The sequence below is a fragment of the Mustelus asterias genome, chromosome 12 (assembly GCF_964213995.1).
Source record: "Mustelus asterias chromosome 12, sMusAst1.hap1.1, whole genome shotgun sequence".
NCBI lineage: Eukaryota > Metazoa > Chordata > Chondrichthyes > Carcharhiniformes > Triakidae > Mustelus > Mustelus asterias.
The window spans coordinates 72,167,148-72,311,326 of NC_135812.1; the positions used below are offsets into that span (position 1 = coordinate 72,167,148).

A 144,179-nucleotide genomic window follows, 5' to 3' on the forward strand; every position below is an offset into this window, starting at 1 on the left:
CATGGAATGTTGAAAATTCCACAAGGTAAGTATGCCCAAAAAGTTGAGCACTTTTTGGGAAAATCGCCCTGATGGCTCTTTCCTCATCTTAATTTGATTTATTTTTTAAAAAAATGAATGTGCTACTTAAAACAAATGAAAGGTGGGATTATCCTGTCCTTCCCGCTGGTGGAATTTTCTGGTCCTGCCAAAGTTGACCCCCCATAGTAGGCAGGGCGGGCAAACCATGCAAAATCCGTGGGCTTTGGGGGGACCGGAATATCCCGGCCAAAGTTTAGTTGAGAGAAACAAATCCAATTGTAGGGTAGAAAGTAAAGTGAGGAAATTACAGTCTGTGGGAGTTTGTGTGTGTAATTAGGTTTCTGTGTTTCCTGCACCACAATGACTACATTTGAAAAATACTTCCTTGGCTGCAGAGAGCTTTAGGATGTAGAAGGTACAACATAGATTCAAGTCTTCCTTACTTTATAAATGAATCTCCAAAGTGTTTTAGTTTTTATCAAACAGCACAGGGAATTTACATGATGGATCCCTTTATTGAAGGATAGCTTTTCATTCTTGCTCAAGATGTCATCTAGTGAGCAATAAATCCCTCACCCATTGGTCTATTTTTGCTAAATTTGTAGCCAGCTGACAAGTGAGTAAAAATAGTACCAAGGATATATTTTTCATTTTTAGTTCCCCAAGTGAAAGTTAACCACGGAGGATTTGGTGCAAACTCAGGCACAACTATAACCGATGAGATGAATAAGAGAAAGGTAGATTTGTGGGGATCCCATGAGCTGAAAATAACAATTCCTGGCGTTGGGGCCATTTCCAGACTTCCTGTTAGTGGAACATCCACCTGTGCGATCTTACAGGAGGCTCGCTTTCCATTCACTGTCCAAATAGGACTGGTGGTCTGAATGGCGTAACGCTGTTGCTTCCAGGGGCATCAAATGCCACCCCTGCTGGTATAACTGCTCCCCAGCAGTCAGGATGGCCATGCTAGGGACGCTGAGGCAAATGTAGCCCCCTGGTGGTGCGCTGTCCTTTCCCTGCCCCCGGCTCTGACAAGGGGTGGGGCTTGGGGCAAGGGCAAGGTGCGGGGCCACTAGGGAACCCCACTGGGGGCTTCCTATTAATCTGGGGGGGGGGGTGCTTGTGATGGTGGGAGGAGAGGAGGTTGTGCATTCATAGGAGTTGGGTGGGGAGGGGATGTATGCCTGCATTGCGGGGGTGGGAGGGGGGCAGTTTGGGTCACACCAATACTAGTGATGGTGGGGGGGGCGAGTTGACGCTAATACTGACGATGATGGGAGGGGGGTGCAGTTTGGGTCATGGTGATGATTGCGGTGCGGGGGGGAATGGTTCACCCTGATACCGACAATGATGGGGGAGAGGAGGTTCACCTCGATGATGGGGAGTGACCCATTCACTAAGTGCTCGGGGGGAAGGTTGCCCCTCTGTGGTGGAGGGATCGGGGTGTTCACTGTGTCTGTTGGGGGACCCGATGTCCATGGCGGGGTGGGGGGGAGGGGTCTTTAACTTTAATTTGAAATCAGAATGCTTCAATAACTTTGGAGCTGACCTTGCCGGTGTCTTTAGGCCCTTTCTGTCTGGAACGAAGGCGCACCCTGTCTTTCTTTGACAAAGTGTCAGAAGATCTGGCGAGACAACCTGTGTTGATTAAAGGCGGCACGGTGGCTCAGTGGTTAGCACTGCTGCCTCACAGCGCCAAGGATCAGGGTACAATTCCCGGCTTGGGTCACTGTCTGTGCAGAGTCTGCACGTTCTCCCCATGTCTGCGTGGGTTTCCTCCGGGTGCTTCGGTTTCCCCCCACATTCTGAAAGACGTGCTGGTTAGGTGCATTGACCGTGCTAAATTCTCCCTCAGTGTACCCAAACAGGTGCCAGAGTGTGGCGACTAGGGGATTTTCATAGTAACTTCATTGCAGTGTTAATGTAAGCCCACTTGTGACACAAATGAATAAATAAAACCTACCTGTTTCTCCGGGGAGAAGCAGACCGATTTTCAGTCAGAGCTTGACACTTTACCATTTTTTGGAAAATACCACCCCTTATCCCCTGGTAGAGCAAAGTCTATGGCTGCAATTTTCCCAGCTGTGTGAAGATAGCTCTACAAATAAAGGTCTATTTATTTTGGTACACGATTCTAGGGGATTTTCACAGTAACTTCATTGTGAGCCTACTTGTGACAATAATAAATAAACTTTAAACTATTTGTTCCCCGTGTCCCATTTGTATACGGCTATCTAAACCATAGAGTTTCTGTTGTGATAAGACTGTAAGACCATAAGATATAGGAGCAGAATGAGGCCACTTGGCCCATCGAGTCTGCTCCGCCATTCAATCATGGCTAACATTTTTCTCATCCCCATTCTCCTGCCTTTTCCCCATAACTCCTGATCCCCTTATTAATCAAGAACCTACCTATCTCTGCCTTAAAGACACTCAATGACCTGGCCTCCACAGCCTTCTGCGGCAAAGAGTTCCACAGATTCACCACTCTCTGGCTGAAGAAATTCTTCCTCATCTCTGTTTTAAAGGATCATCCCTTTAGCCTGAGGTTGTGCCCTCTGGTTCTAGTTTTTCCGACTAGTGGAAACATCCTCTCCACGTCCACTCTATCCAGGCCTCGCAGTATCCTGTAAGTTTCAGTAAGATCCCCCCTCATCCTTCTAAACTCCAATGAGTACAGACCCAGAGTCCTCAACTTTTCCTCATACGACAAGCTCTTCATTCCAGGGATCATTCTTGTGAACCTCCTCTGGACCCTTTCCAAGGCCAACACGTTCTTCCATAGATACGTGGCCCAAAACTGCTCACAGTGCTCCAAATGGGGTCTGACCAGAGCCTTATACAGCCTCAGAAGTACATCCCTGCTCTTGTATTCTAGCCCTCTCGACATGAATGCTAACACTGCATTTGCCTTCCTAACTGCCGACTGGACCTGCATGCGATCGAACTAGATAAGAAAATAAACAGTTTTATTGGATTGAAGTGGACTCAAAGGCACTGGTCTTCAATCCAGATCTGAATTAAAATGAACGGCAGTTGCTGGAGTATTCTCATATTCCTAGCCAGGCAGTTGTTTTGTTAACTTTATGGGGTTTTTTTTTGCTTTGCAAGAATGAAAGAAAACATAAATCACTTGTGTGAAAACTTTCAGCAGCTATTCAAAGAATGTTGTATTAAACCACTCTTTTGTTTGAATAATAGTTGCACTCCTAGTTAAAATCTCACTTATAAATGAACAATGAATTCTTCAGAGATTCATGTTTTCAAGGCTTCCCTGTACTAACAAACAGAGAGGAGGAATCTGTTCTAAACTGATTCTTACTGAGTTAACAGAATGGAGCGTATAAACTCCTGAGACAGCATTGGCTTCTGTGGATGTCAGCAGATAGCAAATGAAATGGAATGGCCGTACCCACAGTCCGCATTCCCACTGGCACAGCAATGTTAATAATGTCTGACACTGCAGTTTAAAGTATTACTTATGCCTTAACAATACTTGTTGACTGAGTGCAACACGGTTTCTCAGTGAAGAATGCACATCAATTCTTTCTTTCCCAATATTGCTCTAAACCTCTCCTTGTGTCGGCGGTGCTTCATTTTAAGAGCTCAATGGATTACTGCAGTTCTCCAAAAGCCTTTTTAACCAGAGGAATTATTGGAATGCTTATCCTTGGCACTTTTTTTTAGCATCAGAAATGCTTCCAGCAATCATTGTCTGTATACATATATTGATTTTAAACACTATTAGTTACTTCTCTAGGTTGCAAGGGATAAGTTAAGCATTGAAATTCTTGATTTAGAATCATAGAATCCCTACAGTGCAGAAGAGACCATTCGGCCCATCGAGTCTGCGCCGACTCTCTGACAGAGTAGCTTACCCAGACCCTTTCCCCCACCTTTTCCCTGCAACTTCATGCATTTACCATGGCTAATCCATCCAAACTACGCATCTTGGGACACTAAGGGGCAATTTTCCATGGCCAACCCACCTAACCTGCTCATCTTTGGACTGTGGGAGGGAACTGGAGCACCCGGAGAAAACCCATGCAGACACGGGGGGAATGGGCAAACTCTACGCAGTCAGTCACCTGGAATTGAACCTGGGGTCCCTGGAGCTGTGAGGCAGCAGTGCTAATCACTGCGCCACCCTGCTGCCCTTAAATACGTTTAAATATGTTGAACTCTTATTTTCCGGGCTTGGATTTGACAGAGCTCTGTGATACCCACTGACCCCAATGCCACACCCCAAGTAACCAATCATCTTACAACTAAAAAATTGGAAGGGAGCCTGCGAATTATCCTGATGGCTACCTCACAGCAATTTCATGTTGGGAGCAGCGTTAATTACTTTTAAGTAATCTGCCTTTGTCTTGAGATCGCCAAATCTGTAAGAAACTGCATTAAAGCATTGTTAGAGAGTTTAAAAGAGTTAGAATGAAGTTTTAGAAGCATAGAACGAGAATAAAAGATAGAATTAGAAGGTATGCTGGGCACAGCTTGCAAGAAATCGCCTCGCTCCAGCACCATCTTTGGATTCGAGAGGACGTCTCGCCTCAGACAACTGCCAACCAGTCAGATGGCCAGCAGCTTTGTAGGTCCAGTGGCACCACCAGGAGCGGTGGCCACTGCTGGGACTACAGGCAATCCCAGCACACTCTGAACCCAGGTAAGTCTGGAGTCGGGCGTCTCAGTTGGGGTGGGGCGGGTGGGCTGGGGGGTGGTTCAGTGGGGGTGGAGAGGGGGTGGATTGTCATTCAGGTTCAAGAGGTCAGAGAGGAATGTTAAATGGAGGCGATGGAGTCAGGGGGATTGCCTCTGATGGTCCAGAGCCCTGCGAAGGAAGTCTCCCCCATTTGCTTGACACCTGCCCAAACTGCTGGGATTCCTGAATGGCGTAGGCCTCCCCTGCTGCGGGTAAAAGAGTCTCCTGAGGCCAATTGTTGGAGGCTGACTGCGATTTGCCAATCAGCCTCCAGGTTCACACAGGCAGCGGGGACAGTTTAACTTGACAAAACCCCTCACTGCCTCTGCTCGAGAGCAGGAAGAGTGGCAGGCTGCCCAGTGGGGAATTGACCCCATTCCCCTCCTTACCCACTCTGTCAGCAGTGGCTAACTGTACAGCACTGTCTCGGTATGACACTTTGCTAGCAGCACAGATAATGTGCTGAAGCCCTGATGAACCAACACCAACTGATTCCAACGCAAACAAGCTACCAGCAGAGCAAAACTGGCAATCGTATTCAGAAATTCGCTTTCACTCAAAAGAAAGGAAAATACAGCTGGAAGCTGAAATCTGAAACATCTTTTTCCAACCGTCTCCGAGGCAGGAGGATCTGAGCCATTCGTGGCCAGAGGCCAAAGGCCAGTCTTGCTTCCTTCCAATTACTCAGTCTCCCTTTCTTGGGATTCTGCAAACAGGGAACAACACAAAAAAAAAACCTTTGGCAAGGTCTGACCAGCCCTGCAATCCTGTAATCCTGACACAATGTACGAACAACCTGCTAAGGAAGGGGATAATGCGTCTCTTTCAACCTGTGGGCAATATCTCTTCCTACCAGAGAATAAACACGATTCACGCAGCTGTGCAGACAGTGTATCAATGGAGATTCTCTCCATTCCTGTTTCTTGTTACTTTTCCAGCTTGCCAACTCTGTAACAGCCTCTCCTAAATGCCAGCATCGAAACCCGTGACAAATGGGTCCAGCTGGAACCAACCTGTTTTGTTCATTAGTGATTCTTGGTTTGGGGGCTTTCTGAAATTGTTTACGTGATTATATACATCCTGCTGGCATATTTAATGAAAAAAAAAGTTTTTCTTTTCTCCCCTCTTGAATGCAGCGTGTATGAGCGTCACTTGCATATTTCTGATTTCTCAGGGTTTAGAAATGTGTTGCTGACTGTTGCTGTTATCTAACAGCTTTAACACAGCTCCTATTGTACTCACTCCAGAAAAGAGGAACTATGGAAAGTCGCAATAATCAACGCAGAGTTAAAGAGGACAATTGAAACAAGAGAGGTCAAAAGTCAACTTTGGATCGCCTTTGCCCCACAGCATCAGAAAAGAGGATTAAGGTGAAACCTTTTCGCTGGTTCTCTTCTCAAACCACTTCCAGCCCTAAGACTCTCCAAGATCCCTGCACTCCTCCAAATTGTCTTACCAGCACGCCCCTGATTTTCATAATTTGCTCTTTGTTTGTCCAAAGACATGTGGGTTAGATCGATTGGACATGCTAAATTGCCCCTTAGTATCCAAAGATGTCTTGGTTAGGTGGAGCAGCCATGGTAAATGTGTGGGGTTATAGGGATAGGGTGGGGGAAAGGGCCTTGGGTAAGATACTCTGTCAGAGAGTAAATGCAGTCTCGATGGGCCAAATGGCCTCCTGCTGCACTGTAGGGATTCTATGATTCCTTTAGCTTCCTAGTTCCTAAGCTCTGGAATTCTCTCCCTAAATCTCTTTTTCCCTCTACCTCTCTTATAGAATCATGGAATCCCTATAGTGCAGAGGGAGGCCAACCGGCCCATCGAGTCTGCACTAACAATCCCACCCAGGCCCTATCCCTGTAACCCCAAGTGTTTACCCTGCTAATCTCCCTGACACTAAAGGGCAACTTAGCATGGCCAATCAACCTAACCTGCACATTTTCGGAGTGTGGGAGGCAACCGGAGCCCCCGGAGGAAATCCACGGAGACACGGGGAGAACATGAAAACTTCACACAGACAGTCACCCAAGATCAGAATTGAACCCAGGTCCCTGGAGCTGTGAGGCAGCAGTGTTAACCACTGTGCCACTGTGCCACTCTTGCTCAAAGTGCTAACCTATTCTTGGGAAAGTAATTAACCTTAAGATAATTTCTAGCATCTTCAGAGCTCTGGCCTGAACTTTTGGCTTATTTTGCAATTCATAGAATCATAAAACCAAAGGCACCTGATTGGCCCTCCAGCTCTGAGGGGCCTGAGCCATTATGCTTTATTGGAGAGGGAACTTGTCTCCATGTTGATTAAGGGAATGCGTCCGTGGAAATCCCAGGTCAGTGATCCTGTTCTTACCCCGGGGCAGGTTTGGTACCCAGGAACAGTCCTGACTCCCGCCTCCCACCCTGAGAGCAACATGGAGTTTAAGAGCCGTGGGGTTATGCTGCAACTGTACAGGACCTTGGTGAGACCACATTTGGAATATTGTGTGCAGTTCTGGTCACCTCACTATAAGAAGGATGTGGAAGCGCTGGAAAGAGTGCAAAGGAGATTTACCAGGATGCTGCCTGGTTTGGAGGGTAGGTCTTATGAGGAAAGGTTGAGGGAGCTAGGGCTGTTCTCTCTGGAGCGGAGGAGGCTGAGGGGAGACTTAATAGAGGTTTATAAAATGATGAAGGGGATAGATAGAGTGAACGTTCAAAGACTATTTCCTTGGGTGGATGGAGGCCCTGGAGGAAACCCAAGGAGACACGGGAGAACAAGGGGGCATAACTATAGGGTTCATGGTGGGAGATATAGGAAGGATATCAGAGGTAGGTTCTTTACGCAGAGAGTGGTTGGGGTGGAATGGACTGCCTGCAGTGATAGTGGAGTCAGACACTTTAGGAACATTTAAGCGGTTATTGGATCGGCACATGGAGCACACCAGGATGATAGGGAGTGGGATAGCTTGATCTTGGTTTCAGATAAAGCTCGGCACAACATTGTGGGCCGAAGGGCCTGTTCTGTGCTGTACTGTTCTATGTTCTATGTTCTAATTCAGCCCCAGGTCTTTACACTGACTCCGTGCACCTCAAACTCAACTGAATTGCACAACTACCTCCAAAGGTGTGCGGGTTAGGTTGATTGGCCTTGCAAAATTGCCCCTTAATGAAGTTACTGTGAAAATCCCCTCGTTGCCACACTCCGGCGCCTGTTCGGGTACACTGAGGGAGAATTTAGCATGGCCAATGCACCTAACCAGCATGTCTTTCGGACTGTAGGAGGAAACCAGAGCATCCGGAGAAAGCCCATGCAGATACAGGGAGAATGTGCAGACTCCGCACAATGACCCAAGCCGGGAATCGAGTCCAAGTCCCTGGAGCTGTGAGGCAGCAGTGCTAACCACTGTGCCACCGTGCCGACCTCCAAGTCACTTATCCACTCACCAAGCACAATGTGGCTGGTTTTACATAAAGTATGAAATTAGTGTGGACCTAATGTTTAACTTTCCTAATGATAGAAAAATTGCAAACACTTTCAAATACTTTGATAAATTGTTGCAGGTGATTGACAAAGGACATCAAGGGGACTTACAATGGCCATAGTTTTTTCAGGAAGTTGAGAAAGGGAGAGTTATGTCTTGTTGGCTAGCAACCGTGAATGCAATAAGCTGAAATTGAGTCAAGTTGTTTTTTTGTTATTCTGGAAGGTCCAGTGTGCTGGGTAGGGGGAGGGGTTTGACTGGCCACCATTATAAATTGTTAATTCTGATAAAGTCTGACTGGCCTGAAAGGATTTAGTGAAATTATTGATTGGTTGCCTTTCAAGTCTGCCAAACTCCCAGACTAATCCAGTTTAAGCCTGCAATGTCCCGCAAGCCTTTGATCATTCATAAGCAGAAAATCCAAATAACCCTCGCCCAATATGGCTTGACTCTGGGGAGGATTCAGTTCTACAGCAGTATGCATCGACTGTTAAATCATTCTGAATTCACAAACCGGTCTCTTAGGCCCAGAGCTGATCTGCTGCTTTGTTGCTCTGTCGGGTTCAATGCAATGGTGTGGGACTGATGAATAATCAAAGGGGGTGGTTAAAAAGCCTAGTCTGTTAATCAATGGAGGTGAAGCCTGAACAATGTCTTTGATCAATGTCTTGACTGCACCGTGCAGGTATTGTGTGGACTGTTCTTGTGTTTTGATAAGGAGGGCCTCAAATGCCACCTTCATCTTCAGTTTGTGTTGCACATTATATCAGTAGCAACAAAAAGAATAGTAAGCGGTCTCACGACACCAGGTTAAAGTCTAACAGGTTTATTTGGAATCACGAGCTTTTGGAGCGCTTCATCAGGTGAATGGAGCGACTCCACTCATCTGATGAAGGAGCAACGCTCCGAAAGCTCGTGACTCCAAATAAACCTGTTGGACTTTAACCTGGTGTTGTGAAACTTCTTACTGTGCCCACCCCAGTCCAACACCGGCATCTCCACATCATCAACAAAAAGAATCACCTCATATGTTCTTGATTTTTCAATTTGATTTGATTTATTATTGTCACATGCATTGGGATACAGTGAAAGGTATTGTTTCTTGCCCGCTATAGGGACAAAGCACACCGTTCATAAGGAGGACCTCCATTCTGGAAAATTAAACTGAAGGAGGTGGCTCTGTATTGCCTCGATCCTGCAGGTTTCCTCACTGGTCTGTGTGTCAGCTTCAACGCACACAGTCCTCATTATTTCATCCACAGGGATAAAAGGCAGGTTGGAAGGAGGCTTGTCGACTGATGCTAAGATCTCTTTGAAAGGCCTTTCGACACGTCACCCACGCAGGTTTTAAAATAATAAATAGCTGTGGGCAGAGGAGGAAAGTGCAAAATCTGAAATCAAGTCCCTTTATTACCCTCTGAAACCTCTTTGTTCTTATGCTTTTGAGCAGTTTCCTAACATCTGTTCATGGCTTCACTCAAACAGCTTCCAGTACTCCAAAGGAGTCACTTCTACGCGTGTGCCATAACACAGATGCTGCCACATTCTTTTTACTTTTGACTTCCTTTCCTTGAAGCGACAGGTTCCCTGTGTTGACCCAGACAGGCTGAATTTCCAACCCATTAAACAAAAATGCACACGGAATTTTAATTTACTTACGTGAGACTTAATAGCTTTTGTTGAACGATCAGGTTAAAGTTAGATACAACTCCATGCGAATTTTACCACTGGGAGTGGGCAGTGAGGGCACTTTCTGAGTCTGGGAAGAATTCGATTTTCGTAGAGCCCTAGGAATATATGTGACAATCATTTTTATTTGTCGGACGTGCAGATCATGATCAATAGCTATCAACTTCATTTAAAAAATTGAAGGCATTTTTAAAACCAGCTTTTTAAGTTTAAGTATTGGTTTTGTGAGGGGGAGAACATGTCTCATAAACTTGATCGAGTTTTTTGAGGAAGTGACGAAGATGATTGATGAGGGTAGGGCAGTGGATGTTGTCTACATGGACTTCAGTAAGGCCTTTGACAAGGTCCCTCATGGCAGACTGGTGCAGAAGGTGAAGTCGCATGGGATCAGAGGTGAGCTGGCAAGGTGGATACAAAACTGGCTCGGTCAAAGAAGACAGAGGATAGCAGTGGAAGGGTGCGTTTCTGAATGGAGGGCTATGACAAGTGGCGTTCCTCAGGGATCAGTGCTGGGACCTTTGCTATTTGAAATATATATAAATGATTTGGAGGAAAATGTAACTGGTTTGATTAGTAAGTTTGCGGACGACACAAAGGTTGGTGGAATTGAGGATAGCGATGAGGACCATCAGAGGATACAGAAGGATATAGATCGGTTGGAGACTTGAGCGGAAAGATGGCAGATGGAGTTTAATCCAGACAAATGTGAGGTAATGCATTTTGGAAGGGCTAATACAGATAGGAAATATATAGTAAATGGCAGAACCCTTAAGAGTATTGATAGGCAAAGGGATCTGAGTGTACAGATACACAGGTCACTGAAAGTGGCAATGCAGGTGGAGAAGGTAGTCAAGAAGGCATACGGCATGCTTGCCTTCATTGGCTGGGGCATTGAGTTTAAAAATTGGCATGTCATGTTGCAGCTTTATGGAACCTTAGTTAGGCCGCACTTGGAATATAGTGTTCAATTCTGGTCGTCACACTACCAGAAGGATGTGGAGGCTTTGGAGAGGGCACAGAAAAGATTTACCAGGATTTACCAGGGCATTAGCTATGAGGAGAGGTTGGAGAAACTTGGTTTGTTCTCATTGGAACGACAGAGGTTGAGGGGCGACCTGATAGAAGTCTACAGGATTATGAGAGGCATGGACAGAGTGGATAGTCAGAAGCGTTTTCCCAGGGTGGAAGAGTCAATTACTAGGGGGCACAGGTTTAAGGTGCGAGGGGCAAGGTTTAAAGGAGGTATACGAGGCAGATTTTTTTACACAGAGAGTAGTGGATGCCTGGAACTCGCTGCCGGGGGAGGTAGTGGAAGCGGATACAGTAGTGACTTTTAAGGGGCGTCTTGACAAATACATGAATAGGATGGGAATAGAGGGATATGGTCCCCGGAAGGGTAGGGGGTTTTAGTTCAGTTGGGCAGCATGGTCGGTGCAGGCTTGGAGGGCCGAAGGACCTGTTCCTGCGCTGTAGTTTTCTTTGTTCTTTGCTCTTATTAGCTCAGCTGACTCAGGTACTTTTCATAGCTTGGTTGCTCTCTGAAGTGTAGGATGCAAGTGGGGCAAGGGGAGATGAGCGTGACTGAAAGATGTGCGTGGGGGCAATATTCATTGAGTGTCTTGAAAATTAATAAAATGGAAGTTATGTTTTATTTGTTAAGTGGAATGGCACACTGCAAAAATGACAGAGGAAAGAATACAGAAAACAATTGAAAAAACAGAATGCTGTTAGCTAAATTATTATATTAGACTTGATAGCTTATTCACATTCCTCTTTACTAAATTTCTACCTCTGTAAAGTTGTTTATTTGTTAGTCACAAGTAGGCTTACATTAACACTGCAACAAAGTTACTGTGAAAATCCCCTAGTTGCTACACTCCGGCCCCACTGAGGGAGAATTTAGCATGGCCAATGCACCTAACCAGCATGTCTTTCAGACTGCAGGAGGAAACCAGAGCACCTGGAGGAAACCCAAGCAGACACGGGGAGAATGCGCAGACTCTAAACAGACTCTGATCCAAGACAGGAATCGAACCCAGGTCCCTGGGGTTGTGAGGCAGCAGTGCTAACCACTGTGCCATTGTGCTACCCTGCAATATGGGCTGCAACTCATAGCTTTGAATAATTGTCCATTCAGATTTGTGAATGGGCAACTGCATTCAGGAGCTGGAGTCCCTAGAATTATCCTGCTTTGTGCTGTAAACATTACTAGGGCACTATTAAAGTAAAGTAAAAACACAAACAGAGTGAATCAGGATTAACACAGACCCAACAATAACTTTGATTTAGAGACACCTTTAATACAGTGAAATGACAAAATGTTCTTCACAAGAGCGTTATCAGACTAGATCTGATGCAGAGCGGTAAGATGCTACTAGGACAGGAAAGAGAAATGTTTTGAGGAGGAGCGAGGGATAGAGGGGGGCAGAAGTTGAGGAGGAATTCCAGAGCATAGGGTTAAAGCAGCTGAAAGCACGGAAACCAACAGATGAGGGACAGAACGCAGGATGACAGGAGACCAGATCTGGAGGAGCACAGAATTCTCAGAGGGTGCAGAGATGGAGGCACTGAGATAGGAAGGGATGCCACAGAAGGATTCAAAGATAAGGGTGAACATTTTAAAATGGAAGCATTGCTGGGCCTGAAGCCATTGTGAATCAGTGAGCATCGGTGTAATGGAACAGGGGTCCAGTATAAATGTGAGTAAAAAAGATAACACATTTATATATCAGCTTTCATGTCCTCAAAATGTCTCACGGTGGTTTACAGACAATGAAATACTTTTGAAGTGTAGTCACTGTTGTAATGTAGGAAATGTGGCAGTCAGTTTATGCACAGCAAGATCCCACAAACAGCAATGTGATGATAACCAGATAGTTTGTTTCAGTGATGTTTGTTGAGGGATAAACGTTGGCCAGGACATCAAGGACACCTCTGCTCTTTGGCAGAAGGTGCCAGGAAGCTGTGTGCATCCACCTGAGAGGGCAGATAGGGCCTTAGTTTAATATCTCAAACAAAGCATGGCACATTTGACAATACAGACTTTCCTTGGCACTGCACTGAAGTATCAATCTAGAATGTTGTGCTCAAGTCTCTCCAGTGTGATTTGAATGTAGAACATTCTGAATTAAAGGTGATTGTGCTACCGACTGATCCGCAGATGAAACAAGAAGACAATGCAAAAAAAAATCATATAATCCTAGATACAACATAAATTGGATTGGATATAAACTGGATAGAATATAAACAGAATACAATACAAACTGGGATGCAATATAAACTGGATACAATATAAACTGGGATACAATATAAACTGGATACAATATAAACTGGGATACAATATAAACTGGATACAATATAAACTGGGATACAATATAAACTGGATACAATACAAACTGGGATGCAATATAAACTGGATACAATATAAACTGGGATACAATATAAACTGGATACAATATAAACTGGGATACAATATAAACTGGATACAATATAAACTGGGTACAATATAAACTGGGATACAATATAAACTGGATACAATATAAACTGGATACAATATAAAGAGGATTCACTATAAACGGGGTGCAATATAAACTGCAATATAATATAAACTGCAAACAATGTAAACTGGATACTTTATTTACAGGATACTGTGTAAACTGGATAAAATATATACTGGGATACCAAAAAATCAGGATACAGCATATACACTGGTATCCCATGTAAACATGTGAGAAGATAACAACAGAAGTACAATTGAAGAAAACAATCTTTTTATAGCCTGTTTCCCATACAATGCAGCATTTGCTTTTCTGGCAGTAAAACACTTCTATGCTGTATTAACAAAACCTTCAGGAACAAATTATGGTAAAATTGAAATACTCTAATATTCTAATACTCAGATGACTAATTAGCTATAGATTTTACTCCGAAATCTGCATGATGCATTATGAATAAAAGGTCACAGACCTGAAATGTTAACCCTCCTTCTCGCTCAGATGCTGCCAGACCCAATGAGTGTTTCCAGCATCCTCTTTTTTTATGCACCAGCATTACTTGCTTCTGGTGTCCGCTAAAGCCTTGAAATAGTTCCCATGTCCCAACTGTCCTCCTGACTTGTGTATAAATGATCACATCCAACAATATCAGCATATGGGAGTCATGTTTTATCTTTCTGTTCATCACAGGCCCTCAGTTTAAGTAAAACATATTCTCTTCAGAAAGGTTGATGTAGCCACAATTTAACATTCAACACACTGGCCTCATTCCAGACTGTTATTAGTCAAAACGAAATACAGAAACTTTAAGATATGTCAGAGGGGAACCGACTGTCTAGTGATATTAGTGCTAGACTATTACTCCAGAAACTCACCTAATGTTCTGGAGACCCAGGTTTGAATCCCACCACGGCAGAGGAGGAGATTTTTATTCAATTAAAAAATATCAGGAATTAAGAATCTACTGATGACCATGGAACCATTGTCGGAAAAACCCACCTGGTTCACTAACGTCCTGTGGGGAAGAAAATCTGCCGTCATTACCTGGTGACTCCAGAGCCACAGAATGTAGTTGATTCGCAACTGCCCTCTAAAATGGCTTAGGAAGCCACTCAGTTCAAGGGCAATTAGGGATGGGCAATAAATGCTGGCCCAGCCAGCGATGCCCATGTCCCACGGATGAATAAAGATAAAGGACAAAGCTCAGGGATGTCACAAGGGCACTTCAACAAAGGGATCTCATATGAACATGTTCCTTGCCAAGATGTTTAATTGAAAACATATCTAAATGTTCACAGAACAGGCCGGCACAGTGGTTAGCACTGCTGTCTCACTGCTCCAGGGACCCAGGTTCGATTCCTGGCTTGGTCACTGTCTGTGCGGAGTCTGCACGTTCTCCCCGTGTCTGCGTGGGTTTCCTCCGGATGCTCCATTTCCCTCCCACAGTCCGAAAGGCATGCTGGTTAGATGCATTGGCCACATTAAATTCTCCCTCAGTGTTACCCGAACAAGCGCCGGAGTGTGGCGACTGGGGGATTTTCACAGTAACTTCGTTGCAGTGTTAATGTACTTGTGATTAATAAATAATAATTTGAAACTAAAGAAGTGAAAATGATTGGAGCGACATTGAGCCTGTTGGAAACGGAGAAAGGAAAAAAACACTCTTCAAGTCTATTTGTGAATTTATCAGTAACTCCCCAAATTCGTCAGGCTGTCTCAATAAATATCACTCCATCCCGTATGTGACGAGGGGATGAATAAATTCAAGCGGTGATGCAGCTGGGGTCAGGGATTTGTACAGATTTGCTGGTCTAGCCGAGATTTCCAGCATTTTCTTTCATGGTGTTTACATATGCAGCTGTGCTCATGATGATCACTGAAATCTGGGCCCAGAGTGCTGTTTCTCTCAACTTCTCGAAACGCTTGATTATTTAATAAAAACTTTGACACGGAAAGTAACTCAATTTGACCTCATCCAAACGGAGTGAAAATTCAACACCTCACTTCCTTTCACCCCTGCTGGGAAATTGGAGGCATTTCCATCTGGGAATTTGTGATCTATTGGGAAAATTGGGTGGTGGCGTGCAGAGTAAAGATTCACCAGAATCTTGCTCTGCAAATGTTTGCGAGGGACCCCTCTTGTGGCCACACCATCACATGACAGACAAGCAGGTCAATGGCAGCAATGACAGTAGGTGGCCACAAGATGGGGCTGAATTCACTCAGATTTGCAGTAGATATTCTATGGTGGAGTGTTTGAAATGGGGAATGCTCAGGAGTTGGGAGGCTACAGATATCTCTGAGGGTTGTGGGGCTGAAGGAGATGCGGGCATGAAGGGGGAGTGAGATCATGGAGGGCTTTAAAAACAAGCAGAAGAATTTTAATGTCAAGTCTTTGCTTGGTCGGGAGTTAGTGTCGACAGCCAGCGCAGGGGCAATGGGTGTAGAATGCTGTGGATTCCTTAAATCACCGACAACTAGGACTTCCAATAAAGGTCCTTTATTCCTAAGCTCAACAGCTACTTACAATACTTGTACTCTGCCCGAGATCCCAGGAATAACTTGTGCCCCTGCCACGTGACCCCTTATGTAGACACGTTGTCAGGTGACCACTCGCTCTCCGATAGGGGGAGATGACTTGCTGTGAGTTAAGACACAGGTAGCAGAGCTCTGGCAGATATTGCCAGGTTCACAGAGGGTGCAACATGGGAGTCCAGCCAGGGGTGCACTGGAATACTGGAGTGCAGCGGTGAGAAAGGCTTGAATGAAGATTTCAGCAGCAGGGGAGCTGAGACTGGCCAAGCCAGGCGATGGTGCAGAATTGGAAAATTATCTCTCTTAGTGATACATATGAGATCGGAGTCTCACCTTGGGCGGGGGGAGAGGGGGGGGGGGGAGGGTGGGGGTGTGGTCATAGGTGACACCGAGGTAACCATAGAAACCCTACAGTGCAGAAAGAGGCCATTTGGCCCATCGGGCCTGCACCGATTCTCCAATTGAGCATCCCATCCAGGCCCTATCCCCGCAACCCCACGCATTTACCCCACCAATTCCCCTAACCTACACATCTTGTGACACGACGGGACAATTTACCCTGGTCAATCCACCTAACCTGCACCATCTTTGGAGTGTGGGAGGAATCTGGAGCCCCCGGAGGAAACCCATGCAGACATGGGGAGAATGTGCAGACTCCACACAGACAGGTGTCCAAGGCCGGAGTTGAATCCGGGTCCCTGGCGCTGTGAGGCTGTGAGCTGAGTGGTTTAATCTCAGACTGTTACCGGGGAGAGGGATGGAATCGGTTGCTAATGAACCGAGTTTGGGGGAGGGGCTGAAAACTGTCTCCCCCAAACTTAATCAGAGTAAACGTCTGTGCGCACGGTACTGGATGTCTGATAAACAGTCTGATAATTTAGCAACAGTGGAGGAGTCGAGAGAGGTGACGGTGAGGTAGAGCGGGGTGTCGACAGCCTACGTGTGAAAACTAACACTGTGCTTTTTGCGCGGTATCACTGAGGGGTAGGATGTAGATGGGGAATAGGAAGGAACCATGGAAAGAGATGCTGGTGGGACACCAGGGGGAACAGTGTCCGAGCAGGAAGAGAGGACGTTGCAAATGATTCCCGGGATGCGATGATTAAAATAGGAATGGAACCAGCCGAGAGCAGCTGGAGGTCGGTGGAGAGGAGGACAGGGTGGGTTAATCGTGTCAAAGGCTGCAGGCAGGTCGAGAAGGATGGGGAAGGGAACATTTACCTTTGTCATGGGATTTGTGACTTTATTGAGAGCTGCTTCGGTTACTGTGATGGGGAAAGCTGACTGAAGGGATTCTAAAGTAAGAGATCTGGTTATTAAAATCACCACAGAAGAGTCCATTCAGCCCATCGAGCCTGCACCGACTCTTACCCAGGCTGACCCCATAAACTCACATATTTAACCTACTAATCAACCTAACCTGCACATCTTGGGGCACAATATACCATGGCCAATCCATCTAACCCACACGTCTTCAGATTCTGGGAGAAAACTGAAGCATCCAGAATACGGATATGGACAGACGCTCATAGACATACAAATAGTCTTAGGAGCATAGGAAGGCCATTTGACCCTTCGAGCCTGCTCTGCCATTCAGTAAGATCATAGTTTATTTTTATTTATATTATTGTCACAAGTAGGCTTACATTAACATTAAATATGATACACCCGACACCAGGAGCTTTATTTTTCTGCAATAACATTTGATGGGGTGGCATGGTGGTTAGCACTGTTACCTCACAGCTCCAGGGACCCAGGTTCAATTCCCAGTTGGGTCACTGTTTGTGTGGGGATTGCACATTCTCTCTGTGTCTGCATGGGTTTCCTCCGGGTGCTCCAGTTTCCTTCCGCAGTCCAAAGATGCATGGGTTCGGTGCATCGGCCATGCTAAATTGCTCCTTTATGTCCCGGGATGCGTAGATTAGAGGGATTAGCAGGGTAAAACTGTGGGGTTTCAGGGTTACGGCCTAGGTGGGATTGTTGTCAGTGCAGACTCAATGGGCTGAATGGCCTCCTTCTGCACTGTAAGGATTCTATGTGGAATCGGAGGGTGGGAATTCGATCTGCAAGACTGTGGGATTTTCTGGCTGCGCTCGCCCCAAGACTGGAAACTCCCAACCAAGGTCAATGGACCTTTGCATGGTCCACCCCCCGCCCGCTATGGTTCCCGTGGCGGATGGGTCGGGAAAATTTTGGCCAGTGGGTAAGAGTTAAGTAATGGAGACGTGGGGGCAGATGGATATTCTGGAGTTTTACCTTTGAAGATCCAAGAGAGTTCGTGTTGAGCTTTACCTCAGAAATTGAATGGATCGATCGATGAATGTGTAACAGAATGGAGTGCAGTAGGACCATGGATGGGGCAGGTTTGTGTTCTTCCAGCAAGCCCCTTTTCAAAGTGTTTGTATCCCACCATGACCTCACCCAACCTGAAATCCGGTGTAAATATGTGTCTGCTTCTTCAAAGCTGGGTTTGATTCTCTCAATAATCGGAATTTTGCGGATTTATTTCCGCTGCTTATTTCTTGGTTATAAAATGCAAGCCCTGCCCTCAGACAGCTGTCCTGGTTCTATCGCTCCCTTGGACACTGTAAAGGCTGCTGCAGCTGCTGGCCAGTATCGCGGTCCTGCTTTGAAATGTATTGTTTTTATTGGGAATGCTATGGAATCTCAAACCAGCCGGAATACTGGGCCACTCCCACTTCTAAATGGGATCTGTTCTGTTGCCAGGATTTTATTTTGGAACACCTTTTGAAAATTGCCGTAGTTGATGCTTACAATGTTTAGTTTCAGCGGAATTATTTTAGGCTGGAAGAAATAATTCAACAATTTTTTGGATAATGCATTTCATTTTAATGTTCTCAGATAGGATGGGGTGGCACGGTGGCACAGTGGTTAGCACTGCTGCCTCACAGCGCCAGGAACCCGGATTCATTTCCAGCCTCGGGTCACTGTCTGGAGTTTGCACATTCTGCCCATGTCTGCGTGGGTTTCCTCCGGGTGCTCCGGTTTCCTCCCATAGTCCAAAGATGTGCGGGTTAGGTGGATTGGCCATGATAAATTGACCCTGAGTGTCAGGGGTACTAGCTAGGGTAAATGCATGGGGTTATGTGGAGAGGGCCTGGCTGGGATTGTTGTCCATGCAGACTCGATGGGCCGAATGGCCTCCTTCTGCACTGTAGAATTCTGTGATTCTATGATTTTGAGGATGGATCTTTTAGGAGTCATGAAATTTGTCCAGAAACTTGATTCCTTACTCACCTTTTGTATCAGTAGGGTTGTGGTGCCATTCCGACATGTCCTGTGTCTGCCTTCTCCATGTTGCCTGTACTTACACCTTGATTACTGAACAAATATGTCAAGTTGCCCATAAACTTTCTGATTGGTTAGGTGTTCAGGCCTCCTTTCATAAGAAGCCATCTCCCCCATTCCCTCCAAAATGTGTGTGGTAGCCTGCCCCTTTAAGGGACAAGCTCTCAGAGGCCAGGTAGCTCATTTGGCTAATTGGACTGGAGTGGGTCTTCCTTGCCAGTTGGGGGTCTGGAGGCGTGGAGTACGGTAGCCTTCATATCACTGTCTGTACATTGTTACTTACCTTAATAAATCATTCTTTCATTAATCTGGTTGGTGGTCCCCCATTTTTGCAAGATGCTACATTTGATGATGAGAACAATCGGAGTGCCTTCCTACTGCTGCAGAAATCAGAGAGCAGGCCTCGTGTGGAAGCCTTCTTGAAGCAAATTCATTCAGCAGTCTGAGTATCAAAATGCTCCATTTTGGGAAACTAGACCCATTCGACCCTAACACGGAGCATTGGGTGCAATATGTCGAACACCTGCACCTTTTTTTAAGGCCAATGAAATTGGGGTGGGGGGGGTGGCGGGTGGGGGGATGGCGAGAGGCGGTGGGTAATCCTATTAACAGCCTGCGGGGCTCCAATCTTTAGCCTGATAAGGGGTTTGACTTCTCTCGATGTCCCCAACTCCAAAACATTTGAGGAGCTTGTGGGACATTGTCACCTGAAGCTCGCTTTGTTAATGCAGTGATACAAATTTAATTCGATGACAGGAACCCCTGTGGAGTCGATAGTGGTGTTTGTGGCACACCTAAGACAAATGGCTGAACAGTGCGAGTTTGGGTCTCCACTCAATACTAAACTTAATATGAACCATGCTACCAACAATTAGAGTTAGACAAGGCATCTAGGGAATTTGTTACAATAAATACCCACAAAGGCTTATACCTGTTTATCCGCTACCCATCGGAGTCTCATCAGCGTGCGCAATTTTCCAGTGCATGATGGAAGGCTTACTGCAGGACTTACTGCAGGTAGTTGTCTATCTAGATGATGTATTGATTACAGGACCATCCGAAGAGGAACATCTGGCAAATCTCGAAGAAGCTTTAAAGAGATTTAAGAAGGCCAGAGTGAGGCTAAAAGGGGAGAAATGTACGAATCAATGTGCTTAGGGTTCAAAGTGGACACAAAAGAATTTCACCCTATGGAGGAGAAGACAAAAATAATTAAGGAAGCTCCGGCCTCCAGAATTGACATTTTTTTTAGGAATGGTGGGCTATTACGGAAAATGTATTCCTAATCTTTCTCGAATGTTGGCACCCCTACACACACTGCTCAAGAAGCTCCAGAGGTGGTACTGGAAAGAGCATCAGAAAGAAGCCTTTAAACAGTTTAAACTGGCACTGAAGTCATCCACTCTCTTAGTGCATTTAGATCTCTCAAAAGAGATCATTCTTACTGGTGATGCATCTCCTTATTGAATAGGAGTGGTTTTATTGCATAAGATGATGCAGAAAGGCCTATTATCTACGCCTCGAGGACTCTGACCGATGCAATGACATGTTGAAAGACAGGCTAGTCTGTGGTGTTAACAACACAACTATACAAAAGAAATTATTGGCAGATGCAGAGATTATTTTGACGAAGGCATTAGATGTCGCCCAGGCTACAGAAAGTGCCGAAAATGGGAGAATGCAGCTGCAGAGCGTGCAAGCAGATGAGGTCCACAAGTTTGTTTGCCTAAATGTTTTGTTGCTTGGATTAAAATATTTGTGATACAACAGGCAATTTACTTTATTGATATAATAATTTAGTATTTAAACTATTCAGGATGTTAGAGATCAACATTGAGAAATCGTAAGGGAAATCATTATATGGAATGAATGAATGAATTAAGGTCTGTAGTTACATCTTAGAATTAAAGACTGCAAAGAGACTGGAAATGATTGTACAACAGGTTAGCGCAACACTCCTTAAGGCCGAATTGCACACATTTTGTGATGTAAAGCCGCTATATAAATACAGGTTGTTGTTGTTTCGATTTGCTTTTTCACCCTGGCTGGCGATTCAGTTTCCATTTGTACTTTGGTAGGTCCTAAGGGACATCTGAAATGAGGATGCCAAGGGAGCAGCGCAACTAGTTATCAGTAAAAATACTGTAAAATTGTGGCCATAAGTTGAGAGATGAAGATGGGAGACTCCAGGCAAGCTGATTTCACCCGACTGTAATGTATATATTTTCTCCGGAAATGTATCCTTTGGAATTTCAGTATGCTGGCCATGAGTATATGCAGCATTGCACCTTCTAATAACGCTTCAACTGTCTGTGCATTGAATTATCCTTGGTCATAGCACTGCAGCTTTCTGCCTGTATTATTACAAAAAAAAGTAAAAAAAGTAAAGTTTATTTATTAATCACGAGTAAGGCACAGGCTTGGAGGGCCGAAGGGCCTGTTTCCTGTGCTGTACTGTTCTTTGTTCTTACATTAACACTGCAATGAAGTTACTGTGAAATTCCCCTAGTTGCCACAGTCTAGCCCCTGTTCGGGTCAATGCACCTAACCAGTACGTCTTTCAGACTGTGGGAGGAAACCGGAGCACCCAGAGGAAACCCACACCAAAATGGCCACAAATCATATTCTGAATGTGGATGGATTTGCTGGACATGGAAAGGTCACAAGTCAGATTAATACGCTGGAATTCTATCACCTAGCCTGCCTTTCAGATCGATTTTATATGTTGGAATAATCAAAATATTGTGCGTGCCTTGGCGATTACATCAAGGTTGCTACAAAGAGGAAACAACAAAATGGCACATAAGCTGCGTTCTAATGATAGTCATAATATCGTAGAATCATAGAATCCCTACAGTGCAGAAGGAAGCCATTTGGCCCATTGAGTCTGCATCAACTCCCCAACCGAGCATCTTACCCAGTCCTACCCCCACCCTATCCCTGCAACCGCACGTATTTACCCCGCTAAACCCCCTAACCTACACACCTTTGTATACTAAGGGGCAATTTAGCAAGGCCAAACCACCTTCTCTGCACATCTTTGGACTGTGGGAGGAAACAGGAAAACCCGGAGGAAACCCAGACGCGGGGAGAACATGCAAACTCTGCACAATCACCTGAGGCTGGAATCGAACCCGGGACCCTGGCGCTGTGAGGCAGCAGTGCTAACCACTGTGTCACCGTGCCGCCCTATATTAATCATAGTCTTACAGGAGGTCCTCCTGGGCATTTACAAACACTTGTTCCAATCTTCATTGTTAAATTTGTTGTGGGTGATAGTTGTTTGGCACAGCGTGTTGGAATCTGTCATTAGACACTGAGCAGCCTTCAGTCGTTGGAGACCTTTCAAGAATGTGACCCATGGCACAGAATCCACAGGTTGTTCAATGAATGTCATTAGATGAGGGGAGAGTTTCATTCTCAGCTGTCACTTCCTTGGAGGAAGGGAAATATCTTGACATGTTGACCCCTCACCTCAGAAATTTGGAGAGCCTGTAACTGTGACAGACTCCAGATTCAGGCCTGTTGACATTTCTGCTGTACACCAATAATTCAATTTAAAAAAGGGCCAACATTAATTTCTGCAGATGTTTATTTTAATTTTTTATCCTGGGTGATGGGGGAGGGTGCAGTATAGGCAAGTGTTCAGGTGAAAAATGACCCGAAGAACTTAAACAGAACGATGAATAATCTGCACTGGTTCCCTTCCAATATTGGAACAAAGACTTAGCCAGAGCTTCACTGAATGGATTTTCCTACTAAAGCATATACAACTAAACTCAAATCCATTGATTATCTGGTTATAATACAATGAATGGCCAAAAGCATTAATACAGATTAGATTTAACATCATTTGTGGGTGGCACAGTGGCAGTGGTTAGCACTTCTGCCTCACAGCGCCAGGGACCCGGGTTCGATTCCTGGCTTGGGTCACTGTCTGTGTGGAGTTTGCACATTCTCCCTGTGTCTGCGTGGGTTTCCTCCAGGTGTTCCGGTTTCCTCCCACACTCCAAAGATGTGCGGGTTAGCTTGATTGGCCATAGTAAATTGTGCCCTAGTGTCAGGGGGACTGACAGGGTAAATACATGGGGTTGTGGGGATAAGGCCTGGGTTGGATTGTTGTCGGCACAGGCTCGATGGGCTGAATGGCCTCCTTGAGTGTACTGTAGGGAGTCTATGATCTTTTATATAGATCAGATTTAACATACTTCATACAGATCAGATGTACAGATTCTGAACTGTTCAACTTCTCTGTCCTTTCCTCTGATTCCACAGGCATCAATTACCAATGGAAATAAATATCGCAACTTAACCATGTGTGTGTGGTTGAACAACCTGTCTGTGAATCATATTTTTGCTGTGAATCTGGTCTCTACAATGCCAGCATTGCTGGTACTATAGAAGCCTCGAGGTCATAGGTCTTTTGGACATTTCCGGCATGTCCTACATTGGGAAGTACAGTGCACTGTACACCCACTGAAAGTGAGCGGTATGCTGAGATTCCAATCCAGCTGATTCGACACGTGGTTTGGAAACTTGTACTGCACATGTCCAGTGAATGCCTGAAGAAATCACTCACAGGGGAACATGCATTCAGGTATGTGACCCTCCCCCTCTCCCCACACCCCCTCCCCCCCAACACCCGCCCCCCCCCCCCCCCCCCCCCCCCCACCCTCCGCCACTCCCTGAACCTAAGCTAGTGCTTTCTTCTTTTTACTGCAGTTCCCAAGTGATCAGAGGTCTGTGAAGTATTTTAGATTAAGAAAGGTCCTGGCTGGTGTTCAGATCCACACTAACCTTTCTACCAGCTGTTACTCACCTGCCGCTACTTCTATGTTTTCACTATCCACATGCTGCAGGTCGTGTTCAACAACAGCAACAATGATAACATGCATTTACATAAGAAGGTGCTTCACTGGTGGAGCTTGGGGCATTCGAGACACAGTACCAGTTTGTTCAGAACCCCAGCTGTGCAGGTAAGTCTTTCTTCCAGGCACGAGCCAATGTAATTGGAGCACAAGTCAAAACACTTGGTAGCGATGCCTCCAAACAATGCTGTCTCTGTCATATTCTGCGCTGAATGGTCTTATGTTATCGTGAGTGATTAGGGGGTCCAGATCTGGTGAAGGGATGATGACAGCAAGAACTTATATTTATATAGCACCTTTAACATGATCAAACCTCCCAATGTTCTTCACAGAAGCAATGGAAAACAGAGTACATCGTACCACCTGAGGGGATAATGGGTCATGTGGAATGCTGCGTTCCCAAACAGTGTAAGAAGTTTAACAACACCAGGTTAAAGTCCAACAGTTTATTTGGTAGCAAAAGCCACACAAGCTTTCGGAGCTCCAAGCCCCTTCTTCAGGTGAGTGGGAATTCTGTTCACAAACAGAGCTTATAAAGACACAGACTCAATTTACATGAATAATGGTTGGAATGCGAATACTTACAACTAATCCAGTCTTTAAGAAACAAAACAATGTGAGTGGAGAGAGCATCAAGACAGGCTAAAAAGATGTGTATTGTCTCCGAGGAACACTACAGACAGTTACCTGCAGATCCGACCAAAGAACACACCCGTCAATTCAACACTCTGATCAAGACCTTTGATCCGGACCTTCAGAACACCCTCCGTGCTCTCATCCCACGTACTCCCCGCGTTGGGGATCTCTACTGCCTCCCGAAGATACACAAGGCAAACACACCCGGCCGTCCCATCGTATCGGGCAATGGGACCCTGTGCGAGAACCTCTCCGGCTATGTCGAGGGCATCCTGAAACCCATTGTACAAAGAACCCCCAGCTTTTGTCGCGACACGACGGACTTCCTACAGAAACTCGGCACACATGGAGCAGTTGAACCAGGAGCGCTCCTCGTCACAATGGATGTCTCGGCACTCTACACCAGCATCCCCCATGACGATGGCATTGCTGCAACGGCCTCAGTGCTCAGCGCCAACAACTGCCAGTTTCCAGATGCAATTTTACATCTCATCCGCTTCATCCCTGGACCACAATATCTTCACCTTCAACAACCAGTTCTTCATCCAGACACACGGAACAGCCATGGGGACCAAATTCGCAGCTCAATATGCCAACATCTTCATGCACAGGTTCGAACAAGACTTCTTCACCGCACGGGACCTTCAACCGATGCTATACACTAGATACATCGATGACATTTTCTTCCTTTGGACTCATGGTGAACAATCACTGAAACAACTCTATGATGACATCAACAAGTTCCATCCCACCATCAGACTCACCATAGACTACTCTCCGGAATCGGTTGCATTCTTGGACACACGCATCTCCATTAAGGACGGTCACCTCAGCACCTCACTGTATCGCAAGCCCACGGATAACCTCACGATGCTCCACTTCTCCAGCTTCCACCCTAAACACGTTAAAGAAGCCATCCCCTACGGACAAGCCCTCCGTATACACAGGATCTGCTCGGATGAGGAGGATCGCAACAGACACCTCCCAGACGCTGAAAGATGCCCTCATAAGAACAGGATATGGCGCTCGATTCATTGATCAACAGCTCCAACGCGCCACAGCGAAAAACCGCACCGACCTCCTCAGAAGACAAACACGGGACACAGTGGACAGAGTACCCTCCGTTGTCCAGTACTTCCCCGCCCCCCCCGCCCCCCCCCCCCCCCCCCCCCCCCCCCCCCCCCGCCCCCCCCCCGCCCCCCCCCCCCGCCACCCCCCCCCGCCACACCCCCCCGCCACACCCCCCCCGCCACACCCCCCCCCCGCCACCCCCCCGCCACCCCCCCCCGCCACCCCCCCCCCCCCCCCCCGCCACCCCCCCCCCGCCACCCCCCCGCCACCCCCCCCCCCCCCCCCCCCGCCACCCCCCCCCCGCCACCCCCCCCCCGCCACCCCCGCCCCTCCCCCCGCCCCACCCCCCCCGCCCCTCCCCCCGCCCCACCCCCCGCCCCTCCCCCCGCCCCACCCCCCCGCCCCTCCCCCCCCGCCCCTCCCCCCCCGCCCCTCCCCGCCCCGCCCCCCCCTGCCCCCTCCCCCCCGCCCCCCCCCCCCCCGCCCCGCCCCCCGCCCCCCCCCGCCCCCCCCCGCCCCCTCCCCGCCCCCCCCGGCCCCCTCCCCGCCCCCCCCGCCCCCCCGCCTGCTAGAATTCCAGTGGCGGGCGGGATAGGAGAATTCCAGCCATTATGTTGAAACATTCAAAGGAAAGTTTAATTAGTCCTGAGAATGGTTCTACAGTGTTGGTGATCACCCTAATCTGTATTTTGGTGCCAGATTTTTCAGACCAAGGAGACACTGGCCAGAATTCTCTGATGTTGTACACCCTGCCACCGCTGCCAGCGAGAACGGAGAATTTGACGCTCAGCCAAATCTCCATTCACTGCAGTAGGACTGGAGAATCCCAGCCACGGGTGAGGTCAGAGAATTCTAGCCACTGTCTTTGTCTGTGAAACTAATAGTGCAGTAATGTCGTTTTTCTGTAGGGACTGGAATTAATCAGTTCATTTGACACCAGACATTGTGTCAAGTGCAGAGGTCTTGTGGCATAGTGAGGAGCGCCCCACCTCAGAAATAGAAGCTCTGGGTTCGAGTCCCACAGTAAGAAGTCTCACAACACCAGGTTAAAGTCCAATAGGTTTATTTGGTAGCAAAAGCCACAAGCTTTCGGAGCGCTGCTCCTTTGTCAGGTAAGTGGGAGTTCTGTTCACAAACAGGGCATATAAAGACACAAAGTCAATTTACAAAATAATGGTTGGAATGCGAGTCTTTACAGGTAATCAAGTCTCAAAGGTACATACAATGTGAGTGGAGAGAGCGTTACGCACAGGTTAAAGAGATGTGTATTGTCTCCAGACAGGACAGTTAGTGAGATTTTGCAAGCCCAGGCAAGTCGTGAGGGTTACAGATTGTGTGACATGAACCCAAGATCCCGGTTGAGGCTGTCGTCATGTGTGCGGAACTTGGCTATCAGTCTCTGCTCAGCAACTCTGCGCTGTCGTGTGTCGTGAAGGCCGCCTTGGAGAACGCTTACCCGAAGATCAGAGGCCGAATGCCGTGACCGCTGAAGTGTTCCCCAACAGGAAGAGAACAGTCTTGCCTGGTGATTGTCGAGCGGTGTTCATTCATCCGTTGTCGCAGCGTCTGCATGGTCTCCCCAATGTACCATGCCTTGGAACATCCTTTCCTGCAGCGTATCAGGTAGACAACGTTGGCCGAGTTGCAAGAGTATGCACCGTGTACCTGGTGGATGGTGTTCTCACGTGAGATGATGGCATCCGTGTCGATGATCCGGCACGTCTTGCAGAGGTTGCTGTGGCAGGGTTGTGTGGTGTCGTGGTCACTGTTCTCCTGAAGGCTGGGTAGTTTGCTGCGGTCAATGGTCTGTTTGAGGTTGCGCGGTTGTTTGAAGGCAAGAAGTGGGGGTGTGGGGATGGCCTTGGCGAGATGTTCATCTTCATCAATGACATGTTGAAGGCTCCGGAGGAGATGCCATAGCTTCTCCGCTCTGGGGAAGTACTGGATAACGAAGGGTGCTCTGTCCGCCGTGTCCCGTGTTTGTCTTCTGAGGAGGTCGGTGCGGTTTTTCGCTGTGGCGCGTCGGAACTGTCGGTTGATGAGTCGAGCGCCATATCCTGTTCTTATGAGGGCATCTTTCAGCGTCTGGAGGTGTCTGTTGCTCCTCTGAGCAGATCCTGTGTATACGGAGGGCTTGTCCGTAAGGGATGGCTTCTTTAACGTGTTTAGGGTGGAAGCTGGAGAAGTAGAACATCATGAGGGCTTCCGTGGGTACAGTGATCCATGGGTACAGTGAAATGCTGAGGTGACCGTCCTTGACGGAGATGCGTGTCCAAGAATGCAACCGATTCCGGAGAGTAGTCCATGGTGAGTCTGATGGTGGGATGGAACTTGTTGATGAACATTGTTGATTCGAAAGCTAGTGGCTTTTGCTACCAAATAAACCTGTTGGACTTTAACCTGGTGTTGTGAGACTTCTTGCTGTGTTTACCCCAGTCCAACGCCGGCATCATTCGAGTCCCACCCCAGGACTTGATGGCCAACGATGATGTGTTCATAACATGGCCAAACAGGTTGAGTATTAACTTACAAAATCCTTGCAATGCACTCCAATGACTGTCAGGAAGAGTTGGAGAGACCCCTAGTCAGCCATGTTTGTTGGGGAGTGATGTCCCTCAAGGTGTAAGCCTCTGGCGACAGACCTGTTCCAGGGAAAACTCATGATGGGAACAGATGAAAATCTGGCCTGTGCACCACTAGGTGTGGAAAGAGAAACAAAAAGTGTGTGAAGTGCTGATTTCCTGTACAATCCCTTGTCAGGAATCCACCCAATTAGTATTTTGGGGGAAATTCACTAGAATGGTACCAGGGAAGAGGGATGAGTGGATTTCAAAAGGAATTAGAAGAAACAAAACTTACAAAGCGACGGGGACAGAGTGGGGGAATGGATCTGGTTGGATTGCTCTACAGAGAGCTAGCATAGTGAAACTGGAGTAAGCTGGGATTATTCTTCTTAGAGAAGGGAGTTTAACGGGAGATTTAACAGAGGTGTTCAAATTACGACAAAGTAGATTTTTGATGCTTAACATGTGAACAAGTGAATTGAAGAAGGAAGTAAATGAGGTAATAGTTGTAGAAGTGTCATATTGACGAATCTCAGAATAAGGACCACAGCATAGTGGGTAAACTGAACACCTTCAAGCTGCCCTCCAATCAAGCAAGACACTGTTCTGTTCACTAAGCCCGAGAACTTTACTGACAAAAGGGGTTATTTTAGCCTGTTATAACTCTACCATGTTTTAAGTTTTTTAAGTTTAAGTTTATTTATTACTGTCACAAGTAGGCTTACATTAACACTGCAATGACGTTACTGTGAAAATCCCCTAGTTGCCACACTCGGGTGCCTGTTCGGGTACACTGAGGGAGAATTTAGCATGGCCAATGCACATAACCAGCATGTCTTTCGGACTGTGGGAGGAAACCGGAGCACCCAGAGAAAACCCACACAGACACGGGGAGAATGTACAAACTCCACACAGACAGTGACCCAAGCCAGGAATTGAACCCGGGTCCCTGGCACTGTGAGACAGCAGTGCTAACCACTGTGCCACCGTGCTGCCAATTAAGGCATGATTTGAGATGAAATGTGGAGAGAGTGTGGCGAGAGAGAGTGAGGTCTAGATATCTGATTGCCATTGCTTCAATATTGGCAGTGACCCTTTTGAATCGTAACTGGGAAATCTAGGTGAGGGGGTGGGGGGAGAGTTTGGGGGAAGGAATGTGTGTAGAGATGTGGAGGGAGGGCTGTAATCTGGACAGAAAGGGTTCCTCTTTATCTCAATAAACGGAGTTCCATTATTCCCTTACCCTGAGTTTGAGTTAAGTTCTTTGTCGTGAAGATGTGCTTTACGCCAAATAATGATCTTTAATCCATTGGCTGGAAACATGAGTTGATCACTTAAGAACAGACTTTTAAAAATGCACATAGTAATGATTTGATTTCAATGACAAGAAGGCTATCTAATTTGTATTACGCATATTCCACTTGCCAGTCCCATTGAGATGAAGACAGCATGTCTGCAAATACCTATCAAAGACAAGGAAGGAATGGGAATGAAATATATTTCCTATTCCATATATATTTCCAGTGTCCAGTGAAAACAGAAAATGTTGGAAAATCTCAGCAGGTCTGACAGCATCTGTGAAGAGAGAATAGAGCCAACGTTTCGACTCTGGAGAGCTAAGAGCAATGTCCAGCTTCTTAACCAAGTGGAAACATGCCATCAAGGCTAATCACTTGAACAATGGGACTGGGCTTGGAGAGGGAAATCCCTGACCTAATCATGTTACAATTGGAATACACAGCCATGGTTGATCATTGGAGAAGGATGGTGATATGTCGAGCCAGTACTCTGTATGTTTTAAGCATGTTATCTCAGCAGGACGGAGGACAAGTAGCTGAGAAGCTGAAAGAGATCATTCCTCTCTCTCCCCCTCTCTGCACCCAGCTTCTAGGTTTTTGAGCCTTGTCTGCCACTGTTTGGCTCTCTTTCCATGTGCTGCAGATAAGGAAAAACTCAGCTCCGCAGCTGTGTCTCCAGAAGAACAGAAAGATCATCCATCCGCATTTTTAAACCTGCTGAAAGGAGACCGAGTGAAAACAGCAAGGCCACTGGATCCATTCTGAAGCTCTCTGAGTTACAAACTACAGACTGTGAATTCTTTTTAACTTTGCTGAATTCTAATTTGGCCAACCCATCCTCCCCCATTCTGTAATCTGTATTTGTTGAGTTTGTGTGGAGGAAAATTGGAGCATAGTTTATTATTTTATTTGAAGCATTTAAGTATATTAAGGCTAGCCACTTCCTTTGTTAAACTCAGGAAAACCTGTCCTATTAGTTCTTTTATGATCACAGCACACAAACAGTTAAATAATCACTGAATTGGCAAGAATATCCTTTCCAAACAAAAAAAACTCTGCTGATCGAATAAGGAGGGGACCTCCGACACCTTTTTTACCATTCAGTCAATTCTTGGATGTTTGTTGCTTTCCTTTATTTCAAATTTGAATTAGCAACTAGTGTACATTTTAGGAATACAATGTTTAGTATGCAAACCATGGCTGGAATGCTTTGTATGTTGTACGTGAGCGAGAACGGAGAATTTAGCGCTCAGCCAAATCTCCATTTACTGCAGCAGGACCGGAAAATCCCAGCCTATTTCTTATATTTAATCAGAGAACCAAACCTCTGGAGTACGTTTAACACGGTGGGAGAGTGGCGCCTTACGGTGTAAGTTTAGTTTCTGCAGACTCTCATTTTGGGCGGGATTTTACAGCCTCGCTCGTCCCGAAACCGTAAAATCCCGCCCAAGATCAACGGACCTTTCCTTTCCATTGTCCGCCCCTCGCTTGCTCCGATTCCCTTGGTGGGCGGGGCGGTAAAATCCCGGCCTATTTCTCCCAGACACAAATACTCTGCGATTATACAGAGGTTGATAGAAGGAGTTAACTGCTCCCAGGCATATTTCAGGTGTGGTTCATTTTGAAAGCTGGTTTCAGTTTACTCTCAAAGTGCTTCCCCGATGGCTTCCCCGGACTCCTCAGCGCTGGAGGAACAGCTCACTTGTTCAATCTGTTTAGATTTCTTCAAATCTCCCGTAACAACCTCTTGCGGACACAATTTTTGCAAAGGCTGCCTCGAAAACTTCTGGGAAATGATCCATATTCACAGCTGTCCGCAATGCAAGGAAACATTCGAGCCGGACCTGCCTCTCCAGAAGAACGTCGCTTTGAATGGGCTGGTGGAAAAGTGGAAAAAAAGCTTCAGAAAATCTTCAAAGGCTGAATGTGAAGTTGTACAGGAGGCTGAGGTGCTGGAACAGCCTGAATCAGAAGCTAAGTTGGAACCAATTAAGGATTTTGAGAAAGAGCTAACATGTAAGCTTGACACTGAGTTCGAGTGTGAGAGTGCGATGGAAAATGCACAGAGTGAAGATATTGTCACTGATCCAGATGATGTTGCCTGCGATTCCTGCATCGACAAGAAGTTAAAAGCTGCCAAGTCCTGTTTGACCTGTATGGTGTCCTACTGTGAGAATCACCTGAGGCCTCACCTTGAAAACGCAGCCTTTAAAAACCACAAACTGATCGACCCAAGGAAAGACATTGAACAGGGAAAATGCAGCTTGCACGAACAGTACCTGGAGTTCTTCTGTAAAAACGACCAGAGCTGCATCTGCAAGGAATGCACGCTGGAGAAACACGTATATCATGAGATAATCTCAGTGGCGAGGGCAAAGAGTGAACTGGAGGTCAGTGCAAATAACCAGCCGAGGGGATCTCAGTTAGAGAGAATGAAAGTTAGAAAGAGGTTTCGGAGAATTATAGAATCCCCACAGTGCAGAAGGAGGCCATTCGTCCCATCGAGTCTGCACCGACAATCCCACCCAGGCCCTATCCTCGAAATCCCACGTATTTACCCTGCTAATCCCCCTGACAACTGACAGTCAATTTAGCATGGCCAACCCCCCTAAGCTGCACATCTTTGGACTGTGGGAGGAAACCAAGGCATCCAGTGGAAACCCTGGGGAGAACGTGCAAACTCCACACAGACAGTCACCCGAGGCTGGAATCAAAACCAGGTCCCTGGCGCTGCGAGGCAGCAGTGCTAATCACAGTGCCACTGTTTCAGTTAACAACAAACCAGAGAGGCTATAGAGAGGGGGTTACATAGCCTTCCCCCCAGGACTGAATAACTTTTAGTGAACCTTTAAACACACACTCTTTCGGCTATGCACATTCAGCAATAGGTTCCTGCCTCTATTTTGAAAAAAAAAACAATTAATTTTGGAATAAGCTGAAATTTTGGGTCAAATTGAATCAAAATAAAAAAAAATCTAAATGTTGCTGCAAAGAAATGTGCTGTTCCTTCATAAGTAAAAATATATTTCAGTAATGATGATTCAAAAGCTGGGAGTGACTGTGGCAATGCTTCATCATTTCATACTCATTGTTAATTCTTCCACTTTGTATTGCCTGAATTTGTTGGGACTTGATTTCGAACAGAAGGAATGTGTGTTTGACATGTATGTGCTGATTACCTTTGCTTTTGGTGAGGAGATATGAAACAGCTGATTTTAATGGGTATACTTTAACACATTCAGTTTTCCATTTTATGGATGTGATATTAAACTCGGGGGAGGTAAAAGATCCCATGGCACAATTTTGAAAAAGAGCAGGGAAATTCTCCCTGGTGCCCTAGTCAATGTTTATCACAAAACACTCACTTTCTTCAGTAATTATCAAAGGATTAGAAATCCTACAATGCAGGAGGAGGCCATTCAGCCCATCGAGTCTGCACCGATAACAATCCCACCCAGGCCCTATCCCCTTAACACCACTTATTTACTCCCTCTGACAATAAGGTTCAATTTAGCATGGCCAATCCACCTAACCCACACATCTTTGGGCTGTGGGAGGAAACCGGAGCACTAGGAGGAAACCCACGCAGACACAGGGAGAACGTGCAAGAAACAATATTTTTCACTGTATACTAATACATTTGATAATAATAAATCAAATCAAAAGTCAAGGTCCAGGTCACATATGGCCATGACAAACTGACAGTGGTACGTAACCATACCCTACAGCCAAACAGCTTACATGGTAGCCTTGGACGATGCCCGTTATGTATGAAAACAGAGTCACCTATTGCAGGTATCTGAGCCAGGACCCTCAATCACAACAGTACCTCAGCATCCAGCCTACCACTCAGGTCCCCTACACCAATGGAAATGGAAGTTCCTCCAGCGATCAACACAGCAAGTCTTGCAGCCACTGGATACAGAGTGAGGAAGTCTAATGCCATCCACATTGAGGACACCAACCTGAGAGAATCTCAAGCATAGCTAACTGGCACAATCACACGCTCAGGGCCCATGACAGAACCAAATGCAAGATTCCAGGATTATGTCATGGACTAGTCTACAGCTGTCCTTCATTATTTAAAGAAAAGAGGGGCAAAAGGATGGGCTATGCATTAGCTGCAGCAACCCAATCCATGTTTCGCACAATATAAATAGTTATGTGTTGTTAGTCTGTTCAATTTGCATGTTGTCAATAGTTTGTCTCTAATGACTGTAATAATACACTGCTACATCTCAGTATTACCATTTCTCCAAACTTAAATGGGGTGGATGGAGGTGTATGTTGGTGGTCAAGTGGATGATGCAGGTACATAAGGGGTCACATGTTGGTAGCGTGTGAGTTCTCCCCAGTGCGCATGCAGACACACAGCATGTTAAAGCTGCTCAGAGTATTCAACAAACTGTTATTGTTCTAAGTCCTTGGTTGGCAGCCATTGGGACCTAGCACTATTTCACACTGCATATTACCATGAAAGGTCCTGCGAAATCTCCTGGAGTAAACATTGACACTGTCCCCTGTAATTTCAGAGAAGGACTTCGGTACATGTCTAGAAATACTCACAGAAGACAAGGTGGTAGCCAAATTATTTTGCTTTTTCTGCCTGAAAAGAAAAGGATTTGATATGTGAATAGGTTTGAATATTTAGAGCTTGTTCCTCACATTCCAACTTTCCACTGACAGAGTTAAATGTGTATGGGGGGACCATGTGTGCATGAAAGCTGGTCTGCGCTCTGAGACACTGATGAATCATCAGGAAGCACTGAAGCAGCTTGGGCCAAATGTTCAAAGCCTCACTCTAACCAAGAGCAGATGTGAGTGACTGACAAAGAGCAACAACGAATCATAGAGAGGTATTAAACACATTGCTAATATTCTTGGGACAGTGAGCATCTTTAACTGTGCAGCAGGGTGGCACAGTGGTTAGCACTGCTGCCTCACAGTGCCAGGGACCTGAGTTCGATAACCGGATTGGGTCACTGTATGTGTGGAGTTTACACATTCTCCCCATGTCTGCATGGGTTTCCTCCGGGTTCTCCGGTTTCCTCCCACAGTCCGAAAGACATGCGGGTTAAGTGGATTGGCCATTGCTCCTTAGTATCGGGGGATCGGGGGGGTAGCTAGGGTAAATACATGGGGTTATGTGGTTGGTGCAGACTCGATGGGCCAAATGGCCTCCTTCTGCCCTGTAGGGATTCTATGATTCTAATTATTGATAGGTGTCCGAGGAGGAGCTTGATATCCAACTGCAACATTTAAAGTAATGCAATACATCAAGGAGAGTAGAAAGAATCTGAGTTTTCTTTGCACCTCAGGATATCCCAGTAGCTGCATAAGAAATGCCTTTGTTTGTGAAAGTTTAAAAGGCAATTCCATTGGTCAGCTATAAAATTTAAAATAATTTTCGGCGGCTATTGAAAACAAAATCTTCACAGAATCTTCACTGTGCAGGAGGCCATTTGGTCTGTTGAATCTGTACTGATTCTCTGAAAGAGCAATCTACCTACCTTAGCATTCTATCCATCTTAGTTTCCCTTGGGGTTCGACAATGAATGTGAAGGGATTTTTCATAATCCCTGCTCCATTAACTCGATCAACTATTTGGAGAATTACAGGGCACAATGTCTATCCAGGAGGGCACCAGACCGTTTGTACAGTGAGACTGAGATTTTGTTGGCTGTGGCTTTCTCCATCAATAATTAATTTAGTAGATTTTCTTGCATCGCTAATCATACATATTAAGGCACTTCATAAAATGTTATGATTGAAGGTCTGTGTTTCTAACCAAACATTTTGAGAGTCTACTCCCTTGGGGAGCACCTGATATTTCCACCAGTGCAGGCTGTTGCAAAGCATTCCAGAACAATGAACTGGAAGAATTCTATTGTTCGATCCTACAGTGCTGATTCAACCTTTTGAGCTTCCATTAAGATGCTGTTTATTTTCAGTGTATCCGTGGTCCATACCTACCAACTACTCCTGTACTTTTCCTTACGATTTTCTAGAATGAACTTCGGGAAACCAAAACCAACATCGACAAGAAAATTAACGCGGTGGAGAATGCAATTGAGAAACTGCAGAGTAACACTTCCTGCATCTTCGTAAGTCAAACACTAACAGTGGAGTTCCTGTCCCTCTCTCATATCACAAATCAGATTCTCAGGGGGCTTGACGGGGTAGATGCTGAGAGGATTTTCCCCTCATGGGCTCTCTAAAATTTGGTGGCCCAGTTTATTAATGACGGGTCTCCCATTTACGACAGAGGTAAGGAGGAATTTCTTCTCCCAGAGGGTCATTAGTCAGTGGAATTCTATTCCTCAGAGAGCAGTGGACGTTGGGTCATTGAATATATTCCAGGCAGACTTAGACACGTTATTTATCTACGAGGGTTATGTGGGGGACAGACAGGAAAGTGACGTTAAAGCCACAATCAGATCGGCCATGATCTTATTGACTGGAAGAGCATTGATGGGCTGAATGGCCTAATCCTGTTCCTATTTCTTATGATTTCACACAGTTTACATTAGACTGTGTCCATCAATAGCTCAGGCTTATGTCACATGTCTCTGTGTACTTAATGTCCGCTCAGGTGAGGGGAAAGTCAATTTTTGTCAGAAGAGTATTTTTTTAATCTGATAAAATCAAAACTGGACACTGGGTGAGAGAATACAAAATTCTGAGAACATTTTCTTGTTTCAACATACTAGGAACCTGTTTCTTCCTCATTGTTTTCGATACTGCTCTCCTAAACATGCTGTCACCTGCTGCAATATGATCCCACAGATACAATTTGACCCCAATGTCTTTATCCAAGTGCCCACATGTGAGCCAAGAAATTCAGCACTGACAAATTATCTCATCATGGAAGCCAGCAGAACCGAATCTGATCCGATCCATATCTACATTCTCCACAAGTATACTTTGCAGCAGAGTGAATAGGAGCAGGAACACCTCCGACACTGACTTGGGAGAACTATGACCAACTGCATTGATGTTACTAATGCTTTGCTGAGACTAGCTGATGTATCGTGGATTGAAACTGCTGGCTTCCTGGGCCACTGGAATAAATCAAAGGCATTATTGCCAACAGAGTATTTATATGTACTATACATGTACAGTGAGGTAAGACTGGACTACAAGTGTGACTGCTCTCCTGGACTCCAACTGTCAGTACTTCCTTGACCTGTGGTTCACGCCTACATGCTGATTGGCTCAGCTTGCCACCGGAGCAGTCCATGGGGCCCTAATCTGGTCACGTGACCCTAGGATCCTTGAAGTACCATGCTACCACAGCCACACACCTCTGGACCTTCCTGTTCAATCCGTTCACCCTTTGAGGCATCAAGTTTACCAATTGTCCAATACAGTGTCAGCTTACAACTCTGCTCGGGAAGACTCTGAGAGGAACCTATTAATGCAATAGATTTAATCATGAATAGTTGCATGACATACTCTCTTCAGTAGAAGAGAGAATTAGATCAAATCCCTTTTTCATGGTGGTGACTATCATTTCTCTTCAGATACGTTGAATCGTTTTCTTTAATTATACTTTCTTTAAGGCTGTAATTTATGCCGGGGTTGGTTCCCCGGGCTTCAGCAGGCAGGTTGGGGCTTTGCTGAGGCGGCTTGTCTGCAAACGAACCAAGCTGCTGAGTTTGCGAGTTATGGTAACAGTACGGGAAATGGATTTACTGTCCTGGGGAAGCTGAGGAATTCCATCTTAATTCATCTCACTTCTCGCTTTTGCAGCGTTCCCTTAGCTAACCCATGTTTGCAGCATGTCTTTATCACTGTTTATTCAGGCAGGACTTTCACTGCAACAGAGGATAGCACAAAAGCAAAATGTCAGAGTTGCCGGAAATCTGGACTATAAATAGAAAACGTTGGGAATACTCAGCAGGTCAGGCAGCCTCCATGGAGAGCGAAACAGAGTTAATGTTTCAGATTGACGACCTTTCACTTCAGGTGAGAGGGATCTGAAACATTTACTCAGTTTTTCTCTACACAGAATCTCTAAAGTTTATTTACTAGTGTCACAAGTAGGCATCCATTAACACGGCAGTGAAGGAACTGTGAAAATCCTCTAGTTGCCACACTCTTGCACCTGTTCAGGTACACCGAGGCAGAATTTAGCATGGTCAATGCACCTAACCAGCACATCTTTCAGATTGTGGGAGGAAACCCACGCAGCGGGAATATGCAAACTCTCCACAGACAGTAACCTAAGCCGGGAATTGAACCCAGCTCCCTGGCGCTGTGAGGCAGCAGTGATAACACTGTGCCACTGTGCTGCCCTGGAATCAGGAATCTCTCTGACCCACTGAGCATTTCCAGTATTTTCTGTTTTTGTTATAGGATTACCTCCTCTCTCCCCAGATGATCCTGAAGTTATGAACTGCATACAATCCGGGAGAAATGTTGTCCAGAATTCTCAAATTGAACATTGAATGGTGAATCAGATCGACCTTGGGCGGGATTCTCCAATCTCGTTCGCCCTGCCAGCGAGAACAGAGAATTTAGCCCTCAGTCAAAACTCCATTCACCGCAGCGGGACTGGAGAATCCCAGCTGCAGAGGAGGTCAGAGAATTCTGGTGCTTGTTACCAGTCTCTCGTCAATCTTTTACAATCTTGAAGACTCTATGTTCCAGCTGTTGACTGAAGTGGCAAAGCAAAGAGTCCTTACCCACTTTCAGCCATCTTAATGGTGTTCTGATAACTGCTACGAAGTTACTATGGCATCACTCACTTAGAATCTTAGAAACCCTACAGCACAGAAAGAGGCCATTCGGCCCATCAAGTCTGCACCGACCACAATCCCACCCAGGCCCTACATATTTTACCCACTAATTCCTCTAACCTACGCATCCCAGGACACAGGGCAATTTAAGCATGGCCAATCAACCTAACCCGCACATCTTTGGACTGTGGGAGGAAACCGGAGCACCCGGAAGAAACCCACGCAGACACGAGGAGAATGTGCAAACTCTACACAGACAGTGACCCAAGCCGGGAATCGAACCCAGGTCCCTGGAGCTGTGAAGCAGCAGTGCTAACCACTGTGCTACCGTGCCGCCCACAATGTTAGCTCTGGCTCCTGATGAAAGCCTGATCACAGTATTGTTATGAAAACAAGTCCGCACCATCTGGAATTAAAAGCAGAAAACTCAACAGGTCTGGCAGCAGTCATGGAGGGAGGAACAGAATTCTGAGAACATGGCTCCTTTAAGGGGCATTCCCTGAGGGTCACATGATCAGGCCAGACCTTATGGAGTGTCAAAGCGGGAAGCCCAGCCAAGGGCGCACAGCCCAGGTTGGGGAGGATCCACAGATGGAGCCCAGGAGTGTTCATCCGGCACTCAGAATCCTCCAGGGTGTGGCCCAAATGGTTGTGTAACAAAGGATCTTTATTAAACCTTTACTTTGGATTTACTTTGTGAAGTTGTTTTTTTTTGTTTATTACCACTTGCTACTGGAGGATTCTTACTGCCGGTTGAAGATTGGTCGCAGAGCTGCGTGGCGGAAGCTCGCTGCGCCCATAACCCAGAGGTCAATGGATCGGAACCATTCTCTGCTACCAATGTCAACTAAATATGACTTCTTCAGAACTGAAAAGAGGGAGAAATGTGATGAATTTTATGCTGTCGAAAAGAGGCAGGGAACAAAAACAAAATAGGCAAGGTTCAGGATAGGGTAGAGGGTGGGACACCATCTGGGACAGAAAAGCACAGTGGCACAGTGGTTGGCACTGCTGCCTCACAGCTCCAGGCACCAGGGTTCAATTCCAGCCTCGGGTCACTGTCTGTGTGGAGTTTACACGTTCTCTCCATGTCTGCGTGGGTTTCCTCCGGTTTCCTCGCACAGTCCAGAGATGTGTGGGTGAGGTTGATTGGCCCTTAGTGTCAGGGGATTAACAGGGTAAATATGTGGGGTTACGGGGATAGGGCCTGAGTGGGATTGTGGTCGGTGCAGATTCGAAGGGCCGAATGGCTTCCTTCTGCATTGTAGGAATTTAATGATAGTCAGTGAGAAAATAGACAAGGAAATGGGGGGAAATTTTAATTGAATGCTTTCGTCAGTGAATAGGTATATAGGAGGCCAAGATGAAATCATAAATTGAAAAATTGACATAAAAAGCCGTTTGTTAAAGGAGTTGAATCCAGCAGTGTGAATAATTGCCACTTAAACTGTCTGCTAATGTGGTGTTTTGGCAGCTATCACCACAACTCATGTCATCTCCTAACAACAGCCAACTATTTGGGATTTAAACATAGTGTTGATGGCAAACGAAGGCACCACTTAAAGGGATATTCACCGCTTAATGAGATACGCACCATATCATGGTCACTGATGCTGGAGCTATGAAGACACCTGGATTCTGCCTGGAACACTTTGTCAAGACGTTACCAACCCTTCTATTCTAGAAATTATCTGGAGACCTTACCTAAAAAGGAATAAGTTCCACAGTATCAACTGTTGCGAGTGAGAGAGAGACAGGAAAGCAAGATTTACTCCTCCTTTGTAGATACAGGACATCTCTTCTCCTCTGGACTTTCTCCACCAGGACATTCCCTTCAGTTCCTGAACCATCCTGCTACCTGCCTGCTGTGTGCCAGCCAGATACCTTCAGGGTAGCTGCTAGGAGCCAATGCACACTGTTCCCCTAAAATCTGACTCTAATCAACACTTGAGTGTTAAACCTGCAGGTTTCTGGTTAACATCCTCTAGGAAAGCTTAGATTAAAGTCATACAGGCCCATAATTGCACGCTAAATCCAGTCTTTTCAACAGGCCAAGTCTTATTGGCACTGCACACAGTTAACCACTCTTTTCACCCTTTGGCCAAAATAATCCTCATGTTTCAGGTTCTCCGTTGAGGGTTTCCAGCATTTCCACCTTCTGTTTCGGATTTCCATGTTTTGTTTCAGATGTCTGTAGCTTTTTTAAAAAACTTGCCTTATCACTGTTTGTGATGCTGGGTAGGATTTTCCAGCCACACTCACCCTGAAACAGAAAAATCCCGCCCGAGGTCAACAGACCTTTCCATGGTCCGCCCCTCACCCGCCACCATTCCTGTGGCGGGCAGAATGGGAAAATTCCCCCCAGTGTGTGTCTTGGTCAAAAAATGATCTTAGGGCTTGTTTTCATTAATTCAGTGGACAGGCCACATTTCCCCAGATCAGAATGGTGCATGTTGTAAGGGAAACGTTAAAAATCTGTGACGGTAATGCGTTGATCTCTTTGCGTATTTAAATACATTGTCTGTTCCAGAATTCAGTGTCAGAGGTGAAATCCAGCATTGAGAAACAGTTCGGCGAGCTCACAGAAGCTGTTCAAAATGCAGAGAGAGAGGTGCTGGGGTTTTTGGAGAACGAACAGCGAGCTTCACTCAAACAGGCCGATGGGATCCGCACTCACCTGGAAAGCAACCATGCGCAGCTGAAAAAGACTAAGCAACAAGTGGAAACACTGATGAAGCTGAAAAACACGGTGCAGTTTTTACAGGTGGGCAATGCCACGAGTGCAATCAGCATATTCTCAATTTTCTTACTGGCGTGACTGGCTCCTCATCCACTTGGGGATGTCACTCACAGTTAATTCCTCCTTGTTGATCAATGTAGAGAGTGGGGTTAGGGTTAGTCATATGTTTGTACATTCAAAGGATTCAACACAATTAAAAGTGGGAAATTCTGGTCAGTGAATCATATTGGAAGACAAAGACAGAGTAGAACTTAAGTGACTTAATGTGCTTTATCAGACTTGCTTAAAAGCGAAATAGGTTTTTACAATTAATTTTTGAAGAAAGAAAAGCATTTAGACAGTTGCATGGGTAAGATGGGTATAGAGGGATATGGACCAAATGCCGGCAATTGGGACTAGCTTAATGGTAAAAACTGGGCGGCATGGACAAGTTGGGTCAATGGGACTGTTTACATGCTGTATACCTCTATGACTCTATAATGTAATTAGTTTCTTCCACCACCTCTAGACATTTCAAAGTGTTTACAATCAATTAAATACTTTTAAAATGTGGTCACATTAATCATAGAATACCTACAGTGCAGAAGGAGGCCATTTGGCCCATCGAGCCTGCACCAACAACAATCCCCTCAGGCCCTATCCCCATAAGCCCACGTATTTAGCCTTCTAATCACCCTGACACTAAGGGGCAATTTAGCATGGCCAATCTACCTAATCCACACACCTTTAGATTGTGGGAGGAAACCAAAGCACTCGGAGGAAACCCACACAGGCACAGGGAGAATGTGCAAACTCCACACAGTCACCCAAGGTCGGAATTGGACTTGGGTCCCTGGCGCTGTGAGGCAGCAGTGCTAACCACTGTGCTGCCGTGCCATCATGCTGTGTTGGAAATGTGGCAGCCAATATGTACACTGCGAGTTACCGCAGACAGCCAAGTATCATGACCAGATAATCTGATTTAGCTATATTGATCCAGGGAGAAATATTGGTCGGGACATCGGGACTTCCCCACTCTTCTTTAAAGCAGTGTATTGAGATCTTTTTACATCCACCTGACGGAGCAAATGGGCCTTGCTTTAACATCTCATCCAAAAGAAAGCACCTCTGAGAGTGCCACGCTCCCTCAGTGGGACTTGAACTCCATAAGAATACGATGAACTGAACTGCAGCTGACACACCAGCTAAATACTGGCTTAGACTTGTTGGGGCTGAATGGCCTGTTTCAGTTTTGCAAAACTCCATGGGGTGGGATTTCTGGTCCCACCCACTGTCGGATGTTCCGGTCCTGCCGGAAATCAAGGGACTTTTGGTTGGGCCACTGCCTCTCCCATAGTGTTCTGCTATGATGGGGACGCAAACCCTGGCTATTATATGTCATTCGTGGATTAAAAAGCTACCTAATTAGTGCAACATCTCGGGACCTGCCTGTCACTAAATACATCATGGGCGGCAGAGTGGCACAATAGTTAGCAGTGTTGTCTCACGGAGCCAGGGTCCCAGGTTCAATTCCCTGCCTTGGGTTACTGTCTGTGTGGAGTTTGCATGTTCTCCCCATATCTGCGTGGGTTTCTTCTGGGTGCTCTGGTTTCCTCCCACAGTCCAAAGATGTGCAGGTCAGGGGGATTGGCCACGTTAAATTCTCCCTCAGTATACCTGCATAGGCACTGGAGTGTGGCGATTAGGGAATTTTCACAGTAACTTCATTGCTGTGTTAATGTAAGCCTACTTGTGACACTAATAAAAATTATAGTATAAATAGGGCCTTTATCTTAAGATCACCAAATGATGTGGGGTTCATGGAGATTTAGAAACATGAATGAAAAGGATTCTTTATAAACGGTCCCACTAAGTAGGCCTATAAATATCCCAAACCATCTTGAATTCGTAACAAGTTTGCGTCCATTTTCTTTGCATTCACAGTTGACTCAGCATATGTAAAAGCCTTTTATGGAAATAATTATTATACAGGAATTTTGTGAATGGAAGAAGAACGGACCAGATGATACGCTGCCCAGTGTGTACATTGGGTTGATAGACAAACTGGCTGGAATCAGTGTGGCTGTTTCTGAATCAACAAAGAACATTAGAGAATTACTACAGACCTCCTACAGGGAGAAATTGAAGGCATTTTCAAAAGAAGGTTTGTTCATTATCGCTTTTTACTGTTGGCTGCGAATAATTACTCATCATTTCACCAACTATTCCTCCCCAAAAAGCTGAATGATATTCTGCAATAAATTGGTAAAGAGAAAATGGGGGTATTTTCCACTCCTGTTTTCAGTGGACGGGAGGGGCGGAGAATTGTGTGGGAGTCCCAAAATGGCTTTTACACCAGCAGGATTTCCCTTTGCGATTGTCCCCACCTCCCGTCAATGATATAACAGGAATCTTGACTTCAGATGTCAGGATCCACATTTGTATCAAGTATTAGTGTCGTTATCAGATAGACCCCCACATTAAATTGTCCATTCACATTGGCATGAGGGCATGGTGTCATGAATCATGAAACCACGATATGCACCTGGTGAGTAGAATCCACCAGAGGGGAGAAGGATCGTGCCCATACCCTGGCACTGCCCCCTGGCACCGCCAACTAGAGTGTGCGGATGGTGGGATATCATGCATGATCCTCCTGCAGGAGGGCAATTAAGAAGCTGCCTCCGGGAGCACCATCCAATTAGGGACATCGGGATGCCTAAGGACATGGGAGTGATAATCAGAGAACCTGAACTGAAGCCCAAACAGCAAACCCGATGTAAATGACATGTGCCACTGAGGTAAATGGAGCAGGAGACACAAGGTGGAGGGGCCATCTTACTTGGGGGTCATTTCCTCAAACACAGCATAATCTGGTGGATCTATCTACAGGTGCAAAGCAAACAATTGTAAGCATTGGCCCGCGGATGTCCGAAAGGTGAACAATTTTGTCCTTTAAATTGACCACTGCGAATGAATTTCCAACATCCTGCCACATAATAGCAAGTTAAGTGTCTCATGCCACTCCCCTTCACTGTTTCACCAGGCAGGACATGTGTGGTGGGGGGAGGGGCGGGGGGCAGGAGTGGGAAGCAAACCAAGAGGGTAGCCCTTAAGATTTTACTAGGTGAGCTGATGTTGGGCAAGGAGGAAAGGAGCCTCATATGCGGGCCCCTGCGCCCAGCAGAAGCCCTCCCAAGCCCCCCCTTTGGCCTAGCAAACCCAGCCTCACCCCCACTCCCCCCTTACTCGTGTTGCCAGCCAGGCCTTGCTAATATGCTGGACTAACCTTCAGTCCAACCTCCATTGTCTCCTCTTCCTTGGGGATGGTTGTAGTTCCAGCAATGGCCACCGCTCAAACCTGGCACTGCTGGGGCTACAGATATGCCTAACAATCTGATTGGCTGGCAGCTCTCCAAAGGTGGGACTTTCTCCCCAGGAGGGGACAGAAGTTTTGCCGTGAGCAAATTAACACTCCATTAAGAGTAAACTAGCTGTGGGGCAGTTGGCTTCATCATAGCGGGGGGCTTCCGTCTTAAAAGGGCTCCCACCCTTAAGAATCCAACCCAACATTTGAAAGTACAAAGGTAAATAATAAAGTAAGGCCAAATATTCAAAGACGGTCCGTGTACATTTTTCATGGTTATTCTCTTTTGCATTTTTTAGAGAAACTGGGATTCAAGACAACAGTGGCAGTGATTTGCACTTTAAACCGCTCCTTAACAGAAAAGCAACCAAAGACAAGGAGTGAATTTTTGAAATGTGAGAATTTTACCTTGACCTTGAGATTTGTATAAGTGCTTAATCCCGTGAACTGTGTCTTCTTTTATTTTTCTGCTTTCAAGAAGTGTTTTTAACTTAATGTGCTTGATGGAGACTGTCACTGAGGGTGCAATTTTCCACCCGGTGTGGAACACAGAAAGGTTGTTTTCCCACAACCACATCCAAAATGATTGAACTTGGTTTTGAGGAAGTCTATTGTTGTTCTGTGACTCGACAAAAACATTGGAATGAAGGAAGTCTATTCACTCCATGCAGCTCACTGTGTTATCTGCACCTGTAGAATCTGATCTGATCACTTTCTACCTCTCTGATACATTTTAACCCATTTTCTTTTATTCTTTTGAATGAAGAATTGATCCAATTGCTCACTTACCTTCTACATGAGTCTGTTCCCAGAATCATAGAATTATAGAATCCCTATAGTGCAGAAGGAGGCCATTCGGCCCATTGAGCCTGCACCGACAACAATCCTATCCAGGCCGTATCCCCACAGATCCATGTGTCTACTCTGCTAATCCCCCTGACACTAAGGGGAGGCAATGCCCTAGTGGTATTATCACTAGACTATTCATCCAGAAACTCAAATAATGTTCTGGGGACCCAGATTCGAATCCCGCCACAGCAAATGGTGGAATTTAAATTCAATAAAAATAAAATCTGGAGTTAAGAATCTGCTGATGACCATGAAACCATTGTCGATTGTCGGAAAAACCCATCTGGTTCACAAATGTCCTTTAGGGAAGGAAATCTGCCATTCTTACCTGGTCTGGCCTACATGTGACTCCAGAGCCACGGCAATGTGGTTGACTCTCACATGCCCTCGGGTAACAACGATGGGCAATAAATGCTGGCCAGCCAGCAATACATGGCCATGTCCCATGGATGAATAGAAAAAAGTTAGCATGGCCAATCAATTTAACCTGCACATCTTTGGAGTGTGGGAGGAAACAGGAGCACCCGGAGGAAACCCACACAGACACGGGGAGGATGTGCAAACTCCATATAGACAGAAGAGCACACAATATTAGGTGGTAGGCTATTCATTGCAGTTTGGGTTAATCAAAGTTATTGTGAAGCTAGTTAGGTGTAAATGGCTGGACAAGGGTAGCAGATGCATGAGAACACCACCACCTTCACCATCTCCTCCAAGGTACACATCACCTTGATTGTTGCCATAGTCCGGCACTGGCACTGGGTCAAAATCCTGGAATGCCCTTCCTAACAGCACTGGGGTCTACTTCCACCACAAAGACTTCAATGATTCATGAAGGCAGCTCGCCACCACCTCCTCAAGGAGAATTAGGGATGGGCAAAAAATGCTGGCCTAGCCAGTGAAGCCCACGCCTGTCCACGGTAGCACAGTGGTTAGCACTGCTGCTTCACAGCTCCAGGGACCTGGGTTCGATTCCCAGCTTGGGTCACTGTCTGTGTGGAGTTTGCACATTCTCCTCGTGTCTGCGTGGGTTTCCTCCGGGTGCTCCGGTTTCCTCCCACAGTCCAAAGATGTGCGGGTTAGGTTGATTGGCCAAGCTAAAATTGCCCTTAGTCTCCTGAGATGCGTAGGTTAGAGGGATTAGTGGGTAAAATATGTAGGGGTATGGGGGTAGGGCCTGGGTGGGATTGTGGTCGGTGCAGACTCGATGGGCCAAATGGCCTCTTTCTGTGCTGTAGGGTTTCTATGATTCTAAAGAATTAAACAATAGCTTGTTATCCTGAAAAGGCAGACAGCAACAAAACTGACCTCGCTTTAGAATAGCTGATCCTCTCAGTTGGTTTGGAGATTTCTGTGTATTATTCTGAGAGAAGCAGAGTTTGTACTTCCAAAGATACAAAATGCTGAGAATAGCTATGACTGTAACACTACATTCTGCACTCTCTCATTTCCTTCTCTATGAACGGTATGTTTTGTATAGTGCGCAAGAAACAATACTTTTCACTGTATGTTAATACATGTGACAATAATAAATCAAATCAAATCAAATCAAAAGGAAGCTGTCAGAGAAAAGGTCCAATTCCCAAATGGATGTTGCTCAATTCCATTTTCCACAGGGTTGAAACCTCGGCTGGAATTTTACCGTCCCGCCCACCACGGGAATGGGAGCGGGTGAGGGGCGGACCATGGAAAGGTCCATTGACATCGGGCGGGATTTTACGGTTTCGGGACGAGCGAGGCTGTAAAATCCTGCTCTTTGTCTGCGAATATTCCTGGGAGTTTGTTCCAATGTTCTGGGTGAAAAGAAACCTTTCGTTTCCCGTCTACCTGTGGATTACTACTTTAAACCGTGCCCTTTAGTTCAGTTCTGATGAAAGGCCATCTGAAACATCGGCTGGCTTTTCCAGTCCTGGTGGTGGTGAGAATTGTCATGGGCAGGATGAATAATTTGACGGACTAGCTACCATGGACTTCAAGCAGGAATTCCCGTTCCTGCGGATTCATACATCATTAATCACAGCTGGTTTCCACCAGTGGAGACCAGATGTGATGGCCTCACCAGGGGGAATCGGAGGCCATTGAAGCCCTCAAGTGGCCGGAGACAGGGCTGGGCAGTGCCAATGGGGCAGTGCCAGCCTGGTACGCTGGCACTGCCCACTGGACACCCTGGCATTGCCCACTGGACACCCTGGCACTGCCCACTGGACACCATAATTGTGCCAAGGCAGTGCCAAGCAGTTGGAGCCTGATACTGGTGGATCCTGAATGGAGATGGGACTATGATGGGGGGAAGGAAGGGGAGCTCCGCAGGTGTGGTGATTGGGGAAGGAGAGAACTCTGTAGATGGGATGATCAGCTGGAGGAAGGGGGGAATTCTGCAGAGGTGGTGATTGGTGCTGGTGGCAATGTCCATGGAGTGTGTGGGAGTTGTAGAATGACAGAGGAAGTGATAGGTGGCTGGGAGGTCCCAATGCCCATGGGCTGGGTGGGGGGGAGGGGGGGGGGGTTGGGGGTTGTGGCGGCAGCAGGAGATCTCCCAGTGCTCTGGGAGACCGGGGCCCCTGTGCAATGGCGCCCCCAAGAGCTCCACAGCTGGTTTCACTGTGAAGTTAAACCTGGCTCCTGGGAATGGCTGAAACAGGTGTGGAAATGACACACTGATGCTGGAGAGAATCCCCCTGTGGAGGCTCGAGTGAAGGGAAATTCTGAAATCACAGAGAAAGAGGGAGAGTTTACCTCAGGATTTAATCAAAGATCAGGGAATGCTTGAGGCTGGCAATGTGCAGAAGTAAAAAGAAATGTCAAATAGACAACCCGAAATTGTTACAGCAACTTCAAAACAATGAGTTAATGTGGGCAGAAAATATTTAGAAAGTTTTATTTATTGATTAGTCACAAGTAAGGCTGACATTAACACTGCAATGAAGTTACTGTGAAAATTCCTAGTTGCCACACTCCAGCGCCTGTTCGGGTACACTGAGGGAGAATTTAGCATGGCCAATTTACCTAACCAGCATGTCTTTCGGACTGTGGGAGGAAATCGGAGCACCCGGAGAAAACCCACGCAGACACGAGGAGAACGTGCAGACTCCACACAGACAGTGACCCAAGATGGGAATTGAACGCGGGTCTCTGCTGCTGTGAGGCAGCAGTGCTAACCACAATGGTGCCTCCATATTTCTTTATATTTCTCTAAGTGTAGAATTCATTTCAGGTTTTATTTGCGAACGGGAGTTCCTTGCTTTTCATTCCACTTTGCTTAAATATTGGCCGTTATTTTCAGATGCCACTACGCTGACATTTGACCCCAACACAGCCCACAGATACCTTCGCCTGATCAATGACAACCGGAAGGTGTCCAACACTTCGCCCTGGCGGCAGCCGTACCCCGATCACCCTGAAAGGTTTGAACACTGGCGACAAGTGCTGTGCACCGAGAGTTTCTACATGGGCCGATGCTACTGGGAGGTGGAGGTCCGAGGAGAGGGGACTCACGTTGGCATGACTTACAAAAGCATCGACAGGAAAGGGGCCACAGGCAATGGCTGCATCACTGGGAACGATTTCTCTTGGTGTGTCCACTGGACGGGTAAAGAGTTCTTGGTTCATCATGGTGACGTGGAACTGCAGGGGAAGGCGGTGAAGTTCAGCAGGTTAGGGGTGTACTTGGATTATCGATGCAGGATCCTGTCATTTTATGGCATTGATGACACCATGACCTTGATACATAAATTTGAATCTTCATTCACTGAACCACTGTATGCTGCATTTTACCTTTCAAAAAAGGAAGCGTCAGTATCTCTGCTCATTGAAGAAGCTCCACTCAACACAGACACTGCATAGGATCAACTTTGGAGCTATATGTAAGAGTGCAGTATCCACCCCCCCCCCCCCCCCCCATTGGTCTACTCATTCAAATCCACATCACACATCATAAACTCACATGGTGGCACAGTGGTTAGCACTGCTGCTTCACAGCGCCAGGGACCCGGGTTCAATTCCGGCCTCGGGTCACTGTCTGTGTGGATTTTGCACATTCTCCCCGTGTCTGCATGGGTTTACTCCGGGTGCTCCGCTTTCGTCCCACAGCCCAGAGACGTACAGGTTAGGTTGATAGGCCATGCTAAATTGCCCCTTAGTGTCAAGGGGATTAGCAGGGTGGGGTTACAGGGATGGGGCCTGGGTGGGATTGTTGTTGGTGGAGGCTCGATGGGCCAAGTGGCCTCTTGCTGCTCTGGAGGGATTCTATATTTTCCTCTCACTGATGAGATCAGCTGTGGCTCAAGGAGGAAAAGGTCACTAAAATAAATTGCTGCAGCAGTTAAGCAATTGATGGGAAAATACTCTGGGCAGGAGTTTACAGCCTTGCTCGACCCGAGTTTGGAAGATGCCGTCTGAGGTCAACGGACCTTCCCGTTGTCCATCCCACGCCCGCTACGATCTCCATGGCGGGCGGGACAGTAGCATTCCGGCGCCTATGTTTTTGTTTCCAGTGACATTTCTCTAAGATTAATCCCATCTTCTTTTGTTCTTTCTTAATGTAACATAAATGACTGAACATAAGAACATGAAGGGCAGGAGTAGGCCATACAGCCCCTGGGCAGGAGTAGACCATACAGTTCCTGGGCAGGAGTAGACCATACAGCCCCTGGGCAGGAGTAGGCCATACAGCCCCTGGGCAGGAGTAGGCCATACAGCCCCTGGGCAGGAGTCGGCCATACAGCCCCTGGGCAGGAGTAGGCCATATAGCCCTTGGTCAGGAGAAGGCCATACAGCCCCTGGGCAGGAGTAGGTCATACAGCCCCTGGGCAGGAGTAGGCCATACAGTCCCTGGGCAGGAGTAGGCCATACAGCCCCTGGGCAGGAGTAGGCCATACAGCCCCTGGGCAGGAGTAGGCCACACACCCCCTGGGCAGGAGAAGGCCATAAGCCCCTGGGCAGGAGTAGGCCATATAGCCCCTGGGATGGAGTAGGCCATACAGCCCCTGGGCAGGAGTAGGCCATACAGCCCCTGGGCAGGAGTAGGCCATACAAAGCCTGGGGTCTCCTCCATTTATACACTTCCCATTCGATTACAGCTGTGGCACTGAGGACTTTGGTCACTCAATCTTCCATTTCATAGTATCTGCTCTCTTTAATCTCTCGCTTTCCTGTTGATCAGTGACAAGCGTTTTGCAAACCAACCCAGAAATTATAAAATCATATCCAATTCTCACAATGAATGTGGAAGAGGGAACAGCTGGTGCAGGGAAGCACGTAGTGTGGGTAAAGATGGAGGGTGAGCAGCAAGAAGGGCATCTGGCTGTAAAGGCCCCTCCACAGGCCAAATCCCCCACAAAATATGAAGGTGATCAAGTAGTGCTGTGCCGACCCCAACACGGGAAAAGCCGATAGAGGAACCAAGCAACTATTAAGTTGTAAATGAATAGTTTTTTGAATGTGAGTAAATAATAAAAAGGGACTAAATTCTCTTTCGCTCCTCCTTTTTTAATTTTATTAGTTCCTGGGACATGGGCATGGCTGACTGGCCAGCATTTATTGCCCATCCCTAGTCGCCCGAGGGCAGCTGAAGGTCAACCACATTGCTGTGGCTCTGGAGTCGCATGTAGGCCAGACCAGATAAGGACTGCAGATTTCCTTCCCTAAAAGACGTTATTGAACGTTATTTTTCGACAATGGTTTCATGGTCATCAGTAGATTCTTAATTCCAGATATTTTTTTAAATTGAATTCAAATTCCTCCATCTGCCATGGCGGGATTTGAACCCAGGTTTCCAGAACATTGGCTGAGTTTCTGGATTAATAATCTAGCGATAATACCATTGGACCATTGCCTTCCCTCCTTCCTCGTTTGGGTTTTGTTTCATGCTTTTGGGTCATGCTTTACCCAAAAGATTATTATTCATGACATATTGTTGGCTTACAAATCGTGTGCGGGAAGCGTCAAACAGGCCAAATCGCATTTATACCCAATGTTCAACCCACTTTTATTTCTAGCAGTGGTCAGCAGATAGCACTCGGGCCTACAAACCTTGGCTGATCTCCTCTGTCTCAGCACAAGAGTGCTGAGACCATTGAGGCACTCCTACCTCTACTCAATTCTGGATAAACAGAGTGAGATATCGGGAACATCATCCTTCATCACTCTGGTGTATCATAATTCCAGGCAGGATGGGCAATTCACGAGTGCTTCAACCAGTTTGATGCTCCATTGATACAGAAATGCTGGCTGATATGATTTCGATGTCATGTTATTTTAATCTCATCCGTCCCAATGAAAGCTTAACACGCTTTCTAATGTCAAAAACAACAGCGCAAAACCTTCAACTGACATGCTCTCTGACATTAAGCTGAAACCCACATGTAACTTTGTTGGGATTGAAATAAAGGACATATTTTGATAAATTTGATAAAGCCCAATAACAGTAAAATCAATGCCTGGCTTGCGGACGTATAAGTTTGATCCCCATTCCTTTCTCATTCTTTTAACTGAGATAAAAACCTAAGTAAAATAAATAGTTGTGAAAAGTTACTTTTTTGAGATTCATTTTTGACTGTAAACCCTTTACACTGAACATCTATTTTAGCCTTACAATATCCTCATAGCTCTGACAACTGACTTCCACGCATTAAACTAGATTAAAACATGGATTTTAAACATGTGCTGGAACAGAAAAATATATTTCAGAAATTGCTGCATTCTCTGATTATTTAAAGAAAAACCCGTTGCAGGCTGACTATAGATATTATGTATAACTTTAACTGGAATAAAAAGTCTATTTTACAAATAAAATGCAGTAAACGTCGTTGCCGATTTCTCCCATTTTATCTTGAAGGTGCTGGGCAGAAGTTTTCCACTCCACCCACCACAGGAATCGTAGTGGGTGGGACACGGGCCATGCAAAGGTCCATTGACCTCAGGCCTTGGGGCGAGCGCGACTGGATTTTGTGGTCTTGGGATGAGCGTGACTGGAAAGTCCCGCCCACTGCCTCTTACTGGGTTAGGTTTGTTTGGGTGTTAGTAGTTTTTCAGGTGGCCATTCTTTGTTTGATCAGCCCAGACAGCGTGGGTGGGATTTTCTGGCCGCATTCAACCCAAGGCCAGAAATTCCCACCTCAGGTCAAGGGACGTTTGCATGGTCCACCCTCCGCCCGCTACGATTCCTGTGGCGAGCGGGATGGGAAAATTCCACCTTGTGTGTTTGCAGTCTATCTGACCATCACACAAGCAAGCTTGACCCAGCCTCATTCCATGGACATATATACACAATTTCCTGTGGGGGCTTTACTAGAGACAGTTCCCAAGTGGGGTCTTGCCTGATTTCTCTTCCCTGATCTTGTGGGGGGGGTGGGGGGGGGGGGGGGTGGCGCTGACATTAGTTCCAGCATTGTAAGCATGGCTTAGGTTGAGATCAGTTAACTCAGCACAGAGCAGGAATTAAACAGGCAATCCTTTGGTTTGTGCGGTAGCTGCTCACAGTCTTTAAGGTACACAATTATCCGAGTTGAATGTGTTTGTAGGTGTGTGTCTACCATAGAAAACCATGAACTGTTGATACCAAAGCATTCTTTAACCAGAGATCATCACTGACCATGATAACCAGAACAATCTAAGGTCTGTTTAAATCCTGCTGTGTTTGCCAGGAGAGTCGCTTTGGATATTTTAGTGTTTGCTTACAATTTTCAACACGGCTTCATTCCCCAGAATTAGGCCCAGCTCTGCACCATCCCTTGTTGGACCCTCTACATAATGACGTAGAGGTTCTTCTGTACGCATTTCAAGAAATCCAGCCCTGCCAAGCCCTTAACACCATGGATGGGATTTTCCAGACACGCTTGCCCCAAAACTGGAAAATCCCTCCCGAGATCAATGGACCTTTGCATGGTCCACCCTCGCCCGCTACAATTCCCATGGTGTGCGGGACAGGAAAATTCCCCTCAATGTCTATCCCAGTTAATGTTGGGAAAGTTGAAATCACCTAATATAAATTACCCTATTATTATTGTTTTTATACATCTCCATGATTTGTGCACATATTTGCTCCTCAATTTCCCGCTGGTTACCTGTGGTTCTACAATAAGTACCTAACGATGTGGTTGCCCCCCTTTTTGTTCCTAAACTCTACCCACAAAGCTTAATTCAATGTCCCCTCCAAGATATCGGGGGCAATTCTCCCAAAAAATGTTCTGAATTTGCGGGTACACCGGTGTAATTCACAATTGTTTTTTCAGTGGGAGTTCCGACTCGAATCTCCGCACTCTGTGCAATGCAGAGGTCACAATCATGAATATCATTAAAAACCCAGGGATGGGCATGCGCTGTGGCCCCGAACTGTTAGCCTGCAGTTTGCTGGCCAGCTCGATCACTGCCCAGCCTGGAACCCTCGCAGTGCTGCCACCCAAATCTCCCCCCACGGCCCAATCGCAGCCCCTACGAGCATTCCAGGCCAGCCCTGACACCCCCACCCCGATCTCCAGCACCACACCCCCCTCCCCCCAGCAGTGATAATCCCCCCCAGCTTGGCAGACCCCTCCCACGGGAGGCAGACCCCCGCAGACACCCCCCCCCCCTCCAGCCCACCGATCCCCTTTCAGAATTGCAGCAGGACCGCCTCACCCCCACTGATTGTCCCTAAGCCCCGCCCCTAGGCCCTTGGTACTGCCCAAAGCCTGATGGGCAGTGCTAAGGTACCCCCTGGGCATGGGCATTTTGCCCCTTGAGCAGTGCCAGGGGGCACAGGCTGACATTGCCAGGGTGCCCATACCCAGGGGGCACCACCCCTCACCGCCCGACTCCCTGGGGGACCCCGAATGCCTCCCACTTCACTCCAGAAGTTTCCCGTTAGTTCCCCGAAAGTGGGGGGCTACTCTAAACCCTGCTGGAGTGAAATTGTACCAGCAGGGTGGGAGATGCAATTGGGCCCTATCCATCCCAGCGTAAAATTGCTGAGCAGGGGTTTCAAAAGGTAGGGCAGGTTTCCAGCTCTCAGCAGCCAATCCTCTTACAGATGCCAGGTTTCAAAATCAGACACTGAGTGCCTTTGAACAATGGACCCCCCCTCCAGCAGGAAGCTCAGAGGCAAACCCACATGGGTGTGCTTGTTGTGCTCACTGTAGGGCCAGACCCCGCCCCCCTGGGCGCTCCCTCCGTCCACTCACCACTGGGTGAACACCTTTGGCGGTAAGTTGGCATTGATTGCCCACTAAAGGGAATTGGCAGCAGGATGGAAAGGCTGCCCACAGATGGACATAATTGGGGTGGAAGCAAGAGGGTGGCAGTGTCCCCCACCTGATTAAATGTCTGATGCGCTATCAATAAGGCGAAAGACTACCGATATACCAATATAAGTGTAGGCTTTTATTCACAACAGAATCAGGAGCAGATCCCAACATGTAACCAACCTGGACTGAACAAGGGGGAGGAGACAGCGACCTTTATACTAGGTGCCGAGGGGAGGAACCAAACTGGAAGGGGATGTGTCCAGGTATGACAAGCACACACAACGGTGGTCCATATAGGACAAAGGCACAACTGAGGTCCACCACAATGTCCCCTTCTGCTACCAATCTCGCCAAGATTCTGCCCAAAAGGTACGTTGAAGGGGTGAGGGGAACTCTCCTGATGTTCCTGGCACACAAAGAGTTAAGATCAAATTGAAGCAAATGTCCTAATATTACATTGGCTAACTTCTCGCCAGTTCTTTTAACTGTGGTTCTGAGTCACCAACAGGGCAAGACCACCCCCCTGCCAACTGGAAATGAATACAACATCATATGGTGACAATGATTTTTGAATATTGAGTAGCCCCTGCCTGTGCCACCATGCTGCCCCCTGCCTGAAGTGGCACGGTGGCACAGTGGTTAGCACTTCTGCCTCACAGCACCATGGACCCGGGTTCAATTCCGGTCTTGGGTGACTGTCTGTGTGGAGTTTGCAAGTTCTCCCCGTGTCTGCGTGGGTTTCCTCCGGGTGCTCCGGTTTCCTCCCACACTCCAAAGATGTGCGGGTTAAGTGGATTGGCCATTGCTAAATTGACCCAAGTGTCAGGGGGATTAGCAGGGTAAATGTGTGGGGTTATGGGGATAGGGCCTGGGTGGGATTGTGGTCAGTGCAGGCTTGATGGGCTGAGTAGCCTCCTTCTGCACTGTAGGGATTTTACGATTTACTGGGAGCCTTGTTAATGAGCTGGTGGACAGGAACACCGCATGTTGGAGCCAGGGGTTTGAGGTTTCAAATGTTACCCCTTCCTACACATCAACCTCACTGCACAAGAGGGAGTAAAATCCTCTGCAAGATCTGTGAAACAGGTTTATGTGGAACATGCAAATAAGTCAGGTTACCAGCAGACCAGAACACCACTTGTTAAAAGTTATTGCCTGTTGACCGTGTCAAAAACTCAAACAGACAAAACCCCGAATAATAACTCGTGGGGTGGCATGGTGGCACAGTGGGTAGCACTGCTGCCTCACAGTGCCAGGGACCCGGGTTCGATTCTGGCCTTGGGTCACTGTCAGTGTGGAGTTTGCACTTTCTCCCAGTGTCTGCATGGATTTCCTCCGGTTTCCTCCCACAGTCCAAAGATGTACGGGTTAGATGGATTGGCCGTGCTAAGTTGCCCCTTAGTGTCAGAGAAAGTAGCTCGGGTCAATACATGGGGTTATGGGGATAGGGCCTGAGTGGGATTGTGATCGGTACAGACTCAATGAGCCGAATGGCCTCCTATTGCACTGTAGAATTCTATGACTGTGGGAGGAAACCAGAGCACCCGGAGGACACCCATGCAGACTGGGGAGAACGTGCAGCTCCTGAAAGGACAACCGGGACATTTATAAAATCCCGATTGAACATCTGGAAAAATACAACTGGACATCAAAAATTCACTTGTTAAAACTAATGCCTGCCTTCAGCCCATTTTCCTGTGCTTTACAGGCTGAGCTCAATATTAAAGTTATTATTCATAGAATCATAGAATTCTATCGTGCAGAAGGAGGCCATTCGGCTCATCGAGTCTGCACCGATCACAATCCCACCCAGGCCCTATCCCCATAACCCCACCTATTTACCCTGCTAGTCCCCCGATACTAAGTGGCAATTTATCATGGCCAATCAATCTGACCCGCACATCTTTGGACTGTGAGAGGAAACCGGAGCACCCGGAGAAAACCCACGCAGACACGGGGAAAATGTGCAAACTCTATACAGACAGTGACCCAAGGCCGGAATCGAACCCGGGTCCCTGGCGCTGTGAGGCAGCAGTGCTAACCACTGTGCCGCCATGCCGCCCCGCGAGTTATTATTCGGGGTTTTGTCTGTTTGAGTTTTTGACATGGTCAAGAGGCAGTAACTTTCAACAAGTGGTGTTCTGGCCAATGTGGTTCAGGGTAAATATGAGTTACAGACAGGACATCACTAGGACTGGATCCTATTTGTACAGATCCGGCACTGACATCAATGGAGCTGTTTGCAAACCAACAGATCAACACCACCGCCTCCCCTCCCACCCCCACCCCCCTGCCCTCCACACCAAACCCAAACACACACACATTGTAAATTAAACGCTGGTGAGGATTTATCTCAATGCAAAATGATGACTTTTTAAAAAAAATGACATTTCAAGAGCCAACTTGCAGACATGCCTCTGGCAGCTGCCAGTGGAGAGATTGCATTTTGAATTGAGGTGTTTGGTCTTTCCTGCACACTGTAGCTGCAGCCTTTAACCTGGCAGGGAAAGTGGGAGGGCGACAGAGAGAGAGAGCGAGAGCTGAGTGTTTGGTTTCGTGTTGTAGAGAGTGAGCAGAGAGGAAAGATTAGCCAGCCTTTGGGTGTTCCTGGCTCTGTGCTGCAGGATGGGGAGAGGACCATATTCCGTGGCCGTCCCTGGCTGCAGTTGCTGGCACTGAGCTGGAGTGTTTGTGGAGGAGCCGGGCTTTGCTTCCCATGGCTGCAGCAGACCTCTTATCCCTGGAGCAGCAGCTCTCCTGCTCCATTTGCCTGGAGGTCTTCAGCCACCCCGTCAACCTTCCCTGCGGCCACACGTTTTGCCTCGACTGCATCCAGAAGAACTGGGACCAGAACGCGCTCGCCGTCTGCCCGCAATGCCGGGCCGCCTTCACCCCCCGGCCCGCCCTGCAGAAGAACATCGTCCTGTGCGGGATAGTGGACGAGTTCAACCGAATGGGGCAGGCCCAGGCCACCAGGCTGTCGGGCAGCGGCGACTCGGAGGTCCCGTGCGACTCCTGCGTTGGCCGTGGGGCGAAGGCGGCCAAGTCCTGCTTGGCCTGCCTGGCCACTTTCTGCGAAGCCCACCTCCGGCCTCACTACGAGAACGCGGCCTTCCGGGACCACCAGCTCACCGACCCGGTCAGGGACCTGAACAGGAGGAAATGCAAAACGCACTGTAAGCTGCTGGAGTTCTTCTGCAGGACGGACCAGATGTGCATCTGTGGCCTGTGTATACTGCACGTGCATCGGGATCACAAAGTCATCACAGCGGAAGAGGAGAGCACAGAGAAAAAGGTAATGCTTCAAATCTCACTGTACAGCATCTTTTCCTGTTCACATGACGCCTTTAACATTGTGCAATGTTCCAGGGCACGTCACAGAACTGTTAGAATACACCTGCTGCCTCACAGCGCCAGGGACCCGGGTTCCATTCCGGCCTTGGGTCACTGCCTGTGTGGAGTTTGCACGTTCTCCCCGTGTCTGCGTGGGTTTCCTCCGGGTGCTCCGGTTTCCTCCCACAGCCCTGCAGGTTAGATGGATTGGCCTTGCTAAATTGCCCCTTAGTGTCCCAAAATGTGTAGGTTAGGGGGATTAGTGGCGTAAATATGTGGGGTTACAGGGATAGGGTCTGGGTAGGATGCTCTTTCAGAGAGTCGGTGCAGACTCGATGGGCTGAATGACCTCCTTCTGCACTGTAAGGACTCTATCTCATTTTAGGGGGAGCATTCCTTACGAAAGACTCTTCATTAAATGTTTGGGTCTGATTTTAACTCTGTGACAGTGGATGAGAGCACATTTCCACTCCATCTGACGAAGGAGCAGCACTCCGAAAGCTAATGGTATTTGCTACCAAATAAACCTGGACTTTAACCTGGTGTTGTTAAAACTCTTATTAAATTCCATTTGCCATTTTTCTAGTTGGTCCAAATCCCTCTGCAAGCTTTGAAAACCTTCCACATTGTCCACTACACCTCCAAACTTTGTATCATCAGCAGCCAATGAAGTACTTTTGGGAGTATAGTCATGGCTGAAATGTAGAAAACACTGCAGCCAAAATGTGCACAGCAAGCTCCCACTAACAACAATGCAAATCAGGACCAGATAATCCAGCTTTTTCTGATGTTGATTGAGGGCTAAATATTGGCCAGGGTAATGGGGATAACTCCACTGCTCTTCGTAGTGCCATGGGATCTTTTATATTCACCTGGGGGGGGGCGGGCTCGGTTTAACATCTCACCCGAGAACGGCACTTCCGACAGCGCAGCACACCCTCGGATCTGCACTCGAATGTCAGCCTTGCTTTTTGTGCTCGGGCCCCGGAGTGGAAGCTGAGCTGGGACCTTGTGAATAATAACAATAATGTTAATAGCGTGAGCCCTTTCCACACACACACATACCTTCCTGGTGCCCAGCACCAGAGGAAATACGTCTGTAGCTAAGGCCTCGTGGGCCCAAGAATCAAATCCTGACCTAATGCACCAAATATTCTGGGATGGCAGGCTGATCAGTGAATGCTTAAGGAATACACAAGAAATGGTATGGGATCGCCCTGTACACTCCTCATCTCTCCGACTGATGTCAAATACCGTACTAATCACGTTTATAGAATCCTACAGTGCAGAAGGAGGCCATTCAGACCATCGAGTCTGCACCGACCACAATTCCACCCAGGCCCTATCCCCATGACCCCATGCATTTACCCTAGTTAGTCCCCCTGACATTAAGGGGCAATTTATCATGGCCAATCCACCTAACCTGCACATCTTTGGACTGTGGGAGGAAACCGGAGCACCCGGAGGAAACGCACGCAGGTTGTGTTACCCAGGTTAATAGCTCAGAATCACTGATAACATGACTCGATGGCACAGACACAGGGAAGCTATCAGGAACAAAGACTTTGAGAATCACACGTCAGCCATTCAGGAGTGCAGTCAGAGCCAGGGTTAATATGGGCGGGGCTCCCCCGGTCTCACTGAACTGGCTGGTGGCAGGGGAGGCCTGAACAAACTAAGTGCCCGACTGACCAGAGTTGGGTGTCAAACGGCATTTAGGACCTTAGGTATCAGAAATGCCATCCAGGGAGCATAATGCTCCCTCCACCCACATTGTCTGTATCTTTAAGATCTGGTTGGCTGTAGGGATTCGCATTCTGATCAGTATTCTGTAACTTGATTTTGTGTCTCTGTGCCCTGTTTGAGAGTACATTTCCACTCCATCTGACGAAGGAGCAGCGCTCCGAAAGCTAATGGTATTTGCTACCAAATAAACCTGTTGGACTTTAACCTGGTGTTGTTAGTAGCCATTTCTACCCTGGGAAAAAGTTTCTGAGGGTCCACCCGATCTATGCCTCTCAACATCTTATATACCTTTATTAGGTCTCCTCTCATCCTACGTCTCTCCAAGGAGAAAAGACCAAGCTCCCTCAGCCTATCCTCATAAGGCATGCCACTCAATCCAGGCAACATCCTTGTAAATCTCCTCTGCACCCTTTCAATCTTTTCCACATCCTTCCTGTAATGAGGCAACCAGAACTGAGCACAGTACTCCAAGTGGGGTCTGACGAGTGTCTTATATAGCTGCATCATTATCCCCGGACTCCTAAACTCAATCCCTCGATTGATGAAGGCCAGCACACCATACGCCTTCTTAACCACCTCCTCCACCTGCGGGGCTGATTTTAGAGTGCTAAAGTTTTGGAAGAAATAATGCAGGGAGGAGTTATACAATAAATGGCAGAGCCATCAAGAGTATAGAAACACAGAAGGACCTAGGTGTGCAAGTCCACAAATCCTTGAAGGTGGCAACACAGGTGGAGAAGGTGGTGAAGAAGGCATATGATATGCTTGCCTTTATAGGACGGGGTATAGAGTATAAAAGCTGGAGTCTCATGATGCAGCTGTATAGAACACTGGTTAGGCCACATTTGGAGTACTGCGTCCAGTTCTGTCGCCGCACTACCAGAAGGACGTGGAGGCGTTAGAGTGCAGAGAAGGTTTACCAGGATGTTGCCTGGTATGGAGGGTCTTAGCTATGAGGAGAGATTTGGGTAAACTGGAATTGTTCTCCCTGGAAAGACGGAGAATGAGGGGAGATCTAATAGAGGTGTACATGATTATGAAGGGGATAGATAGGGTGAACGGTGGGAAGCTTTTTCCCAGATCAGAAGTGACGATCACGAGGGGTCACGGGCTCAAGGTGAGAGGGGCGAAGTATAACTCAGATATTAGAGGGATGGTTTTTTACACAGAGGGTGGTGGGGGCCTGGAATGCGCTGCCAAGTAGGGTGGTGGAGGCAGACACGCTGACATTGTTTATGACTTACCTGGATAGTCACATGAGCAGCCTGGGAATGGAGGGATACAAACGATTGGTCTAGTTGGACCAAGGAGCGGCACAAACTTGGAGGGCCGAAGGGCCTGTTTCCTGTGCTGTACTGTTCTTTGTTCTTTGTTATGGACCCGGACCCCAAGGTCCTTCTGATCCTCTACAGTACTAAGAGTCTTTCCCTTCATATTGTACTCCTTCATTCCATTTGACCTGCCAAAATGGACCACGACGCATTTATCTGGGTTGAAGTCCATCTGCCACTTCTCTGCCCAGTCTTGCATCCTATCTGTGTCCCTCTGCAACTTCTGACATCCCTCCAGACTATCCACAACCCCACCAACCTTCGTGTCATAGAACATAGAAAAACTACAGCACAAACAGGCCCTTCGGCTCACAAGTTGTGCCGAACACATCCCTACCTTCTAGACCTACCTATAACCCTCCATCCTATTAAGCAAACTATTTTAGGTCCATTCAAACGTCTGATGGCAGCAGGGAAGAAGCTATTCTTGAGTTGGTTGGTACGTGATTTCAGACTTTTAAAAAAATCTCTTTCCTGATGGAAGCAGGTGGAAGAGAGTATGTCCGGAGTGTGTGGGGTCCTTAATTATGCTGGCTGCTTTTCTGAAGCAGTGGGAAATGTCGATGGACTCAATGGATGGGAGGCTGGTTTGCGTGATGGACTGGACTACTTTCACAACCCTTTGTAGTTTCTTGCGGTCTTCTCGGAGCAGGAGCCAAACCAAACTGACACATCCAAAAAGGATGCTTTCTATGGTGCATCTGTAAAAATTGGTGAGAGTTGTAGCGGACGTGCCGAATCTTGCTTCACTTCCCCTGTGTTTTTTTTTATTAGAATCACAAGTAAGCTTACATTAACACTGCAATGAAGTTACTGTGAAAATCCTCTGCATTCACACTCAATGTGTAGCATCAGCATAAAGTGAAAATGCTTCACACAGATGGAAAATGCGGAGGGTGAACGCAACCTTGTGTAAATGAGTTTGCCATGATTTAAGCTGATAACTAAGCCATTCTTTTACATCAGAATGCATTTGAGTAATCATTTTAAATGATGTTTTCTGTATGTTGTATATTCTACAAAGAAACTCCTTCAGGAAGAAAAAATAAGGCGGCAAAGTCAGATTGAAGATATTAATACGGCGATTAATAAATTAAAAGAGAATGTTACCTCCATCAAAGTGAGTACCATTCCGTCCTCTTTTTTTTTAGAAATAATTCTCAACAATTTGTTTGCTCCTTGTTCTGTTTATGTTTGAATCTGTTAACTTCATCGTCTAGGAAACAACGTTCCAGGCGAGGTCTGACATCGATAAGCACTTTGGTGATCTGATCAACTGTATTAAAGAATCGCAGAGCATTGCGACAAACATTATTGAGAGTGAGGAGGCTGTTGCCTTGGCCCAAGCTGACAGCATCCAGAGCTGGCTAAACCAGAGGTGCAGTGGACTGAACCGCAAAAGTGATGAGATAGACCGACTGCTGAAATCCGACAATATCCAACTCTTAAAGGTAAGCCCCAGCCCCTTGACTCATAGAATCCCAGAACCCCTACAGTGCGGAGGGAGGCCATTTGACCCATCGAATCTGCACCGACCACAATCCCACCCAGGCCACACCCCCTCAACCCCACCTATTTACCCTGCTAGTCCTCCTGACACAAAGGGTGAATTTAGCATGGCCAATCAACCTAACCCGCATACCTTAGGACTGTGGGAGGAAACCGGAGCACCCGGAGGAAGCCCACACGGACACGGGGAGAACGTGCAGACTCCACACACACACACACACACACACAGTGACCTGAGGCCAGAATCGAACCCAGATCCCTGGCGCTGTGAGGCCGCAGTGCTAACCACTGTCCCACCATTCTGCTGAAGCTCTGTCAAATCTGTGCGTTTGCGACTCTTGAGGTGTAATGATTGTTACTTAGAGCTTGGGCTTCATGTTTAAATTGAGGAAGTCCATTTTGTCTGCTCAAAAGACCAGCGAATTAAATTAAGTTATCATTATTGCATTTTTTGAATTGAATTGAAACCCTACAGTGTAGGAAGAGGCCATTCGGCCCATCGAGTCTGGACCGACCACAATCCCACCCAGGCCCTACCCCCATATCCCTACATATTTTTACCCGCTAATCCCTCTAACCTACACATCTCAGGACACTAAGGGGCAATTTTTTTTAGCATGGCCAATCAACCTAACCCGCACATCTTTGGACTGTGGGAGGAAACTGGAGCACCCGGAGGAAACCCACGCAGACACGAGGAGAATGTGCCAACTCCACACAGACAGTGACCCGAGCCGGGAATCGAACCCAGGTCCCTGGAGCTGTGAAGCAGCAGTGCTAACCACTGTGCTACCGTGCCGCCCTTTCTAACATCTAACATTTTCCAGTTCTGATGAAAAGTCATCAACCTGAAACATTAAGCTCCGCGTTCCTGTTCCGATAGGTGCTGCCTGAGCAACTGGGCTTTTGCAGCATTCGCTGCTTTTATTTCAGATTCCCAGCGTCTGGAGTATTTTGCTTTCATTTATCAGAAGAAGTCTTGCCTTGTTCACACACTGCGGCTGGAGCAATGGCATTTTCGTACGGTGTTACTGAGCGTCTCATCAGGTCGAGCGCAGAGTATTTTGTTGAAGTGAAGGGAGAGATCTGGGCGTGCAAGTCCACAGACCCTTAAAAGTGGCAGCGCAGAAAAGGTGGTGAAGAAAGTAGATGGCATGCTTGCCTTCATTGGACGGGGCATCGAGTATAAAAGTTGGCAAATTACGTTGTATAAAACGTTGGTTGGGCCACACTTGGAAGACTGTGTCCAATTCTGGCCACCACACTACCAGAAGGACGTGGTGGCTTTGGAGGGAGGACAGAAAAGGTTTACCAGGATGTTGCCTGGTAACGTCCTGGTAAACCCGGTATTTGCTATGAGGATTGAATAAACTGGGATTGTTCTCCCTGGAAAGACAGAGCCTGAGGGGCGACCTGATAGAAGTTTATAAAATTATGAGGGACATTGATAAGGTGAACAGTTGGAAGCTTTTTCCCAGGGCAGAAACGACAATCACATGGGGGCACAAGTTCAAGGTAAGGGGGGAAAGATTTAGTGGAGATATGCGGGGGAAGTTTTTTACACAGAGGGTGGTGGGGGCCTGGAATGCACTGTCAACTGAGGTGGTTGAAGCAGATACATTAGCGACTTATCTGGATAGGCACAGGAACAGGCGGGGAATAGAGGGATATAAGCAGTTGGTCCAGATAGGATATGTGATGGGTGCAGCCTTAGTGGGCCAAAGGGCCTGTTCCTGTACTCTACTGTTCTTTGTTCTTTAAAGCTTGGCATCTGACTGCAGCAGGTGGTGCCGATTGCCTGTGAATTCTTGGATGGACCTGTTATTCCAGATGCCGAACTATCTGAAAATATCTTTCCACCATTATCCAGAGGCTCCTCCCTGACTAAAGACGCAAACGTCTGCGGAAAATGTCCTGGCCCTTCAAGTGCAAAAACTGCCTTTGCAGTTGGTCTAGAGCAGTATTTTTCAAGTTTCTTTCTCTGCAACCCACTTCTACAAAATGGCTGTTCCTCGCGACCCACATCACGTGGGATGTAGAATGAGATATGGGCCGAGAATCAGGACGGGCATGGCTTGCAGAACAGCATTCTTCGTTGGCCTTGGGCGGGATCTTACGAGCCTCGGACGGGCGAGGCGGTAAAATTCCGGCACTGATCTTTCCACTTTGTACTAACACTATGCAGTGTTTTAAATGTCAGGGTGTCCGTTAAAGATCCATTTACCAGTTTATTCAGGCCATATTCTGGCGCAAAGGAAATTGGTGTCAGTATTTTGCAATGCCTCTCCTTAACCTATACATTCAAAATAAAGGTGTGAAATCAGACAATGCACTAATTTACCGTACATTAGCCATCCACAGAAAGGCGATTGCTGTTTATTTGTGACAGGTTTCTCGTTTAAGATGCACCTTTGGAATGCCGAACTTACCGGATCAATGTGCTGTTTTTAGGTGGAAACTTAATAGGGCAATCACCAATTATCTCTATCTGTTATTTACTATCCCATCAATAGACCTCCCTGGTAGGTATGTCACATCAATAACTCCATTTTGCTGCATCCATTGAAGTCTATGGTTAATGTGTCGATTATCCTATCTCACATAGAGCGGCAATCACAGCTCAGTGGTTTTCCTGTTCTTCAAGCATCATCTCATTTTGAAATTAATTGAACAGCGAAATACTTTTATGCACACGGGAAAAATACTGAGTTGGATTATGAGGTAATGACGATACTCGTCAAACTCTGAAGCTATAGCCTGCCTTCACGGTGGGAAATTGGAGCCTCGTACAGCACTGACCAGGCAATCTGCAGTACTGCTGCGACAAGTCACAATCTAAATGGGATTTTACTGTACATTTAAAAACACACCTCTCTCCTAATTTTTACCCTGTCCTTTTATGAAGTGTATGCAACTTGAATTGTTTCAGGCAATGCTGAGCTTCTCCTGCACATCAAAAGTCCTCATGCTGGCAAAGTCGTTGTCTGAGAGGTCCTCATTGTCACATCGCTTTTGACAAAATCTGCGTTATAAACACAACATCCCTCTTTTTTTAAACAGGGTCACACAACATCCTGCGTTTTTTTTTAACAGGATCAGTTTATAGAGCAGCAAGAATTTACCCGGCAACTAATTTTCAACATCCCACCTACGGGCCGCAACCCCCACTCTGAAAAGGCCTGATCTAGAGCTTGTGTCCACGTTGACTCATCGATGCAAAGTCCGCATTTATGTTACTGGGAGCTGGGATCTGGGAGCGAAGCAAGATATCATTCACATAGGGACACACCGGGACCTCTGGAAGCAGCAGAATTTCATTTGGTATTGAGCCAGCAATGTAGCGGAAACATCACGTGGTTTCTTGGTGTTGTGAGCAAGGTGTTTTGTATGAATTACTGAGGGATTACTGTTACAATGTTCTGCTTTGTAGGAGTTTCATTCTCTGGAGGAGATGGAGACAGATCAGGTATTACCCACGTTGGACACAGACATTGATAAGCAGCTCTCCAATTTAAAGAGCGTCGTTGCTGAGATGACTAAAAATATTATGCAGCAGCTGCACGAGGTTCACACGGAGAAGCTACCCGCAATCAAAGAAAATGGTTTGCATTTTGTTTTTGTTCTAATTTTTCTTCCTGTTTACCCCCTCCTGCCCTGGAGGGGCGGCCTCTCACTGGTTTCCTTGGATGCCATTTGTTTGCTGGTTTAAAGTTTATTTATTAGTGTCACAAGTGGGCTTACATTAACACTGCAATGAAGTTACTGTGAAAATCCCCTGGTCGCCACACTCCGGCGCCTGTTCGGGTACACTGAGGGGGAATTTAGCATGGCCAATGCATCTAACCACCGCGTCTTTCGGAATGTGGGAGGAAACCCACGCAGACATGGGGAGAACGTGCAGAATCCATGCAGACAGTGACCCAAGCTGGGAATTGAACCCAGGTCCCTGGCGCTGTGAGGCAGCAGTGCTAACGACTGTCCTGCCGCCATGCCGGTGTGGGTGGCCATTCTTTTACCTGAGGCTTGTTGCTGAGTGCTGGTAGACTATGTAGCTGTGAAAGAGATTGCAATCGAACCCGATCCTGATCGCAGTGACGCCATACACAAACACTCTCGCACACTCTCCCTAACAGCACGGTGGGTGTATTTACACCACATGGACTGCACGATTCACCACCACCTTCTGAAGGGCAATTAACGATGGGCAATAAATGCTAACCTTGCCAGCGATGCTCACATCGAAAGAACACGTTTAAAAAACCACAACAGGGACCATATTCATGAGGATTTCTCTTTAGCAATCAGGACTTGCTCCTACCATTCCCTTACCCGGGGGTGCTGAGTTTAATTCTATCTCCTATTTTCCCTTTCCCTTTCTCAGCTGCCTTGCCTGACATCAGTAACTCAGCAAAGACTCAGATCTTGTTACTCAAATGATCCCTGACTAATTAGCGGAATACTTGTTACGTTAAACTGCCATTTTGGAATTTGTAACGCATCCAGAAAGTGTGAAAGTACAATGATGAAGTTTTGTGCTGTAAATATCTCAGTGTTAAACATTTCAACACCCTTTAACTTTGGAAAACGGCATTCCATTTTTAAATCAAGGTCTATGCAAATTCATTGCACGGCAATGCCATGGTGAGGCGGTGGCGTAGTGGCATTGTCACTGGACTATTAATCCCAGGGTAATGCTCTGGGGACCCGGGTTCAGATCCCGGCAGTGGAATGTAAACTCGATTTAAAAAAAATCTGGAATTGGAAGTCTAATGATGACCATGAACCCATTCTAGTAAGACCCCATCTGGTTCACCACTGAGGGAAGGAAATCTGCCATCCTTACCTGGTTTGGCCTACATGTGGCTCCGGGTCCCCAGAGCATTACCCTGAGTCTCTGGATTAATAGTCCAGTGACAATACCACTACCCCACCGTCTCCCCATGGCATTGTTGAGTGATGAATTTGTGGTTTAAAAATGAAATGCAGTTTTCCACCCACAGCAATGTGGTTGACTCTTAAATGATCCATTCAGTTCAAGGGCAATTGGGGATAGGCAATGAATGCTGGCCAAGCCAGCGGTGCCTACATCCAATAAATAAAAGCAAATACACATTTTATGTGCCTTGGCATAGGTTACTGTTTATTCTCGTTGTTGATCTGATGCTAACCTATTGCACAAAATATTTTGTAGTTTTGTGTTCCACTCCAAATTTCTGTTTAGTGAACACTGTGTAATTTGTGAAAATGGATGTTGTCAAGTTTTGAGAGTCCTGATATTAGTTATAACTCCCAGCTAATTCATAGCAATTGGAAACACCCGTGCTTCTGTGTTTAACAAGAGATTTTCTTTTACTATTTGGCTTCCTTCAAGGTTGTTTCACCATTATTTTTTTGTCTCTGATGTATTTCAGGTCCCTGGGCTAATAGTCAACATCCCAGACTGCATCAGTCATGCAGTTCAGCACCTGCGGCATCTCAACAAAAGAGTAAGGTTTCTTTTGTCTAACAATGAAAAATATTTTTCAGCTTGGCTCGGTTACTAGCACTCCTGCCACTGAGTTACCATAGTCACTTCAAGCCCCATTGCAAGATGTCAACATTGGGTTGACACTGTGGTGCAGTACTGAAGGAGTGCTGTGTTGTTGGAAGTGCCATCCTTTCAGTGACACTGAAACCGAAGTCCGTGTGGCTGCTCGGATGTAAAAGATCCCATGGCGCTATCTGATGGTGGGCACTGAGTTCTCCTGATCTCCTGTGCAACGCTCCTCCTGAAAGCAACAATACCGATTTGATTTGATCTATTATTGTCACTTGTATTGGGATACAATGAAAAATATTGTTTCCTGCCCGCTATACAGACTAAGCATACAGTTCATAGAGTACATGGGGGAGAAGGAAAGGAGAGAGTGCAGAATGTAGTAATACAGTCATAGCTAGGGTGTAGAGAAAGATCAACTTAATACAAGGTAGGTCCATTCGCAAGTCTGATGGCAGCAGGGAAGAAGCAGTTCTTGAGTTGGTCGGTACATGTCCTCAGACTCTTGTATCTTTTTCCTGACGGAACGAGGTGGAAGAGGGAATGTCCGGGGTGCGTGGAGTCCTTGATTATGCTGGCTGCTTTTCCGAGGCAGCGGGAAGTGTAGATGGAGTCTACCGGAAGCAGATGTGCAGTTTGTGGGACCTGCTGCAAATTGTTTGCAGTTCTTGCCCATGTTGCATAGATGAAGGTAGCATTTGACAGCACGCGGAGTGGCCATTCTGTCCAAATGATCAATGCTGGCCTTTATGCTGCAATCTCACTTCCTCCCATCCTCCTTAGCTAACCCTATCAACATGTCTGTCCAACTCTTTCCCTCTCCAGTCATTACTCTGACTGCACTTTAGATCCATCTATATAATTATAAATAATATAACTTTTAAAATTCTAACAGGATTAGGCAGGGTAGATTCAGAAAGAACGTTCCCAATGGTGGGGAGTCCAGAACTACGGGTCATGGGTTGAGGATAAGGGGTAAACCTTTTAGGACTGAGGTGAGGAGAAATTTCTTCACCCAGAGGGTAGTGAATGTGTGGAATTCACTACCTCAGAAAGTAGTTGAGGCCAAAATGTTGTCTGATTTCAAGAAGAAATTAGATCTAGTTCTTGGGGCTAAAGAGATCAAGCTATATGGGGGGAAGGGGGGATCAGGATATTGAATTTGATAATCAGCCATGATCAAAATGAATGGCTGAGCAGGTTTGAAGGGCTGACTGGCCTACTCCTGCTTCTAGTTTCTATGAATACTAGGCCCAGTTCTGGTTGGCAAGAGAAAAAGAGAATGTTCAAACACTGCCAAAAAGTCTGATTCTTGTTTTAAACAACTAGAAAGAGAGACTTGTTTTTATTTACTGCTTTTCATGACCTCGGATCATCGCCATAGCACTTTACAGCCACTGAAGTGCAATGACTGTTGTGATGTAGGAAACGGTGCTAATTTGTGCACAGCAAGCTCCCACAAGCCGGAATGTGATATTGACCAGAGAATCTCTTTTTTTTGTGATGCTGGTTGAGGGGTAAATGTTGTCCCGGACACTGGAGATAAATCCCTGCTCTGGTTTGAAATGGTGCATTGGGATCTTTTATGTCCCCCCCCTGACAGAGTGGATGGGGCCTCCGTTCAACGTCTCGATCTGAAAGACAGCTAAAGTTTAACCCCCTCCTCCAGTACTGCATTGGAGTGTCAGCTTTTCACAACAATTTGAGTTTTTAGTGTAGAGGTTTATTTTATTTAGTATAGAAAGATGAGTAACAGAGGTTTTGAGCGTGAGAGGACCGGTGAAATATGGGCTCTCCGCTCAATCGATTGCGGGGGGGGGGGGAGAGAAATTCAGAAGCTCCCCTACAGACATGAGGTGGAATCATAGAATCCCTACAGTGCAGAAAGCGGCCATTCGGCCCATTGAGCCTGCACCGACCACAATCCCACCCAGGCCCCAGCCCCATAACCCCATGCATTTACCCAGCTAATCCCCCTGACACTAAGGGGCAATTTACCATGGCCAATCCAACTAACCCGCACATCTTTGATTGTGGGAGGAAACCGGAGCACCGGGAGGAAACCCACGCAGATATGGGAAGAACGTGCAAACTCCACACAGACAGTGACCCACGCTGGGAATCGAACCCGGGTCCCTGGTGCTGTGAGGCGGCAGTGCTAACCACTGTGGAAGTCATGAGTGAAAGGAAGGAAATCAGAAGGATGTGAGGAGGAGAGGGGCATTGAGCCCTGTGTTCCTCCCAGCCCAGCAAAATGTCCTTTTTCAGAAGGAATATTATTTTAGTTAGGTTTTCTTGAGTGGAGTGGCCTACAGTCGGATGTCTCCCATTGTAGGGGCTGGGTCTAGAACCAGGAGGCACAATTTAAAAACTAGGCATCTCCCATTTAAGACTGATTTGAGGAGAATTTTCTTTTTTTCTCTCAGTGGGCCTGTAGTGTTTGGAATTCTCTTCCACAGAGAGCAGTGGGGGCTGGGTCATTGAATATATTCAGGGCGGAGTTAGATGGATTTTTGACCCCTGACCCTCAGGGGAGACAGGGATCACAGAGTGACACAGAGGAATGCAGAGTTAATGTCACAGTCAGATCAGCCGTGATCTTATCAAGTGGTGCAGTGGGTTCGAGGGGCTGAGGGACTCCTCTAATTCTTGTGGTCCACTGTTTAAAGGTTTATTTATTTGTCACAAGTAGGCTTACGTTAACACTGCAATGAAGTTGCTGTGAACATCCCCAAGTCGCCACACTCCGGCCCCTGGTTGGAAACACTGAGGGAGAATTTAGCACGGCCAATGTACCTAACCAGCACGTCTTTGGACAGTGGGAGGAAACTGGAGCACCCGGAGGAAACTCACGCAGACACTGGGAGAACGTGCATACTCCACACAGACAGTGGCCCAAGCTGGGAATCGAACCCGGGTCCTTGGAGCTGTGAGGTAGCACGGCTAACCACAGTACTACCGTGTCACCCTAAGCTGCTGTACGCCTGGTACGCATGGGAAGGGCATGAGTGACTCCATTCAGAATACTGTTGTGGCTCCTCCGTTAACATAGTATTGGAGACTTCTGCCTGAAGCAAGTGGAGGCCTCAATAAAAGTGATGATAGCAGTGTCGGGGATAGGAATGGGCAAAACAGTGGAGTACTTAGTGTTTTTAGTTTATTTATTAGTGCCACAAGTAGGCTTACATCAGCACTGCAATGAAGTTACTGTGAAAATCCTCTAGTTGCCACACTCCGGCGCCTGTTCGGGTACACTGAGGGAGAATTTAGCATGGCCAATGCTCCTAACCAGCATGTCTTTTGGACTGTGGGAGGAAACCGGAGCACCCGGAGGAAACCCACGCAGACACGGGGAGAACATGCAGACTCCGCACAGACAGTGACCCAAGCCGGGAATCGAACCCGGGTCCCTGGCGCTGTGAGGCAGCAGTGCTAACCACTGTGCCACCCTGTCTTTTTGTTGGTTGTTGCCTATTGCCCAGAGACTGAAAGAGTAATCAGATTTGGTGGAGGCACACAAGATAGTATTTGGTACCATAAAGGAAAACCAGAATATTTCATTCAATTGAATTGCCAGAGGACAAGAAGAGACCTGGTTCAATTGGTAAAATTTTAAGACTGATTTAAAAAAAAAGTTATTTGTACTGAGAAAGATTAAAACATACAATTGACTTTCAGATAGAATCAAATGGGGGGCAAAACCTGGAGGCAAAACTTTGGAATCACATAAGAAATATTGATGCTGCTGAGATTTTCTAATCGGATGAATAAAGCTGGGCAGAACAGCCTCACTCATACACTGCTTTTGTGGTCAAATGTACACAGTGTGTATCAGATACACCTTCCATTTGTAAGGCAGTGGTAAAAGGGAGATTTCCTGCACATTATTCACAGCAGGAATAAGGTTAAGGATGGAATTTTCCGGCTCCCCGCCACGGTGTAGTTTCTGGTGCTGGCAGGACTGGAAAACCTCGCTGGCATTTTGCGTGGCTCATCTGTTCTAGAAATAGAATCATAGAAACCTTACAGTGCAGAAGGAGGCCATTCGGCCCATCGAGTCTGCACCGACCACAATCCCACCCAGGCCCTACCCCCACATATTTTACCCGCTAATCCCTCTAACCTACGCATCCCAGGACTCTAAGGGGCAATTTTTTTTAAAACCTGGCCAATCAACCTAACCCGCACATCTTTGGACTGTGGGAGGAAACCGGAGCACCCGGAGGAAACCCACGCAGACACGAGGAGAATGTGCAAACTCCACACAGACAGTGACCCGAGCCGGGAATCGAACCCGGGACCCTGGAGCTGTGAAGCAGCAGTGCTAACCACTGTGCTACCGTGCCGCCCCAACTGTGCTACCGTGCCGCCCCAGTTCTGCCGCTGGGGGTCTCGCTGCGGTGGAGTTGGGGCCTGGAAAGACCAGAAGATCCCACTGACGGGAAGGGCTGGAAAATCCCACCCAAAGTTTCAGTTCATGGGTATCTGGAGCCTGCCTGTTGAATCATAGAATCCTACAGTGCAGAAGGAGGCCATTTGGCCCATCGAGTCTGCACCGACCACAATCCCACCCAGGCCCTATCCCCATAACCCCACATATTTAACCTGCTAGTCTCTCTGACAGTAAGGGTCAATTTAACATGGCCAATCCACCTAATCTGCACATCTTTGGACTGTGGGAGGAAACCGGAGCATCCGGAGGAAACCCACGCAGACACGGGGAGAATGTGCAAACTCCACACAGACAATGATCTGAGGCTGGAATTGAACCCGGGTCCCTGGCGCTGTGAGGCAGCAGTGCTAACCACTGTGCCATCCTGAAGAGCTCAAGGAGAGAGTTTTGTGGGATACACTGAGTGTATTTAACGGAAAGGTGAATGGTTCTGATACTTGGTGTGTCATCAAACAAAAATCTGGTGGCAGCTTCACATTTAACTTGTTTTGTGTTCCAGTTGATTTCCAGCCCATATCATCGACTGGTTTCTGTGCTGCTCCTCAACCGTTAACACCATCTCTGCCTCGGGGTTTTTGGTCCATTCCAGCTCCTCCAATAACCGGTAAGCAATGTGTAATCATTGGATGGATGATGTTGAGTATAATGACAGTAAGCCCCCACTTCGCATTGACTCAGTCTTCGTTGTCTCTCTATAACATGAGGGCGGCACGGTGGCACAGTGGTTAGCACTGCTGCCTCACAGCACCAGGGACCAGGGTTCGATTCCCGGCCTTGGGTCACTGTCTGTGGGGAGTTTGCACATTCTCCCCGTGTCTATGTGGGTTTCCTCCGGGTGCTCTGGTTTCCTCCCATGGTCCAAAAGACATACTGGTTAGGTGCATTGGCCATGCTAAATTCTCCCTCAGTGCACCCGAATAGGTGCCGGAGTGTGGCAACTGGGGGATTTTCACAGTAATTTCATTGCAGTGTTAATGTAAGCCTTACTTGTGACACTAATAAATCAACTTTTTAAAAAAAACAGTCACACAATAGGGACTTTCTAGCTGTTTAATGTTCACTATAACATTGTTTGTCACAGATGTCCTGTGCTGGCCAAGAGAGCTCAGGGTATTTTGTCCTATCCTCCTCTGTGCTGTTGGGGGCAGTGTTCCGTCACTGTGTGGGATGGGGGAGGGTTCGTCTGTCGCTCTTCCCCCTGCTCTTCTGCCGTACTGCAGTCTAAAACCCACTGATGACTTCTTCAGTTGGGAATCCTCTTCCCCTCTACTCCTGCCCTAGCTCTCGCTCCAGCCCTCAGTCCCTCTTCTGCTGCCTCTCATTCCCTCACCACCCCCACTCTCTGTTCTCACCTTGTCAAGTCCCTACTGTTTGTCACCAGGGGCCAGTTCCTGCTCTCAGCCATCGCTGAAGTCCTGGGACATCTTCAGCAGCTCCATGCACCAACCAACCTCTGCCACTGGATGGAGCCTGATCACTCTGAAACCAGGCAGCTCATGGGTGTAATTTAATTTACATTTATATTGTATTGCCTTTTGATATTTTTAAGTTTATTTTGGTTTTATGAATGTAGGCATTTAGGAATGTACAGTACTTTCAGCTTGTAATGTTTTAATGCTTCTTCTCTGAGGAGAACTATGGCCAGAATTCTCTGACTGTGTCCATGGCTGGGATTTTTCAGACCCGCTGCTGTGAATGGAGATTTGGCTGAGCACCGAATTCTCCATTCTCGCTGGTAGCGGGGCATACGACATCGCAGAATTCCAGCTTATAGCTATGGGCATGGTGGCACAGTGGTGGTTAGCACTGCTGCTTCACAGTGCCAGGAACCCGAGTTCAATTCCCAGCTTGGGTCACTGTCTGTGCGGAGTTTGCATGTTCTCCCTGTGTCTGCGTGGGTTTCCTCCGGGTGCTCCGGTTTCCTCCCACAGTCTGAAAGACGTGCTGGTTAGATGCATTGGCCGTGCTAAATTCTCCCTCAGTGTACCCGAACAGGCGCCTGAGTGTGGCGACTAGGGGACTTTCACAGTAACTTCATTGCAGTGTTACTGTAAGCTTACTTGTGACATGAACAAACTTTAAACTGACTGGATGGTGATTGTAGTGGAAATATCTGGGCTGGAATTCTTCGGCCGTTCACGCTGGCGGGATCTTCTGGTCACACTGACCACGCACCCCCACCGCGGGTTTCCCGGCAACGTAGGGTAGAATCAATGGGAAACCCCATTGACAGCAGTGGGACTGGAAGATCCGGTGGGCCGTCTCCCGCTGTTGAGATACACGTGGCTGGGAGGCCGGAGAATCCCGCCCAGGATCCACTTAAAGAACATCTCAGGGATGCAACTACAACATTAAGTGAGGAATTATTGTAGATAAAAGGTGAGATGGTGGTGTAGCGGTAACGTCCCTGGACTTAATCCAGTCATCTGGGCGAATGCTCTGGGGGCGTGGGTTCAAATCCCGCTGTAGCAACTGATGGGAATTAAAACTTAATTAATAAATGTAGTTAACTAAAAGCAATATAGAATTGAAAGGTAGTCTCTGTAACGGTGAGCATGAATCTATCACTGATTGCAGAAAAATCCCATCTGGTTCACTAAGAGGCAGCATGGTGGCACAGTGGTTAGCACTGCTGCCTCACAGCGCCAGGGACCCGGGTTCAACTCCCAGCTTGGGTCACCGTCTGTGCGGAGTCTGCACGTTCGCCCGGTGTCTGCATGGGTTTTCTCCTTATGCTCCGGTTTCCTCCCACAGTCCAAAAGATGTGCTGGTTAGGTGCATTGGCCATGCTAAATTCTCCATCAGTGTATCCGAACAGGTGCCGGAGCGTGGTGACTAGGGGATTTTTCGCAGTAACTTCATTGCAGTGTTAATGTAAGCCTTACTTGTGACACTAATAAAAAAACTTAAACTTAATGTCCTTTAGGGAAGGAAATCTGCCGTCCTTACCTGGCCTACATGTAACTCCAGACCCACAGCAAGTGGTTCACACTTAACTGCCCTCAAGTGCAATTAGGGATGGGTAACCCTGCCAGTGATGGTCACAATCCGTGAATGAATAAATGAATATATGAAAATAAATCTTCACGCTACTTGGTGTTATTGATTTTAAAATGCCATTTTTTAAAATTTAAGTACCGTGACACGTGAAGCTTGCTTTATCTGGTGGGGAGATACGGGTTGGGGTGTTGGGGAATTGGGGTAGGTCGGGCAACTCAAAGCTCTGGATCAATGAGTAGAATAGATTGGAATGGAACAACATAGGCTGCTTTGTAGGGCCGACCCCTGTTGACTGCAAAAACCTTATGCAATACAAGTAAACTCTACTGCATTATTGTAAGAATTTATCGTTAGGTCTCAACCCAGTTTCCAGTGGGTAAGTCGCTGGTTCCCAACCTTTTATGTCACGGAGCACCTCTATACTATGAAAGAACTCTGAGAAACGCTTTCTATTTTCTCTGTCTTCTTTCCTGAATGGGGACATCATTGTTAACTTCTCCCTGTTCTCTTGCCCTTTTATTTTTCACCCTCTCTGCCTCTCTCGCTACTCCCAGGGCTTTTGCTTTCGAGTTTTTTTGTTTTTTGCGCGGGCCCATGGGACCTCTGTTTTCAGCTCCAAGTCCCATCGGTCACCGCGTTGGGCCTGATCTACATTTAAAAACTGGAAACTGCGCATGTGCAGCTCTTTCCCAGCTGGCGCATGTGAGGGAGGCCCAAAATCTGTCGGGTCTTGGAGATGCCCCCAATCACAGAGCTGCAAACGGAGATTAGTTTTAGTTTAATTACATGAATTTTGAATCATTTTGAATCTTCTTACACTTGGGGGTGGGGTGGGGGGAGGGGTGGTCTCCACGGCACACTGGTTGGGAACCAAATGACAGAACTGCATTCATGTTAAAAGTGCAGGCATGCTGGGCGCAATGAATAAGTGCCAACTGAATATTACCCAACATTACCCTTTTACTCCTTGGGGTACAGAAGTGCATGTTGCATCACAGGATCTGTGAACTGCAGGACAAGTTTAAATCGCTTCATGCAGATGGAGAATTTAAATTCAATGAAATAAGCCGGGTTACAATTCTGGAACCGGTGATCACAAAAATACTAGATTGTTGTTTAAAGACCCACCCACTTTGCTGATGTCATTTAGGGCAGGAAATCTTTGCATATTAGTGTGCAAGAGTGTAATTGGTGCATTTTCTTCTTTTTATCCGCAGACAGGCAGCTTAAGGTCTTTATTGTGTGACATGTTTGAATATCCCTGTGAGGGGAAAAGGTGGGAACACTACGCTGGAGCAGTGTGTTAGAATAACTATCAAAAATTAGATCTCTAGTCACTGAAATCTGGGCACCCCCGCTCTAGAGTGCAGTTGTGAACAGGAGAAGCAAGGCCTCTCCAACCAATCAAATTGAAGAATCCACACATGAAACAACCAGGGTGTATGAAGCAGCAAATATGATTTTGATTTAAATCATGTGTAGAAGGTGAAACAAAGATTAGGGAACGTAATTGGATTAAGGGAAGAGATAAAAGAGACGGGCAGAACAAGCAAACATAAAATTTTCTTTAAAAAAACTCTGAGAATGAGGCTCCACAATTGTAAAATGAATTTTTCAGAGTCAGAGAGGTTGTTTTCAGTAATTATCACTTATCTCACCACTAAAAGCTCTCAGACGCCTGAGTGCACCAGCTCTCCTTTTTTCTGCTGTCTTTAGTGAGCAGCCAATAGGCAGGATTATGCCATTGCATTTTTAAAAATTCATTTCTTAGTTATTGGCATCGCTGGCTGGCCAGCATTTATTGCCCATCCCTAGTTGCCCTTGGAGGGCAGTTGAGAGTCAACCACATTGCTGCGGCTCTGGAATCACATATAGGCCAGACCATGTAAGGACGGCAGATTTCCTTCCCTAAAGGACATTAGTGAACCAGATGGGTTTTCCTGACAATTGACAATGGTTTCATGGTCATCAGTAGTTTCTTAATTCCAGATATATTTTTTAAAATCAAATTCAAATTCCACCATTTGCTGTAGTGGGATTCGAACCCGCGTCCCCAGCTGAGTTTCTGGATAATAGTCTAGCGATAATACCACTAGGCCATTGCCTTCCCTATCAGTGCTGAATCTACCGGTGAGGGCTGCTCATGAGAATAGCTCATCCTGTGGAGTGACAGGGTATCTCAGACAATGGCTTCCAGATTTTCACACTTAACTGCACGTGGGAGAATTTGCCATCGTTGGACTCACCAGCCAACCTTGGGCAGCACGGCGGCACAATGGTTAGCACTGCTGCCTCACAGCGCCAGGAACCCGGGTTCGATACCCGGCTTGGGTCACTGTCTGTCTGTGCGGAGTCTGCATGTTCTCCCCGTGTCTGTGTGGGTTTCCTCCGGGTGCTCCGGTTTCCTCCCACAGTCCGAAAGACGTGCTGGTTAGGTGCATTGGCCGTGCTAAATTCTCCCTCAGTGTACTTGAATAAGCGCCGGAGTGTGGCGACTAGGGGATCTTCACAATAACTTCATTGCAGTGTTAATGTCAGCCTACTTGTGACACGAATAAATAAACGTAAAAACCTGAAACCATTATGTAGATACCTCATGAATTAATTGGGATCTGAATCGCGCCTTAATTGAATTTTTTTCCCTAAACATTTATAAGTGTGTGTTTAGTGGTTTTAAGACAGAACATTTTCTTTTACTATTTCAGCTGATTTCCAATCCATGCCAAATCCTGGCACCCATCAACAACCTTTAATACCATCTCCAGGTCTTTGGACAATGGTAACTCCTCAGATAAATGGTAAGGAGTTCTACAGATACTGGTGTTGTTCAGCCCCAAGATGACAGTGTAAATGGCGGGGGGAGAGGGAGAGTGGACCCTGGGTTGTGCTGTTGGTGAGACATCAGTCTTTCCCCTATGGGAACTGAGTTCAAATCCATCCCAGCTTGATGAACAGGGAGCCTGTTATGCTTGTAAGAATCTTGGGCGAAACGTGTTTCTCGGTTCAACCCCTGGCAAGCACAAAAATTGAACCACAAAACTGTTCCCATTTCAGCGCAGAATTGTCAGTCTGACTGAGACATGCGACGTGATGGCTGGTGTGAGAAATGGAAGGCATCAAACTGGTGTTTTAACAGCACCTTGATGAACATAAAATGTACTGGGGAATGAAAAGCCGTAATGTCAGGGAAACACTTACTGCGAAATTGCTTTGATGTGTGAATCTGCTAACATCATTTCTGTATGCAGAGTCCAATAAATGTCATAATATATTCTGAGGCAAATGGCTCTTTACATCAGAAACTTAAAAATCAAATAAAACGTCCCTCTTTACAGTATGATTTGTTTCTCTGCTGTTGGCAGTGGGCTGTTTACACGATGTGACTGCACAGATGTGCTTACTGTTGAAGTATCGTAGAGAAGCATTGAGGTATGACTCCATGGAGCAGAGAGATGTGCATTTTCATCACACGGTGGCCTATTATTTAATGATGTGTTTGACATAATTCATCACCTCATTAATAATTGACACAGAAATGGGGAAAATAGAAGCAGGAGTAGGCCATTCGGCCCATCGAGCCTGTTCCGCCATTCATTCTGGTCATCAAATTCAATACCTTGATCCCTTTAGCCCCAGAAGCTAAATCTAATTCCTTCTTGGATTCACGCAATGTTTTGGCCTCAACTACTTTCTGTGGTAGTGAATTCCACACATTCACCACTCTCTGGGTGAAGAAATTTCTCCTCGCCTCAGTCCTAAAAGGTTTACCCCCTATCCTCAAACTATGACCCCTTGTTCTGCATTCCCCCACCAGCGGGAACATTCTTTCTGAATTTTTCCAGATGAAGTGTACTACAGGGAAACCACACCTTAAACAATCTTAATTAAACAACAGATACATGCGTTCAAGCCGTGCCCCGTGCAAAGTGGTGTACGTACATTTATAACCTGTTCAGAGCTGGTGTAACTATAGGCAGTTCTCAGTTCGCTGGTCTTTTGGAATTGGGAGGAGGGGAAGCTATGTGAATGAGCAGTGGAGGATTTTGGCAAGAGGTTTACCTGAAACAGATTAAACAAAATCCAGGTAACTCTCACCTAACAAAAGCAGTCAGCATTAGGCCACTATTTTGGTTAAAGCTTCATAGGAATCATAGAGTCCCTACAGTGCAAAAGGATGCCATTTGGCCCATTGAGTCTGCACAGAGAACAATACGACCCAGGTCCTATCCCTGTAACCCCACCTAATCCCCCTGACACGAAGACGCAATCCCACCCAGACCTGTTCCCCGTAACCCCAGGTGTTTACCCCGCTAATTCCCCAAACCTACACATCTTGGGACATCTAAGGGGCAATTTAGCAAGGCCAATCCACCTAACCTGCACATCTTTGGACTGTGGGAAGCAACCGGAGAACCTGGAGGAAACCCACGCAGACACGGGGAGAATGTGAAAACTTCACACAGACAGTGACCCGAGGCCGGAATTGAGCGTGGGTTCCTGGCCCTGTGAGACAGCAGTGCTAATCACTGTGCTGTCGTTTTGATTTGATTAATTATTGTCACATGTATTGGGATACAGTGAACAATATTGTTTCTTGCGTGCTACACAGACAAAGCATAGCACATAGGGGAGAAGGAAAGTTGAATCTGGGTTACAATCTTTGAGAAAAGCAACATCAAGGCTGAGTTTTCCACTATTTTAGCCCCCACTATGTCCATTTTGAATGAAATGTACATGATTTAGAAAATCAGAATGTGTATATACGAGTTTTTATTCCCCAAACGCAATTGCTGGAAAAATTCAAAAAGACATGACATTTGTTTTAAAAGAAAGGATTTTGTTTTTTGTCTCTTAGCTGCTTTCCAGTCTTTGCCAAATGATGCTCACAGGCTCATGTCCTGGCCTTCGTCAACCTCAATAGCCAACGCTCATGGTCTTAGGGGACTCCCAGGCAATCAGCAAAGGGGTAAGGATGGAAACATTTTGTATAGAGAGTGAAGCATTACAAACGACTTGCGGCACGGTGGCACAGTGGTTAGCACTGCTGCCTCACAGCGCCAGGGACCTGGGTTTGATTCCCGGCTTGGGTCACTGTCTGTGTGGAGTCAGCAAGTTCTCCCCGTGTCTGCGTGGGCTTTCTCCTGGTGCTCTGGTTTCCTCCCACAATCCGAAAAATGTGCTGGTTCGGTGGATTGGCTATGCTACGTTCTCCCTCAGTGTACCTGAACAGGTGCCGGAGTGTGGCGACTAGGGGATTTCCACAGTAACTTCATTGCAGTGTGAATGTAAGCCTACTTGTGACTAATAAATTAACATTACGTTACATTTATTTAACACTTTTTGCAACCTCAGGACATCACAAAAGTACTTTGCATTTAAGAAAATGCCCTCATGGTATAGTCACTACTGTTACGTTGTAAGCAGTGCGACAGCCAGTTTGCGCACAGCAAGATCCCACCAGCAAGATAATGATCCAATCATTATTTTGTTTTGGTGATAGTTGAACGATGAATTTTAAGGCCAGGACATCTGGGGGACTCGCTCTCCCTTTTTTAAAGTAGTGTCTGGGGTCTAGTTCACAGAGGGTGGCTGGGTCCTCACTTTAACATTTCACCTGAAAAAGTGGCACCTCTGGCAGTGCAGCTCTCCCACAGTACTACACTGGAATCAGAACTTGTATTATGTGGACAAGTCTCTGGAGTGGGATTTGAGAATACTGTCACTGCACTAAGGCTGATAGTGTACAACATTGACCATGTGAACAAAAAGTAAAGTGATTCTCGTAAGGGTTCCATCGCAGTTGAAGTGATCAGAATATATCCAATTCATAGAATCATAGAAACCCTACAGTACAGAAAGAGGCCATTCGGCCCATCGAGTCTGCACCGACCACAATCCCACCCAGGCCCTACCCCCATATCCCTACATATTTACCCACTAATCCCTCCAACCTACGCATCTCAGGACACTAAGGGCAATTTCTTTTTTTTAGCATGGCCAATCAACCTAACCCGCACATCTTTGGACTGTGGGAGGAAACCGGAGTACCCGGAGGAAACCCACACAGACACAAGGAGAATGTGCAAACTCCACACAGACAGTGACCCAAGCCGGGAATCGAACCCAGGTCCCTGGAGCTGTGAAGCAGCAGTGCTAACCACTGTGCTACCGTGCCGCCCAATTGGTGATATTAAATTGTCAGTTTACTATTTGTATTGTGATTATTCCTATATTTTGTGGAAACAGTAGCCGTTTGTTATCCTTGTTATCCAAGCTCATCCCTCTCTTTCATAGAATGGAATCATAGAATCCCTACAGTGCAGAAGGAGGCCATTTGGCCCATCGAGTCTGCACTTACCACATTGCCCCTTAGTGTCAGGGGGATTAGCAGGGTAAATATGTGGGGTTACGGGGATAGGACCTGGGTAGCATTGTGATTGGTGCAGACTCAATGGGCCAAATGGCCTCCTTCTGCACTGAAGAGATTCTATGATTCTTTTAGTAGGAGAGCCTAGAATCTGAGGGCACAGCCTCAGAGTAACTGAGATGAGGAGGAATTTCTTCAGCCAGAAGATGGTGGATCTGTGGAATTCATTGCTACAGTAGGCTGTGGAGGCCAGGTCATTGAGTGTATTTAAGACTGAGATAGATAGGTTCTTGATTGGTAAGGGGATCAAAGGTTAAGGGAAAAAAGGTGTAGACTGGAGTTGAGAAACTTATCAGCCATGATTGAATGGCAGAGCAGACTCAATGGGCCGAATGGCTTAATTCTGCTCCTATATTTTATGGTCTAAAAGAGAAATGTAATAAACTTTGTTCTTTATAGTAAATTCTCAAGCCTGGAAACACCATTTTTGTATTTCAGGTATGATGATGAATGGTCGTTACACCATTGCTTCTTGCAGAGCTCCTATTGTCCTACCAGCAATCCCTCTACCAACCCGGATTAGGCACCAGGTATCAACGGTCTCTTTGCAAGAACTTCTGCTCTTCAGGAGTGTGATTAGGTTTAATTTGTTTGGCTGCATTCCATTTGGTCCAATGAAATGATTTTGGTCACACTTCCTAACTTGAGAACAGTTCAGAGCATTTCAAACTTGCGCGCGTGACTGATACTGCAGAGGGGCTTTTATTTAATCCGGATCTTGAATTTTGGTGAAGGGAGGCACATGTTGTCGAAGCTTTTAGTCTTGCACCCATCAGGACAAATGCAAGAATGCCAAATTTCAAACAAACAAATTTATACTGCAGGGGAAAGGGGTGCCCATTGGCTGGCAAGTTGACTGTGATTGGCTGAGATGTTGGCATGGAGAAATCAGTGGGGAAACGTTAGGCTCCCCAGGTTCCTGGATAACTCAAAAAAAGGCACAATGTTTGCACGTATTCCTTTTGTTTGCAGAGGATGGGCCCCACTGCACGAATGTATGATATTTCTAGCAAATGTAAATGAGCTTGACTGGGCGGGATTTTACGGCCTCGTGCGGGTGAGACCGGAAATTCCCGCCTGAGGTCAACGGAGATTTCTGTTGTCGGACCCTCGGCAGCTCCGATTCAGTGACGGGTGAGGTGGTAGAGTTCTGGCCAATATAGAGGTTTAAAGCATGGAAACAGGCCCTTCAGCCCAACTTGCCCATGCCACCCTTTTTTTTTAAACCCCTAAGCTGGTCCCAATTGCCCGCATTTGGCCCATATCCCTCTATACCCATCTTACCCAACTAACTGTCTAAATGCTTTTTAAAAGACAAAATTGTACCCACCTCTACTACTACCTCTGGCAGCTTGTTCCAGACACTCACCACCCTCTATGTAAAAAAAATTGCTCCTCTGGACCCTTTTGTATCTCTCCCCTCCCACTTTAAACCTATGCCGTCTAGTTTTAGACTCCCCTACCTTTGGGGAAAAGATATTGACTATCTAGCTGATCGATGCCCCTCATTATTTTATAGACCTCTATAAGATCACCCCTCAGCCTTCTGTGCTCTAGAGAAAAAAGTCCCAGTCTATCCAGCCTCTCCTTATAACTCAAACCATCAAGTCCCGGTAGCATCCTAGTAAATCTTTTCTGCACTCTTTCTAGTTTAATAATATCCTTTCTATAATTGGGGACCTTTCCAAGTGTCTTAAATTATCTTAAATTAGCTATTAGTGTAGCTATGAGCACACTCAGCAAGTGTTGCCCATTCATGGAATCTCATCTAACAGTAGACGTTTTGTTTTATACTGATTTACAACCTATAATCTTTCTGATTTGACAAATAATGTCTTCATGTCAGCAATAAGGGACACTGGGTGGAATCTTCCGTTCTTGGCCAGTGTCTCGCTCGCTACCTAAAATAGTGGCGAGATATCTGTGCTGACTCTGAGGAGGGAGATGGGTATCCTCTGCTCATCAGGCAGTTAAGTGAACAGCAGTGGCCTTCCTCCAGACTGTGCAGATTCCGGAAGACGGCTCCCGCCTGTCCAGAACTGCTGGTCAGTCAGGGGAGGAGGCGGCGGTGGTCGCTTTCAGAATAATGCTCCCACGATCATGGAGTGTGAGAGCTAGGGAAAAGACAAATTCTGTTGGGGAGGGATCTCACAGTGTGGGGGTCACAGGGAGAGTGGGGCAATGGATGTTGGCAGTGGCCTTCCCCCAGTCACATGTCCACGCCCGCGAACATGTACAAATTAATACAAATAGAGGGACTCCGCCACCTTTATAGGGGCAAAGTACAGCAGCAAGCATGTGAGGCCATCCGTCATCTTTATAGGGTCAGTGTGTAGCAGGGAGCATGTGAGGCCGCCATCTAAATAGGGTCAGTGTGCAGCAGGAAGCATGTGAATCCGCCATCTTTATAGGGTCAGTGTGCAGCAGGGAGCATGTGAATCCGCCATCTTTATAGGGTCAGTATGCAGCAGGGAGCTTGTGAATCCGCCATCTTTATAGGGTCAGTGTGCAGCAGGAAGCATGTGAATCTGCCATCTTTATAGGGTCAGTGTGCAGCAGGGAGCATGTGAATCCGCCATCTTTATAGGGTCAGTGTGCAGCAGGGAGCTTGTGAATCCGGCGAGTGCATAATCTGATTAAAGTTCCATTAATTCTCTCCTGTTATTTTCCAGCCACAACAATGTAATACATCAGTGAAGGAGCAGGAACCTCTCACAGCCACCATGCTTTCAGCACTCCCCTTCCAGGAGCAGAAGCAACTATTGGGTATGTGAAACTCAGTGCTGGTCTCTCTCTTCCACCCCCCCTCCCATTGAGGATGGGGATGTTTGTGGAGCCTCCTTCTCCTTCAGTTACTTGTTGAATTGTCCATCGCCATTCACAGCTGGATGCGGCAGGACTGCAGGGTTTTGATTTGAGCCATGGGTTGTGGGATCGCAGAAGTTAGTTCACAGTCCCCCAGATCAGGCTATACAGGGGGAGGAGGTTGGGAATACAGTATTTGGCAAACAGCTTTAGAAAACAAAATGAAAGCTGCAGTTAACTTTCCTTCTTCACATTATATTCCATCTACTTTACAGCTCCACTCCATTCCCCAGCCAGTACCATCTCAAACCACTGAGGTAATCTGACTAACACTACTAGTTCTGTCAGAATCAAAGTATTTGCAACTATCTTCAGCCAGCACTGCTGAGTGAGTGATCCATCTTGGCCTCCTCCTCAGGTCCCCAACATCACAGACGCCAGTCTTCAGCCGATCTGATTCGATTCACTCCCAAGTATAAAGAAATGGCTGAAGGCATTGGATATTGCAAAGGCTATGGGCCGTGACAATATTCCAGCAATAGTACTGACAACTTGTGCTTCAGAACCAGCCACGCTGTTCCAGTACAGATACAACATTAGTGATTATCTGACAATGTGGAAAACTGCCCAGGTATGTCCTGTCCACATAAAGCATAATCCAACCCATCTCCCTCTTTCACACGGATGATCCCAGGAATGGTAGGCCTGACATACGATGAACGTCTGAGGATCGTGGGATTATATTCATTGGAGTTTAGGAGGTTGAGGGGAGATCTAATAGAAACTTACAAGATAATGAACGGCTTAGATAGGATGGACGTAGGGAAGTTGTTTCCATTAGCAGGGGAGACTAGGACGCGGGGGCACAGCCTTAGAATAAAAGGGAGTCACTTTAGAACAGAGATGAGGAGAAATTTCTTCAGCCAGAGAGTGGTAGGTCTGTGGAATTCATTGCCACAGAGGGCTGTGGAGGCCGAGACGTTGAGCGTCTTCAAGACAGAAATTGATAAATTCTTGATTTCTCGAGGAATTAAGGGCTATGGGGAGAAAGCGGGTAAATGGAGTTGAAATCAACCATGATTGAATGGTGGAGTGGACTCGATGGGCCGAATGGCCTTACTTCCGCTCCTATGTCTTATGGTCTTATGGTCTAACCCAGTGAATTAGCACGAGCTGCCCACTCTCGATCATCAGCAAAGTGATGGAAGGGGTTGTTGACAGCATTGCCAAGCTGCAATTGCACAGTGGTAACCTGCTCACTGACACTCAGTTTGAGTTCTGCTAAAGCCACTCAGCTCCGGATCGCACTACAGCCTTGGTTCAAACAGGGTCCAAAGGACGGATTTAAGAGTCGAGATGACAGTGACTGCCTTTGACATCAAGGCCACATTTAACCAGCATCAAGGAGCACTAGCGAAACTGGAGTCAATGGGAATTGGGGGGAAAATATTTTGCTGGTGGTTCAAAAAGGGTGGCTCACCACCACCTTCTCCCAAGGATGGCTTTGCCAATGGCACCCACATCCCATGAAAGAAATGTTCCTATGAAACATGAAAAAAGAAATCCTGTTTTATTTTTGGTTTTGCTGCAGGAGTTTCATTGCTATTACTAAGACCCATCTTCTGTCCTGTGAATATATATTCAGGTGAACGTCTTTTCCCGTTGATACAAATTCTACATCCTTCCATGGCGGGAAAAATCACTGGAATGTTGCTGGAGTTGGATAACTCGGAATTATTACAGTATTTGGAATGCTCGGATTCCCTTCGTTCTAAGGTAACCTTGAAATGGAGTAATTTTGTCCGGGATGGTCGCAACCCATGTGGGTGGGATTTAAATCCACTTGAATAAGCGGAGTGTGAATATAAAAATCAGGTTAATCGTTTACAAATATATTCATTTAAAATAAGATTAATTATTTGATCACCGAGATGCGTTGAAATAATCCGTCCTTATGAAATAATCAGGTTTGCGTGTTTTAAAATAATGCTTCTATATCTGTGGGAATGAAGAGCCATGATGTGGAGATGCCGTCTTGTCTGCTTTCTTGCATGTTTGTAGAAACTTGATGTCTGTGTCGATATGCGCGATCTTCTTGGAGATCCTCTCCACTTGGAGCCGGCAGTTTGCGGTGTCCATGGTAGTCATGATGTGGAGATGCCGGAATGAAGAGCAGCATTGGTAGATCAGTGGTAGAATTCTCGCCTGCCACGCGGGAGGCCTGGGTCCAATTCCCGGCCAATGCAAAGCCCCTTCCTTCTTTCTGGGCGGCATGGTGGCACAGTGGTTAGCATTGCTGCCTCACAACGCCAGGGACCCGGGTTCAATTCCTGGCTTGGGTCCAGGGCCTGCCGTATAAAAGGGTCAGGTAATGAGTTCCAGCTCTGTTACCAGGAGAATTCGTACTCGACAAGTCCCACAGGGAGATCAGTCAGAGATTTCCCCTGGACCTCATAGGAGTTAGAACAAAAGAACAAAGAAAATTACAGCACAGGAACAAGCCCTTCAGCCCTCCAAGCCTGCACTGACCATGCTCCCCTACTGAACTAAAGCCCCCTACCCTTCTGGGGACCACATCCCTCCATTCCCATCCTATTCATGTATTTGTCAAGACACCTCTTAAAAGTCACTATCGTATCCGCTTCCACTACTTCCCCCGGCAGCGAGTTCCAGTAACCCACTACCCTCTGTGTAAAATAAAACTTGCCTCGTACATCTCCTTTTAAACCTTGCCCCTCGCACCTTAAACCTCTGCCCCCTAGTAATTGACTCTTCCACCTTGGGAAAAAACTTCTGACTATCCACTCTGTCCATGCCCCTCATAATCTTGGAGACTTCTATCAGGTCGCCCCTCAACCTCTGTCGCTCCAGTGAGAACAAACACTTCCCCATGATAGATGTCAAGCTAACTGGTCTATAATTTCCTGCTTTCTGCCTCCTTCCCTTCTTGAATTATGGGGTTCTATTTGCTCCTTTCCAGTCTGATGGAACCTTTCCAGAATCTAAATAATTTTGGAAAATTAACACCAATGGATCTACTATCCTGTTAGCTAACTCGTTTATGACCCTAGGATGAAGTCCATCAGGACCATGCAATAAAAGGTTCAGCTTTTTGACTTATTGTTTTGGGGTTGATTTGCGATGCTCAACATACATTCCAAATGTCTAAACCTAGAGTCACTCGTAATCAGAGTGAAACCGAACGTGATGTTTTGTCAATTGCAGGGTCAGACTCTCCCGCTAGTAACAACATGGCGGTTTCCTGCGCTGAGTTTAATTTATGTCAGCACGCTTGCTGACTTACAGAATTCAATTCTCAATGAATTTGTGATTTAATGTAGTTTGGACATAAGATACAAAGAGATTGTTATATCTAACAAAGTTAATCGTGTAACAGAACCATCATACATACCCATCTAATTGAACATTGAGTACCGTTTTGTTCTGGGTGAAGTTATGAAAATTGTTGGGGGAAACTTCTGCTTCTCAAGTGCTGGATGTCAGTAATTTATAGTGATTTAATTTGACTGTATATAGATTAACACTAGCCACCTTCCCCTCATTGACACCAGTCATAACCTATCTCCAGGGGCTTGTATTGATTCATGGCATGGCCATTGTACTTGTAAAGGAAGGAATCAGAGCCACGCTATATATAAATGTAATTCTTTATCTTGCTTCTGAAACTGTGAGCTCCCTGTTACTGGAGCTAAAAGAATTTAAGAACCCACCTTATTAACATCAGTCACATCATGTGTTCCGCGTAATCTGATTAATTATTCAATAATGCAGTTAAGGATGCCAATTGCATTAACTCCAGCATGCTCGCTGCTGCTCCTGTTATGCTTACCGTCTGTCCGCTCTGTGATCCTGCCCAGGTTGACGAAGCTGTGGTGGTTTTGCAGAGGCATCAGGCTCAGAAAGACTTCCTTCAGAGAGCCAATCTGGTCGCGCCTACCTCCAAACAGAAGAAATGAGAAGCGGGAAGCAGGCAGTTTGCACCAAGAAGCCGCCGTGTGGTTAGTTTACAGTAAGATCTTGAGACAACGGAGCAGATTAACACGCTGCACTTTCGTTGCCAAGTGTTCGAATCCAGCATGGGCCAAAATCTGACAACTCAAAGGGACTGTTGGTGAAGTTGGAAGCCGGTTGGTCAAGCATCCACCAAGCAAAACGGTCCATGATCCAACACTGGAGTTAGCACTGAACTCCCTGTCTCACTTGGAGAAGCTGGGAGGACAGTTGAGCATGAAGTTGTCTCACTTTATTAGGGAGGGAAATGTTTGTATGAATCCACAATTAAAGATGTGTAGTTGAAGCACAGAAGAGGGTTTTCCCTCTTCGTCTAGCCTAAGCTGCAGCAAAACTGGGAGTGCTGATACTGTACGTGAGAAACTGAAACCTCTAACATTCCCAGCACTTTGTTTTAAGGAATTATAGAATCTGTACAGCGCAGAAGGGAGGCCATTTGGCCCATCAAGTCTGCACTGGCTCTCTGAAAGAACATACTACCTAGCCCCACTCCCCTGCCTTATCCCCGTAACCTTCCAAATTCTCTCTTTTCAGATAGCAATCCAATTCCCTGTTGAATACCTCGATGGAACCTGCATCCACCACCCTCTCAGGAAGTTTAATCCAGACTCTAACCACCCACTGGGTGAAAACATTTTTCCTCACATCATTTCTATTCCTTTAAATTCACCATCAGAAAGGGGAGTTTTTAAATAGTTGCATATATTTTTAAAAACCATAGGCAAATACATTTTTTAAACTTTAATTTTTTTGGTGGAGCCAGCATCACTCTCCATTTACACAGTACATTTTATAAGTACAATTTAAAATGCTGTAAATGTTCTGCCTTTCTACTGTGAAATATATTTTTACCTCTGGGGACATGACTCTTAGTTTGAGAACTTGGAAGATTTCCAAATCAGTGCACCAGCTTGACTTGCAGCTGTCAGCTGTTGCCGGTGCTGGTTACAACTCCACAACCGGTGCTTACAAAGCGAGAGAGGGAAACAGCTGAGAGCCCCCTTCCTCACCAGGTATGTTCTGGTTGATTGGGGGTGTTTTCATAGAATCCCTACAGGGCAGAATAAGGCCATTTGGCCCATCGAGCCTGCGGTGACTCTCCGACCGAGCATCCGATCAAGGCCTACACCCACTCCCCCACCCCATTCCCGCAACCCTATGCATCCACCCTGCTAACCTACACATCCTGGGACACCAAGGGGCAATTTAGCATGGCCAATGCACCTAACCCGCACATCTTTGGAGTGTGGGAGTGCCCACACCTTCAGTGCGGATGGCTTGTTCACCGTAAGCCACTAGGTTCTCCTGGGGACTGGGGTCCAGTGCTGCACGTGGGTGTGGTACCCGTAGCATTCAGCTGGGCAATATGTTGCACTTTGTTCCAGTGTCAATCTTTACCTTCAGTTTTTGCATTGCTGCAAATTATGTTCAGGGTGGTGAAGATCTCACCCTTTTCTGTGACAGTGTTTACTAGTTGCCGTATAAGATTATAATCATAGAATCCCTACAGTGCAGAAGGAGGACATTTGGCCCATCAAGCCTGAACCAACCATAATACCACCCAGGGCCCTATCCCCATGTATTACCCTGCTAAGCCCCCTGACACTGACGGGCAATCAACCTAACCTGCATGTCTTTGGAGTGTGGGAGGAAACATGGGGAGAATGTGCAAACTCCACACAGACAATCACCTAAGGCTGGAATTGAACCAGGGTCCCTGGCGCTGTGAGGCAGCAGTGCTAACCACTGTGCCATGCCATTTTGTTGGAGTGAGCTCTGAAGAAGCTGATCGCAATACCTGTAGAGTCAAAGGACCACCCACTGAGTTGAAAATGGAGGAATTTTAAACCAACACACAGAAGCATTAGCATTTTACGCCAATATCTCATGCTCCAAATCTGACACCAAGGTGATAAATAGATGGGAACTTCACAAGTCCAAACTGCCGTGGATTTGATGGTAATGCGATCTTCCATTCAGGTCCAAAAGAATTATGTGACCACCTACAGGTTATATTATTTTTTCAAAAGGATTTTCAGCTCACCCATGCCTCCCATAGGACGATTTACCCTCTCCCATGGCGGGATTTGAGCCTGGAACACCCAGGGCTTCACTCTAGGTTTGTGGTTTCTCAGTTCAGTGACCTATACCACTAGGCCACGGGAGGAAACCACCTAAAGCTAATTATCAAGCAATGAAAATTGGCCAATAGACTAAAAACCTTTTGTATTTATTGCTTTTGTATGAGATTAATTACAGTTGAGGAAGTCCAAACAGTTGATCTTAGCTCAAGTCCTTCAGAAGGCCCTTGCGCATCCCAGCATCCCTCAATTGCTTTGTAAATGATTTCAGGGAAACTGAAACATGTGCTGGTGTGACAAAGTCATCTGTAATTGTGTCTTTTGAGAAAGTGGACGTTGCCACCAACTCCACTGAAGATACTTTTAAAACATGCCAGACTGTTGAAACAGTAAAGGTGAGACATTAAGGTGCAGGAATTTGAAGCTTGTTCGCCAAACCAGTCAGCTGTGATCTTTGGAAAACGTGCAGAACTTGAGATGGAATGAGGTACATTTAGAGAAAGTAGAGTTTGTCCCTTTTGTGAATCAGCAGAATACAGGTCCCTGCAGGAATCACAGAGATACATACTGACAGAACTGTGACCTTCACTTTCCTTTATTCATTCATGAATGTGGGCACCGCTAGCTGGGCCAGCATCTATTGCCCATCCCTGAGGACATTTAAGAGTCGACCACTTTGCTGTGGCTCTGGAGTCACATGTAGGCCAGACCGGGTAAGGGTGACAGATTTCCTTCCCTAAAGGACATTAGTGAACCGGATAGGTTTCTACGTCTCATGGCCAGACAAGATTGCACTGCCTGGTGTGAAATATGTTGAGTTTTCTGACTGCTTATTTATAAACTGCTAACTGTCTAGTTTTCTTTTGGCTCTTGTTGGCAGAATAATGTCCCCTGTGAAATCTTTACTCTCTTTCATCCTGGTCACTTCCCCACTATGGCCCCTTTTGTAGACATGAGTTTATCGGGACTACTGCTGCTTCTTCAGTCACCCAACACCTGATTGTACCACATTTGAGTGTTAATGGGCTTCATCCTATAATAGGATAAGCCCCTATTCTTTGGTGTGATGTCAACTGCATCCTTCCCCCATGTTATATGTTTTTATATAACAGCTACGTAGAGGTGTCACAGGTTTCTATGTGTGTAACAGGTTTTATTCGCAAAGCTTTAAAATTTCTGCTGCTTGCTGGATTCCAGCTGTTGCTAGAGTTTTGTTTACTTTTCTCCGAGTCCACACCCAGACTTAATCAATCAATCAGAGTGAATGTCATTTGTGAACAGACTCACATAATTAAACGCAGAACAGTTGAACATGACAACCTGCCTATCCCCAATTGATTTGTCTGTACTTGGGAGTTTGTGGACTTCTTTATATTGAGACCATCTGTTCATTTCCTTCTGCTGCTTCTCACTCATCCCCTTGCCCATGCAACCGACCATTCATCAGGCTCTTGTTTATTCTAGGCCCGACCTTGCATGTTCTGAGATCACGTTATACTTGAGACACACCTCCCTGTCCTCCACCACATCCCTATTAAAAGGTCGACCATTCAACTTCCCTTGCTGGCTGACAATATAAACGGATCCCTTTCCTCAGACCCTATCTACCTTTCTTTATAAAACGGCTATTGCCAACACATCCCCCTCCCCCATAAACTATCACCCTATTTTGAAGGCCCCCTTCTTCCAGATTCCTTGGATTAAAATTGTCGCTCCCATGTTTTATTTTCTCTGATCTTGCTTTTGTCAGTGCCACAGAAATGAAAAGGCCCAAATTAATGTCGCAGCTGCTACCTGTTTTGAACATTGGGCACTTTTACTCTTCATCCTTCTTGATGTTTCTGCAGCCTTTGATAAGACGGACCAAAGCATCTTCCTCCAGCTCCTCCTAACATAAGAACATAAGAACATAAGAAATAGAAGCAGGAGTAGGCCATCTAGCCCCTCGAGCCTGCCCCGCCATTCAATAAGATCATGGCTGACCTGAAGTGGATCAGTTCCACTTACCCGCCTGATCCCTATAACCCCTAATTCCCTTACCGATCAGGAATCCATCTATCCGTGATTTAAACATATTCAACGAGGTAGCCTCCACCACTTCAGTGGGCAGAGAATTCCAGAGATTCACCACCCTCTGAGAGAAGAAGTCCCTCCTCAACTCTGTCCTAAACCGACCCCCCTTTATTTTGAGGCTGTGCCCTCTAGTTCTAGTTTCCTTTCTAAGTGGAAAGAATCTCTCCACCTCTACCCTATCCAGCCCCTTCATTATCTTATAGGTCTCTATAAGATCCCCCCTCAGCCTTCTAAATTCCAACGAATACAAACCCAATCTGCTCAGTCTCTCCTCATAATCAACACCCCTCACCTCTGGTATCAACCTGGTGAACCTTCTCTGCACTCCCTCCAAGGTCAATATATCCTTCCGCAAATAAGGGGACCAATACTGCACACAGTATTCCAGCTGCGGCCTCACCAATGCCCTGTACAGATGCAGCAAGACATCGGTGCTTTTATATTCTATCCTCTCTGCTGTTCATCTCTGTGGGATTGCCCTCTTGCCCTTAGTGCGCAAAAAACAATACTTTTCACTCTATGTTAATACATGTGACAATAAATCAAATCAAATTATTTGGATGCAGTCCTACCCATCTAGTCACTGCCAGATGAACTCCTGCAATGGCTCCTCTTCCTGCAGTCCCCTCCCCGCAATTACCTCTGGACTCCTCCAAGTATCTGTCCGTGATCTGCTTTCTACTCGTTCTGAAATACACACTGCGCCTTGGTGACACGTCCACAGTGACACTGTGTCAGCTCCCATGTGTATGTTGATGACATTTGGCAGTTCTTGCTCCTACCCTGACCCCTCCACTGCTTTGTGTTGTCTGATTGCCTCTGCCCCAATCAAACTGGCCTTTCTTTGCCGGTGAACCTGGGAATTTGGCCCCTCAGATCTGTGGTAAAATAGGAACTACACAAATCGTTTAAGAGCCAAAATGACACCATTTTTGTCTCGGCCTTCTGAGTTTGACGTGAACTGTGTCCTTGTAACCAGAACTAGCCACAGCACGTCGTGGGTTCTGACCATAGACAGCAGTGTACACTGTGAGTATAACTTCCTCTGACTTGTGCAGTACAAATTTGATTTGTAGGGCACGGTTTTGAGATCTGACCCCAACTTTGAGGTCAAATGGGGTTCACATCACACTGAACAATCGTTTGGCGGTGATGTTCCCTGAATTGGCTAATTAGTGGACAGAGGGTAAGCTCACCATCTGATTTATTGATGGTGATCCAGCTTTCAGAGCTGCAGGGCCAGGAGGAAGTATGAACAAAAGAGATAGAGAGAGAGAGATAGAGAGCGGGCTCCTCAAGATGGAGGTAAAACCTCTCCCAATTTTATTTAAAAAATTTAAATTAAAAAAATACCCTCCGTGGTCATGTTGCCATTGTGGAAGTGAAACCTGACCCCAGGGCGGTCTTGAAGCCGGCTGGAAGGGTAACTCCAGTCAGGTCTAGTCCTTCAGAGAGAGGAGGGAAAGTTCCAGCTAGCCCCCGACAATAGGCCTTGACTAACCCTCTAACCTCATTGATTGGCTGCCCGCTACTTGCAGGTGGGTAGCCCTGCCGCGCACACCCCCCCCCCCCCCCTCACACACACACCCCACATCCCACTGGGAAGTGGCACGCTGGCTGATGGTCAGAGTTTTCATGCCCACCTGCCTCCATGTTTGCTTCCCCCCCCCCCCCGCCCTTAGGAACCAAAACCTCTGCCCTATCGCTCTGGAATCTCTCTCTGTGTTGTGCCATGCCACGCTGCAGTGAGGTTCTGTCTCCTAAAACCCCAGAATGGCTTTTGACTCAATCTTCAGCTGTTTTGACACCGTGCCCAGGCTTTACTCTGTTCTTTTTATTTCCTTTCCTTCCTATGTGCGGGAGTTGTTCATTAAACTTTACATACTAGTGTTCTGTCCAATTAATTTTGTCATTTTTGAGCTGCTCCCTCAGTTTGGTGTTGTCTGCAAATTCGGCCAGGTTGTACCGAGTTTCTGACTCCTGAGTTTACGAACGCTCGCCAGAAACAGCAGTGAACACCAAAAACATTGGTACACCACTCATCGCACCACTGCCTGCAACATAACTCCTTCTCAGGTTAGACGCTCAAAGCCCAACACTTGAAGCTTAAATAGGGGTCGTCGTTTCTGGGTGTAAGACTTTGGGCGGAATTTTACGGCATGTCCGCCCGAGGTTCGTACGAGCCCGCCGGAAGCCAACGGAGAATGCCATTCTCCGAGCCTCACCCGTCCCCGGAATCGGGGTGGGCGTGCCGGTAAAATTCCGGCCAATATGTGGGATTTCCATTGTCCATCCGGGACGCCAGTTCTTACACAAAAAAAAAATCAAGGATGTTGGGTGGATTTCACCTTTGCGAATTGTTAGCTGCCCGTTGTATTTACATTCCAGATAATTGATTTCTTTATTTTGCCTGATGTCGAAACAAGACGAATGCCTCAGCCGGATATTTCATCCATTTTGAAAATGGCCGTTGTCTTGATCCGTCATCCATCTGCCATGTTTGGACACTGCACAGAGAGGCGGCCACGTGGAGTTAACTTCTTTAAGACGTAACACTGTGATTATGTATGCTTTGGGAGATTGATTAACCCTGGTCTGGATACAAACCTTTAGAAGTCAGGCACAGAAAACATCCAGAACACTGGTGCAAGTGAGAGCAACCTTGTTTCCTTCCCAGTGTCCTTTTATTGTGAAGTCACCCACTTCCACTTGGAACTTGCTTTCCATCATGTACCTTGTCCGTCTCATTCAGCCTGACACCTGCACTTATTTTGTTTGACGACCTGTGTGCCTGTCTATAAAACCCCGTATAGTCTTGGCGTAGAATTGAACTAAGCCGCGTGTGTTTGAGATACACGGGCTGGATTTGCCATCGGGTCTTGATGTAAACAGGGCGTGGGCCTTCATTGTTTGTTTGATACTTGTGCTGGGCTAGCCCTGTCAAATTCTGAGTAATGCATCACTCTTTATTACGTTTACAATATAAAAAAGCACGGAGTATGATGCAAATGTTTTAACGCGTTTGAAGGACATTCCTCTCTGGTATTTTAACAAATTATTCTGATGAAAATACTTGACCAAATTTTTCAGGTAAATGGAGGCCTCGGCAACCATTCTGAACCATGACAGAGAGGTGGAAAATATTTGTAACAAGCTTGTGTGTTTTATTGTAAGTCATCTATTTGTACTTAATGCCTTCTTGGTGTGTTTACATGAATTGTGATTTATTTTCAAATAAAGTCTACGTTTAAATCTGAGTTACTTCTCGTAGGCTGTCTTTGAGGAGACTCCTCTGTATCGAGGGACAATATTTTTCTTTCAGTCTCAGGATATGGGCATCCATGGCAGAGCCCTCAGGATGTTGGTGGGTGGGGATTCAGCAATGGTAATGCTGGGGAGGCGATGGCCTAGTGGTATTATTGTTAGCCTATTAATCCAGAAACTCAGCTAATGTTTTGGGGACCCGAGTTCGAATCCTGCCATGGCAGCTGGTGGAATTTGAATTCAATGTAAAATATCTGGAATTAAGAATCTTCTGATGATCATGAAACCATTGTCGATTGTCAGAAAATCCCATCTGGTTTACTAATGTCCTTTGGGGAAGGAAATCTGCTGTCCTTGCCTGGTCTGGCCTACATGTGACTCCAGAGCCACAACAGTTGAGAGTCACTTCTCAACTGCCCTCTGAAATGGCCTAGCGAGCCATTCAGTTCAAAGGCAACTAGGGCTGGGCAATAAATATCCCACGAATGAATAAAACAAAATATCTCCATGACATTTAAAAATAAACAGGGCATGCACCTTCATTATTTGTTTAGGCCTGTCAAATTTTGAATATGTTTCTTATGTTTATGAAATATCATGGCAACATTGTTCTTGCCATTATGCACTTGAAGGTGGAATTGGAGCTTGACCCTCCTTTGGTGAGGAGGGGGTAAGCTTGAAAGGTGAGGTACATATTAACATACATACAAAATAGGATAAGGAGTAGGCCACTCAGCCCTTTGAATTTGCTTCACCATTCAATGAGATCGCGGCTGATCTGATTATAACCTGAACTACAAATTCTCAACTACTCCGATAACCTTCCACCCCCTTGCTTATCAAGAATCCAACTGTCCTGAAAAATATTTAAAGATCCTGGGGGTGGTTTTGCGCCCGTGTTTGCTGTGATCGTAAACGATGACTTGGGTGCAAGATCTCGTGAGAATCGGAAAATGAGATTTTCACTGGCACATTTTGCCAGGGACGGGCTCTCTGGGGATCCCCATTGGGGGGAGGGGTTCCTGTTATGTGTGTGGGGGGCTGGGTTGTCCTGTTAATTGTGGAGGGGAGGGTTGCCCTGATGCTTGTGGGTGGGGTGGGTTCGCTGTGTCCATGGTGTTGGAGAGGAGTTACTTTTTAATGCAGATCAGGGTGACGATCAATGATGGCGTCCCAATCTCTGTGGAGGATTTATCCCCTGGCTTAGTGGTAATGGTAGAGTTGGGGGGAATATGCCAGGCCATGAGGTTACAGATTGTGGCCGCATATCATCCTGTTGCTGCTGACGGCCCACAGCGCCTCATCGATGTCCAGCCTGGAGTTGCTGTTCGAAATCTATTCCATTTGGCACGGTGATAGTGCCACACAATGGCATCACCGCTCCTTCACTGCCGCTGGGTCAAAATTCTGGAACTCCCTCCTCACAGCACTATGGGTATACCTACACAACATGGACAACGGTGGTTCAAGTCTCTCACCACTAGCTTTTCAAGGGCAATTAGAAATGGTTAATAAATGCAATCCTAGCCAACTATGATTCTTATTTTTATTCATTCGTGGGATATGGGCGTCGTTGGCTGGCCAGCATTTATTGCCCATCCCTTGTTGCCTTTGGAGGGCAGTTGAGAGTCAACTACATAGCTGTGGCTTTGGAGTCTAGGCCAGATCAGGTAAGGACTGCAGATTTCCTTCCCTAAAGGACATTAGTGAACCAGATGGGTTTTTCTGACAATCGACAATGGTTTCATGGTCATGAGATTCTTAATTCTGGAAATTTTTTATTGAATTAAAATTCCACCATCTGTTGTGGCGGAATTCGAACATGGGTCCCCCAGAACATTAGCTGAGTTTCTGGATTAATAGTCTAGCGATAATAACACTAGGTCACCGTCTCCTATTGAATGATGGAGCAGGCTCTGGAGGCTGTATGGCGTATTTTGAATGTTCTTAAAAAAAATCATTGAAAAGTTTGAATAACCACATAGTAAAAATTTGGCAGGCTGTAGATGGTAGAATCCCAGTATTGTTAGCAGCTCGGTGCATACAAGCCACTCCCTGGAATGATTTATTCAGGATAAGCACTAACACATGTCACAACCACCCATGGTATAAATCACAGAACAAGCAGGAGGACTGAGTAGAGAAAGTGTCAGTTTATAGCCTTGTTTCAATCTGGCAAGACACTCGCACTAGGCTCATAATTTATGTTGAATTAAACATCAATGCTCTCTAAGTTTCAATTCAACGTTGCTCAATATATTTTATTTTAAACCAAATATTAAATAACAAAACTTCCTTTTGCCAAGTCTGATGGTATTAGTCTGTGCATTAATACATAACAGACTGAAATCCTTCAGGCTGACTTTCCAGTGTGGCTTCACCATTGAAACAGGAAGAACAAAGCTCACAAGTGGCTTGTTTTCTGGTTTAATGTATTAATTATACATTAATGCATTCTTCTTTTCAGATTTTAAAAGTATCACGCATTAATAGAGATTAAAGAAAAAGTTGAATTTTTTTCGAAATATTAGGAAGCAAACATTAAAGTTGCTTGTACATCAACTGATTTAAAGTTTAGTTAACGGTGTCACAAGGCGGCTTACATTAACACTGCAATGAAGTTACTGTGAAAATCCCCGAGTCGCCACACTCTGGCGCCTGTTCGGGTACACTGAGGGAGAATTTAGCATGGCCAATGCACCTAACCAGCACGTCTTTCAGACTGTGGGGGGGAAACCAGAGCAGCCGGAGGAAACCCATGCAGACACGGGGAGAACATGCAGATTCTGCACAGGCAGTGACCCAAGCCGGGAATTGAACCCAGGTCCTTGGTGCTGTGAGGCAGCAGTGCTAACCACTGTGCCACCCTTTGGTTTGATGGCTTCTATCTCTTATATTTCCTCTTGCATCATTACAAAAATACTCCAAGAAGCCAAAAGTTTATTTGTGAGTGAACACAATGAGTTCATTTTGCAATTCTTTTCCCCTCTTAACACCAGGGGCTTTCTTGCTGATTACTCGGATCAGTACCATGGTCGGAGAGTTTCCTGCATTTGTTTACAAAGCCCTTACACTGGAAAATGATGAAGTTAAAATGTAGCTGGGGAGGAGAGGGCTCTCCGTCTCCGGCCCGTCACAAACCACTGAACTGCTGATTAATTAGAATCAAATCTCTTCATCACTGGCCCAGCATTTGCTGGAGTGGCGAGTGCCACGAGCTGGATTTCTTCCTCCTGCCTTTCGGATTATATTATTTTTGCATCTTATTAAAGTGTTAAAAGTGTGAATTGATAACGTGGTGACTGGGACCTTGAACGTCACAACCAACGGTCTGTCTCCCTAACCAGTGAGGCACGCAGACAGGCAAAGAAACAGTAAAAGACAGAGAAGAAACCGGGTGAATTAGCCTTTGATTTGATTTGATTTATTATTGTCACATGTATTAACATACAGTGAAAAGTATTGTTTCTTGCACACTATACAAAACATACCGTTCATAGAGAAGGAAACGAGAGAGTGCAGAATGTAGTGTTACAGTCATAGCTAGCATGTAGAGAAAGATCAACTTAATGCAAGGTAAGTCCATTCAAAAGTCTGACAGCAGCAGGGAAGAAGCTGTTCTTGAGTCAGTTAGTAAGTGACCTCAGACTTTTGTATCTTTTTCCCGAAGGAAGAAGGTGGAAGAGAGAATGTTTTGGGGTGCGTGGGGTCCTTAATTATGCTGGCTGCTTTGCCGAGGTAGCAGGAAGTGTAGACAGAGTCAATGGATGGGAGGCTGGTTTGCGTGATGGGTTGGGCTACATTCACGACCTTTTGTAGTTCCTTGTGGTCTTGGGCAGAGCAGGAGCCATACCAAGCTGTGATACAACCAGAAAGAATGTTTTCTATGGTGCATCTGTAAAAGCTGGTGAGAGTCGTAGCTGACATGCCAAATTTCCTTAGTCTTCTGAGAAAGTAGAGGTGTTGGTGGGCTTTCTTAACTATAGTGTCGGCATGGAGGGACCAGGACAGATTGTTGGTGATCTGGACACCTAAAAACTTGAAGCTCTCGACCTTTTCGACTTCATCCCCATTGATGTAGACAGGGGCATGTTCTCCTTTACGCCTTAAATTAGCTGTAGAGCAGAAAGAGAAATCCAGAAAGATTAAGAGATAGAAACAGAAAAATAAGAGCAGGAGCAGCTCATTCGGCCCTTTGAGCCTGCTCCATCATTCATTTCGATCATCAAATTCAATATCCCGATCCTGCCATTGGATAGAGAGAAGTGAATCAGGAGGAAAATATTAGAAAACAATGCAAGTCTCCAGGAACAATTTACTACCTGCCGGGGTGATACTCAACTGTTGTACTGCTCCCTTTCTGCTCCTCCAAGGTTAGGGCCATAGATCACATGATTCAGACAATCCTTGCAACATTCAATACCAGCTGTAAACAACTTCAATATAATTCATCCTCAATCATGCAGATTTCATAATTTCTTGACAGTCAATGAATGCCAATCAGGGCATTGATAGTGAGTGATAATTTACACCTAATGACATCTGCCATATTTGCCACAGACTGCAGGGACATTTTTTATTACACACAATGATTCTGTGAATGCGTCAACATTTTTGCGATAATTCCTGGGCGTACGCTGCTGTCACAGAGTTTCCCAGTTGTATTTTTCATGGTCACTTGAGGGTATGAGGAGTTGACAATGACCCCTCCCCCGCTTCCCTACCCCCACCCTTCTGTTTCTGTGGACCTGCTGCACAAGATAGTAAAACCAAATTGGAAAGTCACTATGAAGGATTTCAGTGTGTTGAATCTTACTGCACAGATCACTACAACTATGAAGATGAAGGAGAACTTTGAAGAGTTTGTTTTTGCACACGGAAGGTTGCGAGGACATAAATGCTTCACCAAATGAGGCAGGGAAGCCTGGATTTTACCAGCTTATTGGGGATAGGCTAGGAGGTGAGAGGGCTAGTAAAATGAAGACTCATTCAGGAAGGAACCAACTCATTGAGAGACTTAATTGGGAACAAACAGAGCCAAAGTCGAGGCATCAGAGGCACCACACAAACTTCCAAACGATCCACCTACCCAACCCTTCACGTTTTACCTGCGTGACGTATGGCAGAGTCTGTAGATTGTGCATCAGACTGATCAACCACTTCAGAACCCATGGAACTTGGTTCCGAGGGACTGCCTAAGAAGAAGGAAATAACCCCAGTGGGAATCATAGAATCCATTGAGTGCAGATGGAGGCCATTCAGCCCATCAAGTCTGCACCGACTCTCTGTCAGAGTATCTTTCCCAGACCCACCTCCCCGCTCTATCCTCGTAATCCCATACTTTTACCATGGCCAATCAACCTGACCCACACATCTTTGGACACTAAGGGGCAGTCTGGTGTGGCCAATCCATCTAACCAGCACATCTTTGGACTGTGGGATGAAACTGGAGCATCCGGAGAAAAGCCATGCAGACGCGGGGAGAATGTGCAAACTCCACACAGTGACCCAAGCCGGGAATCGAACCTGGGTCCCCGGCGCTGTGAGGCAGCAGTGCTAACCACTGTGCCACCCATGTTAACAGGTTATTTTCCTGTTAGCTTTCGCAGATCTGCTATTGATTCATATCCTTTTCTGTTGGTGTTCAGATTTGTAACATCTAGTTTTTCCTTTTCACTTTGTTCAGACTTGCCCCTCGTGCTTTTTTTGCCATGTTTAGATTTTCCTAGTGTCTTGCACAGCTCTGAACTGTAGGTGGCACCATTGCTCCATGTGAACTCACCATACTAATGCAGTCATCACTCAGCCATCAGTCCACCATTAGCTGCAGTTTAAGCTGACAGCTGTTCTCTCACACCAGCAGATTTTTCTTTTAGCATCAAATCAGCACTGTGCTGTCATTAAGTTACCTTTCCTGATTGTCACAAGCGCATTTACGGAAGTTGGGATAATGGTCAGAATCCGGTTTTCTTCTCAACTTTAGTGGCAGTGAGGGAAAGGGAGATGGGCTCTGTGCTGTTTGAGAGAATGAATCCCAGCTAAGACAGCAATCTGGTTTGCTCAGATCTCCATTCAACTACAGGATGCAGACCTTTAAAACAAAATTAATTATTTTTCAATAAAGCCCCTCACTGCTTGTTGACCCTGTTCATTTCCCTGTCTTGCACCATATTGCACTGAACCTCCCTTATTGCCAGATGCTGCACAACTGCCTGAAAGAACATAACAAGCATAATGGTAGTAATTAACAGTAGTAATGAAAGGGCTGGACTCCAAAGATGTAAACCGTATCGAAGTGCGTTTTGGGGTTGAATTTAATGCAGTCTCAGGGTTCAGCTGGCTTTGTAATTGGCTTCTCTCTTGTGAAGCCACCTGTTTCTTCACCTCTTCCCGAAAGGACTTTGCTATCTCGAACAATCCTAACATCACTCTGGCTGCATGCGTCTCCAATTTCAAACTGTAGGTCACCAGAACACAGGCAAACTTAGAAATGGTTGGCCCATGGCCTGGAACATTCAACGAAGGAGTAACTCATTAGGAAATTGATGTCAATGGCTTGTATCAACTTTCGAGATGCGGAACGAACTTGAGACTGACTTCAGAGTGCATGTTACTCATATTATAATCAATCCTGGTTTATTAGAATGGCGTGGATCCAGTTTGCAATGCTTTTTTTAAGTGCCAAGCACTTAAAAAAGGGCAGCAAGGTGGCACGGTGGTTAGCATTGCTTCCTCACAGTGCCAGGGACCCGGGTTCAATTCCAGCCGAGGGTGACTATCTGTGTGGAGTTTGAACGTTCTCCCCGTGTCTGTGTGGGTTTCCTCCGGGTGCTCCCGTTTCCTCCCACACTCCAACAATGTGCGGATTAGGTGGATTGGCCATACCAAATTGACCCTCAGTGTGTCAGGGGGGATAGGGGGTAAAGACGTGGGGTAATGGGATAGGACCTGGGTGGGATGGTTGCTGGTGCGGACACCGTGGGCTAAATGGCCTCCTTCTGCAGTGTAAGGATTCTATGATTCAATAGCAAACTTGAAACCAACTTTAAAACATTAAACCTTGTGTCTGTTGTTGGAATTGTCCTGTAGTTTCTTGACACAAGCCAATCAAACTTTACAATATCACTGCTGCCTGTTTATTTGCAATGCTGGTGTTGCTGTGTGTTTCATCCAACAGTGCACGCCCAGAGCACCAGCACTTTATACATTTCTTATACATGGTGAGTAGGATGGATGGGTGCTGAATGGAAGGGTATGGGTTAAATGTCGGCTGAGGCAGTGCTGATGTGTGCATGAATTTGCCACAATCTACATTGTGACTGCTTCTGACATGAATTGTCCCTCAGAGATCCAAGGGGTTGGATTCTCCAACCTCGCCCGCAGCTGGGATTCTCCGGTCCCGCCACTGTGAACAGGGATTTGGCTGGGAACCAAATTCTTCATTCTCGCTGGCAGCGGCGGCAGGGCGTGAACGGCCGGAGAATTCAGCTTCCGTTTTCAGTGCTGCCAACTGAGCCAGGTTGATGCTGAGCAGCTCCAGAGACCCCGGTTTAATTCCAGCCTTGGGTCCGTGTGGAGTTTGCACCTTTTCCCCCCGTGTCTGCGCAGGTTTCCTCCAGTTGCTGCAGTTTCCTCCCACAGTCCAAAGATGTGCGGCTTAGGTGAATTGACCCTCAGTGTCCCAAGGTTAGATGGATTAGCCATGGTAAATGTAAGGGGTTACAAGGATACAGCGGGGAAGAGGGCCTGGGTAAGATACTCTGTCAGAGAGTTGGTGCAGACTCGATGGTCTGAATGGCCTCTTCTGCACTGTAGGGAGTCTACGATTGGATGAATCTATGAAATGGAGATTGTGTGACTTCTGTTGCTGACAGGGACACATGAAGGACCAGGAGCAAATGTCCTCTTGGACGCCGGACCGAGAATTGCAGGATGATTGTTGGTGTCAGAGCCAGGGGCCAATGAAACAGACCTCGAACCCTGATGGGGGGGGTAGAAAATCCAAAGGTTGTCCACCTTCAATAGCTTTGAAGATATTGGAAAGGTTTTTTTCAGGCTGTTTAGAAGCACACACGTGCATTTTCTGTCAGGTGTCTGGTTTTGATGGAAGACTGACTAGTTTTAGTGCAAATAATTACAGGGCACAATTGTACCACAGCTTTCAGTGCCATTTTGCGTATGTTGTTTGTTGTTGTCTGGGAGTTCCCTCATGTGCTGACTCTGTCTCTGCCTCTATGCGCGGGCCCTCTTTGAATGATAAACATAAACAGCATATTGAATTGATAATCAGCTCCAGTCCAGCAGGTGGGACCTTGATTTATTTAAGCGCATTCATACGGTTAAGTGATGTTCGAAGAATGTCAGGTTTTCACAAGACCACAGACTAATGTTCGGATCAAAGGCAGCTGAAGTTAATGAGACAATAAATAAAACAGCAGCAACAACACTCAAACAATCCTCATTTTTTTATGATATGTATTTATTACACAATAAATTGTTGAGGTGTCTTTTATGTTCTGACTGCAACGTATTGTGCTAAATGCTATTTTATGAAAATCAGTCAGATTTACTGCCTAATGCTTTAGTGCGATACCAGACTTGGTGTTCCAAGTCTAGCAAGGGGGGGGGGGGGGGGGGGGTGGAGGAGCAGGAGGGGGGGTGGGGGGCAGGAGGGGGGGGGGGGTTGGGGGGCAGGAGGGGGGCAGGAGGGGGGGCAGGAGGGGGGGAGGTACTGCAACCTCTTAGCATCGATGAATAAAATCCTTTAAAGTTACGAAGTCTATAATTTTTGGATAATATGGAAGAGATTGTGGAGTGGGGTTGTTTCCACTTTAATGAGGTGGCTGTTTTGTATATTCTAACAGGTGGTGGGTATGCCTTAATAAAAAGGAGGATTGAAAATAGTTCAAAACATATTGCTGCTGCGTTGATGTTCCGCTGCTGATCGCAGAACTACATGTGCCTGAAGCTTGGAGTAAGATTGGAAAGCTGCACTGCAAATACAATGCGCTATATAGTGGGTATCGCAGCTGGTGCACTGTGAACTTTCTGTACAACTGTTTCACTGGAGAATTCGCCTAAAACCTGCGTTCTGATTGTCCTGGAGGGCTGGCTTACTTTAAAATTTCCCAGTGTGTGTAGATTCCCTGTCAAAATGGAAAACCCAGCTGCTTCCCGTCCCCTCCTTCCCTGAAGGCAATGATTCATCCCGGGATAGCACTGGGTGCCAACAGCACTCCAGCATCACAATGGCAGCCATTGCTCAGTGGGTCGCACTCTTGCCTCAGAGTCAGTTAACGGTGTTGCTGCAGAGACTTGGAAATTTTTCGGCTGATAGTTCGGTGCTGTACTGAGGGAGCACCTTACTATTGAAGGCGGGTATGTTCGGATGTTTTATTAAATCCAGGCCTGTCAGCTGGATGCAGAGTATCCCATGACATTATTTTAAAAAGAACAGCTGTCCTGGCTAATGCTTATCCCTCAACCAACATCACCATTATCTCACTATTTGTGGGATCGTGCTGTGCACAACACCATTATCTCTATTTGTGGGATCGTGCTGTGCACAAACACCATTATCTCTATTTGTGGGATCGTGCTGTGCACAAACACCATTATCTCTGTGGGATCGTGCTGTGCACAAACACCATTATCTCACTATTTGTGGGATCGTGCTGTGCACAAACACCATTATCTCTGTGGGATCGTGCTGTACACAAACACCATTATCTCTATTTGTGGGATCGTGCTGTGCACAAACACCATTATCTCTATTTGTGGGATCGTGCTGTGCACAAACACCATTATCTCTATTTGTGGGATCGTGCTGTGCACAAACACCATTTTCTCTATTTGTGGGATCGTGCTGTGCACAAACACCATTTTCTCTATTTGTGGGATCGTGCTGTGCACAAACACCATTATCTCTATTTGTGGGATCATGCTGTGCGCAAACACCATTATCTCACTATTTGTGGGATCGTGCTGTGCGCAAACACCATTATCTCACTATTTGTGGGATCGTGCTGTGCACAAACACCATTATTTGTCGCATCTCGCTGAGCATAAATTGACTCCTGCTCTTTCTACATTCCAGCAATGACTGCACTGAAGAAATGCTTTGGGACATAGATGTTGTATCAATGCAAGTTCATTCACGCCTAATATTCCTTTACACATAACCAGTGGGTGCTTCAATTGGTGTTGTATCAGAGTGATGCTGGGTTCCCACTGGGTGAGATTCTCTAGGCTCCCCTCAGCATTTTTCTCGTTGGCGGGAGGTGGCGTGTCCATTTGCTGGCAGTGGTATCCGTTGTGGCTGTCAATGGGAATTTCCAGTGAGCCCACCCTATGCCGAGGTGGCAGGGGGTGCTCTGCCAGTGGGACCAGAGAATGCTGCCGGAATGAACAGCCAGAGAATTCCTGCTAATAAGTCGATACAATAAGGTACAGAAACCATTGGTGGATTTTCTATTTGTTTCCCCTTGGCCATCATAGCCAGCCAAGACTGAGGTTAATTGTTCCATTCATCTTGGGACCAGTAAACGCAGTAGAGATCAGGAACCAAATCCGGATCCTCTTATTCTGGGCAGCTACAAGGCACACCATATGATGGATTTACCCAATGAGCCTTTGAGATGTCCACCAGTTTTGTTTCAAAAAGGACTCAATAATCCTTGTACAGTCTTTGAACATTAGGCAGAATATTAATACAAAAAATAGAAGAGATAGAAAAGGACTCCAGAAATAGGGAACCTATTACAAGAGGTGAGTGATGAGTACAGTCTATTATAGAGAAGGAGACTGGAGTTAGAGGACCATAAACCTGACCATAGTTCTTCTCGGTAATGGCTGCTCCCAGGTTAGTCACTCTGTCCAGGAAAGTGAATCCCATCTTATCTGCTCTACTGGTTTTGGATGATCAAGTGCCTGTGGGAGTCAGAATGATAAGTTTTCACCCCATACTTGCTGATCTACGCTGGCTTGAAGTCCAGCAACAACTCAGTTTTAACTTGTTCGTTCCTGCGTTCAAATCCCACAAATGGTTTTGTCATTCCCTATCTTTGCAGCTGCCTCGTGTTATATCCCTCAGATCCTTGTGTTCCTTCAAATCTGGCCTTCTTCAGATCTTGGTGCTTGTGTCTTCTGGCTGTCCAAACCCAGAACTATAGAATTCCATTGATAAACCCCTTAATGTCTCCTACCTCTTTCTTTTCTTCCTTGAAGTTGCTGCTCAAAAGATACTCTTTCACCAAACTCTGTCAGAACATTTCTTTGCACATCTCAATGTTGAGTTTTGTTTGATATACCTTCCAGTGAGATGGGTGCTATATAAATGTTATTGTTTCGCAATTTAAAGTTGGGTTGTATTTCTTGCTAAAGAAGTGAAATAGTTGTGTAGCTCTGTATTGTAATTTAAGCTTTAGGAATAGTGCGTGAAACAAAAGGCCTGAAAGAAGGAACCGATCGCATAAACAGATGTCGAACATTAGCAAGGCGGAGAAGGTTGGACTAGATTTCACTGAGTGTAAAAATAGGTTAACCTTAAAAGTTGTTCAGCAGAGCATTTTTTCAGGCAATCCATTGTGTTTTATCAATATCCAGTGGGTACTAACAGTTATAAGTCATTGAGGTCAGAGCAAAATTTATGTGCAAGATGCTTTTTGCCAAAAAACAGAGCCTTTTCGTCTGAAGAAGTTCAATGAAAAATGACCTGTTTTCTGCATTGGGAGCGACACTTGAATAAAACCAGTGTGTGTGTGTGTGTGTGTAATGGTACAAGTTACAAATGATAAGTCATCTCAACAATACAGCAGCCTTTACAATGATCATATCCCGTTTGATCCAATAACCTGCAGTGGCTACAATTGAACTCCTCAGTCCAGTAAAACCACAAAAATCACCAAGTTACGTAGATAACGTTGTGGTTAGATAGGATTCCAGCCACAGCTGGACTCAAAATTAAGTGGAAAGCACGGTGGGAATGGAGAAGGAGGGGAAGATTGGAATGCAAGTCTCAGCTTTGGTTCAAAGAACACCATTTGCAAAACTTTGGGAAAGAGTGGGAGTTAATTGGGTAGCTCTTTCAAAGAGCTGGTACCACCTGCACTACTGCATCCACATAGGTGACGAGCAAAGCTGGTATTTGTTATGTGGCCAATTTGATAGATTTATATTGTTAATTGACTCCCAAACCAGATGGTTAAGTATAAATCTGGATGCAAATCTCTGGATGCAAATCCTTCCCTCGGTCATTGGTTTATTTGCAAAATGCAGCATTACATATGTCTGCCTGCTACCTATTATGATGTGGAGATGCCGGCGTTGGACTGGGGTAAACACAGTAAGAAGTTTAACAACACCAGGTTAAAGTCCAACAGGTTTATTTGGTAGCAAAAGCCACACAAGCTTTCGGAGCTGCAAGCCCCTTCTTCAGGTGAGTGGGAATTCTGTTCACAAACAGAGCATATAAAGACACAAACTCAATTTACATGAATAATGGTTGGAATGCGAATACTGTATTCGCATTCCAACCATTATTCATGTAAGTTGAGTTTGTGTCTTTATATGCTCTGTTTGTGAACAGAATTCCCACTCACCTGAAGAAGGGGCTTGCAGCTCCGAAAGCTTGTGTGGCTTTTGCTACCAAATAAACCTGTTGGACTTTAACCTGGTGTTGTTAAACTTCTTACTGTGCTACCTATTACCCAGTGTCCCAGCAGTCTCTCTTCATATTCTTTTGAGTGTCAATAAAAATAAATGAAGTAAGTAGTTCTCTAACAGCCCTTTAAAGGGCCACAATCTCAGAATCCCTACAGTGCAGGAGACCATTCAGCCCATTGAATCTGCACCGACTACAATTCCACCCAGGCCCTATTCCTGTAACCCCACATATTTACCCTGCTAATCCCCCTGACACTAGGGCCAATTTACCATGGCCAATCAACCTAACCCACACATCTTTGGACTGTGGGAGGAAACCAAAGCACCCGGAGGAAACCCACACAGACACAGGGAGAATATGCAAACGCCTCCTTCTGCACTGTAGAGATTCTATGATCCCACACAGACAGTGACCCAAGGCAAGAATTGAACCCAGATTCCTGGCACTGTGAGGCAGCAGTGCTAACCATTGTGCCACCATGCCACCCCTTCATACTCTTCTTGGTACAACTTTAAATAAATGGTAGCCCCTTCAAAAGACATAATAACAAAATCTTACAGGAAACTTACATCAAATTAAAATGTGGGCTGATTAAAAACTCCAGCCCCCTGCCCCTGCCCCAGTGGTACCCACTGGCCAGCAAAAGTCCCTCTTGATACATTTAAACTCAAAATGTTGGCTCTATTCTCTCTCCACAGATGCTGTCAGACCTGCTGAGAATTTTCAGCATTTTCTGTTTTTGTTTCAGATTCCAGCATCTGCAGTAATTTGCTTTCATCTCTCTTTATAATTTTTGAATATACCTGTAATTAATTTGACAACTTAACAGGTCAAATTAAGTAAAACAAATTAAAGTGATTCTTCCTTAAAGGGGAGCTGTAAAAAAAAAAGAAAAAGTTTCTTTTAAAATTGGCACCTTATTGCATCAAATTAAAATTTTGTTTTAGGGGCTGAGGATGCACTCCAGCTTTCCATGCCTGCTGGGCACCGCAGGGCTGGGGTGTATTATAGACTCCTTCAATCACATTTTAGTTTGTCTTTTGTTTCGGGTGGTTCCCTCCTTTTTGGGGGCTGCCCCTTTTAATTTGTCTCTCAATTAATTTAATTTAATTTACTTTACTTGTTTTGCCAAAAAGACTAGAAGCACTCCAGCCTCCACAGTGCCAACTGCTCATGGGAAGTTGTCTTTATAAATGCTCTAGGTACTAATATAACAATGCTCTTCACCTATGTACATCATAACAATCTAATTCACGCACTATTAACATAGATGGTTATTCAATCCCATTATAACCCATAGCTAGAAGGGACAGTAAAACAGATTGGATCAGTTTACATGAGGAAGATGTACGACACAGACTTCTCTCGCTTAGCCACGTTCCTTTGAAGTCCTGACGGCATGGTGGCACAATGGTTAGCACTGCTGCCTGCCTCACAACGCCAGGGACTTGGGTTCAATTCCTGGCTTGGGTCACTGTCTGTGCAGAATCTGCACATTCTCCACGTGTTTGCATGGGATTCCTCCAGGTGCTCCGGTTTCCTTCCACAGTCTGAAAGATGTGCTGGTTAGGTGCATTGGCCATGCTAAATTCTCCTTCAGTGTACCTGAACAGGCGCCGGAGTGTGGCGACTAGGGGATTTTCAGTTACCTCATTGCAGTGTTGATGTGAGCCTACTTTGGACACTAATAGAGAAATTTAAACTGAAATTGTATGTGAGCAAGAGCTGTGAGTATTTTCACAGTCGCTGATAAGAACGAAGGTGAGTGCCAGAAATATTTTGCAGTCTTCATGATTCAACTTTGTTTCAAGTTGATTAAAGGACTTTGGGATTGGGGCAAATGAATTGGCCTCAATTGTGCCACAGTATAAGCAATATGGTTAAGTGTCCATTGAGACCAATTCCTATAGCACAGACCAGGGATGAATTATGGATCTGCTCAGTCTATATGGCTCAGCAGCATATCGCACCATTAAGCTGAATTGATAGAATTTTAAAAAGGAAAAACTCTTTCATATCAGTTTGTTCCCAGGATCAGAGTGCAACTTGGAAGAAAGAACTTTCATTTCTGCAGTTCCTTAAACAACCGGAATCAGCTGGATGGACAGAAAGATTGGGATAGATCGAGACTAGAAGTCCAGGATTCAAAATGGTTGTTAAGCACAGTTTTTAAAAAATTTATTAGTGGGACATGGTCATCACTGGCTGGCCAGCATTTATTGCCCATCCCTAGTTGCCTGAGGGCAGTTGAGAGTCAATCACATTGCTGTGGCTCTGGAGTCACATGTAGGCCAGACCAGGTAAGGATGGCAGATTTCCATCCCTAAAGGACATTAGTGAATCAGATGGGTTTTTCCAACAATCGACAATGGTTTCATGGTCACCAGTAGATTCTTAATTCCAGATTTTTAAAAATCGAATTCAAATTCCACCATCTGCCGTGGTGGGATTCAAACCCAGGTCCCCAGAACATTAGCTGAGTTTCTGGATTACTAGTCTGGCGATAATGCCACTAGGCCATCGCCTCCCCGGAGAGAGAAAAGTAGCCAAGTATGCACATTGAAAATGAAAACCCGACAGGAACTGGCAACAATTAAAGGTGAAAATGAGGGTAAGAACAGAACAGGAAGAAGAAAAATTAGGTGGGTGGATGACATCAAGATGTGGACAGTGGGAGGATTGAAGAAAACCAGGGAAGAATCAAGACCATGCCATCAGCCCCACCCAGGATATGGTGAGGATGAAAGAATGGAACAACCTGAAGATTTTATCGATTTATAATCAATGAAATATATTTGTTTTGAGGCGCAGTCACTGCAATAATGTAGAAACATAGCAGCCATGGGGAGGCAATGGTCCAGTGGTATTATCGCTAGACTATTAATCCAGAAACTCAATTAATGCTCTGGGGACCCGGATTTGAATCCCGTCATGGCACCTGGTGGAATTCGAATTCAACAAAAAATATTTGGAATGAAGAACCTACTGATGACCATGAAACCATTGTCGATTGTTGGAAAAACCCATCTGGCTCACTAATGTCCTTTGGGAAAGGAAATCTGCTGTCCTTATCTGGTCTGGCCTACGTGTGACTCCAGAGCCACAGCAATGCGGTTGACTCTCAACTGCCCTTGGGCAAGTAGGCATGGGCAATAACTGCTGGCCGACCAGCGACACCCAAGTACCACGAATGAATAAAAGAAATTGTGCAGCGCAGCAAATTCACACACAGCAGTGTGATAAGGAAAATATATATTTTTTGTGAAGTTGGTTGAAGGGTAAATATTGGCTAGGATATTGGAGATAATTCCCCTGCTCATCTTCAAATAGTGCTATGTGTTCTTCCATGTCCACCTGAGAGAGCACATGTGGCCTCGAAGCATTTCATCCTATCAGTGAGTATGGGAAAGAGTGCCATTTGATTATAACGTTTAAACAAATAATCAGCGCCTGTTTGTTCACCAGATTTCTGTCTCCGACTGTTTGGTTGGCAGTCAGATTTAAGCAGGTTGATCAGATGAGTCGTTTCTCAAACACCTTCTGTTAAATTAAGGTGGTCCAGGATTCAAAATCCCAGCCTAATATTGTCAGCTACAGTTTACGTTCCTCTCTTTCTAACAGCCCCATGTAGCAAGAGGGGATACTTGCCATGGAGTCCGTGGGATGAGCTTGCGCATGGACTCTTGTAAGGTTGGGAGGGGGTTGCACTGAAGCATCTACACGGTTCTGACTGACCAGGAAACTCTCCTGCTCTCATCACCGTCCATAGGAATATCATCAGATTCACATATTGATAATCAACCTCTTCGACCATGCCACAAAGGCAACATCTGTGGCCATCATGCCCTGGGGTGGAACCAGAACCCAGAGCTTCTGGCTCAGAGGTAGGGATGCTACACACAAGACCTCCTATTGAATGTTACTAATTGGGTAGACTATGTAACAATTTTATACTAATGGAATGCGTATTCATAGGAGAAGGCGACAACAAACCATTGCAATACTTTGTCAAGGATAATCAGCAGTGTGGTTAGCACTGCTGCCTCACAACTCCAGGGACTCGCGCTCGATCACTGTCTGTATGGAGTCTGCACGTTCTCCCCGTGTCTGCGTGGGTTTCCTCCGGGTGCTCCAGTTTCCGCCCAGAGTCTGAAAGATGTGTTGGTTAGGTGCATTGGCCATGCTAAATTCTCCCTCAGTGTACCTGAACATGGCACCGGAGTGTGGCGACTAGGGGATTTTCACAATAACTTAATTGCATTGTTAATGTAAGCCTACTTGTGACACTAATAAATAAACATTAAAAACTTTAAACTTCATGGGCCAATCCAATGCAAATCCATGGTCACCAGGTCTTGGTACCTGGAAGAGGAGGGGGAGGTACATTTTTACTAAAAAGCAATAAGGAGCAGTACAATATTTAACAGGAAGATTTATTTTCCTAAGATAGGAAGTTTCTACATCTTAGTTAAGGATACATTGTACAATTACAATGATCTCCATTGTTCAACTTGATTTAAATGGATAATGTCTTCATCAAGGTACACATGGTCATAACCTTAGATCATAAGATATAAGAGCAGAATTAGGTCAATCAGCCCATCGAGTCTGCTTAGCCATTCAATCATGGCTAATAAGTTCCTCAAACACATTCTCCCATCTTTTCCCTGTAACCTTTGATCTCCTTACCAATCAAGGACCTATCCATCTCTGTCTTAAATATACTCAATGAGCTGGCCTCCACAGCCTTCTGTGGCAATGAATTCCAAAGATTCACCACCCTCTGGCTGAAGAAATTCCTCCTCATTTCGGTTCTAAAGGGTCGGACCCTAATCTCTCCTACTAATGGAAACATCTTCTCCACGTCTGTTCTGTCTAGACCTTTCAGTATTCTGTAAGTTTCAATGAGATCCCCCCCTCATCCTTCTAAACTCCATTGAAGAGACCCAGAATCCTTAAAGGCTCTTCATCCGCCAAGCCTTTAATTCCTGGGATCATTCTCATGAACCTCCTCTGGACCCTCTCCAAAGCCAGCACATCAGTTGCATCAGACCTTTCCAGGTTAAAGTAACACAAATCTCAATCGTGTAACATATTGTTGGGGAGCATGACTGTACCGCCCCCTGTAAATAAAAGGCTTTGGATGTGTGTAATTATGGGACCTGTGCTCTCACATGACGACCCAGTTCTTCTGTACCATGTGAAGGTGATTTGTGCTGAGATTGTAGACATGTTTGTTACTAAAACTGGGGAACCTGATTGGTGGGAATATTTATTTATCAAAAGAATAGATGCACACTGACAATGGTGGGATCAAAATGGACGTGTGCATTATAGATACTGGCAGGTGTAAACTGAGGGTCAATCATTTCATTTTTTTCAAATGGAAGATTTTTCATATTTAAAATTATGGAATAAGTGAATACATTCCAAAGGCTGACAGGGACTATTGGTATAAATTCTGAGGTCACGTACCAATGACTCAAGAACAGCTTCTTCCCTGCTGCCATCAGACCTTTGAATGGACCTACCTTATATTAAGTTGATCTTTCTCTACACCCTAGCTATGACTGTAATACTATATTCTGCACTCTCTCCTTTCCTACTCCCCTATGTACTCTATGAATGGTGTGCTTTGTCTGTATACAGTGCAAGAAACAATACTTTTCACTGTATTCCAATACATGTGACAATAATAAACCAAATCAAGTTTAAATAACAGAAAGAGGTTGATCAATATAGACCAACCAAAGAATGGTGCCACCAAAGCCTTGAGTTCAAAATCCCTTGATTTTCAAGCAGACTGAATTTAAGGTAAAGATATTTCGGACAAACATTCTCCTCCTCCTACAGGGCATACAGTCCTATACACATCTATCATCCTCTGTTGCCTTCATGATGGTCATTTTTCATGAGTGTAGAATTGAATGTCCTCAGGCTGTTGGGAGATGAAGTTCAGCCCAGCTCTCTCTTTGCCAATGTGTCTAATTCTAGAAACTGCCAATGGACTGATGTCAGGGTTGGAAACCTAACTAATTTTCCGACCGCTTCTCTACCCTTTCCCATTCATGCACCCACCCCATTCCCTCTTCTCAATCTCCCAAACTCAGCAGTGAAGTCAATGGTAGTGCCTCATTACTATCATGGCTGAAGTCAGATAATTCGGCTAAGTGCTGGTATACAGCCTGCAAGTCTCAGCTTCCTGCTGGAAAATGCCTTAACAATCAAGCCAGCTATGGATCTACCCAATAGAACCCTGAGAAATAAAGGCACGGTGTTAGGGTAATGTGCAGTAATGATACAACAGTTTGAAGTCAGTGAATCAAAGGGTTAATGCGCATTATGTCAGGAATGCAGATTAGAGTACGAGAGAAAATAAACAGATACTTTACATTAGGAAGGAGTGCTTGAACTTTGCGATAATTAGATGCATACACACTGAGCAATCCGGTGTAATGAAAGTATCTGTGAAATGGTAACCTTGTTTAAAAGCAGACAAGGAGTGCTAGATGGGTACACTCAGGCCACCCAAGACTGTATCTACAAACAGGCTCATACAGCAAGTGGGAGATTTAATTCAACACAGGTACATTCCCCTGCAATATATCAGACTAAATTGATATCATAGCTCTAAGATTCTTGTTGCAGCATTTGTCAGCAGCAAGGTCTGAACTGGACACGACTTTGATCAACTGCTGAACAAGACACCCAGTGTAGATTTGAGCCATATACAGATAGGATTACAGACGATGTACAGCACAGAAAAAGGTCCCTCTTGGTCCAACCCGTCCATGACGACATTTATGTTCCACTCACGTTTCCTCCCAGCTTTTCTCTTCTAAATCTACATGGGAATTCTCTACCCTTTTCTCTCTCCTGTGTTTATCAACGATAAAAGTCTTCAGTGCGGTTAGAATCATAGAATCACAGAATCCCTACCATGAAGTAAGAGGCCATTCAGCCCATCGAGTCTGTTTCGACCACAATCCCACCCAGGTCCTATTCCTGTAACCCTCATTTACCCTGCTAATCCCCCTGACATTAGGTTTAATTTTAGCATGGCCAATCAACCTAGCCCGCACATCTTTGGAGTGTGGGAGGAAACCGGAGCACCTGAAGGAAACCCACGCAGACACGGGGAGAAAGTGCAAACTCCACATAGACAATGATCTGAGGCTGGAATTGAACCCAGGTCCTTTTACTTTGCTGAATTATCTAATCTCATTCCAGGAGATTGACAGAGATATTAAAAATTGCCCTCAGTGCCGCGAATGAGGAAGAGAAAGAAGCAGCAGAGTTTCTCTGTAATCATAGAAACCCTACAGTGCAGAAGGAGGCCAGTCGGCCCATCGAGTCTGCACCGACCACAATCCCACCCAGGCCCTACACCCACATATTTACCCGCTAATCCCTCTAACCGACACATCCCAGGACTCTAAGGGGCATTTTTTTTTTAACCTGGCCAATCAACCTAACCCGCACATCTTTGGACTGTGGGAGGAAACCGGAGCACCCGGAGGAAACCCACGCAGAGACGAGGAGAATGTGCAAACTCCACACAGATAGTGACCCGAGCGGGAATCGAACCCGGGACCCTGGAGCTGTGAAGCAGCAGTGCTAACCACTGTGCTACCTGTCCATTAGCCACTGATCCTTGAATAGAAAATATACATAGCTGGGTATTAAGTGAGGCTAGAATTGTTACTCCACCTAGAAATTAGGAATGACTCTTTAGGATGAGTCAATATAGACCAACCATAGAATTGTGCCACCAAAGCTTTGAGCTCAAATTCCCTTGATTTTCAAGCCGACTGAATTTTATATAAAGATAATTTGAACAAACACACTCCCCCTCTATAGGCCGTGCAGTCCTATACACATCTACCACCCCCTGCCTGGGAGGGCAGGGGTAGAGGTGGGTTGCCTCAGATCCTTTAAAAAGTGGATGAGCACTTGGCACATCATAACGTTCAGGGCTATGGACCAAGTGCTGACAGTTGGGATTAGCCGCGAGTTCAGGTGTTTCTAACATGTCAGTGCAGACTCGATGGGCTGAAGAGCCTCTTCTATGCTATTCTATGATTCTACGAGGTTTGAGACAGTAAACAATCCTCCACAGAGCTGTAGTTCTGCAAGCAGAGAAGTATTTACCATTTAAAGCTATCATACCCAGATGACTTTATTTGTTAAATGATGTATTACAGTAACCTCATTGCAGTGTTAATGTAAGCCTACTTGTGACACTAATAAATAAATATTAAAACAAGTTACATAAAAGCAAGAAACATCCTCAGACTTGGACAAAAAAAAACTTTAAAGAAAAATATCTAACTGTCGCCAAAGTAGTTCTTAAGTTTTCTTTTGAGCTTAATATACATTTTAGACTAAAATATATATTTTAGATTGGGCAGGGGATTTGAATCACACGCATACTAAATACTCAATCTTCAGTTGGTTCAACAGGGTACACTGTGTTAACGATAATCTAGCCACAGCATGTAGACTTCAAGGTACTGCTCCATCCTCCTCATCCATTGTTGATTAAAGTGCCAGTGATGTGTTTGATGGGGAGTTAATGGAGCCTGTGCAATCACAGGAGGTGGGAGACCAGCACCTTCCCTTATCAGAAAACGCACATTATACTTTACTTCATAGGCAGCTTCTAATGTTCCACTGCTGACAGCAAGAAGCACTGTGAAGAGTCCTCTTTCTTCAATCTAAATAGTATGCACATTTCCCAGGAGCAATTAGCGAGATATATTTTGTGTGGGGAGTGGGTCTGTGCAATGTTTTCTGAAGATGGTTTATTGCACCAACAATAGAATGGAATGACTTCACTTCCAGGGACGATAAAAAAGATAATTCTAATAAATTGGAATGACAAGCAATAGCTTGTTAACTCAGGAGCTAAATCTTCCAGCATAGCTTAACTGTATGCATTATATACTCTTATGCCACAATAGTCACAATGCAAGAGAAACTTAAAAGGAAGAAATGTCTAAAAGGTGGGGAGAGGGAAAGGAATCAAATTTTAATAGTTTCAACATGGAGATAACCATACCGCTCACTGAAATCTTCTCTCAATAAAAGAGTGAAGGATCAATTCCAACTCCCAGAAACCAGGTGGGGGTTTGGGGGGAAGGGTAGTCCCCAATTTGGCCAGTTGCAATTTTAAATTGCAGGTAGCAAGGGCACCCACCTCAAACCGCTGGATTCCACTTCAGACATGATGCCATCAGTGCATTCACCATTTTAACATGAGGCTTGAGGGGTGAGCAATGGTGGTTTCCTCACAAGGCTAAACATATCGGGATAAAAAACAATTGTGAAGTTCTTAGGAAAGAAACAGTTATACATTTAGCCAGAGACATTTAGAATTGGAACTGCATTAATTGTTAAGCAGGGATTTTTTTTCACTTATTAGCTTTTCCTCGCAGACTCTCTCTGCTGGTACATGTCTGTATGGTAGCCTCATGTGGACAAAATATACAATGCAATTTTCAATATGCTACAAGAATTGGAGTCAGAAAAGGAAAGTTGATTTATTTTTGTTTATATTTTCCTTGTGGGCCCAGATTCCCTCTGAGCCTCTCCGGAACCTTACAATCCCTCCTGTTATCCAACTACAAATCTCCTGATTCTAATTCCCCTCTGGCCTCCATACCTTCCACTGGGGCCATTCCCAGGATCTCCAATAGTGGCTCCTGCTGCCTGATTATAGCAGCTGGGCAAACACTCCCTGACAATTTCCTGGCTCTTTTGGTTAAAAGGAAGCCAGCAGCATGTTAATGAACAGTCATATTGGAGTCGAAACCTTAACTCTTTTCCTCTCTCCACAGGTGCTTTCAAACCTGCTGAGTATTTCCAGAATTTTCTGTTTTTATGTCCTGCAGTATTTTTGCTTTTGCACATTAATGGGCTGTCCAAATTGGCCAAATCCACCAGCTACCACTCCCTGATGGGTCTGTCATGTGGCTTTTGTCACGTTTCCCTATTGGGAATTAATAGAGTCCTTAGATAACTGAGGTAACTAATTCAAAAACCCTAACATATCCAACATTTCAATTTTACATTTCAAAGATGGAGATATTCTCTGCTTATAGCTTCGTTAAGGCAGGTTTAGGCCTGGATTTTAAGCCTTGAGACAGGTAGTGGGAGTTGGGAAAATCCCAAGCTTGGACCACCCTCTGTGCGAAGTATCCATAAAGCTGGGATCTCCATTGCTGGGCGTTGGGTGCAGGCTGAAATCGAGTCAGCTGACCCACAAGGAAGTGTGGAGGCAGCCACAGGGGTTGTCAGGTGCAGAGGTGGGCTTTTGAAAGGCCCACCTTGATGCCGCGGACTTTGGCGCATTCAAAGGAAAAAAGAAACAAAGGCCCTCCAGCCCTCGCCACTCACAGCCCCTTCACCCTCCAAACACTTCTCATGCCCATCCATGCCAATTTGTGTCTCCACACGAACTTCTGTCTTTCCATCCATCCCATAGATCCACTCTTGCCCCTGTGCTAAACTCTGCCCTTCCATCCATTCTCTATGTCTCCGCATGTCCCCTGTGTCAAGCTATGACATTTCCATGCCCAATGATCCAATGTACATTTCTTAGAACCCTATTGTGTAAATTGGAATGTCAAACATTGTGAAATTGACCTCAGCGATCAGAGAGCCTGAGCTTTCAGTCAAACAATGTGTGCTCTGGGGAGCAAGCATTCTATTATTCTAATAGCTGTCTGGGGTCTCAGCCAAGCCTCATTCTGTATTCTTGGCTGAGAGCTCTGACAGCCATTAGAATAGTTGGACTCCTGCTCCTCCTGGCGCACAGACTGTGCTGTAAGGGCATTTACCTTCTCCCTAGAGCTGTCCTTTCCTCATATCAGCTGCTGGATGTACCAAGACCTGGCAAACTCACCTGCCCGCCATTAAACCTGCAAAGGCTTCAGCCAGAGGTTGCCGGCCTCACAAAAATATTTAAATAGTCAACCTCACTCTTGGGCATGAGTTGACGGCCTATCCCTTCAATCACCTCCAATAAAGCTAAAGTGGCTGATTGGGTTCTGGTTTCCGGTTTTTCAGGTGTTAATATTTATTGTCCCAAACAATAACAAAACCTTTTCTAACCATATTACCATAGAGCACAGTAGAGAGACCTGAGGAGGAAAAACATTCAACTAGTGCCTAAAGGATTGCTCAGCTTATTCTAAGTGGATAATATGTGTTCTTAACAAAGCTGAAGCCAGCAATGGGCCCCAGATGTCCACTTGTAGGAATGTGATATTTGTTCTCTGAAGAGACGCATTCCATATTTTAAAAAAATAAATGGGTTTTATGGCACGGAAACTGAATGCAGTGAATTGGAACTGCAAAGTTGCCCCCAGTGGTTACCGAGAGCATCAGGGACACAGAGAATGTGCTGTGGGACACCAAATGCAAGTGTAAAGCCTTTGCGTGGATCGAGTGCTCATGTCAGTAGCTCTGGCTCCACAAGCAATGACTAACATTGCATTTGAACTTCTGCACAGCAGAGGCAGAGTTCCAGGTGAGAGCATGCAAAGCTTTGCTTCTGTTATTCCATGTGGACCTTCTAGATTGATGATATCAGGAAGCTTGATACAACAAGCAACCATTCGAGCTTGCACAGACCGTGCACAATAATCTGTCTCATGGATCTCACCCCATCCATTTCATTGCTGGGGGATAGCCTGACTAACAGAAAGCTCATCTGTTCTTAACATCTCTGATGCTCATATCTGTGCAACCACTCCCCACAGCCCTCTCTCCCTCCCCCCAGCCTCTGGCCCCAGCACCCCATTCCATTTAATCGGAAGACAATTACTTTATAGAGAATGTGGGGCTTAGTCTGGAATTAGATTTCACTAATCAGCTGATCTGGTTCCTTGCTGAATGTTTGAAAAATGTTCCAACCTTTTCGGAATGGATCAAATCCCAGAAGAATGACAGCCTAAGCCATGTGGTAAATAATGTACAGGAAATAGGATCTGGACACAGATGTATTCACAACTGGAAATAACAGCATGAAGTACGTTTTAGGTTATTATGCTTAGAATACTGCAAAATCAATGTGAGCTCGTGTTGAAGTTCCTTTATAATGCAAATGTGCTTATTGATATTAGTTTACTGAGAAATCATAGTTATGGCAGATGCCAAATTGCAATGACAATTAAAATTAAACAAATAATCAGAATTGGTAACATGGTTATAGACAGTCATTAAAATAAAAGCAACGTCCAGTATAATGAAAGTCTTGCACAATTCTGAATATTTCAGTATACAAATAATTACAATGGGCCCGATTTTACCATCAAGTTGCGCCCGCTTTTGGGCGTGAAAACTTGGTAAAGTCAGCCGTGAGACGGGTAGCGTGATCCGCACCCGCCTTCGCGCCCGTTCCCCCTTTACCAATCGCTGAAAACGGCCGCTGTTTGGACGTCAATTTATTTGCGTTTGTATGCATTTCAATTGACTGCACGCCCAAACCTATCGGCATTTCCTCTTTTACCATCACGTTTGCCCGTCCAGACTTGGCGCTAAACAGATATGGTCCACAAAGGTCCAATTTGGGTGCTCCAGCTTCTGAGGAGGTAAGTTCAGAGCTTCTGGCAGCTTTCTGACTCAGATTGGTGGTGGGGATGGGGGGGGGGGGGCGGGGAGTGGGGGGTGGGGGGGGTGGGGTGGGGGAGGGAGGCGGGTCAGATCGCTCTCTGGTGGGGGGGAGAGGGAGGCAGGTCAGATGGCTCTCTCGTGGGGGGGAGGGGGCAGGGGCAGGGAGGGTCTACGTGTGATCGGTGGGGGAGAAGGGGGGTCTGCTGCCACTCTGTGTGTGGTGGTGGGGGGGAAGGGGAGCAGGGGGCCGCGATCGGTCTGGGTAATGGGGGGGTGGGGGGATAAGGGGGACAGTTATGTTGTAGGGATGGGGCAATGTCAGTGGGGGTCAGGGGGAGGCATTATCTGGCCCAGGAGTGATGTGGCAGGGGAGCATTTTTCTATTTCTTTTACTGCACATGTGCAGTTGAAGCCTCCAATCGGAGCTGCAGGGTTTCGGGCACGATAAACCCCGCCCACAGGCTTCTGCAGTGCGATTCAGAATCACTGATATTTTTTTACGCAGTGTGCGTATGGGGGCGCTGGAAAACCGGACCTAAAAGTCGGATCTGAAACACTCCCAGTTTCAAGTCCGCCCAGCACTTAGAATCAAAATGGTAAAATCGGGCCCTGTATGTTGCAAAATGCAGCTCTTAAGTTACAGAATACAAATGAAAGATCTACCACACTCTGCAGTTTGTACTAAAGTCCATAGGTTATATGTTGTCATATTGAGTTCATTACATTCTCATTTGCATACTGCAAGTAGAATCATAGAATCATGGAATCCCTACAGTGCAGAAGGAGGCCATTCGGCCCATCATGCCTGCACCGATAACAATCCCACCCAGACCCTATCCCCGGAACTTCACGTATTTACCCTGCTAATCCCCCTGACACTAAAAGATAATGTAAATTGGCCAATCCACTTAACCTGCACATCTTTCGGACTGTGGGAGGAAACGGGAGCACCCGGAGGAAACCCACGCAGACACAGGGAGAATGTGCAAACTCCACACAGACAGTCACCCAAGGCTGGAATCAAACCTGGGTCCCTGGCGCTGTGAGGCTAACCACTGTGCCACTGTGCCACTCATAAGTAGGGATTGGATACTTCGCAATCTATTTGTTCTATATAATATTTGCGAAATGGTGGCTTTCCTCCTCAATTCCATCACATATTTACTTCCATGTGGTTGTAGCAAGAGATAGTGGCAATGGGAGGCGGGGTTCAAGACTTTTTTTCTCCGCCTTTCAGCAAAGGAACACGTATTCCATTGTGACTGAAGTGGAGTCAATAAGAGTTAGCAAACTGAGTATTTTTCACAATCACACTGAGGTTAGCTATGTGCAGGCGAGATGTAACATGGACCTCCCCCCACTCCGTCCCTCCGGATTGTGTCCAAGAACCCAATATGTGGGGAATTTTCTCCACGGCACCAGTGGGACACATTACACAAACTGTGGCCTTGAATTCTCACTGACAATGATTGCCAAAAAAACAAAATTGTGTTTAAAAGAAATCTTTTATTTTCCTGTCCATGGTAGGATTGCCCAAACTCCAAAAGAATTTGTGGAATCAGCAAAGTGACTGATGTTTTCCAGAATATTATCCTGAGACATGGTGCACGGTGAAATCTTTAAAAATATCTTTTGCTGTTAAATATTTTCCTATTTCTCAATTCATGTCTTTTGTATTCCCGGAAGTGCTGATTCATGATATCCTTTGAGTGGCAGCATATGCTGTTGTCATACAGACTATGGCGGTGTAGTGGGTAACATCACTGGATTAATAATCCAAAGGCCCGGGCTAATATTATGGAAACGTGGGTTCAAATCCCACTGTGGCCGCGGAGTATGTCTCAGTAATTGTGACCATGACAACTAAACTATTGTTGTCAAGGGCTCACTAATGTCCTCTGGGGAAGGATATCGACCCTCCTTACTCAGTTTAGTCACATGACTCCAGACTTGCCTGACTCTGAAATGACTGAGTGAGCGACTCTGTTTAAGGGGATTGGGGGCAACAAATGCTCGTCTTGCTTAAGTGTCCAATTCCATGAAATAATAAAGAAAAATGCCCCACTGGTCAACCCTGGACAGTGAGAGTCAGCAGGTTATTAGTGGGGCCATCATTTTCAATTTGTAATGACCTCAGTGAGGCCCATAAGGTGGGCCTCTCGGAGTATGAGCTCCCTGATTGGGGTGATGATTGCCTGCTCAATCAGGGAGTCTCACCTAAAGTAAAGTTTATTTACATTAACACTGCAATGAAGTTACTGTGAAAATCCCCCAGTCGCCACACTCAGGCATCTGCTCGGATACACTGAGGGAGAATTTAGCATGGCCAATTCACCTAACCAGCATGTCTTTTGGACTGTAGGAGGAAACCAGAGCACCCGAAGAAAACCCATGCAGACATGGGGAGAACGTGCAGACTCCGCACAGACAGTGACCCAAGTCAGGAATCAAACCCGGGCCTCTGGCGCCGTGAGACAGCAGTGCTAACCACTGTGCCATCGTGTATATAATGAGTGTTAGGTCTACTGGCACTCCAGATTCTGACTGCGTATTTGAAGCACTCTAAGGAGTGGAAATAGGTTTGTAAATAAAGGGAATCAGATGAAGGGAATCCGGCCTCTGGGGAGTTATTTCAGAATTGGACCCTGTCCTCACACAACATTTTCAATTAAATGCAGCAAAAGCAAGGATTCATCTAGGACTTTGCTGAGAAAGACAGCTATACACAGCTTCCAATTGGGTGCAGCCTACTGAGAGGGTCTTTCTGACAGTCTGCCTCTATCTGGGACCTATGTCCTTACCTGGGTGGGCGTGAACACAGGACAGTTACACGTTTATTTTAATGGTTTTGCCACTGCGGCAAACAGTCTTATTTGATTTATTTAAAATAGGCAGTATGGGTGTTCCCCCTTCACCGCCCTATCTATGACTTGGGTGATGAGGTTAAGCACCATTTCTGTAGGTGAGGTCTCACGTGCCCAAAGGAAGGTTTGGCAAGGTGCTGAATCATAGTGGAACCACCGGTCATGTCCAAAATTAAATCCAAAATGAATACAGAATGGAGGTCTAACCTGGGCCATTCTCACACACATCTGGCTGTGTTCAGAGAATCCCTAGATGGCAGAAGGAGGCCATTCAGCCCATCGAGTCTGCACCGACAACAATCCCACCTAGGCCCTATCCCTGTAACCCCACATATTTACCCCACAAATCCCTCTAACCTACGCATCCCGGGACACTGAGGGACAATTTAACATGGCCAATGCATCTAACCCACAATGAAGTTACTGTGAAAATCCCCTAGTCGCCACACTCCGGTGCCTGTTTGGGTACACTGAGGGAGAATTTAGCATGGCCAATGCACCTAACCTGCACATCTTTTGGACTGTGGGAGGAAACCAGAACACCTGGAGGAAACCCACGCAGATATGGGGAGAAAGTGCAAACTCCACACAGACAGTGACCCAAGCCGGGAATCGAACCCAGGTTGCTGGAGCTGTGAGGCAGCATAGTGTGTTCAACTGTGTATTACCCACCAAGCCTGAGGAACTATTTGCAATGAGGAAATTGTAGTTTTGCATACGAAGAGAAAAAGGGATTTTGGAGTTTAACTGTAGAAGATCACATCGGAAATGTACGTGAAATTGAACTTCCTTCGCAAACTCTAACATAATGGTTGTCAGAGCTTGTTTGATTGCAACATTTAACTTTAAGAGGAGGATAACACTGGCAGGAGTTCAGATCTAGAATTAGGAGTTGTACTTCTAGTTTTGTTGAACAGGCACATACCATAATTCTTTGCTGGTATATGATCATGTTTTGTGAGGCAAGATGCTGAAATTTCAGTCTTTCCCTGTTCTGACATGGTTGGTTCATAAGCCCACCCCACCCCTTCTTCCAATCACACCCCCACCACCCAGCCCCAGTCTGTCGGAATTCTGGTTTCGGTATGCTGTCGGGACAGTACTTGGTGACCTCCCGCCCTTCCCTTGACAAGAAACTTTGATACCAATTAAAAGGGAGTCAGAGAAAAGGGATTGACAGTGCTGGAGGACTAATTGGATGTGACATTTTACAATTAACAGAAGCACAAGCTAATCAGTTTATCCAACCCAAACTGTGGGTCCCATTCCTTTTAGGCTACGTTTAAGCAGAAACTGAGGAGATAAGTTCTTGCGAATAACTCGAGGAGACTTGTATACCAGGGCGATTCCATCTTGCTTTCTTCATCAGCAAGCTGTGTTTCGGAAGTTACATTACTGCTCCTGATATAAAGGAATGCTTTTGAAGTTTTTTTTATCATAACGCTTTTTAAAAAAAATGCAGGCATAGTTAAAGTACTGATTGCCAGATTAAAATATGACAGAAAGAGCTTACAGGGTAGAGGCAGCACGGTGGCACGATGGTGAGCACTGCTGCCTCACAGCGCCAGGGACCCCAGTTCGATTCCAGCGTTGAGTGATTGCGCGGAGTATGTGTGTTCTCCCTTTGTCTGCGGGGGTTTCCTCCAGATGTTCTGGTTTCCTCCCACAGTCTAAAGATGTGCCGGTGGATTGGCCATACTAAATTGTCCTTTCGTGTCTCAAGTTAGGGGGATTAGCAGGGCAAGTATGTGGGGTTACTGGGATAGGGCTCTTTCAGAGAGTCAGTGCAAACTTGATGGTCCGAATGGCTTTCTTCAGCACTGCAGGGATTTTATGATATAGTTTTGACAAAGTAGATCAGAACACCTCAGCCTAGCATACTTAAATGCAGGTAACATGATTCCTGCCATGCTGATAACCAGGAACATTTGGGAAGCTAGCTAACAACTTCATCCCGAAGCCAGCGTTGGACATTAGCCTAATGAGGACATAAAGAGCAGACCTACAATGAGTGCAGAGAGACACTAACCTGTGATCATTCAAGCTCAACTTGAAACCAAAGGCAATAATTTAAAATCCAGAACAATGGGTGGAATTTTATCGGTTTGCCCGCCCATTGAGAGGCAGAGCAAGCCGATAAAATCTCGCCAGAGCCGAGAAATCCGGTTCCCCCCCGATTTCTGTCCTCTCGCGATCTTACCGGAACCGGATTTCTGGAGAGGTCAGCTTTTCACCCATTTCCAGTGAGAAGCTGAATAATTTATTTAAATATATTTAAATGCAAATTTGCATGTGTTTGGCGAGCCCGGTGCTCAAACGTCTGGGCTCACCTGCCTTTGTGGCCTCGCTGGGGGAGGTGCTCTCCAGTGAGGAAACACCTGCTCCCCATGAACAGGGAACAATCGCGTTGGTCTCGTTGGTAGAACCGGAGGAGGCTGAGGGCTAGGGGGGATGCCCCTTGTGCAGTGCCAGACTGGCAGTACCAGTCTGGCACCTTAGCACTGCCAGCCTGGCACCTTGGCAATGCCCACTGGGCACCTTGGCACTGGGGTGGGGCCTGACATGGGCAGGGCCTATGGGGGCAGGGACTGGAGGGGTGGGGCCTGGAGGGGGCAGGGTGAGGAGATGGCAGAGCTCATGGGGGCAGCCCAATCAGGGAGGGTGGGGGGGATCCACTCTGCAGCTGCAATCAGTGGGGGGAGGGAGGGAGGGGCCCCACTGCCACTGTGCTGGTGATCATGATTGTGGGGGGGTGGGGTGCTGGGTTCAGGCTGGCTGCAGTAGCAAAGGCCTGACAGCTCTCTCTCTCTCTCTCTGTCAGGCCTTTGCTGTTGGAATTGTGCATGTGCAGCCAGAGAGGTCTGCACATGTGCAGTAGCTCCCTCTGCTGCTGGCTGGTGAATTAAGCCCCCCCCCCCCCCCCCCCCCACTGCCTCTGGTAGCTAGAAACAGTCTAGCCCATTTTTTGATGCACTAGGTGCATAGGATTTTGAGTAAAAACCCACCCAAAAAACAGATCTGCAACTCTCCCATTTTCATGCCAGTTGGACACTTAGAATTTTTCTCGTAAAATTCCACCTAAGGTGTCCTTGGGCTGTCCTGCTCCCTGTCGGCAGTATGGCCAGGTAAAGTGATCCCGTGTTTGATCATCTTTACTCCAAGGCAGAGCAATCTAAAAAATTGACATAAACACAATCTACAAAAGTGATCATTCCAAAGGCTACTGCAGCACAGTGCTGAAAATGAAAATAATAATTCTCTTAGGCAGAAGAAAACTTACCCGTGTTCTTGATCTAATCAATGTCCTGTGAGTCTTGACGAGTGTGATGGATTTACTGGTGACATAAGAATATTTTTATCTTTGAATTCTGGCCTCGTCAGTGATGTCTGCATCCAATGAATGAATGGGATGGTTACAGCACAGAAGGAGGCCATTCAGCCCATCATAACTGTACTGGCACTCCACAAAAGCAGTTCACCTACTGCCATTTCCCTACCTTTTCCCTGTAGCCCTGCAAATGTTTCCTCTTCAGAAAGTGACCCAACTCTTTTTTGAAAGACTTGATTGAATCTGCCTTCACCACATTCTCAGCCAGTGCATGCCAGACCCCAACCTCTTGCTGCGTAGAAATGTTTTTCCCCGTGTTGTCATGCTTTATCACCAATCCTTCCACCAATGGGAACAGTTTCTTCCTATGTCCAGTCCCCTCATCATTTTCAATACCTCTATCAAAACGCCTCTCAATCTTCTCTTCTCCAAGGCAAATAACCCCAGCTTCTCCAATCTATCTACACGACTGAAGTGCGATGAGAACAGCCTGATGAAGCCTGAGAGAGAGCAAACCTGTTATCATCTTTAACATTGAATAATGTACCCTTGAAGGCTCAGTGAGGCTATCCAGTGGGTAGCTGAGCCATATAGATTGAGGGTCCCTGATCTGATTTCTGATTCTCAGCCATACTGCTACCAATGATGGGAAAAGTGACTTCAATGCCATTGGCTTGGGCAGAAGAAAGCTTGCTTGGGTTCTTCATCTGCTTAATGTCCAGTGAGTCTTGATGAAAATCCATCAGTTCAGAGGAGGGGTGGGGATTGGACAGTAATGTAATGGTATTGTCACTGGACTATTAATCCAGAGACCCAGGGTAATGCCTTGGGGTCTTAGGTTCAAATCCCACCATGGCAGTTGGTGAAATTTGAATTTTAAAATAATCTGCTATTAAAAGTAGGTTGTCGTAAAAACCCATCTGGTTCACTAATGTCCGTTAGTGAGAGCCATCCTCACCTGCTCTGGCCTACACATGACTCCAGACTCTTAAATACACTTTGAAATGGTCAAACAAACCACTCAGTTCAAGGGCAATGAGGGCTGAGCAATAAATGCTGGCCCAGCCAGCGACACTCATCTCCCATGAATGAATAATAAAAAGTTTGGAATTCAACCCAGAATATATTTGGATTTGGTTGGAATGTTTCTTCACAGTTCTAAAGCCTTCAAGTGAAGGAGGGAAGGAAGACAATTGCTGACAAAGAAAAATTGAAGCCAACTTCTTCAAGTAGTGACAAGAATGTTTAGTATCCAGCAAAGTGATAGACCACAAATCCATCACAGATTTCTTTCAACAATACTTTGGGCAAAATTCAGGATTATTATAATATTAGCAGCTGTAATGGCTAAATTGGTATGAAGGAATCTCTTTCAAAGTAACAAGGGAGTTGCTGTTGAGAAGTTGGCTTATATACTTGTAAAATAAATGCTTTTCCAATAATTGCTCCTCGCTGCTATGACTAAGTTTTCCAATATGTAATTGACTGAAAGCCTCCAATTCCCTGTGTTATTACTCTTTCAAACCTTTTAACCAATTCTTGGTTCGAGCGCTTTTGTAAACAGAACAGAATTCAGAGATTTGATTTAAGAGTCCAATTTTATGAGAGTGTCATAAATATGATTTTGCAAGAATTTTTGATCTGTAAGAATGAACATTTCAATATTGATCAATTATTGAATCAATGGGAGGAATTTACCAGCTCCCGAGTGACAGGCTTGGACAGAGTGGGTTGTGAGACAGCAGGGCAAGATGCTGTACTGGACATATCTCCATTACCAGTATAAATCTAGGGGTAGTCTGGCAATGGGATTGGGGATGCACAGGATCTTGGAAGTAGGCAATTGAGGTTGCTAAGCATCAAGTGAGAGGTGAGAGGTGAGAACACAGCAGCAGGTGGCAGCCATTGTTAAACAGAAAGGCTGACGTTCACATAAGCAAAGGTATGATTATTTGGAGGGGATATGAGTGTGAATCCATTATCAGAGGCTAGTTATCAGATTATTATTTCCCAGGTTCGTTACAATGAGTGCAGGCAATAGGCTGCATGGTGGCAATGGGAGGCACGGTGGCAGAATGGTTAGCACTGCTGCCTCAAAGCTCTTGGGATCTGGGTTCAATTCCGGCCTTGGGCGACTGTCTGTGTGGAGTTCGCACATTCTCCCCATGTCTGCGTAGGTTTCCTCGCATACTCCATAGATGTGAAAATTAGGTGGATTGGACATGCTAAATTGCCCTTCAGTGTCCTGTAATAAGTCTGTGGAAGCAGAAGTCCCTTCACCAAAAATCCCTTTATTTACAACTCTTAACAGCAGTACACAGAGTGCTAGCAGTTTGTAGTCTACCTCCAGGGGGTGGGGTGCAGGGGGGTGGGGGGTGGTGTCAGAGGAACTGACACTCTTGGTTAAGTACAAGACAAAGACTCCCTGATTGGCCCATTAATTGGATCCTTAATCAGGGGGTTCATACTCCAATAGGCCAACCTCAATGGCCTGTTTGAAGTTATTACATGTCCCAAGATGTTTGGTTCAATGGGATTAGCCATGATAAACGTGTGGGATTACAGGGATAGGGCGGGGGAGAGGGCCTACTCTGGCAGAGAGTCGGTGCAGACTCGCTGGGCTGAAATACCTCTTCTGCACTGTAGGGATTCTACGAATAGGGTGTGCTCTGCACTCCAAATTTGATTCCTCCACTGTTGGAATTAGGTTTAGGCACATTGGAGTTTAGGTACACTGCACAGGCTGCAGGAGAAGCAGCCTCATGAAGGTATGATGGGACACGGATGAGATGAGGACATAGGGCCAATGTCAATGATGCAGACTAACGGTCACAGCCGGTGCCATACAATCAAATGGGTTTATATTAAGAAGCTACGCTTCATGGAAACGTCAAAACCCCAGTGAATCTGAAGATTGCATCTAACCAGGCAGGTGGTAGTAGACCTATGTGGAATGTTGGAGGAGGAACTGGGGCCCTTGGAATTAGGTGACCACACATTGCCTGTAGTGGTGAAAGACATTGTATTTGACATAAATACAAGCAACATACGGCAGACGCTGGAGATCTGAATTACAAACAGAAAGTTCTAGAAAAACTCAGTGACTTTGGCAGTATCTGCAGAAATAGAAACAAAAATGTATGTTTCGAGTCCAATATGACTTCAGTTCTGAAGTCTTCAGTTCTAAAGAAGAGTCATATATCTCTTGAAATATTAATTCTGACTCTTTCTCTGCAGATATTGAGGTCAGGATTCTCTGGCCTCCCCACGGAAGGAGGTGGCGCGCCATTGGCTGGCGGTGGGATCTTCTGGTCCCGCTGCTGGGATTTCCCACTGACAGAAGATCCTGCTGGTGTGGACTGCCGGAAAGTTCTGGCCTGATTCTTTTATACCTCAGGCTCCTCCTAGGAATTGTTTGGAAACATGTGTGGAATCTCTCATTCAAGAATCTTTCATTGAATCAATCAGGTGCCATGTACTAGTGGGCAGGACTATACAGCAGGCATCCATTGCACCAGTCAGGCCAGCTAGGATAAGAGGGCAACAGGATTGGGGGCCATTCCTGATCCCCCCATATGCAGGAGGTAAATGTAGTGTAACAGGTTAACATTGGGATATGCTAATGTAATATGCAGTTGATATACTATTGACACCAGTCAGTCATGTGTGAGACTCTCTCTCAAGATAAGTTGCAATCTTGCCCAGGAACTCTGTGCCCACTCTGTAACCTGTTTAGATGTAGTAGTAATTAATAAACAAGTGTTAAGGAAATACCAGATTATGTCTGAGAACCAAGTATCACACCTAGAATTCAAGATAGAAGGACAATATTGTAGAACAGCAATCAAATACATGTGGTCATCAAGACTCCCACCGAGCAGCTGGGATTCCACTTTCTGAATGCTCAGACAGTGCGTGACAACAGCTAAATGATCCTTCAGGTTTGTGCATAGATTCCAGGAAGCTGCCACGTTATGTACATCCCGAAACTCTTCCAGTTGTCTCTTTCGGCCACCATTTTACCCTAATATCCAGGGACTGGATGACAAAGGGTGTGCACGAAAGACCATGGCTGCTTCCACCAGTGCAGATCGCCAACATTCCTGCTGTAAATGGCACACTGCTTCCAGTTGATCTCCACTCCCCAGCGTTCCGTACATTTCTCCTGTACAGCCAACTCTTGTCCCATTCCATTGCCCAGCTGTCCTTGTTATTCTGTGCCAGTTTCCATGTCCAGGACACTGGGAGGGAAGTGGCTTTTCGGTTTTGTCAATGCAACCATCACTTTGGACCATGGGCCTGTTCATGTCTGATGCATGGGTCAGCCACCTCATCTCAAATCTCATGGGTGCCATTTACAACATACAAAGCAGCGAACCTGCTATTAGTAATGCCACTCACCTTGCCATGTCATTACGCTTTTGGCATTGTGCCCATGTTCATGCAACTACTCCATACCAGCTGACTTCCTCTGCCACCTCCAGCTATGCCAACTTTGTGAAGTTCGTGTTGGTGAAGGGTGCACTCCTCCTTCCACCCACTGGGTACAGTACCTCATTCATGCCCCGGGAGCTGTCACAGAACCATGGAGTCAACATTTCTCTGGCTTCAATCATTCTTGCATATCCTCTCACCCTGTGCCCTTCACTGTGTGTGCAGCCCCTATGATAACTGCAGACTGACCTGTAAATAGTCAAAGTCATAGTCATAGATGTTTACAGCATGGAAACAGGCCCTTGGGCCCAACTTGTCCATGCCACCCTTTTTATTAAACCCCAAAGCTAGTCCCACTTGCCCGCATTTGGCCCATATCCCTCTACACCCATCTTACCCATGTAACTGCCTAAATGCTTATGAAAAGACAAAAATTGTACCTACCTCTACTACCTCTGGCAGTTTGTTCCAGACACTCACCACCCTCTGTGTGAAAAAATTGCCCCTCTGGACACTTTTGTATCTTTCCCCTCTCACCTTAAACCTATGCCTCTAGTTTTAGACTCCCCTACCTTTGGGAAAAGATATTGACTATCTAGCTGATCTGTGCCCCTCATTATTTTATAGACCTCTATAAGATCACCCCTCAGCCTTCTACGCTCCAGAGAAAAAAGTCCCAGTCTATCCAGCCTCTCCTTATAACTCGTAAATATGGTGCTTTCCATTGACCTGCCGGAATTTCCACATGCCGTCACCAAATTGGCTGACTCACCTGACTGCTGATCAATAATCGGACCCAGATAAGAAAGTACCTGAGGAAGTCCTGCCACTCACCCATGTGGTCGCACGACCAGCATCTGACCTCGACATCGGGACTTCAGTCTTGGTTGGGAAAACCCAGCTGAATGTGACAGTCCACTAGTTTATGGCTCTCTCTGACCCTCCCCTAATTTTATTAACGTAATCAAGCTGGAGAATTCCCTGAAACCTCCCTTTCTGGCAATTACCTTCTTAACCTTCAATTCTATTTATCTTTTTTCTTGCATTCCAAGAAATTATTAGCTCTTGTACTTGCCATATTAAATGTCTGAGAAGCTCTCACTTTAAGAGTCTCCAGCACACCAAGACCTGTTAAACCATTTATATTTATAGCTCCCACACTGATAAAGAAATCAGACAAACCTCCCTCTTCACGAGTTACTCCTTACCCTTATGGATAAAGTTTAAAGTTCGTCACTTTATAACTCACTGCTCCTTTATTCATAGAATTATATAGAAATTACAAAATTGGAAATGAGCCATTTGGCCCAACTGGTCTATCCTGATGTTTATGCTCCGAAGGAGACTCCCATTATCCCATTTCACCCAAGTTGATTTTGGATCAGACTTTCATGTAATGGTCTCCCTGTCAATGTGTGTGCTAATAAACAAGAAATCCGAACTCTGTTTCAATATACAAGGGAAAACCACAATTCACTGATGTCTGGTGCAGGCAGTCCTTGACTTTACGATATTCAAGTTACGACGAACGGTACCTACAACATTTATTACCTGACATCCCATTTCAATTTTATATCATCGGGTTTGACTTTACAAAGCCATGCCAGCAGGTTGGTACATGTGCACTGATGTTCTGCACCACTCCATCTGTATCACTGGGCAGATTTAAACCATCTTTATGAAGTTGGAAACGAGTGTTTTAACCTGTTAAATTGTTTTGGCAAAACCGTCACGATTTTAAGGCATTTTGCACTTGCGTTGTATTTAATATGTGCTCAGACTCGCAGACTTTCAAGGTTAAACAGGCAGCTGTCAGCAATCAGTGGCTTCACTATATCCACCACACTAACCGAAGAACTTGTGCTAAGGCGTGCAAACATCAACAGTCTTCTCAGCAACTCGACAGAGCAAGAGCTGAGAACATTAACACTGCTGACTACCCCAGGAGTGATGTACGGCATTGGTTCAGGAACCAATCCTCCATTTATAACATTCTTCCGACTTCATAGAATCATAGAATGCCTACACTGCAGAAGGAGGAGATTCAGTCCATCGAGTCTGCACTGATTCTTTGACAGAGTATCTTGCCCAGGTTTCAAAATCTTCCGCCTTGTCCCCGTAACCCAGCACATTTACTATGGCTAATCCACCTAACCTACACATCATGGGACACTAAGGGGCAATTTAGCACGGCCAGTCAACCTAACCTGCACATCATTGGACTGTGGGAGGAAACCGGAGCACCCAAAGAAAACCCATGCAGACACGGGGAGAATGTGCAAATTCCACACAGTCACCCAAGGTAGAAATTGAACCTGGGGTCTCTGGCGCTGTGAGACAGCAGTGCTAACCACTCTGCCACGTGCCGCCCACAATGGCATTTCGACTTAGTTTTCACGAACCAATTGTGTCATAAGTCCGAGGACTCCCTATACTGTATTCCTGCCACAGCTGATTAAACTCCCGATTCACAGCAACAATGATGCACTGTCTTGAATTTTAACTGGGAAGGGCAGACATGCCTAACTTCAGAACTAGCGTTGTTCAATTCCATGCTCGGCTGGAATTCTCCAGTCTCATCCCGTTGTGAGCAAGAACAGAGTAACCATGGTAAATGTGCAGGGTTACGGGGACAGGCTGGAAGAGAGGACCTGGGCAAGATACTCCATCAAAGAGTCAGTGCAGACTCGATGGTCCGAATCTCCTCTTTCTTCAGTGTAGGCATTCCAGTCAACACTCTATTAACTTCTAAGGGCACTGGAAAATCCTAGCCTCAATTGAGGACGGACGATTTTGGCCCTAGTATGTGCCCCTGAAACACACACAATGCTTTTTGTACATTTCTGCCCCTCTTAGTTCAAAGAAATGCCCCAGCTTATTATTAGTGATCCTACTAAGGACAAACATCACCGTATTTCTTTCCAAATGAAAATGTTTTTGCCTCAATGCTGGGTGCTGGTGACATATTACTGGGGATGTTAATTGGCAAGATGTATGGAGCCGACTGTGCATGAGAGATGAATTAGCGTACATGGTTGAAATGACATAATCCTTAAAACATTGTTGCTTAAGCAGTATTGCTGCTGATATTGATTTATCTCTCTTGCTCTTGGTAACTTCTCCCAGTCAATTCAGCACTTAGTATTTCAGCAAACCATTCAAATCGATGAAAGAAATCCCACAGCCCTGGAGAGGCTGAAAACAAAAAGATGCTGAGGCTTTCTTGTTACTTTTCTAAGAATTTGATTTGTTTGAACATGTAACTCGCTAAAACTATAATGAGGGAACTGATCCAATGGAAATCTCTGAGTTCTGCGAAAGAACTTGCTTTCATTGGCACGATTGAGCTGCTGGGAGAGCGCAGACTGTGACGATCTCTACTTGTGTTTGGACCAAATTTTCATACTGAGAGTTAACCCAGGAGTCTGACTAAGTTAATCTCCAGACTTGTCCCTGCCTGGGTGTGGTGAACCATTGTTGGTTCACCACTGGGGCTTGTTACTATGTTACTGTTGGGCTAGGGTGTTATTACTGTGGGGGTTGTACAATGTTGTTGGGTTAGGGTGTTTACCTGTTATAAGAGTTCTCATGGCACATTCCAGTGGGGTCCCGCCTCCGGTGGCGAGGTATAAGACCCCCTGCTCCGGCAGGACCCCTTCAGTCTGAACTGGTGTATTCGTGTTAGTAGTTCCATTGTTACTCTATTAAAGCCTTCAATACCGAAGCCTTGGTTCCATGTGCTTATTGTCGCGCATCAATTTAATAGAGTAAACAGAAAACTCACAGCTGTACAACAAGAAGAAAAAAAAAACAGAGAGTATGGAACAGATTCTAAAACCGGATCGTCTGACACTGGACCCACGTGCGGTCGGTGCAGCTAACACATTCGACCATTGGTGGAAGTGCTTTGAGGACTACCTGGCAGCCTCGGTAGCTATCACTACAGACAGTGATAAACTCCAGGTCCTCCACGCAAGGGTAAGCGACACGATTTACCTAGCCATTCGTGCAGCTCCCACTTACCTGGGTGCCGTCGAGCTCCTAAAAAAAAGATACACTATGCCACCCAACGAGATACATGCTCGTTACCTCCTCGCTACACGACGTCGGCAGTCGGGCGAAACCATGGAGGACTATGCCAATGAGCTCCTGCAGCTTGCCAGGGGTTGCGATTGTAAGGACGTATCAGCCGAACAGTATATGTACGACCTCGCCCGAGACGCGTTCGTAGCAGGGGTAGGGTCCTCGTACATCAGGCTTAAATTGCTGGAAAAGGGGAAACTCAACTTGACCCAAGCAATGGAGATGGCTGTGATGTTGGAGGCGGCGTCGAAGAGCTTGGCGCTGTACCCCGAGGACCACGTGCAGTCAACGTGGTTGGAGCAAGCTCAGCTCCCTCCTTGCCCCGCTAACCCGCGCTCCCAGATCGATTCGACGACGGCGGCAGCTCCAGGTGGCCAGCGATGCTATTTTTGTGGTGGGGCCAAGCATCCACGGCGACAGTGTCCGGCAAGAACGGCAATCTGCAGCCAGTGCGGTAAAAAAGGCCACTACGGCAAAGTCTGCAGGTCCAAGCCTAAAAACGGCAGTGCAGCTTGGTCTAAGTCTAAAAACGGCAGTGCAGCTTGTAACCCTCCAGAACGGAGACAATCTCCTTCGGCATCGCAGTACCCACGAGGTCCGACCACGTGCGAATCCAAGACGGCGCCATTGTGGCTGACGGAGGAGGAGGAAGACCACCAGGAGTCGCTGCGCTTGGCGCCCTCGCCCACGTGCGATTCATGGGGGCGGCCATCATGGTCCACGACGACTAGGAGCGACCAGCAGGGGTCCTCGGCATCCACATCGGCAGCATGCAGTGGCGCCCAGGGGCCAACGGTGGCGTCGATCTCCCTGGATCAGACCAGGCACTACAGACTCGAACATTCTATGATGGATGTAAAGGTTAGTGGTAGAACTGTGAATTGTCTGTTTGACAGTGGGAGCACCGAAAGTTTCATACACCCTGAAACTGCTAAGAGGTGTGGACTCCGGGTTCTCCCTGCCAAGCAGACAATTTCCATGGCATCACGGTCCCGGTCTGTACCGATCCAAGGACGATGTATGGTAACTCTTGAGGTACAGGGCACAATTTACGAGCAATACAGGCTCCTTGTGTTACCTCACCTTTGCGCGCCAATTCTCCTCGGACTAAACTTTATGGCCCACATGAAGAGTGTGATCCTACAGTACGGTGGGCCACTCCCTTCACTGGCAGAAGGGAATCAGCCGCAGCCTCCAAATTGCCCAAAGCGCCCCGCATGCAATCTATCCACCCTGAAAATTACTACACCATCCCTTTTTAAAAATCTGGTTCTTGGCTGCAAGCCCATCGCTACTAAAAGTAGGCGTTACAGCGCTGAGGACCGGATCTTTATTAGATCTGAGGTTCAGCGGCTCCTCAAGGAAGGGATCATACAGGCCAGTGATAGTCCGTGGAGAGCGCAGGTCGTGGTAGTCAAAAGCGGGAACAAACCTCGGATGGTCATCGACTATAGTCAGACCATTAATCGTTATACGCAGCTGGATGCGTATCCTCTCCCGCGCATTTCTGATATGGTCAATCAGATTGCGCAGTGCCGAGTGTTTTCTACCATAGACCTTAAGTCCGCCTACCATCAACTCCCCATCCGCCCAGAGGACCGACAATATACGGCTTTTGAGGCGGATGGTCGTCTATACCAATTCCTCAGGGTTCCATTTGGTGTCACCAATGGGGTCTCGGTCTTCCAGCGTGCTATGGACCGAATGCTGGACCAGAACGGGTTGCGGGCTACCTTCCCGTACCTGGATAACGTCACCATCTGCGGCCATGACCAGCAGGACCACGACACGAATCTCCAACACTTTCTGCGCACTGCATCTCGCCTGAATCTGACCTATAACAGGGAGAAGTGCGTATTCCGTACGCGTAAGTTAGCCATCCTCGGATACGTGGTGGAAAACGGGGTCATTGGCCCTGATCCAGACCGTATGCGCCCACTCACTGAACTTCCCTTGCCCGCTAGCACGAAAGCACTGAGGAGATGCCTCGGGTTCTTTTCGTATTATGCACAGTGGGTCCCCAACTACGCGGGCAAAGCTCGTCCGCTCATTAAGTCCACGACCTTCCCACTTACGCCGGAGGCCCAATTGGCCTTCAAGGTTTTGAAAAGCGACATCTCGAAAGCCACGATGCACGCGGTGGATGAATCCATCCCTTTCCAGGTGGAGAGTGATGCATCTGATTTCGCCCTAGCCGCCACACTAAAACAGGCAGGCAGGCCCGTCGCGTTCTTCTCCCGCACCCTTCAAGGCCCCGAAATTCGGCACTCAGCAGTGGAGAAGGAGGCTCAGGCCATTGTGGAGGCAGTCAGACACTGGCGCCATTACCTGGCAGGGAAGCGGTTCACCCTGATCACGGATCAACGATCCGTGGCGTTTATGTTCAGCAACACGCAGAGGGGCAAGATCAAGAACGATAAGATCTTGCGGTGGAGAATTGAGCTCTCCACCTATAATTACGATATTATGTATCGTCCGGGGAGGCTCAATGAGCCCTCGGATGCCCTCTCGCGCGGAACATGCGCCATTATGCAGGAGGACCGCTTGAAGGCTCTCCACAATGATCTGTGTCATCCTGGAGTCACCAGACTCTACCACTTCGTCAAAGCCCGCAACCTGCCTTACTCGGTGGAGGATGTCAGGTCAGTGACTAGAAGCTGTCGGATTTGCGCAGAATGCAAACCACACTTTTATCGACCAGACCGGGCACAATTGGTCAAGGCCACTCGCCCTTTTGAGAGGCTGAGTGTGGATTTTAAGGGCCCCCTTCCCTCAATGAACCGGAATGTCTATTTCCTCAACATAATAGACGAGTATTCCCGGTTTCCGTTTGTTGTCCCCTGTTCGGGCACGTCGACTGCCACCGTCATCAAGGCTTTCAGTGAACTTTTTACCCTGTTCGGGTACCCCTGCTACATTCATAGCGACAGGGGCTCGTCGTTCATGAGCAACGACTTGAGGCAATTCCTGCTCTCATTCGGGATTGCCTCTAGTAGAACCACGAGCTACAACCCTAGGGGTAACGGACAGGTGGAAAGGGAGAATGCTACAGTCTGGAAGGCTGTCCTACTGGCACTGAAATCCAGGGGCCTTCCAGTCTCCCGTTGGCAGGAGGTCCTTCCAAATGCGCTCCATTCTATCCGCTCCCTCCTGTGTACGGCAACCAATGCTACTCCCCACGAGAGGATGTTCTCATTCCCTCGGAAGTCGTCCTCGGGAACCTCATTGCCAGCCTGGTTGACGTACCCAGGACCCGTCCTTCTGCGGCGACATGTGAGGGCTCGCAAGTCCGACCCCTTGGTCGAACCGGTCCAACTCCTCCACGCCAACCCTCAGTATGCCTATGTGGCATATCCTGACGGGCGAGAGGACACTGTCTCCATTAGAGACCTGGCGCCCGCAGGGGACGTAGCAACTCCTGTCGCTCCTATTCCCCCAGTCACGAATCCACTACTCCTCATTGTTTCCCCAGACGTGGCGCGGTCAGCACCGGGACCAGTGCATAACACCTTTACTCCCATGTACAGCTTGCCTGAGACTCGGAGATCGGCGCCACCATCATCACCACCACCACTACCACCAAACGTTCCAGGGTCCCCTGCACCATCGCCTCACCAGGGCCGGCCGGCCCGGGAGTCCTTGAGGGGACAGCCAGACATTGCTTTGGAAAGAGCGCCACCACAAGCACCTGCTCCGGTTTCGCAACCGGTGTTGAGGAGATCGCAGCGTCGGTGCGGTCCTCCAGACCGTCTGGACTTGTGAATCCTGTGATTTGTCTGTTTATATGACCTGTTTTTCGTGCACCCCGCCACCTTTTGTTCTTAAAGGAGGGGTGAATGTGGTGAACCATCGTTGGTTCACCACTGGGGGTTGTTACTATGTTACTGTTGGGCTAGGGTGTTATTACTGTGGGGGTTGTACAATGTTGTTGGGTTAGGGTGTTTACCTGTTATAAGAGTTATCATGGCACATTCCAGTGGGGTCCCGCCTCCGGTGGCAAGGTATAAGACCCCCTGCTCCGGCAGGACCCCTTCAGTCTGAACTGGTGTATTCGTGTTAGTCGTTCCATTGTTACTCTATTAAAGCCTTCAATACCGAAGCCTTGGTTCCATGTGCTTATTGTCGCGCATCACTGGGAAATAAAATCAACCTAATTTTCAGCCAATGCTTCCATATTGAATGCGATAGAAGAAGAAGTAAAAGGTTGTAAGGTTAAAATATCTAGCAAAAAGGTGATGGAAGAGCTAGCAAAGGATGATTGAAGGAACAGAGAGTAAGGAATATCAAGATAAATGAATAATAGGCAAGTAAAAATAGGTGGCACTGTGATACATTGGTGTCTCACAGCACCAAGGACCCGTGTTCGATTCCCAGCTTGGGCCACTGTCTGTGTGGAGTCTGCACGTTCTCCCCGTGTCTGCGTGGGTTTCCTCCAAGTGCTCCGGTTTCCTCCCACAGTCCGAAAGACGTGCTGGGTTAGGTGCATTGGCCAGGATAAATTTTCCCTCAGTGTACCCAATCAGGTGCCCGAGTGTGGCGACTAGGGGATTTTCACAGTTGCAGTGTTAATGTAAGCCTACTCGTGACACTAATAAATAGACTTAAAAGGAAATTGCATTTTAAAAATGTTAAAATATTTTAGCCGACTCATTTTGTTATTTGGGGTTAACATACAGCAAACAAATATGAATTATTTTTAACATATGCTACAGTGAACAAAATAACTAGCTAGGAGCTAGGAGACAGGATTTTCCCTGCCTCTTTTTATCTATTAATTCAAGGCTGTGGGTGTTGCAGGCTGGGCCAGCATTTATTCTCCAAACCTAATTGTCTTTGAGAAAGAAGTAGTGAGTTGCCTTCTTGAACCGTTGCAGCCTGTATGGTGTTGTACACCCACAGTGCTCTTAAGGAGTGAGTTCCAGGTTTTTGGCCCAGAGAAATGGAAGGAATGGCAATCTCGGGGAAGGTGCTGACGTAGTAGTAATGTCACTGGGCTAGTAATCCAGAGGCCCAGGCTGATGCTGTAGAGAATGGGTTTAAAATAAAATTAATAAATCTGGAATATAACGCCAGTCTCAGTCATGGTGACCATGACAACTATCATCGATTGTTGCAAAAACACATCAATAATTCCCTTTTGGAAAGGGAGGCTACTATCCTTACCCAGTCTGGCCTACACAGGAGTCCAGAACCACAGCAATGTGGTTGACTCTTAACTGCCCTCTAAAATAGCAAGCCACTCAGGATTATTAGAGATGGGCAACAAATGCTGGCCTTGTCGGCAACACTGACATCTCATGAATGAATAAAGAAAAAATATCAATCAGGATGGTGTGTGACTTGGAACAGGACTTCAAGGCAGTGGTATTCCCATTTATCTGCTACCTTTGTTCTTCTAGGTGATTGCGCAAGTTTGGAAAGTGCTGTTAAAGGAGTTGCTATAGTGCATCTTATATATGGTACGCACTGCTGCCACTGTGTGCCGGTGATGGAAGGAGTTATGTTAGCAGATGCTGTGCCAATCAAGCAAGTTGTTTTGTTCTGGATGAGGTTGGGTTCTTGAGTTTGGTTGGAGCTGCACTTGGCCAGGCAAGCGGTGAGTATTCCATCACACTCCAGACTTGTGCTTTTGTCTTACGTTTTGGAGAGTCAAGAGGTGAGTCACTGACTGCATAATTCCCAGCCTCTGACCTGTTCTTCATTGAATCATAGAACCCTACAGTGCAGAAGGAGGCCATTTGACCCATCGCGTCTGCACTGACCATAATCCCACTCAGGCCCTATCCCCATAACCCCATGCATTTACTCTAGCTAGACCCCCTGACACTGAGGGGCAATTTAGCATGGCCAATCCACTTAACCTACACATCTTTGGACTGGGAGGAAACCGGAGCCTCCAGAGGAAACCCAAGCAAACACAGGGAGAACATGCAAACTCCACACAAGCAGTGACTCAAGCCAGGAATTGAACTCAGGTCCCTGGCGCTGTGAGGCAGCAGTACTAACCACTGTGCTACCGTGTTCTTGTAGCTACATTCTTTGCATGGCTGGTCCAGTTAAGCTTTCAGTCAATGATAAGCCACAGGGATATTGATGGGTAGGGGATTCAGTGATGGTAATGCCATTCAATGTCTAAGGAGGATGGTTAGATTCTCTCTTATTGGAGGTGGTCATTGCACTTACATGATGTGAATGTGACTATAATGTTAATGTGAATCTGGCTATGACCTAGGGTTAACTGTAGTTAATAGTTAATTAGGAAAAGTTGGAGGGTGGCATGGTGGCACAGTGGTTAGCACTGCTGCCTCACAGCATCAGGGACCCAGGTTCAATTCCCGGCTTGGGTCACTGTGTGGAGTCTGCTTGGAGTTGGTGTAGCTTTCCTCCGGGTGCTCCTGTTTTCTCCCACAGTCCGAAAGACGTACTGGTTAGGTGCATTGGCCATGCTAAAATTCTCCATCAGTGTATCCGAACAGGCCGGAGTGTGGCAGTGTTGATGTTCACATGCTTGTGACAATAATAAATAAACTTAAACTTAAAAGGCTTCCAAACTAAGCTCATCCGTACATCTCTTGTGATTTTAGCTAGTTTGCAAAAGAAAGCTAGTTAGAGGCTAGCAGGAAATAATTAGGAGGAAATTACAAAATAATGCAAAATGTGCTCAAATTATTCTGTCAACTTCACTTCAAGTTTGAGGTTTTCTGACTGCGTAATTCTAATAACAATATAAAGTAACCTTTCACTATTTAAACAAAACTACATTCTTTAACATACTATTGCAGTTGAATCAAATGCTGCTTTTATCACTGTCACCATGGTGAGTAGGATTATATTAAGAATTACACATCGCAATAATACAATAATAATCATTGTACCATTTCTATATTAAAAAATAGTCACTGTGTAATGTAACCCCCAGAGAATATGTAGCTTTTTGAAGCTGATTATGGTAATAAAACACACAAAGTAAGGCTTTACTGGTGTGCCAATACTTTGATTCTTTTATGTTCCCTATTTAGATGTTGTTACTTCTAACGCATGAAACAGATTAAAGTCCTTCAATACATCCACTATGAACATTGCTTTCTGAAATGAAAAATTACAAATGGTCCCATAGATTTAGATGTGTGCATTATGAAGACCATGTGGTTTGTGTCTCATTGGGAAAGCACAGGCTAATGCATTCCATTTCCACATACTTGTATTGTTTACCACTACTAGTTCCAGGTGCCACCAATAATTCATTTTCATGCAGTCTGTTCTGTTTCATGTCTTCAATCTTTTGACACATATTGGAAGTTGCAATATAGGGAACTTTCCCCCACAAGACCTTCCATATTATGTACTGCTTTGAGTTTCTTATCCCTTTCCTGTGTAGATTTCTTTCCAATAGAATAATCCAACGTGAAAATAACAGGAAGGAAGAAAGCAACAAACATTTGAAATCTGAAGTGGAATCAGAAAATACTGCCTGTCAAGACTTTCGACATCCAAAGAGAAAAAAAAACAGGTTAACGTGTGGATATCAGCCTCTGTGCTAACAAAAGTCTTACATCTACGGTGGCACAGTGGTTAGCGTTGCTGCTTCACAGTGCCAGGGACCCGGGTTCAATTACAGCCTTGGGTGACTTTCTGTGTGGAGTTTACACATTCTCCCCATGTCTGCATGGGTTTCCTCTGGGTGCTCCCATTGCCTCCCACACTCCAAAGATGTGCAGGTTAGATGGATTGGTCATGCTAAATTGTCCCTGAGTGTCCCAATATGTGTAGGTTAGGGGGATTAAGTAGGGTTATAGGGATAGGGCCTGGATGGGTTGCTCTGTTGGAAAGTCAGTGTAGACTCAATGGACCAAAAGGATTCCTTCTGCGCTGTGGGAATTCTATGAATCTTACCAAAAGATTGGTAGGGGAGGTGATGGCCTAGTGGTATTATTGCTAGTCTACTAATCCAGAAACTCAGCTAATGTTCTGGGGACCTGAGTTCGAATCCCATCATGGTAGATGGTGGAATTTAATAAAAATATCTGTAATTAAGAATCTACTGATGACCATGAAA

General features: G+C 46.2%; 2 protein-coding genes and 1 non-coding gene across 4 annotated transcripts; all 3 read left to right on the forward strand.

The window, feature by feature from the left end:
* The first annotated feature begins 31,301 nt into the window (after positions 1–31,301).
* On the forward strand, positions 31,302–52,105 carry trim16 (tripartite motif containing 16). The gene is made up of 6 exons (XM_078225979.1): positions 31,302–32,035; positions 35,654–35,749; positions 40,917–41,150; positions 43,098–43,269; positions 44,772–44,867; positions 48,605–52,105. The coding sequence occupies exons 1-6, from the start codon at positions 31,307–31,309 to the stop codon at positions 49,162–49,164; spliced, it is 1,887 nt and encodes a 628-aa protein (XP_078082105.1). The 5' UTR covers positions 31,302–31,306; the 3' UTR covers positions 49,165–52,105.
* Positions 52,106–57,064: 4,959 nt separating this feature from the next.
* Positions 57,065–89,041, forward strand: ftr41 (finTRIM family, member 41). Of its 2 annotated transcripts, XM_078225430.1 has the most exons (12): positions 57,065–57,837; positions 61,977–62,072; positions 62,173–62,403; positions 65,892–66,063; positions 67,873–67,947; positions 72,950–73,054; positions 78,156–78,248; positions 80,306–80,416; positions 82,316–82,407; positions 84,550–84,643; positions 86,328–86,458; positions 88,561–89,041. In XM_078225430.1, exons 1-12 carry the CDS (start codon positions 57,259–57,261, stop codon positions 88,657–88,659), a joined length of 1,878 nt encoding a protein of 625 aa, XP_078081556.1. In that variant the 5' UTR covers positions 57,065–57,258; the 3' UTR covers positions 88,660–89,041. The 2 variants fall into 2 exon arrangements, with proteins under 2 accessions (XP_078081556.1, XP_078081557.1); XM_078225431.1 differs by lacking the exon at positions 78,156–78,248 and having other exon boundaries at positions 88,561–88,779.
* Positions 86,858–86,928, forward strand: trnag-gcc (transfer RNA glycine (anticodon GCC)). Its single transcript has one exon. It is a non-coding gene; the product is annotated as a tRNA-Gly (tRNA).
* Positions 89,042–144,179: the final 55,138 nt, after the last annotated feature.

What these genes read in the sequence shown, in the direction of transcription:
- ftr41 (XM_078225430.1), top strand. Translation starts at nt 57,259, where the DNA reads ATGGCTGCAGCAGACCTCTTATCCCTGGAGCAGCAGCTCTCCTGCTCC. An exon ending in AGAATGTTACCTCCATCAAA is followed by an intron (nt 62,073 to 62,172) that starts GTGAGTACCATT and finishes TTCATCGTCTAG; the next exon opens with GAAACAACGTTCCAGGCGAG. An exon ending in CAACCCGGATTAGGCACCAG is followed by an intron (nt 82,408 to 84,549) that starts GTATCAACGGTC and finishes GTTATTTTCCAG; the next exon opens with CCACAACAATGTAATACATC.
- trim16 (XM_078225979.1), top strand. Translation starts at nt 31,307, where the DNA reads ATGGCTTCCCCGGACTCCTCAGCGCTGGAGGAACAGCTCACTTGTTCA. An exon ending in GGGCAAAGAGTGAACTGGAG is followed by an intron (nt 32,036 to 35,653) that starts GTCAGTGCAAAT and finishes ACGATTTTCTAG; the next exon opens with AATGAACTTCGGGAAACCAA. An exon ending in AAGGAGTGAATTTTTGAAAT is followed by an intron (nt 44,868 to 48,604) that starts GTGAGAATTTTA and finishes CGTTATTTTCAG; the next exon opens with ATGCCACTACGCTGACATTT.